We start from the raw sequence: 144,179 nt of genomic DNA, 5'->3' as shown, positions 1-144,179 counted from the left end.
AAAGATTTTTCACAGCTACACAATTTTCTGTAGTCCCATTTCGACAAGACTTACTGTTTTGAAGCAAATCGTGAAAACCTAACAAAAAAATCCTAAAAATGTGACCTGAACTTCTATATCTCAACAAGTAAAAAAGTATCAGTCGGCTTGGCCGACAGAGATATACCCTCAGCCTATGTGAATTGAAAATTTCATCTACTGACAGCTGGAATGTATTTAAGGTGTTTTCTGAATTTTATGGCCCCGTTAAAGGGATATCGTGCATACCATTTTAGTGATATTCTATAAATATTGGTGGGAAGTACCGGAAGTTGTGGACCGGTATTGCCCATCTTCGAACTGAAACTAAGCTTGGACAAAATATGACGAATGCCAAGTTTTTGACCAGATCGGCAGATCAGTTCGAGAGCTATCCTGTTCTCCAGCCACCACATATGGATTGTTTACACATTCCGGGCTTATTTCTCAAAAAGTATGGACTTGCCCCTGAAAAATATTTTACCGTCGTAATTGAGGCAGCGAATGCAAGTTGCTTCAAAAGAAATCAAAGTGATTCGAGAACAGGTCTTAACGTGAACTTATCCGAAATTTTGTGTGGGATGTACCCGAAGGAGCGGACCAATTGAGTCCATATTGGAACCTCATTTAAGTCTGTTAGAAATCTTACGATGTGCAAAGTATGGACTTAATCGGTTACTCCCTTCAAGAATTATCGTGCGCACAATTTTTCCGAACATTTTTTAACTTTTGTGGGGGAGGTACCTGAAGGAGTGGACCGATATGGTCCATCTTCGAACTTAAACTAAGTTTGGACAAAATATTACGAAAGCCAAATTTTGGACCAAATCGGCAGATCCGTTCGATAGTGATCTTGCGCTCCAACCACTACACACGGTGTCATAGGTGTTTTTTTTCACCTTTCAGGCTATTTTCTCAAGAAGTATGGACATGCCCCTGATGAAACTTGTACCGTCGTATGGGGCAAATCTTGAGCAAAGTCCAATCCGAATTTTTCGAGACCTAGAGTAGGTTCGAATATGGATTATATCGATTAACTCCTTCAAATACCTTCAACACAAAATTTCAATTACCCGATTTGACGGAAACATCCTAAAATTACGTACATATCAAATTCTGAAACTTCTTGGCTATACAATTTATAGAAAAAATTGGCTATGTAGCCCGTATTCGATCTGTTTATATATAAATGTCTCAACTCACACAAGCTGAGGGTATATCTCTGTAGGCAAACCCGACTGTAACTTTTTACTTGTTTTCCAGAAAACAAATGTTATGCATTTTCATAAGTTTGTCTCCGCTGTGCCGACAGGAGTGATTGGTCGTTGGAAAGTTTTTAAGGTCATCGAGTCCATAAACATCTAGTCGTACAATTAAGATAGAAATAAGCGGGAACAACCATTGATGTATCAGATGGAGTTTTTCGTCTTAAACTATTTTTTCAGGATTTAAAATGTTGCCGAGCGTTTTTAGAGATATTTTTTCGACCATGTGTTAGCGTGGTCGCAAACAGTACTGCGAGTTGGATTCGGAGTCTATGAGTCGTAGATTGCCCGGCTCCTGATATTTTTTTTCTTTTTTTAATGTAATTTTCTGAATTATTAGTTGGCTTTTCCGGACTCTATCACTTCTGGTAAAATAGTAAAGTTTTGGTGTTTTTATGCACTAAAGAATATTATTTTCTTACAATAATACAAAACTTTTTTAATGGCACTGAACTTAGTGTGTGATAAAGAAGAAACGGCGTTATGTTCAGATCGAACTGTTTATATCCTCCAAACTATGTATGTATCTATTCGAAATATTCGCGAATGCAATCCCTGCGTTCGAACGTGGATCTATTTTCACCACTTTTAGCATGGAAGTTCTCCCAACAAAATGATTTCCAAAATCCATATTACTGACGATATTTTTAAAAACTATGCTAATAGCCTCGAAAATAGAAAAAATGTTTCGAAAGCTATTCGCTGCGGGATTTAGAACCCAAAATGCCAAAATAAAAGCTAATGTGGTTGAAAATTCTGGGATACACCAAAACGTACATCTATATGGGTAATATTAATTTGAAAGATTTTTTAGTTATTGCTTCATTTCTGTTGGAGAATTTGGTTAAAAACATTTGTAAGGAGACTATGCCGAACGTGGTCTGATATGGTTCATCCAAGGACTAATATATTATAATCAGTTCCAAATTTCAATCTTGTATCTAAAATATTGTGATTTCTCTCTCTTTTGAATGTATATACTTTGTGGCAATATTGAATATACATAAAATCAATTAAAACCCCTTTAAAATAGCTTTACGTAACGATACACAACATTTTTAATTTTCATGATTTTTTGTCAAGTTGGGCCCCCCCCGAAATGAAATCCTGCGTACGTCCCTGATTATCATTCTATCATGGCTTGTCAATATTGTCAGTACATACTGGACAGAAGAAATACGTAAAAGAAACTTTTCAAATCCAATGATAGTATAATTAACTAAGCATCGGTTATTGTGGTCGGAGCGCAAGATAACTCACGAACGGATCAAAATTTGGTCTTCGTCATATTTTGTCCAAACTAAGTTTTAGTTCGAAGATGGGCAATATCGGTATTTCCCCCAATATTTAACCAACCAATTTGGTACAAGCTTTTGATCACTAAACGGGTCTTTTTGGTCCCTTTTTCAAAAACGTTTAAAAACTCCATGTGATCGTATCATATCAAAATATTCTACGAAATTATTTGTCTTAAAATTTTACTACGAGCCCTAACCACTATTAATTCGTACACAGAGCATATTTCAACAATGTGTTATTAAAGTATGTATATTAGGGCGACCCAAAAAACCAAAATATTTTTATTTTGGAGCTCCTAGCTCCTAAATTTGTTTCCATTTGATGCAGAAACCTTATATATTAAATTTTACGGGGATTAGTTAACGTTAACCCGTATCTACCGAGCGCTCTTTGTTTTCATAGTAATTTGTATAGGGTCAAAGGTGCATTTTCACGAACATTTTCTAAAGGCCGCAATTATGGTCTAATCGATGAAAAAACTTTAGGAGTTCATTATTTTGGCTAAAAAATGATCTCTACAAAAATTTATGACGATCGGTTAACGATAACCCGTGTCCCCTGGCCGCTCTTTATTTTTCATAGTACTTGGTATGGGGACCAAAAACGAATTTTCCGAAAATCGCCTTACAGGCCATATTTATTTTCCAATCGATGGAAAAACAATTAACCAGTATATTATTGTGCCTAAAAAATGAATCCTACAAAGATTTATGAAAATTTATTCTCTTTAGACAAACATTTGATGTTAATTAAATTTCATGTTAAATAGTGAAAAAATACCTGGTGTACGAATTAATAGTGGTTAGGGCTCGTATAGGTCCCCGAATACACCAAAACTCTCGTACCTAAACGCCAGGAATCTGCCAAAAGTAAAATCACGTTTTAGTGCTAATGTTGTACTTTATCTGAGTTATTAAATTTGTTTTGTTCTTTTTTAGAGTTGATGCTTGAAAGTAACATGAAATTTAGTTTTAGACGAAAGGTGTTAAAAGAAGAAATGTTCTACACACAATTTCACTGTAAATCGCTGATCAAACCAGATATCTAAGTAAAATACTTTGTTAAAAAATTACGTTACAAAATTAGATATTTTAGGCAGAAATTATTTGTTAAACTTTTAGACTCTTAATTAAGATTTATTCCATACTGAGTCAAAATCTCCTAAAATATTTCACTTTTTGGGGATTGTGTCAAAAGAAGAAATGTTCCAAATCAAATTTCATTATGAGTCTCTGAACAAAAGAAATTTTTAGCTACGAGGGCAGTTCGGAAACTTCTTAGGCTAGCACAAAAGCGCGGTATAAACAGAAAAAAGTTAAGTGTTTTGGAAACTTCCATCTCTGTTATGAACACATGTTAAATTTTGTTTCGATCTGGCAACTCCTTCATATAGATACACGTGTTCAAAAAAAACGGATCCGCATTTTTTTTACAATGGAAAAATTAGAAATGCGTGCTGTCATTAAATATTTACATAAAAAAGGTTTATCGGGACAAGAAATGCATAATGATATGGTGAATGTGTTAGGTGAAAGTGTTCCTTCATATTCAACAGTAAAAAAGTGGGTTGCTGAATTTAAACGTGGTCGTACAAGCATTGAAGATGAACCACGTAGTCGACGTCCAAAAACAGCAACAACAACAGAAATTGTAGCCAAAGTGCATGATATGGTACTAAATGATCGACGAATAAAAGTGCATGAAATTGCTAATATCATGGGCATCTCAAATGATCGAGTCCATTTAATTTTGCATGAAGAACTACAGATGAAAAGCTTTCTGCAAGATGGGTGCCGCATTTGTTAACAGTCGATCAAAATCGCATAAGAATGAACATTTCTCAAGCTTGTTTGGATCGTTTTAAGCGAAATAAAATGGATTTTAAGCGTCGTTTCATAACTGTTGATGAGACATGGATCCACCACTATACTCCAGAGACAAAAGAACAATCCAAACAATGGACTGAAGCTGGAGAAAGTGCCCCAAAGAAAGCAAAAACAATTCAATCGGCTGGTAAGGTTATGGCAAGGTTTTTTTGGGACTTCAAAGGTATTTTATTGATTGACTATCTGCAAAAGGGTAAAACACTAAATTCAGAGTACTATTGCAACCATTTGGATCAATTAAATGTACAAATTCGACACAAAAAAATAATTTTTCATCAAGACAACGCACCAGCGCACAAGAGTGTTTTAACAATGGCTAAAATCAACGAATTAAAGTACGAGTTGCTTGACCACCCACCTTATTCTCCTGATTTAGCTCCCAGTGACTTTTACTTGTTCCCATATCTAAAAAAATTTCTTGCTGGCAAGCGTTTTACCTCAAATGAAGATGCAATTACAGTTGTAAACCACTATTTTGAAGATCTTGAGGAAAACTATTTTAATCAAGGGATAGAATTGCTAGAAAAGCGTTGGACTAAGTGTATTGAAGTTTCAGGAGATTATATTGAAAAATAAAAATATTTTTGAAAAACCAACTATTCTCTTTCATTGATAAGCTAAGAAGTTTCCGAACCGCCCTCGTATAATATTTAACATCTCCAGAAGCTTTCGCTTTTTATATATGATTTAGGACCATATTCTACCGTTTTTATTCACATTTTCGTTATCTGCGGTCACAAAATATATTTTATTAATGTTTTTCATAGTAAATTCTTTCAGAAGATTAAGTGTGCTCGATCCACACTGTTTTTGAAATATCTATGGTGAATATATATAGGAAAAATATTGATAATCAGGATCGGACTTTGAAAAATTACGTATTTTAGTACTATAAACAAGGAACAAGGTTCTTAAGTCGCTGACCGGCAGCACTTGGGGTGCTGACAAAGAAACCTTGTTGACCTCATCCAAAGCAATTGAACCGTCAGTGTGGCATGCAAATTATAGTGCTACGCAATGATGAAGATTTTACCGGTACATCATCACAATAAGATATAAGATGTTTTCGATGCAGTATCTGCTTGAGTATTACGACGATCTAGTGGACAGGCTTCCTCCACACTGGCATGTCCGGAGAGATCTTCATAATCTAGAGTGAGAGGTCCAAAGATACAAACGACAACCTCCAGATCAACAAGCCTAGCACGCAGGCCTGACTACATTCATACTGATGCAATTGCGCAGGCAGTGCAATGGTACAGTTTGTTATAATCTCAGGTGATGATATATTATATTAGCGCTCAATTACCTTCGCCTTATGACTACTCACATTTTCTTTTAGGCATTTCCGTGATAAGCCCAGTCTTAACAATTGCATAATTTCTTTTATTAGATGAAAAGCTACATTAACTATCTGATAGCTGAAATACGCGCACACACAATTACACTCACTCCAAATTACAAAACAAACAAATGTGGAGTAGGTTCACAAAGCGTTTTGACCCATTACCATTGGCACATTTCAAGCAAAACACCTAGAAAAACAACATCGACAGTCAACACTTCACTTTAACTTAAACCTCTAATTTGAAACCTCAGCACAATTAGTTGAAACTGGTACTCGAACGTGTAAAGAACTTTCTTAGTGAGCATGTTTAAGCTGTGCGTAATACTATCTCTATTTGCCGCAACATTGCCCTACGGAAGGGCTGTAATTTTAGAAGAAAAATCTCCAATACCGCCACCACAAATTATACGAATTCACACAAGCGGCGGTGCACCTTACGATTCAGATTTGCTGCTACCCTTTTCGCTAATACAAAAAATACAAGAACAGCAAAAATTTCAACAGTTACTTAACCCCAAATCCGGACCAATACGTACAAAAATTCATTCAATTGTGGCACCTAAGAATGAATGGAAATATGCAGTAAGGCAACCTCCTATTACCCGAAAAAGTCGCAACCTTGTATCATCCCTGATGACAGCATCATCGCTCTCTTCGAAATTCGCATTAAATTATGGCCGAGGCAATAAAATGCATTTTGAGCCGGATAGTGGAAATACGAAATCTTATCGTTTGTTTGATGATGATGGTGAATATTTGGTGAATTTAAATGATCTCCCCAAGCAGCCGACAATAACAAATGTTACAACATCCTATAAACGGATGCCAGGTGGTAAGCCATCCGGCAGAAGTCCTAAGAAAATTGTCAAACATATTTGGATTAAATTGTAAATTGTTTAGAGAAATTAAAAAGTACATAAAAAAATTCAGTGAAAAAACGGTGTTTTGAACGGGGGAGCGAAACATTTTTGGTGATAAATTTCTCCATTAGGTATGCGATTTTATTAAAGAAGTACTATCAGTTTGGCGATGAAAGTCCTCAGTGTAATAATGTGGTGCAGGTAAAGTTGTGAGATTAAGATCTAGAGGAAGGAATCGGAAGAAATATGATTATTCACAATAAAATCCTCCTTCTTAACAAAGCAAAATCGGATAGATTTCCTTCCGAAGTCGTATCGAAGTCGGAAGAAAAACATTGGCATATTCGAAGTCAAATTTTTTTCAGATATTTCGCTCCAAATTCGAAATGAAAAGAGTGCTTTCGAAATTATCGGACATCTAATATTTAGTTTGCATGATTTGTACATTCTACTTGATGTAACTAAGCACTCTAGTGAGGACTAAATACAAAACTTACTTACTTACATAGCTGACCCATTACAGAACATTTGTTCTATAAGCCGAACTAAGAAAATATCTCCAATTCTCTCTATTTGTTGCTTCGCTCTTTGGAATAACGCGCCTTTTCATCTCTTCTTCCACTTGTTTGCTCCATTGATTCCTTGGCCTGTCAGTTCTGCGTGTACAGCCAAGTGGCCCGTATTTATACGCCTTTTTAGCGGGTTTATCATTCCTCATTCTTATGACATGGCCTAGATAACCCAATCGTTGTATCTCGATAGGTTTATCGATACTGATGTCGTTGTATAGCAGATACAACTCGTGGTTCATACGACGTCGATATTCACCATCAACGCAGATTAGTCCGTTGATCTTTCGAAAAATGTTTCTCACCTTCGCATCTCGTATAACCTTTTCAAACAGAATGTTGAAAAAGACACACGAGAAGTGGTCCTTGTCCTTGTCTGAAACCTCTTTTGGTACCAAACTCTTCGGAGAGGTTCTTTCCTATTTTAACTGAGGACCGAGTATCAGTAAATGTCATGCTACAAAGCCGAATGAGCTTTCCGGGGATACCAAATTCAGACATGGCTTGGAATACCTTTGAACGTAGGGGGCTGTCGAAGGCTGCCATATAATCGACAAAAAGGTGGTAGGTGCCGATCTGCATCTCTTGGGTCTTCTCCAGGATTTCCGCAGGGTAAATATCTGGTCTATGGCGGACTTGTCAGGTCTAAAGCCGCATTTGTATGGCCCAATTATATCGTTGACCATAGGCTTTAGTCGTTCGCACAATATTGGGAGAAGACTTATGCCCCTATAGTTAGATCATACAGTCTTATATCCTTTCTTGTGGACACAGCATGCTCAGGTTCCAATCGTCGGTTACACGTTCTTCCTGCCAAATGGTGCTAACTAGCTGATGCATACACCTTATTAGCGTGTCGCCTACGGTTTTGAACAGCTCGGCTGGTAGGCTATCGGCTCCGGCTGCCTTATTATTCTTCAGCCGGATTATTGCTGTCTTTACCTCATCTTGGCCGGGTGATATACATTCAATACCATCTTCTGGGATTGGATCTGTGGTATCTTCGTCGTCTTCGGTACCATTGGATATCAATAGTTTGGAAAAGTGTTCTTTCCATAACCTTAAACCACTATCTGTATAAATTACCAAATTACCTTGCTGGTCCCTACAGGAGGATGTGCCTGTACCAAAGCCATCAGTTTGATGTTTCACTCTTTGATAGAATTTGGCTCCTGTACATCTCGATTTTTTCACACTCCCGCTTTTCCATCTCTCTTTTTTCCCTGCGGAAAAGACGTTTCTCCTTTTCTCCCGATACCACTCTCGTGTGCTACGCGTTGCTGCTGATTGTCGAGTATCCCTATATGCCTCATTTTTCACTTCGGTAGCAGCACGCGACTCCTGGTCATACCATGTATACCTCGGTGGAGGTCTCTGGTATCCAAGTATGTATTTTGCGGCTGTTTGCATGGAGTGGACAATAATTTTCCATTGTGCTGATATGTTATCGGGAAGAGGAGGAGTTGAGTGGAATATGCTGTGGCTATCTGTTGTGATTGCAGCTTACCGATGTCCAATTTCCGTGTTGTGTCTGTTCGTACCTTATTTGCTACGTTTAATCTGGTACGCACCTTTGGTGCAACAACGAACGATCGCACATCCAACACGCTCGATGAATTCTTCCATCTATCACAGAGATGCTTAAATCTGGTACTGCTGACTACCATGTTTTTTGCCGCTGCGAAGTCTATCAGCCTCATTCCATTGTTCGACGTTTCACTATGGAGACTGAATTTCCCGACTTTTGGGCCAAAGATATTTTACTTTCCAATTTTGCCATTAAAATCGCCTAGAATAATTTTAACGTCATGGGCAGGACAACGGTCATATGTTTGTTTTAAGAACTCGTAGAATATATCTTTAGTCTGTTCGTCGTTGTCTTCGGTTGGAGCATGAGCGCAGATAAAGCTAATGTCCACTTGAGATGAAAGAGGTCCACTTGAGATGAAAGAGGGACCAAGATAACTCCTGGGCTCTGCCATGTTAAAGCCGGTCCGGACCGTTGCTTGGTATCTTTCATCCCCTACGTCACCCCTAAATACTAAACACTTTGATTATTATTTAGTGTTACGATCGTGACGCGCGCCCTTCTCTAATACGTATATTTATACCCTCAGCATTTAGGCTTCGATACGACCAAAAATGTGCGTCATCGGAATAATGGGTTTGACGAAATCAGTTTTTAAAAATTTGGAGTCGATTTAGCCACGTCTGTCTGTATGGCTGGGGCGCGCGATATGGCACGGCCATATCGGACCACTCGTTCAAAAAAACATAAAATTTGGGAAATGTGCAGTTAGTCTCGGAACGTTTTGAAATGTTTGCCCAAATGTTTGCCGTAAATTTGTTCGGTGGTAAGTCCATACTTCGTCTCCAAAAAGCCTGCTGGCACCAACTAAACTGACTAGTACGTAAGGTAACCCTCGATTTATTCCAAACGTTATACAGCCTAATATTTCATACGATTTATGTCCGAATATTGACTACAAATTTGGATAGAGTGCAGTTTAAAGGCTTGTAAGCGGCCCTCGTCAAGAAGGAACTTTTTTTTTCAAGGCCAAATTCATACTTCCTGAGAAAATGGTCCATCAATTCGGACCCAATATGAATTGAGGCGGTTGCATCGTCCGGATCTTAACTGGGTTAAAACCACTGGTGTTTGCCATGGCAGCTGGCGTTCTTCTGCTGCGATGGATGGCCTGATAGGTCCGTTAATCTATAGGTTCTCGCTTCTTTATTTGGACCCCTCTTTCAAGATCATGATAAGATTCTCCTGCATTAGTTGGTATTTCTGATTTGCGAAGCGGGATGCTGGTGAATCGAGAGGAGGAGAAGTTGACTGAGGTATCCTAAGGCTGTTGGCCCCAGATGATTCAGCATGACCATGGAGATGTCATTCGGACCATGAGCTTTCGAAACATTTTCCTTGAAAATGATTGATTCGACTTCAGCACTTGTTAAGAAGCGCATATTTGGCTCGCGTTGGAGTTTCCGAAGGGATGACCAATTAACTGCTAGTAGAATTTATTTGCGCATTTTTGCATTAATATTTGGGTGTTATCAAAAAGGATATGGCGATGTTACACCGATCTTTGTGTGCACCAGACAAACTTTTAATAGTAGACCATACCTTGTGCGAACCAGCTTTTATTTTTTCAAATGATTTATCCACGTTTCTCGACGGCGCTGGTTAATTACGTTGATTTCAGCCGTTATAGATTCGATCATCGAGTTATCCGTTTGACGCTGGTGGTCGCGTTGGTCAGCCAGAGGCGCATCAGCTGAGGGATAACCTGGTATACAACGCGTTGTCAATATCAATCGCGAAGTCATGCTAGCTGACTTTATTATAACTCACCAGCCGTCCTGTATCCTTGAGCCGTACTGTATTCATCGGTACTGTGTGATGTCACCTTTACTGATTTATATAAAAGAATTACATTTAGGCTCTTTTTAGCAACATTACACTTTTTCATTTTGTCTCTATTTGAGGCATAAAACAAAGTATAGGTGCTTCCGAAGGATATTTTCCTAATTCAAAGTTTAACATACCCCCGTTCCACAGTGGATCCACTTGTATGGAGAAAGTGGCCAAAAATGTTTAGAGTGTAAAAATCAAGCCAATGCGCCGGTTACAGCTTTGTGCTGCTGCGAAGAGTGTTTTAAGAAACCACGAGCGTAACATTCTCCCCCCTTTCCCCTCTGGAGGGGGTATACGACAGGAATTGTTTTATGCTGTTAATACAAAATGACCTGAACAAAGGTCCCGATTATCTTATGATGCAAAAATAGGCTTGGGGAAACAAAATAATCTCCAAAACAACATAAAATTCAACCAATTTAGCGATTTAAAAAAATCAAAATTTTTGTCTGAAAATTGGTAAAATTTTTAATACAGATCTTATAGCGTTCTTCCACGTACCGCCAACGTAAGACGACTTTGGAAGAAGATTTCTTCATCTTTCCACTGATGCCAATTAAGTTAATGTACGCGGTCAGATTACAGAGTTATACGCTATTATATCCATAGAAACCCTATTCTAGGGCAGCTTTAATCAGCGACCCACCATTTGACATTCATTTTTTATTTTTCGCCAATGGGTGGATCCACTGTGCGTTCGTCGACTTACGTATTGCTTCCCAATCGGTGACAAACTTTAAGACAAGTCCGCCGTTCTTCGGAAAGGAATTTATAATTCTCCAACTGCCGCCAAATTACTGATTTCCCAAAGTGATCCAATGCAATTAACTACCTGTATAAGGAAATGAATTGATGCCTTATTCTCGCAGCTAACAACTTTTGGCTGAATGGAGTAGCCGTCGTACGTTACTCTGATCCTAAAGTAGGTTGCCAAATAACGGAGATATCGAAATAGTCGGCAATACATCCCATTTTTTAATTTTTTTTTTTTATAATCAGGTCGCAATCTTGATCGGATCTTCACAAAATTTTGGGGGTTAATGGAGCTCCCGGAGGGAAAGAAGCCTATAGATTTTGATGATGGTCCGGGGTCGGAATGGGGAACAACTTATTTCAAAGCGTATATCTCTACTTCTATAAGAGGTATATCAAAAGCAAAACCTGGTAAGGAAAGTAGAAAATATCACCTTTACAACGATGTAAAGTAGGTTGTCGTAGGTGGTCTGACTATTAAAGTAGAATATCCCATCTTTACAATGATGCAAAGTAGGTTGGCGTAGGTTCTCGCAACTTATTTCAAAGCGTATATCTCTACTTCTATAAGAGGTATATCAAAAGCAAAACCTGGTAAGGAAAGTAGAAAATATCACCTTTACAACGATGTAAAGTAGGTTTTCGTAGGTGGTCTGGCTATTAAAGTAGAATATCCCATCTTTACAATGATGCAAAGTAGGTTGGCGTAGGTTCTCGCAATTTTGATAGGTCACGAAATTTTGGTGGTTAATAGAGCTCCCAGAAAGAAAGAAGCATATTGAATGGGCAAAAAAATTTATGTGGACAAAAATTTAAAGTTTTGTTCTTATGCGAATTGAATAAATTTAAATTTGATGCCGCAGCATCCAATAGACAGCCGCAGCTCGTCTGTAAAAAATTAAGGACACAGACCCGCGAGTCTTAACCCGGTTGTAAGTCACTGATTTATTTCAATAATATTTTGCTTAACTGTATCAATACAAAATATTTATTAGGCTACTCTTTCATTACAATTCTTATCACTAAACTCTATGTTCTAAAAATACAAACATTTTATAATTGAAGAGTTTTCCCACCATACATGTGCCATAAAATCTTAAGTGCATAGCGCACACCCAAACAACTAGCGATACCCGCTACCACTGCATGTGGGATCTTCAACTCTTATCATAAAACACTTCCATTATCGAATCAATGGAAATGTGAAAATCTGTTCAAAGTATTTTGAACAAGAATATATCCGCTTTAGTTGTCGTATTCCAAAAGGAAAGCCCGTCAATAGAAGAGGAAAATATCACCTTTATTATGATGCACATCACACTTTCCCATTTTTTATTTAAATTGTATTGACGAGTATCTCAGCTTTCGTTGGATGCGTTTCTACAATGAAAACATTCTTAGCTTTAAAATGGTCCCAATCGCGTTACCAAAATTTCTGAAATGCTTGGGATGTTGAAAAAGACGCTGGGATATCCCAATTTCCAATTTATGGAATTTTATTTCAAAGCTCTGTTGGACATATTTCAAGAAGATAGCTTGATAATGAATCTAAACTATTTGAGCTTTGAATTAATACAAAATGTGGCATTGATAGTAAAATATCACAGTTATTGCAAAAGGCGCCAAGCTATCACAATTTTAATATTTTGAAGTTTTTACTTTAATTACAAATACCTCTGCTTCTATTTGGTGTATTAAAGACATGTAAAATGCTAATCAAGAAGACCAGCAAAGCTTTCAACCAGTACCAAGCAGATGTTGACAGTAGTCAAATATTAAATTAAATATTAATTATTTTGGTTCTGTTCGCCTTAAGTCATTTGTTATAAAAGACAGATAGGCGACAACTTTAGTATCTCCCTAAAACAAATGTTCACGAGTAAAAAGCTTATGTACAGGGGTATCACATAGTCGGCCCCGTCCCGACTATAACATTTGCTCACTTGTTTAAATTGATGCAAATTATTATGCTGTACGTTTTTTCTTAACACAGTTTTCTAATTTTTTGAATAAATATGTATCTACATATGTAGCCAAAACGTTCCATCTGTCCCTTATGAAATAATGAAAATAATACATGACGTGTCGCAATCATACATACATATGTTACCACAACAACCCCGAAGGAACAAGGGGGACTTCGCAATCATATAAATTCCGCGGAAAACTGATGGCCAGGAGAAGTGCTGTAGGGTATCACAGGGTCGGCCCCGTCCGACTATAGCCCCTTTTATTTGTTTTATCCGATGTTTCTTTTGATTTGGCATGTTTAGAGGTCGAAGGTACTAGCAAACTACCGTTTGATTGATGATTCTCCCTTACCAACTTCCTCTTTAAGTCCAATGGAAGAGATCGGTTCAGTATACTGTCCGACGTTTCAGGGTGAAGTGAAGAATGCACACGGAATACCTTTGTTCGATTCCCAGGCCAGGTAACATCAAATTTTCAACGGTGGCAAAAATACCACTCAGCGTAAAATTGGCGACATTCTCTCAGTATCTTTGCCATGTAAAACTTGTCTACAAGTGGGGTCTTAGGGCCAGTGTTGCCGAATTTGACGATTTATCGTCATTTTGACGATTTTTTGGACCAAAATTGAAAAATGACGATTTGACGATTTTATGGTCCAAAATGACGATTTTTCACTTAAGCCAGAAATGCATGAAATAAAAGACGATAACTACATTTTGACCAAAATTTCACGAAAGATTTTAAGGAAAACAATGTTCCAAACTCGATTTTTGAGCTTTTTAATGTTTTATAGCAATTTCCAGACGAATTGGCTATATTTAGGCACATATCTGAACTACAGGTATTTTTATAGTTTTTGCCTCACATTCAAATTACATCAGCTGAAAATTTTCGTTTAGTTTGGTTAATGGATGAAAATCTTTCTTAAAAAATTTTTGTGATAAAATAATAATTATATCTATTTTGTTGTAAAAAATATCCAGCTTTATTAACTTCCTATTAATTCCCTCTTTAAGATTTCAGCCTGTTTTGAATGATAATTTTTATCGATTTCCGACTGCACAACAATCAAAATGTACGTGTACCGACAAACATGGACGGTCACACTGTCAAGAAAGCGATATTTGAGCTAAGCTGTCATTCACAATGACAATGTGTACCCAGCTTTACCATGCTGTATTAGTCCCGGTCCACACTAGAGTAAATTTCATTTAAAAATTTCATGAAATTAGGTGTTCTTAGGCCGAATTCCCCATTAAACCAATTTCATGATTTAACTCTACCATGGAACTCAATCTAGAGACTCATAATTTCATGTTAAAATTTCAGTGAAATTATTCTAGTGTGGCCCGGGACTTACTGCAAACTCGATAACCATAGGAAACTATCATCTACTGAGTGCTGTTTTTATAGCGATATTTAAGTGATATTGGGTTAGATATATTGCTGTGGGTTGTATATCTTATGTTGCCAGACTCATTCACAAAAATATCAGCGAAAAATCGCATTAAACGGTAACCAAACCGAGTTTTGGACCATGTTGACGATTTTTTTACGATTTTCCATGACGATTTGACGATTTTTTTGACGATTTCCGATTAAAAACTGTCGGCAACGCTGTTTAGGGCACGCCGTTCGGGCTGTTAACAGTGAGTCCAATATCATTGAGCTTGGTTCAATATTTTTTCCAATTCTATATCAGGTTTGAAGTTAGGATATATCGGCCCATTTCTTCTGGGATACAGTTTAAAGCCTGGGCTTGGATTGTTTTGAACCATACAACGGTATATTACAATTCTCTGCTTCCCAACCCTCTCAATAAAAACACTTTATTTTAAAATGTCTTCAAATTTTGTTTATTTATTAAATAATTGCTTCTTTTTTTGTAATTTGTTATGACGCAATATATAAAAGTAAAGGTTATTTGAACTTAATTGTTATTAAATTAAATATAACTTAAAACTAAATTAAAACGCCTTTTTTCTATTTTATATTTGCTTTTGGGGTGATAAAGCTAAAAATCAACTAAAATTATTTAAAAACAAATACCTAAATAAGTATCTAAATATTGTTGTGAAGTTTGAACTTTACAAAATAAGTGAATTTAAAAACTTATTAGTAAAATAATGAATAGTAATAGTAGTTTTTTAAATATAATTTGTTTTTATAATTAGGATTTTTATGGTTTAAGTACTTTAAGATTAATTATTTCGTTATTCAATAGTTTAGCATAAAAGAGCGATAAAAATAAAAATTAAAGGAGATGAATGAGAGTAGAAAGGTGGATAGTTAGTGTGGTTGGTGTTTTTGTTGTTATAATAATAATAGTTTTAAAAATATGTAATTAAAATGCATAAATACATATTTTATATATACTTATTATAAGATGATGATTATAATGAATAAAATGTATGTGAGTGCTTGTGAGTTGGTGTTTTTGTTTATATTTTATGTGAAAATTAGTTCATGACTGAATATTTTTTTTATTAATAAAAAAATATGACTTTATTACAATGCATTTAGTAATGATAATGAGTTATTAACGATTGGGAATATGATAAATAATGTTATAGTCAACATTATTTATCATATTATATTAAGATAACACTGTGCAGCAAAAACATATATTGGTGGCCATTCCTGTGATAGAGAACAGTATGCATTATAACCAGATACAAATCAAAATCCACATGAAAATATATGAAGAAAACTTAAAGTTATATTATGGATATATGTATTATGTATACATATATATATATATATATGGCCACGATGTCTCATTGTCTATGACAGAATATTTAGAAAATAAAAATACCTATTGTTCGAAACAAACAACTCACTATATCCAAGTTCTTTGAATGGTCGTCACTCAAATCAGAATCCTATCTATACCTTTGTGGTTACATTCTAATCAAATGGCTAATTTTCTTGGCTTGCCAATATTCATCATAAATACATACACCTGTATGTTTCCACAACATCCCCGAAGGGCCAACTGAGACTTCTCGCATATCAATGAATGTACGCCAATTCATATTGGCCCAATGATATGGGACCTACTTTTTATTGTCCAGTCCTAACAGTGTGTCTTACGACACCACTTGTATAGAAGTTTATCATGGCAGAAAGATTATTTTTTATTTTTGTTTGTATTTCTGTTTGTAACACTCGAACTAATCACTTGCGACCCTATAAAGTATATATCGCTCATTTACTCAAAGAGTGACATAACTCAAAAAAATGCTATTTCGGAGTTAGTCATTTCTATTTTTTTCCACTTCATCTTGTATCAAATTTTCATGCTGATATATCTAAAACGAGTTACAGCTCATTTACTACGAGTTTCGTATAATTCAACACAAAAATTTAGAATTGATACCTGGCTAGCTGTTTGCAAAATATGGTACAAGTAGTTATTTTAGTTTTTGTGTAATAATCTTTTTTATGTTGGGAAGTAAAATTTCAATCTTCAACTTAAAACGCGTTTTTCTCGAAACTGGATTTTTTTCAGATGTGCCACTCTTTGAGTAAATGAGCGATATATTCTTCATCAGTATAAAATTGTAAGACGATCTAGCCATGTCAGCCGTCTGTTGTAATCACTCTATCATCCGCAATAATTGAAATAGAACGCTAAAATTTTGCACCCAAGTGTCTTTTTTCCATAGGCAGGTCAAGTTCGAAGACGGACTATACAGGCCCAAAAAACTTCTGCACCAAAAATGGTGAAGATAGGTCCACGTTTTGATATAGCCCCCATATAACGATACTTCCCCATTTAAGGGTTTTTGAGTCTTCTAGCTCCATTTTTTGACCGAATTAGCTGAAATATAACATTTAAGGTTCCCAATGACCAAAAAGCTTCTCCACTAAAAATTGCCAATATAGGTCCTCGTTTTGGTATAGCCCCCATAGAATATTTTATGGTGGAGGGTATAAAAAGTTCGGCCCGGCCGAACTTAACACTTTTTTTATATGTTCTGCTTAATCTCGCTCTGGGTCTATCTCCAGTTTCAGAAATGTGGCTGCTTCGATGATTTGTAACCACAGATCTACTGTAGTTAGTTGAGTAGGCTTGGTAGCGCAGTTGAAAAAGTTCTTCACAATCCCAAGCGCAGTTGAGCCAAAATTACTCTGGTTTGTCGTGGCCTAGGGATTCTCTCTTGTAACGTTGGACCTCTCTTTCTACATCATGAAGATTCCTTCTGACATACCTGGGTGTGGGGGTCCTATTTACCATATTATGATTAGGATGGCTCTCACGGTAACACCCGAGCAAGTACTGCAACGAAAGCATGCCATTGTGTTGTTGTACTGAAAGAATCTTTGTCTCCTTATGCAGATGGTTCCCTGAAGACATGAGAAGGTACCCTGTTGCAGTTCTCAGGTCTAACAGGTTTGAATATTTTTCAATCACGTTGCACTTATTACACCAAATCGGCGTCGCATAGCTGTGGCATCCGCGAACGTCATAAACATGCTGTCGAATGTGACCCCTAAAATTTTGGGGTTGTTTGTGATCTGAATTCTTCTACCATCGACCATGACAACTCTTGATCTGTTCCAGAACTGCAAGAATCTACTAATTTTTACTATTTTTCTATAACATAAAGGACAAATTTTTATCGTATTAAAAAGTTGTAGTTTCTTGCAGGTTCTGGAACAAGCATTCTGTTGGCACCTCAGCCGTCCATATGGTGAACAGAGTGGTCGTAGATTTAGCGGCGGATATTTGTACATTTTCCTTTTACTGTCGTCAATTGGTGAATGATGTTGGTTAAGGACTCTATTTAGGCAATATCCGTCGGGTGGATTTATAGCTTGAGTATGCAGCTGTTTCAGACCTGCTGCTATTGACAATCTGTTGAGATCGAATGGTATAACGTCTTGTATGTCTAGGCGTTCGGAGTGTCTGATGTCCTTCCGAAAGTGTTGTGAAGAAGTATCTTGCACCATGTTGTGGTGGTTGGGTGATTTGGCAGATGACAGAGCAAAAGGTACTCTCTGGCAAGCAACACATTATGGCTGACTTCCGAAACGTACCAACAACACATTGCAATTTTTAGATTTCATCTAACGCAACGACCACAGCATGCACCGGCGTTCAATTTTGCTTGAGGCCAAAGGTGGTGTTAGCGGTTTTTCTGAACGTAAATCCCCGCGAGTTGTGTATCCCTGCCGTTTCAAAGAGAGAATAAGAAAACTCACGGGAAATTTACGTTCAGAATAACCCCCGTTGCAAGACGTTGGCTACAGGTGTTATGATTATCTTAAGTGTGCGCGTTTTTTCTTGATTTGGTAGCGGAATTACTCTTGTAATCTTTCAGATTTCATTGCGTATGTTCTGAGACACACTTCACCTCTCACTTCACGCCTCAAGTACTTTGAGTTTGTTAAAAAGGCCAAAGAACAAAATTCCTGTAAGCGTTTTTTCTAAAATATTCTCTCCTCGTATTTTCGCACCCCTCTCCCGACGGATTAATGCATCAGGCCAGTGGTGATTGCGTAAACTAAAGTGAAATCAGGAAATAGTTACAGAGAGGGCCGACAGATCTCTTGCATTAGAGTTTATTTGAAATATTCGAGGGCCCAAAGATCTCGAATTAGTCATAGTTCCAGAGAAAACAAATATGTACCTTACGTTGTAGTTTGTTTAGCGTATCCCAGAGTCAAAATCCTCGATGCAGTTATATTTACAGAGAAGAGTGACAGGTCTCTGCATTAGAGGTAATTTTGCGTATCCGAGGGTGTAAAGATCTCGATAGTTATAGAGAGGGCCAACGGGTATCTTCCATTGGGGTTTATTTAGTGCATCCGAGGCCCGAAAGGTCTCAATTTGGTCAATTTGGTCATAGTTCCAGAGAAGGCTTACAGGGCTCTGGCCACCCTTAATATTTATCCAAGGAGTACTTCCCCCATATGAAAAAAATTCACCCATACACACGGACGAACAATTCTCAACCCAAATGTTCTCGATTCTGTCATAGTTCCAGAGAAGGCCGACATGTCTCTTGCGTTGAAGTTTATTTAGCGTATTCGAGGGCAGAAAGGTCTCTTATAGTAACAGGGTGGGCCAACAGATCTCTTGCATAAAAAGCTATTTCACGTATACGAGGGCCTAAAGGTCTCGATTACAGAAGGCCGACAGGTCTCTTGCATTAGAGGCTATTTCACGTATCCGATACAGTTATACATTGTTACACAGAAGGCCGACATGTCTCTTGCATTATAGTTTTGCTCGTTGAATCCGAGGGCCGAGAGGTATTACTACGGTTATCCGCGGTCCGACTGGTCTCACAACAGCATCACCCGAACATCGCAGCGCAGGTGCCTGAAGACTATCGAAGGTGTCCAAGGTTGAAGTTTACAATAAAGGAAATAAAATTGAACTAGTGAACGAAAAAAAAACGTTTTTCCCTCAGTCACTGCAAAATATAAATTTCTTTGACTTAACCCGCCCCCTGAGTATTCTCCAGCAAGCGGCGAAAACGTGTCGTTGCAATCGTTGTTCTGCCCATGTTGTTGTAACAGTACATATATGTTTGTATGTTCATTTGCGTCTGGGTCTATCTCCAGTCCTACGAATGTGGCTTTTTCGTAGTGATGTAACCAGGGCAGTTGAAAAAGTGCCCTATAGGAATTCAACACGGCTGTGTAGTTGACGCTCCTCAGCTGAAATAGAACTTTCCCCGAGGACCGCATTCACCCGATAGTTGTTTTTGGCATCTGCGACTGCCTCTCCATACGGTATTGAGATCGTTACGAATGCGGATGCTTGCACGATCTTGGCGTCAGGTACCTTTCCAGATGTCATTTGTGAAAGGTAGAACTCCTTCCTCCAACTATCCGCTACTAAATCTACGGTCACTCTTTTCACCACATGGACTGCAGAAGTGAGCACACAGTTGAATGTCATGATCGTATGTTTCATGTTGGCATAGATCAATGAAATCAGTGCCAGGATCAACAGCTTTTTGGCCAGAGTCTATCTCTTTCTGCAGGAATGCAAATTATCGATCTCAACGACAAAATCCACTAACAGCTCCCTTATGGGCCAGTAGCTTTTTTCAATGGGAAATTGTCTCCTACATAATAAAAAAATGATCCACAAATTATGGCCGACTTCCGTATTGTCAGTTGCTTTGTATTCGTGCATGAAACTAGGGGTTCGATTTCCCCACTACTCCAATTCATAAAATTACTCTAGTATGGAACTCGATTTAAGAACCGGTAGTTTCATGCACGAATACAAAGCAACTGACAATACGGAAGTCAGCCTATATATTATAAATAAATTGCAACAAAGTCTAAGAAATTCGGGGAGCTGCACAGTGTCATCATAAATCATTTTCTGTTTTTGGAATAGCTGTATGTGTATGTATGTATGTAGGGGCTTTTTGTTTATGATTACTAATTAATATTGCTTAATGTTGATATTGTTTAACAATTTTGTTTATTTGTTGTTGCTCTACTTATAATTGAAGCCGAATTCAAATTATCACAAATATAAAATTTGAACTTTAGAAACCATTGTTCCTTGTTCATAGAGTTCAATTGTAGTTGTGATAATCCGATTCTCTGATATGTGGCAATTTTGAAAGAACAAACAAATGTATTTAAAAAAAAAAATATTTCTTTTTATTTTTATTACTACTGGAGAGTGCAAAAATATTAGTTTGTATTTCTTTTTTAAGACTTAGTTGTTATAAGTGAAATTTATGTTGCTTATATAAGAATATATAAATTATTATAAATATTATTATTTTTTGTATTTATTAAAAATATATTTACAAACAGTTGAGTATATGTTGACAGGGCATTCGTTTCATTTTTTTTTTCATTCTTCCTTTTGAACTTTACAACCAATATTCCTAATATTTCATTGTCTTCTGTTTCCATGTTTTGTAACAAAATTTTGTTGAATATTTCATTTTTGGATTATTTGTTTTATTAAAATCTTTTTTTCAATTTCTACAGTCTATTGTTTGTCCTTTTCTTCTTTTTCTTTTGTAGCTTTATTTCCTTTTTAGGAATAACTACATACTTTTCTTGCTATGAAAAATGTAAAAAAAAATTAAATAAAGAATAAAAATTATTATTTTTATAAAACAAAAAAAAAAACTAAAAAAACTGCAATTACTTTGTATATTTCTTTGTTAAAGGCACATTTTGCAAAAGTCAATCGTTGAAATGGTTTTTATACCAACAAAAATATTGTTACGTTTTTGGAGGGCATTTCTTGTTGGTTTTTTTTTTTTTTGTATGGGGGTTGGACTGGGAAAATGAATGAAATTTTATTTTGTAAAATCTTAACCTCAAAATAAAAACTTATTACTTTCTGTTTAAGTTTCCCTTACTTTTCTTGTAACATTCTTAATGGAAGATCAGTTTGGCATTTAGTTTTATTATATTTGTAAAATTATTTTTTTATCGTTAAAAATTAAAATTATTTTGGCAGTTGAATACATTTTTTTAATAGGGGAAAATTTAGAAATGTTAATTGTTAAATAATACATAACAAATACTGCAGATACACGACAACAAGACGACACGTATTAAAGTTTAAACTATAAGCACATTTCTAATCTTTTTGTATAGAAAAAGTTTACGAATGAAGCTTATATAGAAAATAAGTGATTTTTTCTATAGAGTGGTAGTAAAATGTCCATAGATGTTCATTGGTAAACTTTTTTCTATAGAAAACATTCTCTTAGTAAACATTTTCTATGAGAAATGTCCATTGTTGAACTTTACCATACAACAATGTCCACTCCTCAACTTTTTGTACAGAAAATGTTGATTCGTGAACTTTTTCTATAGAAAAATTTTTATTGGTGAACTTTTTCTATAGAAAAATTTGTATTGGTGAACTTTTTCTATAGAAAAATTTTTATTGGTGAACTTTTTCTATAGAAAAATGTTCATTGGTGAACTTTTTCTATAGAAAAATGTTCATTGGTGAACTTTTTCTATAGAAAAATGTTCATTGGTGAACTTTTTCTATACAAAAAAGATTCATTATTGAACTTTTTTTCATTATTGAACTTTTCATTCATTGGTGAACTTTTTCTATAGAAAAATGTCCATTGGTAAACTTTTTCCACAGAAAAAATGTTCATTAGTGATCTTTTTCCATAGAAAAATCTTAATTGGTGAACTTTTTCTATAGAAAAATTTTTATTGGTAAATTTGTTCTATAGAAAAATGCACATTGGTGAAATTTTTTCTGTAGAAAAAAGTTCATTAGCGATCTTCTTCAATAAAAATGACCAATGATTAGTTTTTTTTACAAAAAATAAATAGGTTTTTCTACAGAAAAATGTCCACGGCTTAGCCTTTTCTACAGGAAAATGTACACTACTGAGCTTTCTCTATAGAAAAAATGTCCACTGATGAAGTTTTTCTATAGAAAAATATCAACTCATGAACTTTTATACTATAAAGAATGATCACTGATGAACTTCTTCTATAGAAAAAATGTAAACGCGTAACTTTTTCTATATAAAAATTTAAAATGGTGAATTTTTCTATAGAAAATATGTCTGCTGGTAAACTATTCCTGGAGTAAAATGTTTTCTGGTGAACTCTTTTTATAGAAAAAGTAACACTGGTGAATAAGAAAAAGTTCACTAATGAACATTTTTCTATAGAAAACGTTAACCAATGAACATTTTTCTATATAAAAAATTCACCAATGAATATTTTTCTATAGAAAATTTCACCAATGCACATTTTTCAATTGAAAAACTTCACCAATGAATATTTTTCTATAGAAAGGGTTCACCAATGAACATTTTTTGTAGAAAGAGTTCACCAATGGATATTTTTGTATAGAAAAGGTTCTACAATCAACGTTTTTCTATATAAAAAAAGTCACCAATGATAAGTTTTCTATAGAAAATGTTCGCCAATGCACATTTTACAATTGAGTGAATATTTTTCTATAGAAAAAGTTCTCCAATGAACATTTTTCTATAGAAAAAGTTCTACTTGCACATTTTTTATAGAAAAAGTTAACCAATAAAAATGTTTCTTTAGAAAAATTCATAGTCAATGGATAAATTTAACCATTGGACATTTTCTTTAGAAAAGGTTCATTCATCAACGTACATATTTCACAAATAAAAATTTGTATTTAGACATATTTCATTATTATTTATTATTTCCATTTATTTGTGGAAAAAAATCATCAATGAAAACTTTTCTGTAGAAAATAAACTTTGCAAAAAATGTCCAGGAAATATCTGTTTTCTGTAGAGAAGAGTTTTTTGCTAACCACATTTCTTTAAGAAACTTTTACCGTTTTTCTGTAGAACCCCACTTATTTGTCGGTATTTTATCAATACGCAAATAATTGAAATGTATCAAAAGAAAAGGACTTTTAAAATTGTCAATATGTATTATAAAATTACATCTCACACATACAAATTAAATTATACGCAATGCTTAAAAATCAATTAGATTAATTCAATATTCAACTTATTGTTAGTTACATACGTACATAGTGCTATTAATTTGGGACTATATATTTCACTTAAAAGAACAAAAATAAAAGACAAAAACATAAAACTAAAAACTTTGTTAAGATCATAAAATTTGTTAAAACTATAAATTAACTATAATTAAAAACCAAATCTACATAAAATTAGTTTTGGTGTGATATAAAATCAGATCAGTTTAATTACAATATAACTTCTTACAAGTGGACATCAAAGGGGGCACTAAAATTATATATAGACCCAAAGAAGATAAACACTTACAAGAGGATGTTTACATAGGTATAAGGTTTAATTGTTAAGAAATGGATCCACTTATGGTAGGGAATAGTAGCAGAGTGATCTACTACTGTATTCTCTCTCAAGACATTCATAAAAAAACAAAAACTGTGAAAAAAATTAAAGCAGAGCAAAACAGAAAATTTCGGCTGCCTGCAGCTACTCAAAACGAATTATATGAAAGTTAGGTCATATTTTTAAAATTAAATAGTATTAAAATTATTTTAAAATTAAAAAAATGATTTGTTTTTGTTTGTATTATCTTTATAGAATTATGAAAAAATGTTTAATAATAAATTAACAAAAATAATAATAATAGAACTAAAAATATATAAATCATAAATAAATATAAAAGGAGGGAGAAAAAAAAGAGTTTTAAACATATTTTTTAAAGCCAAACAGTTTAGTTTGTGGGGGGAAGGAAGGATGTTAAGGGGGTTACAAAGGTTATAACTATAAAATGTAATCTAATAATTTAAGGAAAAAATATAATTTAAAAATTATGTATAACGTTATGGATACAGAGAAAAAATACATGTGTTTCTTTTTTTCGGGAGGCATTCTCGTTTGGTTTGCTGTTGTGTGCTGTGTGATTGTGAGCCGTCAGAGGCGATGCAACTGATGTTTTTAAATATTAACAATCATATTCTGTAGCTGTGTTAGTGTGCTGCCAAAATGATTACTTTCGGGCAAATTGCGTATTTGCAATAGCCACCGTTGACATTCTAAACATTTACGATGACGTTCCTCTCGACTGACGTCAACGCCCAAACCATTTACCCACGGGTCTAGGTTATCCTGAATTATTGGCAAGAAATTTGATAGTATAACACGCAGCGTATCACAAGCCCGTGTATAGTGACTGGAAGATAGAAAACAAAAGAAAATGTTTATTAATAAAAAATAGCTAATATGTACTTTACACGATATGTTTTTAACATATGGGTTTTCACTTTTTAAATACAAAATGTATATGCAAAGTGACAACCCATATGTAAACAAGTAAGAAAAGCGTTAAGTTCGGCCGGGCCGAACTTTTTATACCCTCCACCATGAACTGTATTGAAGTGAATTCCAAATATACCGAAAATTGGGAGATGTCGTCCTATGGGGGCTAAATGAGGGAGTGGACCTATACCGACAAATTTCAGGTGGAAAGTTGTATACCCTTAACGAAGACTAACAAGCAAATTTCAGTCACTTCGGTGGGATATTGAGGTCACATGCTTCAAAATACCGAAAATCAGGAGGTACCGTTCTATGGGGGCTATACTAAGGCGTGGACCTGTAGCGACAAATTTACGGGAGAAAGTTTTATACACCCAGCGAAGACTAAATACCAAATTTCAGCCATTTCGGTGTAATAATGAGGCTAAAACCGTCAAAATACCGAAAATCGGGAGGTATCGTCCTATGGGTGCTATATCAAAACGTGGACCTATGTAAACATTTTATGGTAGAAATGTTTCTTAGCCTCTGGAAACACAAAATACAAAGTTACAACCGATTTTGAGGTCAAATGAGACTAATACATTCAAAACATCGTAAAGTGACGCGTACTATATATGGGGCGTTATATGGGGGCTATACCAAAACATATAAACAAACCTTGGTAGAAATGTTTTTTAGCCTCTGGAAACACAAAAACACCAAATTACAACCGATTTGGTGTAAAATGGGACAAATATCTTAAAAATTCCTTAAAACAACGACGCGTCACGCGTCACTTTATATGGGGGCTATACGAAAACGACCATTTTCTATAGAAAAAGTTCAACAATGAACATTTTTCTATAGAAAAAGTTCAACAATGAACATTTTTCTATAGAAAAAGTTCAACAATGAACATTTTTCTATAGAAAAAGTTCAACAATGAACATTTTTCTATAGAAAAAGTTCAACAATGAACATTTTTCTATAGAAAAAGTTCAACAATGAACATTTTTCTATAGAAAAAGTTCAACAATGAACATTTTTCTATAGAAAAAGTTCAACAATGAACATTTTTCTATGGAAAAAATTCAACAAAAAAAGTACAGCAATGAACATTTTCTATAGAAAAAGTTCAATAAAGAACTTTTTTCTATAGAAAAAGCTCAACAATGAACATTTTTCTATAATAAAAATTTACCAATGAACAGTTGTCTGAAGAAAAAAGTTCAACTTGTTTCTATAAAATAAGTTCACCAATCAACATTTTTCTATAGAAAAAAGTTTACCAATCACAATTTTCTATAGAAAAAAATTCACCGATCAATATTTTACTATAGGAAAAAGTACACAAATCAACATTTTTCTATAGAAAAAAAATCACACATGAGCATTTTTCTATATAGAAAAAAGTTCACCAATGAACATTTCCCATATAGAAAAAAGTTCACCAATGAAAATTTACTTATTTTCTTGCATAAAAAGCTAGGTCCCATATTATTGAGCGAATATGAATCGGCGTGTACTCATTGTCCTTTCGGGAATTTTGTAGAAAAATACTTTTGTTAGTCCAGTCAAAATAGACATGCGTATATGGGGGAAATAGCAAAAATTTCCACAAAGCTGAATTTTTGGTGGAAAGTCCCAACAGATCCCATGTTGCAAAGAAGTTATTCAGGGTCAAAGGTCATTTTTTGGAGGCCTTATTGAGTTTTTTTCTCAGATTTTTCTCAAAAACGGTGACCCTTATCAAAAATAGAATAAATAAAAAGTTTTAGGTTTAAAAATTGTTGTAGGTTCACAAGAAAAATCTTTATGACTTTTCAATACGAGTCACCATTCTTGAGATATCGTTATACAAGTGTCAAATTACACATGTGAAGAAGTAAGACGATACCCACTTCGCAGTAATCGGTTCAGTAGTACCGGGTCTAACCGGTTCTATATCTGGCCTTTGGGGTCAAATAACCCGCGAACCGGATCCGCCACCCATGAAAATTATACATTTCCGTAATCAACGCAACAAACTCTACTTTTGCCATCGGAGAGTTTTCAGTGGGATCGTTCCCGTGGAATAACTCTACTAAACCCGATCCGATTTTTTGGATTTTTTTAAAGATAGATATAATTTCGATCTTCAAGGAAACATATATTTTTTGGGGGGACAGTCCCGGTTACTCCGTTTTAACTGAATATGTGCGAATTTCCCTTATAAATGCATATAAATGATGTGTTTTTTAGAACCGCTATATCTAGGAAAACAATTATAAATATCAATCTTGTAGAGAATTTTTCTGTCTACAATAATTGCTCTGGTCACTTTTTGATTAGACCCACGGTTTTCAAGAAAAAATCCGAAAACGTAATAACTGTTTTTGCACACATGGGATTGATGGGGTCTTTTGGGCATTGCTCCTATTGGCGAACCCTAGCTCTCCATCAAAATTCAGCTTTGTGGGAATTTTTGCTATTTCAATGTCTATTTTGACTTGACTATGTATGTATGTATGTATTTATAGCATAGAGCACGTAGTCTTTATAATCGAGCATCGTATACATAACCTAAACTATTTTTTTAGTAATTTTTGTCCAAAAAAATGAATTTATTTACTAATTTGCTTTTAACCCTATGCTTCTAATGGCGAACCCTAGCTCTCCATCAAAATTCAGCTTTGTGGGAATTTTTGCTATTTCAATGTCTATTTTGACTTGACTATGTGTGTATGTATTTATAGCATAGAGCACGTAGTCTTTATAATAGAGCATCGTATACATAACCTAAACTATTTTTTTAGTAATTTTTGTCCAAAATAATGAATTTATTTACTAATTTGCGTTTAAGCCTAACTCATAACCTCACATGATATACTCACAATTTATGTTGACTTTGCAGGAGTTCATATATTTCCGGTAATAATAAAATACACAAATCTAAATTCCATGATGATCTGAAAAAAAGAAGAGTGAAAAAGTGAAATAGTTTGAAGTTAAATGCTTTTCGTAAGAAATATTACGTTTTTTCCAATATAGCTCCTAGAAGATCTACAAAAATTGTACGGCCCATTTTAATGGCCTGTCGAAGGGCGGAAAGAACATCGTGAGATCTGGAAATGTAATATTAGATTAATTAATTATTAATATGCACCATATAACACAACGTTTTTCCTTCTTCCTCTGCTTACCTTGTTGAATTCCTAATGATCTGCAGGGTGGCATTACGATTACTTAACTCCTGATAGACTTGTTCATGTGTGGCTGAGAGCATTTCAATTTCTGGTACATCGTCCATGCGATTATTAAAGCTTTTTTGACTACCGAAACCCGAATGGGTCATCAATGATGGATCTGCTCTATAACTAATGGGAATCTGTAAAAATGGAGGCGCACAAAAGAATATATAAAAATGAATTACAATACAAAATGAGGGAGGTGGAGGCCATAAACCAGTAAACACCCAAATTGAATAGCAAACTACACAAAACAACAATAACAACATGCACTACTACATTACATACAACAGGGCTATTCAAGAAGGGAGGCTATGATTGCGGCTTGACTTCTACAGGGATACAAGACAAAACAACAAAAGACATTATACAAATTGTTTTGTTATTAATAAATGGATATACAAAATAGGTACACACATTTGCCGAGCCATTGCTAGTACTACTTTCCATGGTGTAGCTAGAAATGCGCTGTAAAATATATAAAGAAAAAAGAGAAAAGCAAAAAATAATAATAATAGAATAATTAGCAAAAACATATAAAATACCACTTAATCCAAAATCTTTTGAAATCCCAAACAAAGAGTACTAATCTTCATTTATTTATTTTTTTATTTATTTGATATTATTTTATTTATTTTTTTTTTTTTTTTTTTTTTTTTTTTTTTTTTTTTTTTGAATGAAGATTGAGTATTTTATGACAATACACAAATGTTCCAGAACTAAAAGAGTCTGAATCTACTAATTTTTACGATTTGTTCGGTATCATAAAGAAAAAAATAGAAGATTCTTGCAGTTTCTGGAACAGACATGGGTGGAATGTAATAAAGTGGCTGCGAATCTCTGCATATAGTTTATTTACTTAAGGAATGTCATAACTAAAAAATAATTTTTGAAGTTGACGATTCTAGTTCCGTTACATTCCACCCACTCCAATTACCATTCTATAAATACAAAAAAAAAAAATTAAAACAAAAACGTTTAATCCTGTCTTTTTGGAATACTACCCAAAACCCACAACAACAAAAAATACAAATAAAACAAAAATCCAAACGTTGAACTTACTTGTGTATGTCTTTGTCCGGGACCCCCAGCATTCTGATTCTGTTTCTGTGGTGATCTCAATTCCAACGATGTACGTGAACGTGTCGGTGGCTTTGTGATTATTTGCACTGTGATATTTTTATTGCGTGCATTCTCTTTATTCACATGTGCCTTGCTCTTATTTACAACAATGTGTGATGAGGCGGATTTCTTGATAAGCATATTATCATCCATTTTGTGCAGTTCTGTTGTGCTAACCGACGACACTTGTGACAATTTGTTGCGTTGTTGAAATGTCGACGATGCACTTGTTTTAATACCGCCACTCGACACTTGTGCGGTACGTTTTGTTATGTGTGATGTTGTTTTTGCTGTTGGTTTGGCCGTTTTGGGTGGTGGATGGACAAAATGTGTTGAATTTGTTGTGGAACTCACCGAATTACTGCTGGCACCGTTTGTTGGTCCATTAAATGACGCTGCTGCCGCCGACGATGAGGTCGATGATGATGATGAATTATTTGTTGCAGGTGGTATTGTTGAGCCTTGATTTATGGGAAAATCTTCAAGCATTTCCGTATTATCGTAATTATTGATGACAGGCGCGAAACTTTCATTGAAATTAATTTCACTGTCCTGATTGAAGGGATCTGTGAAGTTGTCATATTTACTATAATAATCACCACGTTCTCCGGGCATTTTAAGCGAAGATGGACCACCATCATAATTTAAAACTCCCAAACTACTATAGGCCGTACTTGAGGCTATGGACGGGTAATGATACGGTGGCGATGTAATCTTTTTCATTGGTATGTTTATGTTAACGCTGGTACTACTAGTAGTCATTGCTGAGGCGAAACTGTTTTCGTAATTGTTAAAATTACTATTCACTGGTATATTGCCATGACCATTGTTAAGTGGATGGGTATTTAAATTGGGCGGCATGGGCGGCGGATGTATGGCGCTATCAAGTGGATTTTCATCTACCAACTCTAGACTAAGGTTGGGTGAAGAGTGACCATCTAAACTGGGACTACGATTGTCTTCATTCTCTTCAACCAAACGTGACTGCTTTGATCCACCAATGGATAGGCGCAACTTTTGATTTCCACGTGAGAAACTTTTACGCGTGGTGGAGTTATGACTAAAGGCAGGTGCTGTATTATTGGATGGATTATAGAATGGAAATACACGATTGACGCTCAAGGCATCAATGCTAACATACTCCTGTTCATAGGAACCACAAATCTAAAAAAGAAACACGAGAAATTAGAATAAAAAGGTCCACACTAAAATTCTCAATGCAACTTACCAATCTTCGATTAACAATTTTCATATCACCCAATGCCGTCCAGGCAGATTGTATGTGATCAAATTCACGATCTGGTTCCCAACCAATAATCGATATGGCTGCCGCTGTACCCACAAACAAACATTCGCCATTATCACTAAAAATGAAGTGCAAACAAAATTAAAAATTACTTCCAATGAGTGTCCTGAGCTATTTGTTACTCACCTAAATGTAATACACTTAATGGGATGACCATAAAATAAACTTGTAGCATCTGTCCGTGTAACACACAATTGTGTCTCCAAATCGTAAATATTAACGGTACCATCAACACGACCCACAGCCAATAAAAATTCAAATGGATGAAATTGTATACAAGTGATTGCAGCACCAGCTGGTTTATCACAAATCTCCATAATTTCTTTACTTTTCCTAATGTCCCATATAATGACGGAGCCCTCTGTTCCGGCCGATGCAATCCACAGGCCATCTGGAGAAAATTTCACAGAGTTGACATGTGCAATATGGCCACGATAGATTTTCATGCAACTATTTTGATTTCGTACATCCCATAGTCTGAAAGAAGATGAATGAAAATAAGTTATAAAGAGATTTTGGAAGTATAAGTTGAAGGAGAAAACAATCAAATGAAAATATTAACTTATTTCTAAAAGCTCAGAAGAGAGTGGACAGTTCTAAACTTGCAAAAAATGTGAAAAACTGCTGAAAACTTTGAAATTCATGCTCTGTTCCATTTTTCCTTTATGTGATCGAAAAAAAAATAGTAGAATTAAGCAGATTCTTGCAGTTCTGGAACAGACCATCAATGTCTGTTCTAAAACCTGCAAGAATCTAAAAATGTGTATACCAGTAATCTTTGTAAGTCACACTTTTATAAATCACGAGAAGGTCAACAGGCCAAAATTCAAAGAGTTTACCAATCGTTAACTGACGTTTCAAATGCCACTCAATCATCGAGTCGTAATCATCCAAAACTCAGTATATTGAAACAGGGAATAACCCAAGAAGTAGTGATAACCTATAACTACCCTGTATTTTACCCACAGAATTTCATTTACCCAGATCCATAAACAATATTTGTTTAAATGGCGTCAACTGAGTTCTTCTCCCACCTATCGCATTCTCAGTTCTTATTGGACCAGCTTGCGGTACAGGTCCGCACAATGCACTTCACCTCTTCAACTTCCCAGACAAACATTCAACCAACATAAGATGTTTTGTGGAAGCAGTATATTCTTCCCAGATCCAGATTGTTGGCAGAATTGTTCTAGGACGATTCATTCTAATAAGCAACCAATTATATCTGTCAGTTGCTTTCCAACGGCGACTCCACACAACAGCCTTTTGTGCGACATCTGTTGCATAATCCAAGCACTTTGTTGTCTCAACATAAAGCAGTATCGTTATCGATTTATTTTCTATGTTATCGAAAATGAGTTTAGACAAGCACCCAAATTAAAACATCTTGTTCAACAACCCAAATTCCACCATTAAACGATAACAAATGTAACTATCGATAACAAACGATATGGTATGTATGTGGTAACAAAACAAAATGTCAAATTATCATTTGTTCCATGTTTTTCTATTCAATTCGTTGTACTTTCGACTCAATATCCCCAGCTGCAGACAGGCATTCATGTTTTTCACTTGTTGTCGTTGGTTGTTATCTCTTCTTCGTTGTAGCCGACAGTCGTCGTTTCCAAGTTGTTGGACAAAATTGCAAAATCACCAGCAAACAAATAGCAAAAAACTGAGATTATAATAAAAGAAAGCTAAAATATTATCGCCTAATAATTGTCTAAAGATAGAACAAAATAGATTTGGATTAAAGATTAAACAATAAACTTGGTAAGTTCTGAAACAGCGAAAGTCTACTATAAGCTGACCATAGGTGTATGAAAACTTTTTTTTTGGTTGCGAAAAAGTAAACATTTCTGGGTGTGTTCTGAGAAAGATATTTGTATTTATGTTAGCAATTTTGTTAAATTTTATTGTGTTTTTGGTAGATTAAAGTGACACCATGTCCGGCCTGGCCATTGTGTAAAATTTTTACCTAATATTTTATTTTCCCCTAGTCGCTATTCGTGCAAAGTTCAAGTTTGTAAAGTTTATTGCCGCTTACTAATACATACCCAGAAGTGTTTAACAAATCCAATGTTAAATGGCACTTTTGGTTCAAGCTATTTTGAACTATGGAACGAACTAATTTGCACTGCAACCAAAAATATGCGTTTTCATTCAAACGCATTGGATGTAAATGAGTTATAACAGGTATATATGTAGTTAAAATGTTGGCTGAACAATTCCTTTAGATCCTTTGGACGTTTAATCCTGAAATGCCTCATATTTTATCCAGCCAATTATGACTTTAGATGTCTGTTTTAACACCATAACAGGTATGGTAAGTTTAATGGAATATAATTACGTACAAAGGAATAGGCTGGAAAATCAATAGTAACGGTGGCATTTATAAGCACATAATTTAGAGCGTATTTCATTCAAAGGCTTGGAAATTAATTTACAGTTCGCTTTTTGTTTCTGTTCAAATGAAAATGCCTTTAATCCCTGTCGAACACCAGCACTATCTCCAAACATCTGATTTGTAACGCACTTAATGCTGTACGAATTTCAATATATTTTTTATAGAATTGGGAATGTGGCTTTCTTAAGGTGCACATTTTTTTAAATTTATTTTAGTGATATTATTGTGAGATATACCGATGTGATTATTGTGGGTGACTTCAATAATAACTTATTTGATATGTCAAAGAGTATGCTTGTTAGAAATGTTTGTAATAGGATGAATTTGAGTATTGTCCACAATTCCATTCCGACACATTATGATGTAGCTCATAATTCTACATCTTTGTTGGATTATTTTTTGCTGTCGTGTCCGAATTTGTTACAATGTAGTAATCAGTTTGCTTGTCCAGGTGTGTCATGCGTTCATTTTTGTGTCTCTCCAAGTTTATACCTCTAGTCGGAAAGCATTTTACGAGTATACGGATTACGATGCACTAGATTCTTCTGTTTTTTAGAAACTATGTCGCTGTGTAATTTCAGTGATGTTTTTAATACAAATAATGTTGATTCTCAACTCCGAATTTTAAATGACAACCTTCGGTTAGTACATTCTGTATTTCCCGTTAAAAAACGTCCAGTTAAGCTAAACTGTGATGACTGGTACAAGACGCCGGAAATTCGATATAGTTTGTCCCTAAGAGATCTTGCCTACAAGGTGTTTTTAAATGATAGAAGTGATGTAAATTGGAGAAGTTTTTGCAAATTACGCAATAAGGCAAAACGTGTAGTAAGGAGGTTTAAGGTGTTAGCTCATAAGAGACTTTTTTGTTGTGAATCAAGTAAGCAAATGTGGTCGATTCTGAGGAGTAATGGAGTGATGGATGATGCTGATAAGGCTGTTTTTAATGCAGATGATGCTGAGCATCTGGATAATGAATTTGTGCGTAATCAGTCTCATAGTGATATTCGTCCTCCATGTATCCCTGAAGGCGTTTGTGAAGGTTTTAGTTTCCGTAATGTTAGTGTTGATGAGGTTGTTGAAGCTTTTGGAGCTATTAAATCAACAGCTGTTGGCTCTGATGGATTTAAGTTGAAGTTTTTGAAGCTTATGTTTCCCTATGTCTGTGTATATGTTGTTCACATTGTTAATACTGTTCTTACTACTTCGTTGTTTCCTGCAGATTGGAAGGTGGCAAAGATTGTGCCGATTCCAAAGAGTAGCAGTTCTGCTGACTTGAGGCCAATATCGATCATGCCGATTTTGTCGAAGTTGGTCGAGAATGTAATGAAAAAACAAACGGTTGCGTACTTGGATGATTCCTCTCTTTTGCACGAGAGTCAGTTTGGCTTTCGTTGCAGTCGCAGCACCACTTCATTACTTGTTGGCCTAACTGAAAATGTAAGGAAAAAAGTCAGTGATGGTGGTTGTTGTGTTCTTTTGTCGCTAGACCTTGTAAAAGCCTTCGACAGAATTAACCACGCCATCCTGACTGAAAAGCTTTTTAACAATTTCAAATTCTCGTCTTCTGCTTGTAGACTTTTGTACTCATATCTTTGTGGTAGGAAACAATATGTTAGTAGTAATGATTTTAGGTCTAGTGTTTTATCTGTGAGTAGTGGTGTACCGCAAGGTTCTGTCCTGGGTCCGCTTTTATTCATTATGTACATTAATGACTTGTTTAGTTGTATTGCCAGTCGTAGTTGTTTGTCTTTTGCATTCGCTGATGATGTGCAATTGTTATTTCTTGGAGATTTCGTTTTTTTGGATGTTCTACAAAACACTATTAACTTTACTGTTAGTATGTTGGTTGACTGGTTGTCTGTGAGTGGCCTGAGTGTCAATACAAATAAAACAAAGGCAATGTATTTTGGCAATATTCCTGAAGGATCAATTTCTATTTCCATCTATAATGAGGTTATAGATGTTGTTAATAAGATTAATTGTCTGGGTGTTATTGTTGATAATAATTTAAGTTTTGAGGCGCATGTGAATTCTGTTGTGTCCAAGGTAAACTTTGTGTTACGAAAGTTATACACGTTGGATGTTGTCTTGCCTCGTACTATTAAAGTGCGTGTGGTACATGCGCTGATTATGCCTATTTTTTTGTATGGCCTTGAGGTGTGTAGTGGTACTTGTGGTTATGTTCTCCGTACATTACGTTTGTTGTTGAATAGAGTCATGCGATACGTTTATTCTATTGGTTGGCGACAGCATGTTTCGTCTTATGTCGAAACTTTTCTTGGTTGTAGTTTTAAGAATTTTGTTAACATTAGAAGTTTTCTGTTTTTTTATAAGATAATCAAATTGAAGATTCCGTTGTGCATCGTTGAATTGTTTTCATTTGGAAGATCGTGGAGAAATGTTCAAATTATTTTACCTAGAATTACACCACTTTTAGAGAAATCATTCTTAGTAAGAATAGCCCGTACATTTAATAAATTGCCACCTTCTCTTAAAGGGTTTGACTGTTCTCTGTGTTCCTTCAAACGGAAATTGTATATATATGCTCAGTCTCATGATGTCTGAATGAGATCGTTTTATTTTGTGTTCGTTATATCTACTTTGCATAGCTGGGTTAATGAAATACTGTTTTCTTTTGGTCCATTTTGTATTTTCTTTAATAATTAATTTATTTTTGTTAAAATTTGTAATATGATGTAATTTGTAATATTATGTTATGAAAATTGTAATGTTTGTATTCTTTTTTTATGAGTAGTCAGCATTTTCGTGTGTCTTTTTTTAGGAAAATATTTTTTTTTTTTTTTTTGCATTATTATGTATTTATTAGATTTAAGTTCTAATATAAGATTTGAGTGTAGTTTGTGTTAAGTTTGTTTTTGTAACATATACGGCCTTTTTGGCTTGGTTACCAATCTTGAAATAAATAAATTAAATTAAAATTAAATTAAACACAGTACCTAGCCCATAGGGCCAAAACGGTTCCAAATACAACGATAAACAGTTGCTTTTAAGCCCTCCCCCGTAAATCTGTAAGATTCTGAACATAGTTTGGATGTTTCATAGTCCAGTCTTTAGCAGTGTTGCCGCCCGAAAAAAATTTTCCGGCCCAAATTTTTCCTAAAAATGGCCCAAAACGACCTAAAACGGCCCAACATTAAAAATTAAAACAAAAAAATATATATGTATTTCTCATAACGCTTTTACAAAAAGATGGTTTCGCAGATAGCCATTATTTACCTCAAGAATATGCACTATTTTTCAACAGCAAAAATTCTAAAGTTATTATAAGATGTGTTCTTTGAGATGAAAGAAAGTATAGTTTCACCGAGTCTTAGCAAATTCCAATCTGTTACTACACTGTGCAACAAAATGGAGCTCAAAGTCTGGGGGGTGGAAAATTCCTTTTGGGGATGAAAGCTCTTGGTGAGTATATACAGAACCCAAAAGGACAGATCCGCCGTGAGTCGAACTTTTGAGATATGGCGTGATGAATATTTTGCTGGAGACCCTATAAGCCCACAGATATTGCTGTTATATCTTTGTCCGCTGATGTTTTAGCTTATTTTTAAGATCACATTTCTCCAGCCAAATCAAATGAGGATTATTTTCGTAGAGTATTTTGGCCTTCTATCTCGCTTCCTTCAATGTCCAAATCAAATGAGAGCCGCTATAAAGTACCACAAGATGAGGTTTTTTAGAGCCGCTATAAAGTACCACAAGATGACGTTTTTTAGCTTCGAAATGTTCTGCAAAAATGTCGGAAAATTTTAGGTACGGCTCTCATTGACAACAAATCGATTTTGTCGCGTTTTCGTGGTTCTTTTTGTGCATTTACCCTGTTTTTGTTCAGAAAAAGAATATATTTTGTTTTTTGTATATTAGTTACAGAACATACAAAAACACAAAACACAGTTTTTTCTGAGCAAACAGGGGTAAATGTAAAAAATGACTATGAAAACGCGACAAAGTCGATTTCTTGTCAATGAGAGCCGTACCTAAAATTTTCTGGCCGACATTTTTGCAGAACATTTCGAAGCTGAAAAACGTCATCTTGTGGTACTTTTATAGCGGCTCTTAAAATAAAGGACGAAAAGGACATTGAAGGAAGCGAAATAGAAGGTCAAAATGCTCTACGAAAATAATCCTCATTTGATTTGGTTGAAGAAATGTGATCTCAAAAATAAGCTAAAACATCAGCGGACAAAGATATAACGATAATATCTTAGGGCTTATAGGGTCTCCAGCAAAATATTCAACACGCCATATCTCAAAAGTTCGACTCACGGCGGATCTGTCCTTCTGGGTTCTGTATATACTCACCAAGAGCTTTCATCCCCAAAAAGAATTTTCCACCCCCCAAAATTTCGGTTCACAGTGCTATTAAATCGGGGTCACATTCTACAAGTCTGGGAAAAAGTAATACCTGGTTCATAATAGGCAAAACTTCATTTGAGTTTACCTTATATGGAGTTATTGTATTTAGTAGTTTAAGGGCCATTATTACATCCTTTCTTTTACTATTGGATGGATTTGAAAACGCAAAAGAAACCAATTTGCATGCATTAAAAATTTAATTTTCACACTAAACGTTAATACAAAGTGGGCCCTCCTTCAATTTTAATCATTACTTTCAGTTTTAAGTTAGCCGAAACGCATAAATCTGTACGCAAAATCCAAACTATAACAAAAGAAGAGTTGTAATAAAGGGGGTATTTTATAGTCTATTCTCTTATTATTTTGATCTAGTAAATAAATATAAAACTCCAAAACAGCAAATTTTATTTCAAAATTTTCATTTTCTGTTAACTAAGAGTGCATAAATGTAATTGTCTGTTTTGTGCCTACAAAAGTTTATGAAGTTTCGAGCTGGTACGATTTATTTTTGTAGTCAATGTCAAAATATTGATGCTCTTTTTTATTTATTTTTTTATAAAACCAGAACTATCTGCTTGAAATTCATTCTTAAGGTTGTTAATTATAGGTAAAATATATGTCAAAAAAAGAGAAAAAAACACCTTAGCTTGGCATGATTCCGTTGCCACCAATTTATTATGAACTTTTTTTATTTACTCTAAAGCCACACGGTGAAACTTTCACACGAAACTTTCCCATTATTTTGGCGTTCTTAAGTCGAGTTCCCCAATACCGTAATTTCATAAACGCCAAAATAATGGGAAAGTTTCGTATGAAAGTTTCAGCGTGTGGCTTTAGAGTTATGAACACAATGCATGAATCTTTACCAAATACTTAAGTATCACAAAAAATATATTTCAAAACCCGAGTAACTAAAACTTAAAAGTGACAATTAAACTACTAGGAGGATCTTCTTGGCATTAAGTTTTAATGTGAAAATTATATTTTTAATGCCACCAAATTGCTTTATTTTACGTTTTCCTACCTAACCATAGCCCAAAGACTAATATTTGATATTTTATAAAATATTGTTTAAAATTATTAGCATGAAAACGGCCCAAAATGGATTTGGGCCGCCCATCGGCCCAAAATTAAAAATTATTTTTTATTCGGCCCAAATTTGGGCCGAAATGCCCAAAACGGCAACACTGGTCTTTAGCTCCTCCTTTACATAGTCTTCAAACATAACAGAACATTTGATTTTGGAGACAAATAGACACGACTGAAACCAAATTTTGAAGTGACCTTTACTTGAGGCTCTTCATGGCTGTAAAACATTTGTCAATAGTGTTGTAAATTATTACGTTTAATTATAAAGGGTGATCCATTTCGAGCAGGGATGCGCTTTTTTGCAAAGACAGTATACTCAGCGATCCCACTGAGTTGTCTTTGCTTTTCTTCCTCACGCATACTGTACGTGAACAAAAACAAACGGTAAACATCATTTGGTTGTTCCTTTTTTACTTATACATTCACACACGTTTCCGTTTTGATTGTATTTTGTTGGTCTCCGCTGATTTAGAGGTTCCTACTTTCTTTAAAGAAAAAAAAAAAAAACACAGTAAAATCAAATTGAATGGGGAATTTTTATCATTTGAAAGAACTTTCGATGACATTTATTTTTGCAGATTATGTTTAACAACTATTGGTCGAGGCTACGTCTCAGACAGTCCATCCGTTGAATCCAATTTTTAATAACAAGCTTTTCGACTGGTAACTGGCGAATGGCACGTCTTATGTTTTCCCCCAAGACCGAAATCGAAGCTTCTTTATCCGCATACAATTTTGACTTTACATATTCTCACAGGAAAAAGTCTAACGGAGTGATATGAGACGATCTTGATGACATTCGCATTCGACTGCCGGCTTGGGTAGAGCCTTTTGGGCCGAAAAATGTTACCGTCGTAATAAGGACCGCGAACACAACCTGCTACAAAAGATTCCAAAACAATTGGAAGATGAATTCTTCTTTTGCAAACAGTTTTGAAATTTTGTATGAAAGGTACACGAAGGAGGGGGGACCGATACATTTAATATTCAGACTCAATTTATGTCTGTAAGAAATGTGTCCAGGAGCAGCAGGTAGTGCTTTCAGGACTTTGTTCCCGACTGTCACATTCTGGTTCGTATAGGTGGTGTGTGACGTGAAGTGGATGAGATTATCGATAACTACTCCCAGTATTTTTGTATTATTGGTGAATACATCAAGTTCTAGATTTACTTCTCGCGTCCAGGAAGTGAAGAAAAACAAGGATATCTTTGTAGGAGATGTCACAGGTAGTTCTCTTCTCCCTAATCACAAATATATATAACATTTATTGTGGAAGTCCATACTTCCCTAGGTATGGGCCTCTGATGTTGCGAAAATTCCCTTTTTAAAAGGCTGGATAGAAGAAAATTATAATTTTAAAGATATTTTCTTCCTGTGCCCGAAATTCGCACCTGTCTATAGGAGAAAGTCTTATTTCCCCAGCCGAAGGCCGGCCATTTAGAACAAATTTGCACTTTAATAAAATTTTATCTTACCTTAGCGCATACATTTAACTTGCTCCGAAAGTAATTTCAATTACCATTTTATATGAATATTTCATGTTAACACAGCAACACAAGGAAAAGTCACATTAAGGTCTAAAGGAAATACCCGATATGATAATGAGATGTACACGATTTTCGTTTTCAGGATCTGGAAATGTTTCAAAGCATATGTGCTGCTTATTATCCAACTTAGTCTGCATTTTCGTTATGTAGTCAATACAAACAGGGACGTAACGAGAAATGCATCTCGAGGAGGAGGAACAAATGGACAAAAATTTAACTTTTGCAAGTAAAATATACAACAAAATGTCTAAAAAAATAACCGAATTGGTGAATGCGACTTAGGAACATGTCACGACTGGACCCTTTTGCTAAATTGCCTTACAAACTCCTTTTCATCCTGATCTTCATTCGTTTCTGTTGTAGCAGCATGAAACCTTTGTAGAATCATAAGTTTTATGCTGGCTGCCAACGCTCGACGAAACACTATGCTTTCGGTTCAATCCGGTACGAAAGAACCCGCTGCCGTGTGATTGCTTCATTCTTAGATCTTCCTACTTTACCAGCAGAAACTTGACATTGATCTTAGCCTAATAGAATCCCAGTAACGCGCGCACATTGTATAACATCTCAAGATAGAAGACCAAAAAACAAACAATCCTTCTTCTTCTTAACGAAGCTTATAATTTTACTGCGTTTCTTTTACATTGTTGATATAGAATTTCCTCCACTTTCTAAAAACGAATGTATGGAAATTGCTTGTGAAGCTAAAGCTATACCACAATTTCCCCTTTTCCTTAGTATGTATATATTATTATACAATGCTGATTATCATAATCAGGCCTTTTGCTGGGGGGTTAAATTTTTTTTATGTGATTTGATAATGTTTATTCAAACGTACTCAATCTGTTTTAATCGACTTATGTTTGCAAACAAACAATTCTACTAAAAGTGAAAACTTTATAATGCCTTAAACACAACCAATTTGTCGAAGGTTACAGAGAAATGTATGAAATGCACTTTAACCTAGTGAAATATTGTAGACAAAACTTTATATCGTACCACATTCTTCCCTGCCATGATTCAGTTAACGACAAATATGAAGATGTTGTCCCAAATATTTTTATCAAAATATGTACAAATATAGAATAATATCAGACCCCCAACATTGTTGCTAATCACTGAAACGTCCCCATTTGAGGTCGTTTTAATAATAGCATTTGTTTCTATCAAAATTTGCATTCATACACAGACCACCAAAGTTCATAACCGCCATATAACATTAAGCCAAACTACAATTCAGTTCTGTGTGTATGAACAGTTGTTTTGACTTCTCAAAACAAAATATCTTAACTTTTGCCCCACAAACTCTCGAATCCACAATCTTGGTATTCGCTGCTTATCTAAAGTAGATTATTTTCCTTTCTCTATCGCGTTTATCAATTCAAAACCCCTGTAGAACTACGCTCACCATACTACCACCACCACTCACCACCACTACATTCAAATTCATTATCGGAAAGTGCAACTTCTATTTACCTAGCCCAAGATAGAAGAGAACTTTTGAATTGAACTTTGATAGAGAAGTGTATTAAACTAGAATATATTAACAGAAATTTTTCTTTTAATTTTCGTTCTAGCCACCGATTTTACTCAGTTCAGGTTTGACCGTCGTTGTACACAGAGCGCGAATAATCCAAAAGAATAATACAGAAAAAATGGCTGATCAATTGCGTTTCGATGGACGTGTTGCTATTGTAACTGGTGCCGGTGCCGGTTTGGGTCGTGAATATGCCATGCTTTTGGCTTCTCGTGGTGCCAAAGTTGTTGTCAACGATTTGGGTGGCACCCACAATGGTGAAGGTGCTTCTACCCGTGCCGCCGATGTTGTAGTCAACGAAATCAAGGCCAAGGGCGGCGAAGCAGTGCCCGATTACAACTCTGTTGTCGATGGTGACAAAGTTGTTGATACCGCCATCAAGGCCTATGGTCGCGTTGATATCATCATCAACAATGCTGGTATTTTGCGTGATCGCAGTATTGTCAAGATCTCCGAACAAGATTGGAACTTGGTTAATGATGTCCACTTGAAGGGTAGTTTCAAGGTTACCCAGGCTGCCTGGCCTTACATGAAGAAACAAAACTATGGTCGCATCATCATGACCTCTTCCAACTCTGGCATGTATGGTAACTTCGGCCAGGCCAATTACTCTGCCGCCAAGATGGGTTTGGTTGGTTTGGCCAATACCGTTGCCATTGAAGGTGCCAAGAACAACATTCACTGCAATGTCATTTTGCCCACTGCTGCCAGTCGCATGACTGAGGGCATTTTGCCCGATATGCTTTTCAATGAATTGAAGCCCCAATTGATTGCTCCCGTTGTTGTGTACATGTGCCACGAATCTTGTGATGAAAATGGTAGGTAAACTACTTCCCGAGTCTTGGAAATCTTTTTAACAAATTTCTTTTTAATTACAGGTACCTACATTGAAAGTGCTGCCGGTTGGGCCACCAAGGTTCACTCGGTCCGTGGTAAGGGCACCGTTCTCCGTACTTCCATTGAACAAGACACCATCAGCCTAGAAGCTGTCCAAAAGGCCTGGGGCAAGGTTACCGATATGAGCGAAGCCAAACACTTGAACGCCATCAGTGAAGCTTCCGGTTATTTGTTGGAAGTTTTGGAAAAACTCAAGGAAGGTGGCAACAGTGATTTCGAAGATACCTTCAAATACGGTTCCAAGGACTTGATTGTCTATGCTTTGGGTGTTGGTGCCACCACCAAGAACAGCAATGACTTGAGATTCTTGTACGAAAATGATCCCGACTTCTCGGCCATTCCAACTTACTTTGTTATGCCCGGTCTTATGTTGAGCATGACCAGCAGTTTGGTCTCTACTGCTTTGCCCGAAGGTAAAGCTGACCTTACCAACATTTTGCACGGTGAACAATATTTGGAAATCTGTGATGACATGCCTACCAGTGCCAAATTGACCACCACCGGCAAGGTATTCGATGTTATGGACAAGGGTTCCGGTGCCGTTGTTGTAACCAACTGTGACAGCTATGATGAAAATGGCCGCCTTTTGGTTAAGAACCAAAGCTCCATCTTTGTTGTCGGTGCTGGTAAATTCGGTGGCAAGAAGACCCCCATTGAAGGTGTTGTACCAATTGTTCCTGCCCCCAACCGTGCCCCTGACGCCTCCATCCAATACAAGACCAATGAAGATCAAGCTGCATTGTACCGCATGTCTGGTGATTTGAACCCCTTGCACATTGACCCCAACTTTGCTGCTATTTCTGGTTTCAAGGTCCCAATTTTGCACGGTCTCTGCACTTTGGGCTTCTCCGTACGTGCTGTCTTGGCTCAATATGCCAACAACAATTCCTCTTTGTTCAAGGCTGTTAAGGCCCGTTTCGCCTCCACTGTTTTGCCTGGTCAAACCTTGAAGGTCGATATGTGGAAGGAAGGCAAACGTATTCATTTCCGCACCAGCATTGTTGAAACTGGCAAGGATGCCATTACCGGTGCCTATGTTGATCTTAAGGATACATCCGCTAAATTGTAAATTCGACATTCTTTAATTCCGAACGAAGGAAATAAAAAAATTAAAATTAAGGAATCATTATTTTTTGTATGTATATATGAGTATGGTTAAACGTTTAAACGTGTGTAGACTGTTTTAAGAATTCCATTATTGCTTGTTTTTTTTTACATTTGAAAAATATACATAAGTAATTAGAATATTTAACAAGTTGCGATTTCTTTTAATATTTTGTTTTAGGAACAAGCTAGAAGATTGTTGTTAAGCATTGACGACTTCGATAAGATTACTTAATATAGCGAGGGGGAATAATCAAAACGATTTGTGAGTACAAAGGTATGTTTTCTGATGTGTGTATATTGTAATCGATGGGATTATAAATAAACAACATTTTATAGCGATAGTCAAATGGCCAAAAGAAAAAAATGGATAAGCTTAGGTGAAAATAAAGAAACACAAAAACACTTTGATCCGTTTTGGAGTACTGACCAAGAACGTAGATTAAAGCAATGTATATAAGGAGCAAACATTTCATAGAAATTACTGCGGGGGCATGATGCAGAATACTCCAGATATATTAGGGAAATTATTAAGGAATTTTAGTGTACACTTCACTCGGAAGGATACGAAGACACACAACTCTTTTGTCTTGTATTACTTCTTGTATTAGCTTTTTTTCCTATCCCAATATTTCAAACTCACGCCTATTTCATTTCATTTATTTCACACATAATAACGCATAAACTAAACATAGCCAGCGTAATTTACATTACAATATACTTAACTATTTAAAATAGCAACTACTACAAAAATATTAAATTCGTAATACAAAATTAATTGCTGTAGGAGGTGGTGGACAGCAGCTCGGCAAGGAATTTTGTAACTGTGCACCAGCAGCACACAGCAGCTTTCCTAAGCAATCCCACCGCGGCGGGTTCTTCGATATCGGAATGACCCTCTCAGGGGTTGTTCTAGACTCAATCAGAGACCGACGTGTGATAGAACAGTGATGGAGGCGATTGACTTATCAAAAGCCTTTGATAATGTCAGACACTCCACGCTGTTTGAGGACATTGAGCAAACAACCCTCCGCCCAAATTTGGAACGTTGGATAATGAATTATATGAGTAGACGCCAGTCGCAAGTGGAATTCAGGAACTAGAAGTCCGAGCTCCGAAGAGTGAAACAAGGTGATCCCCAAAGTGGGGTTATATCTCCGGAACTGTTTAAAATCTACCTTTCCTGTATTCCACACCCTTAAGACGGCATTGAGATCGTAACGTATGCGGACGATTATACTATCATGTCGTCAGGCCTAAATCTTCGGCCACTCTATTCACAACATGGACGGTAGAGGTGAACAGAGTTGAATTTCATGGTCGATGGTAGCAGAATTTCGACCACAAAATACCCCAGAATTTTAGGGGTCACATTCAACAGCATGTGGTGAGCTATGCGGCGCCAGTATGGTCCGCGAATATGAGTGCATCGCGATGGAAAAATATTCAAACCTGTCAGAACGCCGACTTGAGAACTACAGCAGCTCATGTCTTCTGTAGAATATCCACATGAGGAGACAGCGATTCTTCCGGTATAGCAATAAAATGGCATGCTTTCGTTGCATCATTTGCTCGGGTGTTACCGTGAGAGCCATCCTAATCACCATGTGGTGGATAGGACTCCCACCACTCAAGCAATTGAGGAGGGATCTTAATGATCTAGAGAGGTTCAACGTTATAAGAGAGAAGCCTTAGATCAGGAAGCCTATTAAGCATGTTTAAACAGAATTCACACGAATGCAGTCGCAGATGCCATAAATAAGCATCGTGTGAATGTGGTTCTCGGCCATCATCCCCCATCTATCGCAGCTGAGGAGCGTTAGCAGCTACGACAAACCAGAATTGTTTTGGCTTAACTATCTACGCTCGGGATAGTGAAGCCGTCTGAATTTCTATTGGGCATGAACGGCACAGGCACCTTTTAAATTACCCTGCCAAACCTACTCAACTAACTCCATGTACACACTGAGGTGTGGCATTCGGCCCTCGGAAACGACCTGAGAGGTACAGCGCTTGCTGAGCAGATTGATAGCTCTACGTTTTGCACGGTCAATGAGGACGCCCCTACCAGAATTAGAGGAGAGTGTCACAGTTCGCCTGACATAACCATCGTGTCACCTGGTCTGACAAATGACGTTACCTGGCAACCCGTCATTTCCCTTGGATCAGACCATCTCCCCATAATTGTCTCCATTAGCAGACCACCCGACTTCATCACCTCTGAACGCCGCACGTTCTTCAATCATAAAAAAGCTGATTGGCCAAGTTTCAGAGAGTTCACCAATCACCGCTTTAGGGAATTGCCCAATCCTTCTGATGTTCGGGTAGCGGAAAGGACGTTCCGGGACATCATCACTGCTGCAGCCGCTCGCCATATCCCTGCTGGTCGAATACCCGAAGTAAGACCAAATTTCCCAGCAGAGGCGACGGGATTAGCAAATGAGCGTGATGAGCTTCGTCGTATCAACCCCAATGACCCCAGAGTCAGGGAGCTGACACTGGAAGTTAACAGGCTGGTCGGCGAGCATAAGTGGTTAAATCATCTGAAGAGCTGCAACATTGGAGCCGGTATAGGTGAATTGTGGGCAACGGTTAAGTCACTCTCGAACCCTTAAAGGGAAGATAGGACCTCAGTCACGTTTGGCGATGTTACGCTGACTGACCCGAAGAGGTGCGCAAGTAATTTCAATCGACAGTTTGTCGAGCATCCCGAGAGTGACAGGGCGAAGAGAAGAGTATTACGTCGCATCAGATCTCTTCCTGCCGAGGATGAACCACCACAGTTTACAATGGATGATGTTGTCAATGCCATCAGGAACGCTAAATCATCCAAAGCGTTGGGCCCTGATGGAATCTCCATGCTAATGTTGAAGCAGCTGGATGAGCCGGGAGTCGAGTATCTCACCAAAGTCTTCAACTTGTCGCTAGCCACCCTCGTTGTTCCCGAAGCCTGAAAAATGGGCAGGGTGGTCCCACCGAAGCCAGGCAAGGATGCCAGCAAAAGTGAATCGTACAGACCGAATTTGCTTTTGTCGCCCGTAGCAAAGACACTTGAGGCCTTGATCCTCCGCAGTATCAGAAATAGCTATCAAGTTGCCGATCATCAACATGGATTCCGTAAGCAGCACAGCACGACAACAGCGCTGCACGCCATTACCACATATATCTGTAAATGACTTAACCAGAGACGGCAGTGCGATAGAACAGTGATGGTGGCGCTTGACTTATCAAAAGCCTTTGATACAGTCAGACACTCCACGCTGTTTGAGGACATTGAGCAGACAACCCTCCGGCCAAGATTGAAACGTTGGATAGTCAACTATATGTGTGGACGCCAGTCGTACGTGGAATTCAGGAATAAGAAGTCCAAACCCCGTAGAGTGAAACAGGGAGTTCCCCAAGGTGGGGTGATATCTCCGGAACTGTTTAACCTCTACCTCTCCTGTATTCCACCCCCTCCAGACGGCATTGAGATCGTGACGTATGCGGATGATTGCACGATCCTGGCGTCGGGTACCTGTCCTGATGACATCTGTGAGAGACTGAACAACTATTTAACCGATCTTACCACCTTTTTCCATTCGAGGAATATGCAGATTTCCCCCACAAAATCTACAGCCACTCTGTTCACCACATGGACAGCGCAGTTTGGAGTGAGTTGAATGTCGTGGTCGACGGTAGCAGAATTCCGACCACAAACTGCCCTAAAATTTTAGGGGTCACATTCGACACTACATTCACGTCATGCGCACACGCCACAGCTATCTGCGACAAGTTGAAAAGTAGGAACAAGGTCCTCAAGTCCCTGGCCGGCAGCACTTGGGGTGCAGATAAATAAACCTTGTTGGCCGCGTATAACGCGATAGGTCGGTCTGTGGTAAGCTATACGGCTCCAGTCTGGTCCCCGAGATTGTGTGATTCGAACTGGAAAAAGATTCAAACTTGCCAGAATGCCGCCCTGAGAACAGCGACAGGGTGCCTCCTCAAATCTTCAGTGGACCATCTACATGAGGAGGCAAAAATTCTTCCTGTAAAGCAACACAATGAGATGCTTTCGTTGCAGTACCTGCTTGGATGTTATCGTGTGAGCCATCCCAATCACCATCTTGTGGGTAGGCCCGGCCCATTCAGAGAAATCAGGAAGGATATCCATGCTCTAGAGGGAGAGGTTAAACGATACAGGAGAGAACCCCTAGATCAACAAGCATATCAAGCAGGATTGAATAGCATTCACACGGACGCAGTTGCCAAGGCCTTAAGCAATTATAGTGTGAATAAAGTACTCGGAGTACATCCTCCATCTATCGCAGCTGAGACGAACCAGAGTAGTTTTGGCTCAACTACGCTCGGGATATTGCAAAGTTTACCAAATGATTTTCAATTGTCTTTTCCTAATCCCTTGTATTTGTAATTAATTTCAGCTTGAGCTTCCTTTGGGGATTCAATTATCGAAAGAAATATTTAGGTCCAAACATTTGTTGATGAAATAACAGCAATTCCAAATGAAATTCGTTTCTTTTGTCTAACACAAGTAAAAAATCTTTTCAGCCTAAAAGTATGCCACAAGCCATGGCACAACAAAACCACACACAATCTCCAGACAAAGCTAAACCTTATTTAAAATACAAAAAATCTCATTAAAATAAGTGTGAATAATTACAATTAAAGCGTTTAAAGAGAAATATGCATAATCGAAACAAATTGGCGAAACAAGGAAAACGAGCGGTTTCCACATTATCATTAAAATAAAAACAACAAGATACCAACCAATATTACACTTTTATAATCTCTTTATAATCTAAGGTACGAGTACATTGGAAAACGTGAAAGGGAAAACTGTAGCAATAAACTGCTGGATTGTTGCATGCAAAACTTGGTGTTGGGCATTTAAAATTTTTAATTTGCTGTTGTATATTTTCGGTTAATGTTGACCAGAAAAAAGAAAAGTGAAGAAAAGCCAACCAAAAAAACTAGCAATCACCCATTATGACCTGTCTCATTCACCTAATAGACAACTTGGAGTCACAGGCTGCCTGGCTAGCTATTGGATACACATGTTTGGACTCACAAAGTAGATAATAACAAAATACATAACTAAGCGTAAAGAGATTTTTTTAACCCTCCGTTGGACACCTGAGTCTAGCCAGGCCTTTTTCATTTTATTTTGCATTTTAAACTGGGTTAAAATAAAGCTATGGACCTGAGATTTCAGGTAGCTTCATGAAATTTTCTTACCTTTCCAACGAAAGAAACATGAAGTCAAAAGGATCACCAGAAAAGGAGCTACAAGGATTTTTTGACATACATATCACATTCGTAACACATGAGTCTGGCCAGACCCCACCTATTTTTTATTGAAAAATTTCCAAAATTTTTCTTAAAATTGGTTTTTTTTCTAATTTATTTGACAGAATGAATACCATTTTATGAAATTTGTCGCATTTCACCCTACCATGTCTTCAAAATTGCACGTAAAAAGGTCGCAAAAGTAGGAGATGGGTTTGAAATCAGTGTACGTACCACAACCTAAAAAAATCCCTTGGAAATAGGGTTACACATTTATTTTTGACAATTTTACACATAACTGGACAAATAAAACCCATTACAAAGCCTTTATGCTCTTTTTGTGGAGTGGAATGGTTCAAATATAGGATTCTCCATATGAATTAGAAGAAAGTCCTTAGGACATATGCCCTCATTTACCTATTGATATTATCGTTATTGCACTGCAATAAGCTGTAAAGTTATAAAATAGACCCTATTCATTCAGAGTAATACCCCAAAATAAAATATAGTGCATTGAAGTTATATACAAATAGGATTTTCGAGCATAGAGACAAGAAAAGTAAGAATTTTTACTCCATAGGCATATGTCCGTTTTTACTACCTTGATAAAATTAATTAAATTTAGTGTTTTTCGGTATGTTTTTTTGACAAATAACGATTATATATGTAAGATTAGGATCCTTAAAACATATTCTACAACTTTTTATACGAAAATATTAATTAAGTTTACTAAAAAATTTATATTTATTACATGGGTCTGGCCAGACTCATGTGTTACGAATGTGACAAACAATATCGGTGTCCAACGAAGGGTTAACAAGCCCATAATACGCTGTAATGAGAAAGCATAATTTTTCTACAAAACCCCCTAAAATGCGATCTACAATAAACCCACAAACAAAAGGGAAAATATGAAACCAAATAAAATGTCAAAATGATGACTTAGTGGATTGGCGTTGGTTCTAAAAGAACTGTCTTACAAACAATTAGTTGCGGTAGAAAAATTAAACTTTTGGAGGTCCAATTTGGTATTAAGGTTTATGTCGGTCTAAAAGTAGAAAACATACCTAGATATGGTTTTTTATAGAATTTTAAAAAAGACAACAAACTGACAAAAAAAATTGTATACGAGTCCAGGTGTGCAAAAATCAATGACGGAAGATCGCTAAGTCATTCTAAAGGTGAAGGCTGTATAAACTTCGTCAAGATCATATTGCAAATAATGTCATGAATCTCGGAAAACTAATACACGCACAACCGGCGGTGTGGTGGAACAAACAATTAGCCAATCTGTGTAAATCACCAAGGAAATCTTGCAACAAAGCCAGTAAGACGAAACTCAGTACGGATTGGGATGCCTATAAGGTAAATTTCATTAAGTACAAAAGTGAAATCAAGAAAGCTAATCGAAATTCTTGGGTTAGTTTTAGTGAGTCTATAGAGGGAGTCGTGATGTTGTTAGGTTTCGTAAGATACTATCTAAGGACCACAAAGCCATAGGTAGAATCAAGCGGAGCGATGGTTCCTGGACTAACTCTGGTTTAGAGACTCTGGATCTGCTGTTTGGGGTTCACTTTTCCGGTTGCGAGGATTTCGATGGTGTCTTGCCCACAGTAAGTCACAGACGAGTCCGAACTGTCGGGATGAGCAACTGATTGACAGAATAACGAACCGCTCAAGACTTCAGTGGACGATAACCCAGGACCAATATATTTGTACTCGGTTTGTCATATCCACATCTTCATCCATACGAGCACAGCCTCCAGAGAGTCGTCGTCAGATTACGAAATTCCCCGCTGTCCCCTCAGGATTAAGGTCGCGGCGGTGCTACAACGTAATAAGGAAGGATGGCACCAGAAGTGGAGGTGGGGGATTAGATTTCCTTTTGCACCAGTCTGTTCAATACAGACCTATCTCGCTTGAGCCTAACTCTAATGACCCGTACATGGAATGTATGGGGGGTAGAAGTCAGGTTTGGTACTGTCGAGATGGAGTTGCTGAACGTATACATCCCGCCGAGAAATAGATGTATCTCAGATTATAGGCCTAACATTAGCAAGCTTTTGGAAGGTCATAATCGTCCGGTCTTGGGGGACTTTAATGCGCTTGATGAGATGTGGCATTCGGCCCTCGGAAACGACCAGAGGAGTACATCACTGGCTGAGCAGATTGATAGCTCTACGTTTTGCTCGGTCAATGAGGACGCCCCTACCAGAATTAGAGGAGAGTGCCACAGTTCGCCAGACATAACAGACGTGTCATTTGGTCTGACAAATGACGTGTCCTGGCAACCCGTCATTTCCCTTGGATCAGACCATCTCCCAATAATTGTATCCATTAGCAGACCACCCGATTTCATCACCTCTGAATGCCTCACATTCGTCAATCATAAGAAAGCTGATTGGCCAGATTTCAGGGAATTCACCAATGCAGATAAAGAAACCTTTTTGATAAAGCGATAGGTCGCTCTATGGTAATCTATGCGGCGACAGTTTGGTCCCCGAATTTATGTGATACGCATTGGAAAAAGATTCAAACTTGACAGAATGCCGCCCTGAGAACAGCAACAGGGTGCCTCCTCAAGTCTTCGGTGGACCATATACATGAGGAGGCAAAGATGAGATGATGTCGTTGCAGTACTTGCTAGAATGTTACCGTGAGAGCCATCCCAATCGCCATCTGGTGGGTATGCCCGACACATTCAGCAAATCAAGCAGAATATCCATTTAGAGGCAGAGGTCCAACGATACAGGAGAGAATCCCTAAATCAACAGGCATATCAAGCAGGCTTAAATAACATTCACATAGACGCAGTTGCTAAGGCCATAAGCAAATATAGAGTGTATAAATTCCTCGGAGTACATTCCCCATCTATCGCAGCTGAGGAGCGTCAGCTGCCACGACAAACCAGAGTAGTTTTGGCCCAACTACGCTCAGGATATTGCAGTCGCTTAAGTTCCTATTGGGCAAGTATCGTTAGCACATCTGCCCAGTATGCGGCATGGGCCCGCACAACACACAACATCTTTTCAATCGCCCTGCCAAACCTACTCATCTAACTCCTCCAGTAGATCTGTGCATACATCCCATCGAAGCAGCCACTTTCCTGGAACTGGAGATAGACCTAGAGCCAGACTGGGCAAAACAACAAACACACAAACATTCAATAATAAACACGTTACAACAACAACATTACAACAGAGAAATCTTAGATCAGCAAGCCTATCAAGCAGGTTTAAGCGGATGAGCGGAGAACATCGCCCATTTATCGTAGCTGAGGAGCGTCAGCTGCCATGACAAAATACAATAGTTTTGGCTCAACACCTCTCGGAATGGCACAGCCGTCTAAATTCCTACAGGGCAAGGATCGTTGACAGCATGCGGAACAATCCCGCACGACACCCTGCACCTTTTTAACTGTCCTGCCAGGCCTACTCAACTAACTTCAGTTTATGTGTGGTTACATCCCATCGAAACAGGCAAAATTTGTTTTTTTGTGAGTAAAATGTCCAACAAATTACCACTTCGGGGCGGGCTCAGGCAAACCGCGCCTCCCCTTGGCTACGTCGGTGATCATCTTCAAATCAATCCATAGGTCTCCGAATGAAGTGGTCACTGTCTTTTGTGACTGCGTTTTCTTAAACCTATCCTAACCATCTTCAAATCTATCCATAGGTCTCCGAATGAAGTGGTCACCGTTTTTTGCGACTGCGTTTTCTTAAACCTATCCTAACCCTAACCTTAACCTAACCTCTTCTCTTTTCTAATTTCCCAACAACTCCTTGTGTGTAAAACCGCATCAAAGAACATTTAACGATAACTCCACTCCACAAAAGAATCACACCTTTCCAAAACACTGTGCAGTTTCTCTCTCGCCCAGCTAAAAAAACATACATTAGAGCCCGGCATAAATCGTGTGGTAGTAATGATAACAATGATAATGATGAGGCATAAAAAATTAACACTAATCAGTCACCTCAATAAACTGGCGTCGTTTTTTGGTTGATTGTTGGTTGGGCAGCGCGGTGTGGTAATTGAATGGCGAATGTTTTCTATTTTTGTTTTGTATTCCTAACTATTGCACGACTTCGAGACATTGATCGTGTCATAGGGTTTAGTTGTCATTCGCACGTTTACAACCGCAACAGAAGTGTACGTACGAGTATGTATATTAGTATGTACATAAATTTATTTCAATAAAAGTTGTACGTTGTATATATGATTGAACCCTTGTCGTATGGTGTGTGACGCGGACGGACGGACGGACATCTCCAATGTGCTTCCTCTTTTAAAGGAGAAAAAAGTAAATAAAATGTAAAACTTCAGCGAAAACAAAAAATCAATTACGTTATAAAAATATACATGCATATACATATGTATATCTGTATGTAATCATGTATATTTGTATATGCGTTTAAGTTGATGAATGCAGTATCGTAAATTTAGTGAGATTGTTTGCTATTGTAAACAACAAATTTTATTTTCGTCGCAAATGGTTTCTTCACTCACAAAAAACGAGGTCCTCTTGAAAATGTTGGGGAAAATTTTTGTAAATTTGAAGTTTCAATTTAATGCCACAAAATTACAACGTTTTATGATAATAAAAAATAGTTAAAACTATTAGTTGCGTATCAAATTTGGAATAAAGGTTTTGGGCCATCTTAAAAAATGAGGGCCTTTATGACAAATTCGAAATTCGATGTATAGGACTTTAACCAAAATAATTTAAAATAAATCCTAACCCAAATAACAGACCGTTTTCACAAAATAATTTGACGAATCTTCAATTTAAAATCAGTATAAATGAATGAAATTAGGATTGAAACCAAATACTCTGACTCTGCAATCGGTCGATGTGACGGAACAAAATCTGTACTTTTACTTCATTATAACGAAAGGTGGAAGACCCAACTTTAAAAGCCCATACATGAGAGAACTTTAATTTTAGAGACACGAGAACACAAGAAGACGAAACTAAAGGAACACAGAAAACACAATAGTTTAAAAAAGCACGAGCACGCACGAAGGAAAATCTAGTTTTGCACTGAGTTGCAATGGTACCTTCTTTATACCCTCCACCATAATATGGAGGGTATAATTAAATTTGTCATTCCGTTTGTAGCACATCGAAAGATTCATCGGAGTCCCTTTAAAGTATATATATTACTGATCAGGGTAAAATTCTAAGTCCATATAACCATGCCCGTCTGTTGAAATCAAGATACAGCTCGCAATTTTAAGATAGACCTTTGTAATTTGATATAGAAGTTTCTATTACTCCTAGGATATTTGGTATTGCAAATGGGCTATATCGGTCTACGTTTTGATATGGCCCAAATAGAACGGTACCATCCGATTTTCGGTATTTTGAATGTTTTAGCTTCCTTATCACATCGAAATGGCTGAAATTTTGTACTTAATCTTCCTTGGGGGTATACAACTGTTCTCCAGAATTTTGTCGGTATATACCCACGCCGTCTTCATATAGCCCCCATAAAACTGTACCTCCCGATTTTCGGTATTTTTAAGGTTATGGCCACAATAATCCATAGAAATTTGGTATTTAGTCTTCGTTGGGGGTATACAACTTTCCCCTCTAAATTTATCGGTATAGTCCACGCCTTCTTATAGCCCCCATAGAACGGTACATCCCAATTTACGGAATTTTGAAGGTTGTGGCTTCAATATTCCACCTAAATGGCTGAAATTTGGTATTTAGTCTTCGTTGGGGATGCAAAATTTTCCTTGAAGTTTGTAAGTATAAGTCCACGCCTTCATATTGCCCCCATAGAAGTGTTCCTCCCGATTTTCGGTATTTTGAAGGTTGTAGGCTCAATATTACACTGAAATGTCTGAAATTTGGTATTTAGACTTCGTTGGGGTGCAAAACTTTCCACCTACAATTTTTATACCCTATACCACAATGTGGAAAAGTAAGTTTGTTTTGGTAAAAATTCATGTAACACCGCGAAATATTCGTCGGAGACCCCCAATGTGGTATGCCAATGTTCATATCTCGACGAGATAAAGCGATTTTGAGATGTGTGTCTGTCCGTCCGTCCGTCCGTCTGTCCATTATAAATTGTAAACACGCTACAGGCCGCAATTATGGACCGATCGTCACGAAATTTTGTATGAAGGTCGGTTTCAGACCAGAATAGATCCCTATTCTTATTGGTGATGATCGTGAAATATTTAGCGGATGAAATGGACCAAAAACATAATATTTATCCATTTAGAGTATATCACAAAGGATAAGCTTGCAATTTGAGATGGCGATCGTATAATTTTTAGAGGGTTAAATGGACCACAACTTTTGTGTGAAAATTGTGAAAATTTGTAATATACAGCTTATATCTTAATTCCTGGAAGTGACATTCCGGACAAGTAAGCCATTCTTGGAAGTGGAACGCTTGACCTTTCAATTGATGCCAATTATGTTGGTGTGCATGACCAGATAACAGAGTTACAGCCTAATATATTCAGTTATTTGTTTGTAGTGTAATCATAAACTCGCTAGAGGTCCCAATTATACCTCAATAGTCACGAAATTTTGCACCGGGTAAGAGCATAGGTCGAAGAATCTGATATTATTTAGCGGGTGAAATGGACCATTACCTTTGTATGAAAAGTATAAAAATTTTATTTTTGGTCGATTTTTTATTCCTTGAGGACATATATCGGCAATGTAGCCTACATATGGAAAAAAATCTACTGACCTTTCCTCTGATGTAAATTGCAATAAAGTGTTTGCTAGATAACGGGTCTACTGCCTAATATATAATGGGTTCTGTGTAGGGAACCACATTTTTATCCCACGCTACAAATTGCCTCTCCAAAAATTCATGTAGCACCGCTAAATGCCAAAATGCATATCTCGACGAGATAAAGCGATTTAGCGATGTGTGTCCGTCCATTAAAAATTATAAACAAGCTTCAGGAAGCAATTATGGACCGATAGTAAAGAAATTTTTATGAAGGTTGGGTTCGGACCAGAATAGAAATGATTAGTTTTTGGTGATGATAGCGAAATGTCCAGGGAATGAAATGGACCAAAAACAAAATTTTACCCAATTTTGTAGCTGCTCTGTAGGTCAAAATAATAACCCGCAAAATTTTAAACAAAGTTTGAGTTTATGATGAAGAAGAAGCGTGCAAACCAATTTGAAAATCAGATAATACTTAGCGGGTTAAATAGACTGAAACTTTTGTTTGAAAATTGGTAAAAATTTCAATAACGTAGCGGTTAAACAACGGAAAATAATGAAACACACTTATGTAGTAAGTAGTAGTACTACATAAGTGAATTTTATTATATTTTAGTTTGTGTGAACTAAAGTTTCCTTCCCTGCTACAAAAATGTCTTTGTCATTCTAGATAACTTTTTGGTTTTGGTTATAAGTATTATACATTACATCTCTGATATTTGATAATTAAATTTTCAAAATCATTGAAAAGAAGTTCCGCGGAAAGCGATTGTCCAGGGATATTGGTATAGGGTATCCCATGGTCGGCTCCGTCCGACTATAGACCTTTCTTACTTGTTAGGTATAGGTTTACGTCTTCATGTTGTCCCCATAGAACTGTACCACCCGATTTTCGGTATTTTAAAGTTGTGGCTTCGATATACCAGTCTTCGTTGGTGATATAAAACTTTCCCACCGAAAATACCCCTCAGTAATGTTGGCGACATTTCCTTAGTATTTCAGCTATGTAAAACTTCTCTACGAGTGGTGTTTTAGACACGTCGTACGGACTCGCCGATAAACAGTAGGTCCCATATCATTGAAGTAATATGAATCGGGGTGCACTCATTGATATGAGAGAAGTCTCCCTTGTCCCTTCTGGGATGTTTATGGAACAATTATATTAGCCACATTGTTTTACCGAAATTCGAATAATTTCAATTGTAATTCGAAACATTTCATTTGTAATTTGAGAATTCCAATTGAATTTCCAATTATTTCATTTGTAATTTGAGAAATTCATTTGGAATTCGAATTATTTCATTTGCAATTTGAGAATTCAATTTGATATTAGACTTATTTCATTATTTCATTATATAAAATTCAAATTACAAAAGAAAAAATTCGAATTTCAAATGAAATAATTCGAATTACAAATGAAAAAATTCAAATTACAAATGAATTAATTCATATACATATCAAATGAAATTCTCAAATTACAAATGAAATAATTCGAAATTCAATTGGAATTTTCAAATTACAAGTAAAATGTTTCGAATATCAAATAAAATAGTCAAATTACAACTGAAATTCTTCGAATTACATGTAAAAATTGTGTAGTCTTCTTCATAAACGGAAGGAAACTAATTGTTCAGCCTTATTTCAAAACAGCTCGTGGTGGAAGGTATAACAAAACAAGTTGGGCTGGGCCGAAAATAAGGCCTTTCTTTTATACTTTCAATTCTTAACAACCAGAAGTGGGGAACCCCGCTTTAAAAGCCCAAGGCAAGCGAACACTACTTTTAGAGACTCACGATCACACGAACCTAAATGCACGCAGAGAACACGATAATTTAAAAACACAATTGAAAAATTTTACCAACACTACCTTGCAACCACCAGTTTTGCATGGAGTTGCATTGGTACTTTCTCCTGGACCAAATACTTGGAATCAGTCGATGTGTAGGAATAAAATCTGTGATTTTAATTCATTACATCCAGAGCTGGGAGGCCTCACTTTAAAAGTGAGGTCTGGAGTCAAAACGGAGAAGACGAAACTCGCACTTATCACCTGCAAGTGCAAAATTCAAAATTTCCAGTCATCAATTTGGCACGGAGTTGCATTGGTACTTTATCCGGAAGCTAAATACCTTGGACCATCGCTAGCCTGAACCGAGTAGCGGACGAAGAAACGCTTCGTTGTTGTGGTAGCAGCATACAAACCTACGAAGAAGCATAGGTTTCGTTGCCCTGTACTCCTGTATAAACTTCATTGGCAAAAGTTGGGGCTCAGACCACAAGTCAGACATTGGCTGTAAGTGAAAAATATCAAATGTTTAAAGGTTTGCGTCAATTCTGATTACCAGAGCAATCAAAAGAACATGATCCCGGATCTCCCAACTCTAGATATCCTGGTCCAGCTTCAGGCTGTGAGGACGGCTCCGAAATTGGGGATCGTGGCGGGGTTTCACATTTCGGGCATGCGAAGGTCTGAAACTTAATTGATGGACAGCATGAATCAAACGGCAGGAATTACGAAAGCTATTATATGCCCACCTCCTTCAGGTTAGACTCACTACCTGGAATTTTTCCATGCAGGAACATTTGGACGGTCTGGCAATCTATACAGATGGGTCCAAACTGGAGGAAGGCATTTAAGCTTAATGATAGCTGATACGTCTTGCAGGCAGAGATTATTTGTATTGGAAAGATAGATGAATTGGTGAAAGGAATCAAAAGTAATCTTACAGGGCCGGTAACTATATAAGTCGCAATTCAGGTGTCCCTTAAAAGTTCTCAAGTCATCAACCATAAATTCTCGATTTATACTTGATAATATTATCATTAATTTTTGCTAGGTTCCAGGTCATATTAATACAATGGGGAAAGGAATCAGCACATGAACTAGCTCCATGTGGCTCAACGTCTATCGATCTACCAATTGATGAGTATCTCAATGTACTACTACGGCAAATTTCGTAAGATCTAACTTGAGAAGGCGCGCCGCAGATGGGTTATGAAACCTGGATGTAGGATATCCAAAACAATCTGTCCGGCGATCTTTCAACATAGAACGATTAGAGATAGAAATCACTGTGGGACTTATTACGGGTCACAGGGTTAGATCTCTAACTTCAAGATGGGATATGAAGATATAGGAGAGCTAGATACATCTACATACATTTTAGGTGCTCCTTGTTGCACACAAGAAGACTCCAACTACTGATTAGATACGAGTTAGTAGGAGTTGGTGGATATCTGCGGTTGCTTTGAAATCTTCCATGTTAGGGACTACGACAGCCGCCAGTGAATCGTCTTCGTAATCCGAATATGAGACTCCTCCTCTGTCCCCCAACAGCTACTGCACACTAGAGCTGGCAAACTATAGATATTTCCCAACATTAGATATTTTCTATATTTCATTTCAAAAAATCGATTGCTATCGATATTATCGTTAATTTGTCATCACCATTAATTTGGAAATGAAAATGGCGGGAATTTCTATGCTTTTTTCGACATTTTGCACAAGTAGTAGTGAAGGAGAAAAATTTCCTTTTTTTAAAAAAATACAAAAAATACATATTACTTTTCCGAAAAATTTGTACATGTGACTACGGACTTACTTTCTCACATCCACAAAACCAAAAAGCCGCAAAATCTCTATTTATTTCAATAAATTTTAGGTTAGGGATTTTCAATCGCTGCGGTGCAGGAAAACTAGCTCAATAACAACTTACAGGGTTACAAGGAAGGATCTCACCAGAAGTGGAGTGGATGTTCGGTTAGCAGAAAAAACGTTCCGAGACACCATCACTACTGCAGCCGCTCGCTTAAATACCTGATCTAACAAATGACGTCACCAGGCAACCCATGATTGTTTCACTTCTTCCTATAATTGTCTCCAATCTCAGCAGATTGCTCGATTCCATCACCTCTGAATGCCGCACTTTCATCTATCATGAAAAAAGTAATAGTGTCAGAGAGGTCCCCATTCACCGCTTCAGAGATCTGCACAACCCTTCTGATGTTCGGTTAGCAGAAAAGACGTCCCGAGACATCATAACTGCTGCAGCCGCTAGCTATATATACCTGCTGGTCGGTTATCCGAAGTGAGATCAAAAATCCTAGCAGTGGTCGCGGACTAACAAATGAGCATGATGAGTGACCTTCGTCGTGCCAACCATAGTGACCCCACAGTCAATGAGCTGGTAATGGAAGTTAGCAGGTTGGACGGTGAGCACAAGCGGAACAAGTGACTAGATCATCTGAAGAGTTGCAACATTGGAGTCGAAGTAAGTGAATAATGGGCAATGGTCACACTCGAACCCTGGAAAGAAGAAATACAGGACCTCTGTCACGTTTGACGACGTTACGTGACTGATTCGAAGAGGTGCGCAAGGTATTTCAATCGACAGTTTGTCGAGCACCCCGGGAGTGACAGGTCGAAGAGAAGAGTACTACGTCGCATTAGATCTTTTCGTGCCGAGGATGAACCACCACAATTTACAATGGATGATGTTGCGATTGTCATTAGGAAAGCTAAATAACCCAAAGCTTTAGGCCCTGGTGAAATCTCCATGGTAATGCTGAAACAGCTGGATACGCCGGGAGTAGAGTATCTGAATAAAAATCTCAACTTGTCGCTAGCCACACACATCGTTCCCGAAGTCTAGAAAATGGGCAGAGTGGTCCAGTTACAGAAGCTAGGCAAGATGGCAGCAAAGATAAATCATACAGACCGATTTCGTTTTTTTCTTGAGGCTTTACTCCTCCCAATCATCAGAAATAGCTATCCAACTGTCGATTATCGGCATGGGTAGCACGGCACAACAACAGCGCTGCATGTCATCTCCACACATATTAGCCGAGGACTCAACCAGAACAAGCCGTGCAATATGACAGTGTTGGTGGCGCTCGACTTGTCAAAGCCGTTGACCCTTTCAGGCACTCCACGCTGTTTGAAGACAACCCTCCGGCCAAGCTTAAAAAGTTGGATATCAATTATATTTGTCGACGCCAGTCGTACATGGAATTCAGTAATAAGAAGTTGAAGCTCCGTAGAGTAAAACAATGAGTTCCCCAAAGTCGGATGATATCTCTGAAACTGTAACCTCCACCTTTCCTGTACTCAACCACCACCCCCCACCACCAATCGGCATTGAGATCGGATACCTTCCCCAACGACATTTGTGAAAGACACAACTCCTATTTAACTGATCTGGCCAGCTTTTCCCCTTGAGGAATATGTAAATATTCGTCACTAAATCTACGGCCACTCTGTTCACCTCATGGACTGCGGAGATGAGCACTGAACTGAATTTCCTTATCGATGGCAACAGAATTCCGCTAACTGCTACAAGATTTCACGGGTTGTTTTCGACAATATGTTCATGTCTTCCGCACATGCGACAGATATCGGCAACAAACTGAGATCTAGGCACACGGTCCCTAAATCCCTAGCCGGTTCCCTAAAGAAACCTTGTTGACCACACGAAAGGCGATAGGTCGGTCTATGGTAGGGTAGCTATGCAGCTTCAGTGTGGCTGAGTGGAATAATATTGAAATTTTTCAGAACTCTGCCCTGAGAAGTGCAACAGGTTGCCTGCTCATGCCATCAATGGACCATGTGCATGAGGAGTCAATGATTCTTCCAGTACAGCAATTCAATGGCATGCTTTCGTTGCAGTACTTGCTCAGGTGTTACCGTGAGAGCCATCCTAATCACCAGACGGTGGATAGCACCCCACACAAAGGAGAGATCTTCATGATTTAGATAGGTCCAACGTTACAAAAGAAACCCCCCTAGATAACAACCCTTTCAGCCGGTATAAACAGTATTCAAACAGATGTATTCGCAGATGTCATAAATAGTTATCGTGTGAATGCGGAGAACATCTATTGCAGCTGAGGAGCTTCAGCTGCCACGACAAATCAGAGTAGTTTTGGCTCAACTACGCACGGTATGATGCAGCCGTCAGAATTCCTATAGCACAAGGATCGATGACACCGTGCAAAACATCTGCCCAGAATGTGGTATAGGGCCGCACGACAAACCGCACCGTTTCACCTGTCCTGCCAAACATACTCAACTAACTGCTGTAGCCTTGTGGCTACAACCCATAAAAGCAGCCATATTCCTAGTCCTTTAATTTTATGTTATGCTGTAGAGTGTAATGGACTCTATCTATCCTACATTCCAAGAAAACATGCCAGACTTCCCTGGTCATAATAGATGAATGTCATCCGAAAAAAACGCACATAAAATTTAAATTTGAAAAAATAAAAAAATGATTAGTCATACCGGTTCGAACGAACTAACGAACGATCGGTCATTCATTTGACAAATGTTGTTTGTTGCCTCCACAGCACAATGCGATCGATGCGTGTGAGTGTGCAATGACCAAGAAACCAATTTGTGCGGTTCAGCACGGTCTCGTCGTCCGTCGTCATCGCCGTTAAAGAAAGTAAAAGCAGCAATCATAATAATTATGTATGAGCATTTTTTTTTTTTTTTTTTGTTTCTATGATTTTTGGGCTTTTATGCGTTAGCACAGCACAGCAACGACAGACAAAACAATAAAAGACAACAATTTCGTTTAATGTAAAGAGAAAATTTGAAAAGAAAAAAAATAATAATGGAAGAAAATACGTTTAAAAATTATTAACAACTAAAAATAAAAGTTCAGCAACAGTAAATCTTATGGCCAAAGGTAAGCAGTAAATTCACATGGGCACCAAATACAAGGATTTTGACGTGACTAATAACCGTAATAAATTTTCGATTTTTATGCTTAACTTGGAGTTTGTTTTAATTTCGTTACACTTTAAATCTTAAGAATTCTTCTAATTCCTCAAAGCTTTCTACAAAACAAACAATAAAAATTTAACATCTATTGGTGAGAAGGTGAAAATAAAATATTTTCCTATTATTTGTTTTGTTTCGTAGACAATAAATGTTAATGTTAAGAAGTTGGCTGTGGAGATTGATACAGAGAAATGGTTTCTCTTTGGAAAGCGGACAAGCACTTTGGAGGTTGAATATTACGCTCGGCTTCAGGTTCAGACGTTCTGTTATAGCCAGCTAATTAAGTAATATTTAAAATCTTTCAGTCATACAAAAAGTGTTTTTCAAAAATAAAAAAAAAATACATTCATTCATTCATTATGTTAGCTTCATATTTAAGCCAAATTATTCAATTAGACTGCAACAGTTTATTCATGTGACCCATTAAATAAAAAAAAAAATTGATCATCAACACAACCAAAAATACAAATTGGACTTGGTCAGTTTCATCATTTCAACGACCAAATAAACAAAAAATTGATGTGTTGTGTTATTGTTGTAGCTTATCAACAAAAAGAAAAACATAAGTAGCCAACACTTGCTTCGAAGAAGAAGAGCAGACAAGTGCTTATCTATCTTTACACGCACCAAATTCAAGACGTGAACACAACAACTGCAAAAACATTTATTAAACATTATGAAGGTCTACGTGCAAAAATTGCGTTGAAATATTTTTAGAATTTTGTGCCAATTTTGAATGTGCCAAGAAAAGTGAAAGAAGAAAAATGATTCTGTGAACTACAAACCAATATATGAATAATTTTTTAAATAATTTTTAAGTGGGGAAAATGTAATATTTTGCAAATTCTACAAAAATATGTGGCAAGAATTGGCAATTGACAGATACAAAGCAACGGATCTGACCGACAGGCAAAGCCCAGTATTCCCCGCGGTATCACGTGGCAAGCTACCTTTGACACCAGTTAAAGGCAGTGAGCTAACATGTGCCGCAGAAACATTGACGGGGGTTGGTAAGTGGCTAAAAAAGCACCTTACTAAAACTGAACAAGTTTCCCCCATTGAAATACCCTGAGCTAATATGGAATTATTAGTTGTCCTTCTGTTGTAAAAGTACCTATGCCCCATTTTAGCTGGAGAAGTTAGTTAACCACTAGAAACCCTAAATGTCAAATTCAAGCTAATTCGGCCAGAAAATGTAGCTAAAACCGTTAAAAGACCTGAAATCGGGCGGTACCGCTATATGGGGGCTGTACCAAAAGGTAGACCTATGACCTTAATTTTTGGTATAGATGTTTCTTGATCACTGAGAACCCTAAATGCCAAAATATAACTAATACTTTTTAGGGACGCAAATGATTATTTCGATGAGTTACAGACGGAATGACAAACTTAATGTACCCTCCATATTATTGTGGAGGGTATAAAAAGGGGGAGAAAAGCAAACTCTTCTAACGTTGAAGACCCCCGCAAACGTTTCAAGGGCCATAATCAGCGAATCTGCACCTCAAATATTCGAACTCTTTACAGAGTTTTTACGCACAGGGAGATGTATTTGCGAAGTACATGGACAATGTTCCTGCAATAGAATATACGATGGATTGGGAAGGACGTAAAAACAACGTGAAATGACAGATAACATACAATACTATAACAAAATGCAAAAAACTTCACAAAAATATTCGAAAAAAACCAGAGTGTTACGTCAATTTTTGCAACCATTTTTTGAGGCGTTTAAACGACCAGTGGCTTTATCTGGGTTAAGCTCTTCCTTGTGCTCACAAGCTAAGAAGAAAAACTGACTAAGTTGTTGTAAATTTTAATCCCCAAGGAGGTCACAGGCATATGCCAAAACCTCCCGCAACTGCGCAAAGCTCAACTAGTCTGAAAAATCAAACTGATGGCTTTGGTGCAGGTACATCCTCTTGTAGACATGATGAAATTTAACTTGTAACGGAAAGATTACTTTTTCAAACCAATCCCAGAAGATGACATTGAATTCGACATACAATAAGTCCGAATAAAGTAAAAACAGCTATAATACTGTTGGAGAATTAGAAGGTCGCAGGAGCGGACAGCTTGCCAGCCGAGCCAGGTCGTAAGCGGCATGCCTACCAACATCTGTTTAGCTTCATCTGGAGATGATTCGTACATGAGCTTTATATGTCCATGCACAAGAAGGAAGATAAGTCAGAGACATAAATCATAAAATAAAGTGGAACAGAACAACTCCGATTAGTTTTGTGCCAAATCCGGATATAGTCTGCTGATAATTCTGCTGGACGACATTAACGTCATGGATCGAACATTAAGGAGTCGAAAGATAATCAAGTGGATCTGACAGTAAATGGCGATAACCCTGCGTTTACATACAGACAGTATTGGCAAGGCAGTAGCAAAGTTAAAAACCATTTTCTCCAATACATTCATACTTTTCTCTATACATATTTAAAAATTTATAAATGTATTTGTGAAAAAGGTTTGTATTTTTGCTATTGTCTTGCCAATACTGGCATTTGTAAACGCCGGGTAAGACCAGAGCTCCGAGCAAGTTGAGATGGGTGACATTGCCACCCCACCACCAAACAAAAACTTATACCACCGCCAAATAAACTTGCCCTACCATCACAAAAAAATGGCACCCAAATTTTCACTCGCGAGTAAATCGGAGCTCATCATCATCTTGTACCCTCCCTATCATCCTCATCTTACTATACCACATCAACATCCTCACATCTTTAAATCTGCAACTATAATCTACACAGGATGAACACAATGGACCAACGGTCTCCGAGTGAAGCAGTCACCTACACTAACCTAAATCGGAGCTCTGGATAATTGAACTCGGACCAGCAATGCAATAACTGCCCGGTCACTTTATGGCTTCGTCTACAGTCGGCTAATCTTAGTTTATGTTTATAAGTTGTTGGTTTCATATCTACCGATTGGATTTTCATTTTTGGATCTTTGGCAAACTTGTAGCCATAGTTCTGGATAACAAAAATGAAGACCATGCCAATCCATAAAAGTGGGTTTTTAGCATGTTTCCAAAAGATTTAGTCTTGTTTCCTTCGATTTATCAGATTTTTTTTTTCATTAAATTCCAAAAATATTATCCGTACTATGGATATTAGTTGCTTTAAGGATACGTATGATGACTTTCAACCATTACGAATAATTTTTGAGAAAATGTTACCGATGTCTTACACTATGTGGTAAGTTTTTGCTTGAAAAAATTATTTTTTTTATTTTTATGACCATCTGGGCTGCAGTGAAGCACTAAAGGCAGTGATGATCCACATTTGTATACATATTGTCAGTATTTCGTCTTATTTTCATTCCAAAATACTTTTCTACTGTAAAAAGTTATAAATGAATAGCTTTTAACATGTTCATTTTACTTGGCTTATTTGCACTGCTATTATTTTTGCACACGAAAAAAACCTTCCTGAGCAGAAATCTTTGATGGTGTTTCTTAATAGTTGCATATTTATGTAAAATATTATAGCCCGCGGGGTACCTTATAAGCACTCGCCTGATGCAGATAATAAGGTTGCTTTAAGATGGGCGTGAAGATAAAATCGATTTTAACTAGCGGAGACAAAAACCACATTAGTGGTGGTATAACAGTTGTAAAAACGATTTTGAAAAACGATTTTCATGGATATATGTATGTTTTAGAAGATTACTCAGAATACAAGAAAATAAACACATGCATAGCACTAAGTATTTTATTGTGGATATTTCGAGAAAATTAGAAATTTTTGGAGAAGATTAAACAAAATGGACCGATGATTAAATGCCTTCATGTATGGGATGGACCTATTGAGGGGCCCTCTAGGAAAAATTTATGAACCCTGCGGATATATGGAGGGCACCGTTAAATAGGGTATTGAGAGCAATACAATACATGATGATTGTAGAAATTTTGAATTATTGACCGTTTATGAAAACACTCTATATTTGGGGGTTCACCTATTGAGGGGCCCTCTAGGAAAAATTTATGAACCCTGCGGATATATGGAGGCCACCGTTTAATAGGGTATTGAGAGCACTTTAAGACTATATTTATTTCAATACATGATGATTGTAGAAATTTTGAAATATTGACCGTTTATGAAAACACTCTATATTTGTGGGTGGACCTATTGAGGGGCCCTCTAGGAAAAATTTATGAACCCTGCGGATATATGGAGGGCACCGTTAAATAGGGTATTGAGAGCACTATAAGACTATATTTATTTCAATACATGATGATTGTAGAAATTTTGAAATATTGACCGTTTATGAAAACACTCTATATTTGGGGGTTCACCTATTGAGTGGCCCTCTAGGAAAAATTTATGAACCCTGCGGATATATGGAGGGCACCGTTAAATAGGGTATTGAGAGCACTATAAGACTATATTTATTTCAATACATGATGATTGTAGAAATTTTGAAATATTGACCGTTTATGAAAACACTCTATATTTGTGGGTGGACGTATTGAGGGGCCCTCTAGGAAAAATTTATGAACCCTGCGGATATATGGAGGGCACCGTTAAATAGGGTATTGAGAGCACCATAAGACTATATTTATTTCAATACATGATGATTGTAGAAATTTTGAAATATTGACCGTTTATGAAAACACTCTATATTTGGGGGTTCACCTATTGAGGGGCCCTCTAGAAAAAATTAATGAACCCTGCGGATATATTGAGGGCACCGTTAAATAGGGTATTGAGAGCACCATAAGACTATATTTATTTCAATACATGATGATTGTAGAAATTTTGAAATATTGACCGTTTATGAAAACACTCTATATTTGGGGGTTCACCTATTGAGGGGCCCTCTAGGAAACATTTATGAACCCTGCGGATATATGGAGGGCACCGTTAAATAGGGTATTGAGAGCACTATAAGACTATATTTATTTCAATACCCCAAATATAGAGTGTTTTCATAAACGGTCAATATTTCAAAATTTCTACAATCGTCATTTATTGAAATAAATATAGTCTTATAGTGCTCTCAATACCCTATTTAACGGTGCCCTCAATATATCCGCAGGGTTCATTAATTTTTTCTAGAGGGCCCCTCAATAGGTGAACCCCCAAATATAGAGTGTTTTCATAAACGGTCAATATTTCAAAATTTCTACAATCATCATGTATTGAAATAAATATAGTCTTATGGTGCTCTCAATACCCTATTTAACGGTGCCCTCCATATATCCGCAGGGTTCATAAATTTTTCCTAGAGGGCCCCTCAATAGGTCCATCCCATACATGAAGGCATTTAATCATCGGTCCATTTTGTTTAATCTTCTCCAAAAATTTCTAATTTTCTCGAAATATCCACAATAAAATACTTAGTGCTATGCATGTGTTTATTTTTTTGTTTTTTTTTTTTTTTTGTATTCTGAGTAATCTTCTAAAACATACATATATCCATGAAAATCGTTTTTCAAAATCGTTTTACAACTGTTATACTGTTATACCACCAATGTGGTTTTTGTCTCCGCTAGTTAAAATCGTTTTTATCTTCACACCCATTGCTTTAAGGATATATACTTACGTATCCGTAGAGATAAAAATATTTTTCATATTTATTCTGATTAGTAGTCGCAAAAATAAGTCCTCTGCGAAACAAAATCTTAAAAATTCCTCGGGGTTCGGGAGTTACCAAATGTTGCCTATGGGCAACATTGGGCCATTGTGATTATCAAAATGAACAAAGTTTGTTACTTAATGTTGCCCACATGCAACTTTCAAATTTCAAAAAATTATAATTACTGATTGGAACTGTAAATTGTATGTTTGTTTTTTATATTATGAGATCAACATCTCAGTAAGATTTTTCAAAAAATTTTAGCTGCAATTATTCAATTCGTTTGACATTAACCGGCATTTTATAAAATCACTAAAATATTTCATGTCCAAATTTTCTTCGCTTCGCCAAGCCAGCAGTTTATTTAAAAGCAATTTCCATTTTTTTTTCTTCTGAAATCATCCTACCGACACCCACTTATTATATATAAATATCTGAAATGGTGTGTTAAATACGCATATACAAACATGCAAAATTGCTCAAAGGCAACATCGAGCCACAAAGGGTTAAGGGTTCCCAGTGACCAAAAAAACTTCTCCACCAGAAATTATGGACATTGATCCACCTTTTCTTATATCCCCCATATAACGGTACCGCCCGATTTCAGGTATTTTGACGGGTTTAGCTAAGTTTTTTGGCCGAATTAGCTATAATTTGGAATTTAGGGTTTCTAGTTTTCAAGTAACTTCTCCACCTAAAATTGTGGGCTTAGGCACTTTCGCAACAGAAAGAAAACTAATAATTCGATATTAGCTTAGAGTATTTCATGGTGGAGGGTAAAAAAGCTTTTTTACTTGTTACTTGTTAATTTTAATATTTAAGATTCGACTGTTTCCGAATGATTCACATAAAATTAAAATAATGTCATTTCACAATTATTCTAAATTAAAAAAATCACTCAATAAAATATATCATTGCTAAAAATAAAAAAACAACGAAAAAGTTTAGCCTGATAAAACTTAAACTTCACATTATTCATTTAACATGCAGATTTATTCATAATTGTGGTCGGAACAAAAATAATACAACGACGACTACTTTTTCATGGAAGATATTTTAAAAGCGCTATATATAGATTCCGGTAGATTCTGATATGTGGCTTAGGAATTCTCTGACAGAAAATTCTTAAAGACAAGGAAGAAGACCTGAGATGTTTCAACAAAGCAAAATCCGTGGATTGGTGGCTGTTTAAAATCAAATGGAAACCAATCGCCCATAAAAACGACGATCTTCACCAAATTCAATTCAAAATTCATAAAAATCGGTACAGTGATTTCTGAGGAATTCAATTAAAGCCAAAGTCAAAATATAGTTTTTAACGTTTTTATTTTATATTATTGTTTTATTTGAGATGAGGTTCTGTATTTTGCTGAGGCTTAATTTATTAGTGGGAAAATTTGACATTGTTTATCAATAGGCAGGGAAGATATTCGTTTTTGATCTTACCATAGATCATCCTCAGATTTTGGTTACCATAGTTTTCTTGGCTTACTATTGAATTCCATATATCACTTACTTTGTAAACCGGATGGCACCGTGTGTTATCAACAAAACAAATATCACGTTTGAGATAATACTATTTGTTACTATTATTATCCGTTCTGATATAACCAACAATACATTCATTATTAACTTTTCGACACCATAGACTTTTCAATATTACATTTTAAGATAAACTCACCACTAAAAGATATAAAGTAGTTACACTCACCTGTAAAAAATAAGAAAACAATGCAACGTTAAATAAAAATTAAATAAAATATATTAAAAGAATAAAGAAGTTATAAAGTTTAAAACCATTTTAGTTATATGTAACTATTTCTATGGTTATATCTTAAAAAATGTAATGTAAGCTATGTACGAGGATGCAGAACTCCCATATCTCCTGATAACGGGATCATAAACCAGTTATTCATTTCCTCAACAATTAACCTCAATTATAAATAAACATCAAGAAAACGAAATCTATGAGACTATACAACATCAGTATAGACGTCATGTTACCAACCCCCGGCGGCGGGTAATTCCGGATACCACACAACGTCCGTGTTCCGGCAAACGGCTGCTTATATTTGTATCGTTTTTCTCTGTTGGGAGCAGCACATCCTGGATTGGCTGCAACGATTTTTTTGGTCCGTGCCGGGACGAAGGTAACCCCAGGACCAATGTGGATGTGCTCGGTTTGTCACATCCGCATACACCCCTCTCAAATTTCTGTGAGATGCTATAGATGCCAGTAATGGGCGCATATGACAGGGACTATGTTGTTGCATGCTGCGAAAACACAGTCCCCAGTGAATAGTCAGCGGAATAGGAGACTCCACCGCAGTCCCCCCAACAGCAGGCACTTAACACCAGCCGTTACCATTCCAATCCCTGAAAATTGCCCCATCTTGCAATTTAGTTGCAATGGATTCCGAGATGAGATTGAGGATATAGTGGATTTCAACAACAACTGCATCTTATAGTGTTGTCATGGTTACAACGTACTGAGGAAGGATCGCACCAGAAGTTTAGATGGGGGATTAGCTTTCCTATTGCAGCAGACTTATCTGGCTTGAGTCTGGCTCTAATGACCGTATACGGAATGTATGGTGGTAGCAGTCAGGCGTGGAACTTCCGAGGTTCCGAAGAGTTGCTTAAAGTATACATCCCACCAATTAACAGATGTACTCCAGACTCAACATTGGCCCGATCTTGGAAGATCATAAAATTCTAACTTTTGAAATCGAGGTAGACCAAGAAACACCTGGCGACGAACAATAAGCCATGACCTAAGACAAAATAACCTTACATGGGAAGAAGCAAAAGCAACGGCGACTAATCGGGTCCAATACCCGAAGTGAGACCAAATCTCCCAGCAGAGGCGGCGGGATTGGCAGAGCGTGATGAGCTTCGTCGAGCCAACCTTAGTGACCCCTGAGCCAGGGAGCTGATACTAGAAGTTAACAGGTTGGTCGACGAGCATAAGCGGAACAAGTAGTTAAATCATCTGAAGAGTTAGATGCAACATTGGAGCCGGAATTAGTGAATTGTAGACAACGATTAAGTCACACTCGAACACAGGAAAGAAGGAAGATAGGACCTCAGACATTACGCTGGCTGATACAAAGAGGTGCGTTACTTTAATCGACGGACAATCGAGCACCCAGTTAGTGATAAATCATCTAACACTGTATGAGCCGGGAGTTAAAGTTCTCAACCTGTCTCTAGCCACCTACATGGTGCCGAAGTCTGGAAAATGGGAAAATAGGGTGATGCCGCTACTACATCATCTAAAAAGGCTGGGCACTGATGGAATCTCCATGGTAATACTGAAACAGCTGGATGAGCCGGGAGTTGAGTATCTCGCCAAAGTTCTCAACCTGTCGTTCATCCTCGTGTCCTATTTCCAAGGCTGGGTGGTCCCGCTGCTAAATCATTCAAAGCCCTGGGCGCTTATAGAATCTCCATGGTAATGCTGAAACAGCTGAATGAACCGGGAGTTCTCAACCAGTTACATCTTGCCCGAAGTCTGAAAAATGGGCAGAGTGGTCCCGCTACTGAAGCCAGGCAAGGATGCCACAAAGGTGAATCGTACAGACCAATTTCGTTTTTGTCTCACATAGCAAAGACTCTTGAGTCTTTACTCCTCTCCAGCGTCAGAAAGAGCTATCCAGTTGTCAATCACCAGTATGGGTTCCGTAAGCAGCACAGCACGACAACAGCGTTGCACGTTATCTCCACACATATTTGTCGAGGATTCAACCAGAACAATTGGTGCGATGGGGCAGTTTTGGTTTCGCTCGACTTATCAGAAGGCTTCGATACTGCCAAACACTCCACACTGAGGACATTGAGCAGAATACACTCCGATCAAGTTTGAAACGTTGGAAAATTAATAATATGTGTAGCCGTCTGTAGTACGTGGTACTCAGGAACAAGAAGTCAAAGTCCTGTAGAATGAAACAGGGAGTTTCCCAAGATCTCCGAAACTGATTAACCGCTACCTCTCCTGTATTCCATCCCCTCCAGACGGCATTGATTTCGTAACGTATGTGGGTGATTATATGTTCTTGGTGTCAGATACCTTCCCTGATGTCTTTTGTGAAAACCTAAGTTCCCTTTTGACTGATCTAGCCACACTTTTCCACGCGAGGACTATTCAAATATACGCCACTAAATCTACAACCACTCTGTTCACCATATTGACTGCGAAGGTGAGCACTGAGTTGAATGTCATAGTCCATGGTAGTCCTACCCCCAACTTCCCCAAGATTTCAGGAGACACTTCGAGAGCAATTTCACGTCGTCCGTGCATGCGACAGCTATCTGTGACCTGTCAGATTACCGCCCTGAAAACTGCTACAGTTGTCCAACTCTTCAGTGGACCGACTATCTACAGATGAAACAAAGATTATTTTTCTTCAGCAGCACAATGGCATATGTGGTTGCTGTACTTGCTCGAGTGTGACCGTGAGAGCCATCCTAATCACCATATGGCCAAGGCCAAGGGAGCATGTCAGGAAGGATCTTCTTGATCTAGAAAGAGAGGTCCATCGTTACAAGAGAGAAACCCTAGATCAGTAAGCCAATCCAGTTGGTTTGAATAGCATTCACACAGATGTAGTCGCAAATGCCATAAACAACTATCGCGTGAATGCGATAGAATATAGACTAAATCGGTATACTCCTTCGTGTACCTCCTACACAAAATTTGAAAAAAGTGCAGTTTAACTGCTCCTCTCACATTGTTTTGAAAAATTTGGCAACAAGTTCTTCTTAGAGACCCTAATACGACAGTGGAATATTGTTCGGGAGCAAGTCCATACTTCCTGATATGACCCAAAAGCTCAAAAAAAAGCCTGCCCCCAACAAATAACCTGGGTAGTACGTACGATAACCCTAGAAGGGAGAAACCGATTTGGTCCAAACGTTGTACATCGTATTATTTCTTATAGGCTCCGATTATGTGCTAATATTGACTACATCGGACCACTCTTTCGGATACCTCCCACACAAAGTTTGGAAAGAGTGCAGTGTAAGGACTCGTCTGGAATAGTTTTTTTTGTACAATTTTTTTCAGGGGCATGTCCATACATCCTGAAAAATTAGCCCAAAAGCGCAAAACCCCTATAGACATCAGAAGTATTCGGGTATGTCCTGAGACACACTTCACCTCTCACTTGACGCCTCAAGCATTTTGTTGACCCCATTTACTCATTTTTTGTGAATTTCTTAGGCTAAGATTCATCAGGGTATTTAAAAAGAAGAGTACATCCTAGTCCGTCCATAAAATACTCGAAAAATAAGCGTAAATGGGATGAACAAAATGCTTGAGGCGTGAAGTAAGAGTTGAAGTGTGTATCAGAACATACCCGATTGTGTTTACTTCTTTTCTTTAGGTCCGAGGCAGTAGGTCTATCTCTGTCGGCACATCTGAATGTTTCCGTTTAAATTACTATAGGACAAGGATTGAAGACACATGCAGAACATCTGTCCACCATGCGGCACAGGCCCGCACATCAAACCTACTCAACTAACTCCTATAGCATTTTTTATTACAACCCACTGAAGCAATTGACAGTCTGGAACTGGAGATAAAGATATCATATGATGTTACAGCAACAACAACGTCATGAATATTTACAATATATTCAGGGTTATCGAATTATATTTACATTAAGCTCTTTCGAGATATAGAGGAATGTCGAAAATGTACTTATAATTCTTCTTCACAATTATTCTAAATTTTCCATCTCTGATGGATGCTGCTGTTAAATGTATTTTATTCGGTCGCTTGTCTTTTTTAGCTCTTAGCTGATTTCCTACGACAATTATTTCGGTCATTAGACTACCACCAAAGCAAAGTGGTTGTACATAGATGATTGTATTCATATGAATGTGCAAAAGATTAGACGACAAGTGGAGGGCGGTTGGAGGCAGCGATGGCGGTCTATGTTCTCTATAATTTCATTTCGAATAAACCAAAAGCCACAATAACAGCAACAAAACATTTGCATAATTTCTTTATTTTCTGCTTTGTGTGTTACAACGAAAACAACAACAAAAATTGGGTTAATTTGTGCCATCTAATCGCCGGACGGGCGGACGGACGAACGGGTTGTTGGGTTGATTTTGCCATACAATAAAGTAAGCTGTGTGCGGTAAAAGGTAAGAAAAAGTTAGAAGGTAAAGTTCGTTCTTTCCTCCACATCCAGTTGCCGTTGTTGTCGTTGTTTTTGTCATCATCAAACAACATTATGAAAACATGCTTTGCTTTATCGTATTTTAATTATTGCGATTTTCTACAACGTTAACAGAAAAATTTCTTTTTTTATGCTTCGCATTGTTCCGTTTTTGGTAACAAAAACATCATTTCATAGAACTCACATTTCCGGTTGTTCGTGTGTGAGTGTTTGCGTATTGCTATTTGCCAAGCAAAGCTTGCTTTTAATTTTGGAAAACGAAGAATAACGCAATTTATCATTTTGCCCAATTTTAGATTCCAAGCTATCGAACAAAAATTGTATTCAGATAGGTTTTTTTTTTAATTTCGATGGAGACATTTTTGAATTTATGCATTTGTTTTTGTTTCTACAAAAACCTTGAAAATTTCGATATGGTCAAAAGTAATTTTGTATTTTTATTAAGGAAAAAATTGGATATTTTTGACATGAACTTGAATTTAACATAAACTTTAAAAGATTAAAAGAAGGAATAAAAACATGGAACAACATCTACGTTTATACTTGGCTATTTTAGAAGCATTCTCTTTCGATTGCAAGTTTGTAATTTTAAAAATAAATAGCATTTTCGTAAAAAAACATAACAATTTTTATAAAAAAAGATATTGACACGTTCCAAAACGAAAACTTTTGCTAAGGAGGTACCAGAAGTTTTAGACCGTCATGGTGTATATTAGAACTGGATCTAATTTTGGGAGTTATTCCTTTCAACGTAGTATTTTTTACAGTATCAGGGTCATTATGTCAGGACTACCTTCGATGACAATTACAAAATAATCCCCAACCAGCTTATAATCTGGGTGAATTGTCTGAGGAAGGAGGGATGAGTTGTCCGACAAAGTTCATCTTGGATCATAATATAATATACTAATAATAATTGTTCCACAAACATTCCTCAAGGGACAAGGGAGACTTCTCTCATATCAATGAGTGCGCCGCGATTCATATTAGCTCAATGATATGGGATCTACTTTTTATCGCCGAGTCCGAACGGCGTGCCTTACGACACCACTTGTAGAGAATTTTTTAATTATTATCGGACTCTGGGTCTAACCCCAGGTTTAGAAAAATGGCTGTTCGATAGGAGGTAACCACAGATCTACTGGAATTATTTGAGTATGCTTGGCAGGGCGGATGAAAAGGTGCAGTGTGTCGTGTAGGCCTGTGCCGCATGCTGGGTAGATATTTTTCACGGCGTCGTCGATCCTTGCCCAATGGTAATTAGGATGGCTGCACCTGCCCGAGCGTAGTTGAGTCAAAACCACTATGAGCTGAAGCTCTTCTGATGCGATAGATGGAGGATGTCCTCTGAAGACCGCATTCACACGATAGTTGTTTATGGCATCCGCGACTGGATCCACCAACGTAACACCGAACAAGTACTGCAACGAAAGCATGCCATTGTGTTGCTGTAATGGAAAAATCTTTGTCTTCTCATGTACATGATACGCTGAAGACATGAGGAGGCACCCTTTTACAGTTCTCAGGGCGGCATTCTGACAGATTTGAATATTTTTCCATCGCGCATAGCTTAGCACAGACCGACCTATTGCGTTAAATGTGGTCAACAAGGTTTCTTTAACTGCACCCCAAGTGCTGCCGAATAGGGACTTGAGGAACTTGTTGCTACATCTCAGCTTGTCGCAGATAGCTGTAGCATGCGCGGACGACGTGAACATGCTGTCGAATGTGACCCCTAGAATCTTAGGGTAGTTGGCGGTCGGAATTTTGATATCATCGACCATGACATTCAACTCAGTGCTCACATCTGCAGTCCATGTGTTGAACAGAGTGACCGTAGATGTAGTGGTGGATATTTGCATATTCCACGCGTTGAAAAATTGGTATGATCAATCAAATAGGAGTTCAGCATTTCACAAATTACATCAAGGAAGTGCCTGACGCCAAGATCGTACAATTATCCGCATACGTTACGATTTCAATACCATCTAGAGGGGCGGAATATAGGAGAGGCAAAAGTTAAACAGTTCCGTAGATATCACCCCTCCTTGGGGAACACCCTGTTTCAATTTATAGGACTTACACTTCTTGTTCCTGAAATTACTGAAACAGCGTGGAGTGCCTGATAAGTTAAGCGCCACCATCACTGCTCTGTTTGAGTCCTCGACCAATATGTGTGGAGATGGCGTTCAGCGCTGTTGTCATGCGGTGATGCTTACGGAATCCATGTTGATGATCGGCAACTGGATAGCTATTTCTGACGCTGGGGAGAACTAAAGCCTCATGGGACTTTGCTACATGCGAGAAAAGCGAAATCATTCTGTACGATTCACCTTTGCTGGTATCTGAGCCTGACTTCAATGGCGAGAACATCCTGCCCATTTTCCAAACTTCGGCCACGTTGTGAGTGGCTAGCAACTTTAGTGAGATACTCAACTCCCGACACATTCAGCTGTTTCAGCATTTCCATGAAGATTCCATTAAGGCCCAACGTTTTGGATGATTTAGCGTCGCAACGTCATCCATTGTAAATTGTGGTGGCTCATCCTTGGCAGGAAGATATCTTATGTGACGTAGTACTCTTCTCTTCGCCCTGTCAATCCCGATGTGACAAACTGTCGATTGAAATAGCTTGCGCACCTCTTCAGATCAGTCAGCCTAAAGTCGACAAACGTAGCTGGGGTCATATCTTCCATCTTTTCATGGTTCCAGGGTGACTTAAACGTTGTCTTAAATTTACCTGCAGTGGAATTCTGTAACTTTTTTGCCGTTACCGACAAAAATCGTTAAAATATTAAAACTCAAAATTATGAAAAGTTTAAATTAAAGGTTGTGTTGCCGTGGTATTGGTAAGGGTTAGCGGGAACTTTATTTTGGTCGGTAACATATCCACAAATTTCGGTAATTATCGAAATAAAAAGCAAATACAAATTTCCAGTTATCTATAATTGTCGGAAGTTCTGCCGCTAATTAGTTACAGAATGTGTATACCGTCTTGGAACTTGGAAGAAATTTTACGACGCACAAAGTTGCGACCAAGATATCGTGCTCCATAGTTGATCACTTGGACTGTTGAAATTAGGCTCCTCCTGAGCATATTGGCACTCGAGTCGCTTGCCAGCAGCACTGACAAAAAAGATAGCAATAAGCCGGTCGGTGGTATACTATGCTGCGCCAGTGTGCTAGTGAATGCCGCACTGAGGACCGCGAAAGGGACGAATATTTTACCGGTTCACTAGCATAATAAGATGTTGTCGATGCGGTACATGCTAAAGTTATTCATGATATAGGCAGATATTCAAATGTACGTAAGTGAGCCACTAGATTAGCGGGTCTTTCAGACAGGCTTTAACAGCTTTACCACAATGCAATCATTCAAGCAATACAAGGATATAGGATATGAAAGCCGTAGACGGAGACCGACCCCATCCCAATCTCACGGCGGCGGGGTTTTCGACACCGGGTTGAACCGGAACCATACATAATCAGTGTTGCGACCAGGGGCTGTGTTGTAATCTAATTCTCTTAAGGAAATAGTATACGTAGATATATGGTTTATTCTGGAACTCATAGTGAAATTTTGTGTAGAATTTTTCTACTTTTAACACTTTTCACCTAGAACCAAGTTTCATACTACTTTCATGCATCAACTCGAAAAAAGAAGGAACAAATTTTCATCAAAAAAATTGAGAAATTTTTTCATGTTGTTTTTATCAAAATTGGTACTGATATTTTCATAATATATAATCTAAATAGAAAATTTAATTTCTTTGCTGACCCATAGTGAAATATGACGAAAAATATTTTTTCTTTGACGTCATCTAAAATTGTGTTTTATGGGGCAGTTTTGAATGAACTCAGATGAAGTCCGACTTTAACCCTAAAACGTGTTTTTCACTTTTAGAGATTCCTGGCTATTAGATAAGATTAAGAGATTTGGTGTATTCTTAGACCTATAGTAAAATTTTATGACGAAAAATTTTGTAGAATATATGGATTTGATATGATCACATCTTAAAGGAGTTTTTGAACGATTTTTGAAAAAAGGCCCAGAAAAACCCCTTTGATCAACCACATGAGGGTTAACATTTTTAACAATATTGTTCCCCACATCCTCCTCATATAAGTTGCCAGAGACGCTATATACCTAAAATGTAAGGATTCCAAGATATCTTAACTCAAATTTTTCGAAAAAAAACTAGAAATGGGCGGAAGTTTCCCCGCCTACTTTGGTTACTTTCCTATGTAAACTTTAAAAACTCCGATACACGTGTCTCATATTTTTAGCTCTACTTTCATAATCTACTCAGTTTTCCGTGCAACTTTTTGGTTGTCGCACAGTGTCATTTCTTTGAGTTTTTTTTTTATGTCATTGCTATATATTTTTTTTGTTTCAAAGGACGAACGAATGAGCACATGAAATGTTCACAAATTTTCATTGCACTATGAGCCATACACGATTATGAAAACAGAAGTGTCTCATTATAAGCATACTTAGCTATGCAATAACAGGAAAAAAGTGTCTCAACAATAGAAATCTTGGTATTCAATTTCAATTCAATTTTACTTCTATCCCAACTGCGGTTTTGTGATGACGCTTCCAAGAACCTTAACCCTCATTAGCGAAAAACAATCAATTCCGATAAAGGCATAGAAGAATATTCTCTCCCAAGTAGGTAGACCTTGCAAAACTTTAAGAACGACATTCAAAACGCCCCAATAAAAAAATAAATAAATGAACAATAAAAATATAGGGATGTAATAAAAATGTTCATATAATAGAATGGGTCAAACGTTGAAACTTCTTGAATACTCAATAAGAAGATATTTTAAAATAAAATATCATCGAAACAACTAAGAATTACAATCAATAATATTGGCAAAAACGAATTTTGTCAATTTGGATTTAGAAAACTGGATAGAAACGAAGAAAAAAATATCAGTCGACTTTGCCGACAGAGATATTACATACCCTCCGCCTGTGTGAATTGATATAAATATGGATTTAGAACAGTGATAGGCGGCGGGCGCTTACTGAGAGCAAGTGAGCGTAAATTACAATATAAAATACATTGCAATTTATGTTCACTTGCTCTCAGTAAGCGCCCGCCGCTTATGGCTGATTTAGATTAAAATTCAAACGTTTTGCGAGGGAGGTATCTAAAGGAATGGACCGGCATAGTCCATTTTGGAAGTGGGTCTTATTTTAGGAGTCATTCCTGTCTATAGATATCACGCCCACCTGTCATTTCAGTTGGTCACGATATAATTTAGAGCTTTTGGACCATTATATCAGGAAACATGGACTTGCCTACGATAAATATAATATCGCTGTAAATAGGGCCACTAGAAGTACTTACGGTAAAAATTTCCAAAGGACCCATGAACAGACCGTTAACCGCACTTGAACAAAAATGTTTAACATTTGTGTGGATGGTACCCCACTTTTGAACATGAACTAAGTTTGGACAAAATATTAAGATATCACTCGTACCGAATATCGAATATTTTCGAACTTTTGTTGGGGAGGTACCGGGAGGTGTGGTCCTATAAGCACAACCTTCGAATTTCATCTAATATTCAAAGAAATATTACGATATGTAAAGCGTGGACCAACACAGTATTCGGTTCGAAAGTTGTCGTGTACGCCTGTCACTTCACATGCTGGACGTAGGGGGTTTTTACAGCTTTCGGATTATTTTGATGAGAAGTATGGACTTACCATAAATATGGTTAAGCAAAAAACTTGTACCTTCGTAATAGGGGCCTTGAGCGCAACCTGTTGCACGCAAAATCAAAACGAAGCGAGAGGAGGTCCTAAACTGCACTTTTTCGAAATTTTTTTGTGGGAGGTATCCGAAGATCTTCACATATATAGTCCATATTCAAACTTTATCTATGCCTCAAGAAATATTACGATTTGCGAAGTATGGACCAAATCGGTTACTGCCTTCGAGAGTTATACACCTTTTTCGAATTATTTTAATTGTAACAATTGTATTTGTAATTCCTAACATTTCATTTGTAATTCGATAATTTCATTTGTAATTCGAATTATTTCACTTGTAATTCGAATTATTCCAATTCTTATTCGAAATTTTCCATTTGTAATTCGAATTATTCTATTTGTAATTCGAATTATTACTGCCTTCGATGGTTATACACCTTTTTCAGATTATTTCAATTGTAATTCGAGAATTCTATTTGTTATTCGTAACATTTCATTTGTAATTCGAATTATTCCATTTGTAATTCGAATTATTCTATTTTTAATTCGAATTATTCTACTTGTAATTCGAATTATTCCATTTGTAATTATATTATTCCATTTGTAGTTCGAATTGTTCTATTTGTAATTCGAATTACAAATATAATAATTCGTATTTGAATAACAAATGGAATAATCCGAATTACAAGTGAAATGTTATAAATTACAACTAAAATGTTTCGAAATATTTCTGAAAAAGGTGTAGTGCACACCATTTCAGAGAAAACTGTTGAATTTTTGTGGCGGAGGTACCCAAAGGTGTGGAGTGGAGGAGTTAGAACTTGATTTAAGTTTGCGCAAATAGGGGGTTTTTACAGCATTCATTTTCTCAGGAAGTATGGAGTTGCCCCTGAAAATACTTGTACCGTTATAATGGGAGCAGCATCGAATAGAAGTTGTTACAACAAAAATCAAATAGTTTTGATGGGATGGGAGATATAGTCCATTTGCGAACTTGATCTATGTATGGTAGAAATATTAGGAGATGCAAAGTATGGAGCAAACCGGTTAGTCTCTTCGAGAGTAATCGTGCGCATAATTTTTGCGAAAAAATTGTGGGGGAGGTAACCGAGAGAGTGGATCGATATGTGTCAAATCGGTTATTCCGTTCGAGATTTTTCGTGCGCTCCAGCCAGCCAGACGGACATTGCTAAATCGATTCCAAATTGTCTGAAACGGATTTCGTCCAAACATACTTGGGGTCTAAAACTCTTATTTATCGATGTGGCACATTTTGCCCGTACGACAGCGTATATACCCTCGTTAGCATAAATGCTGATGGTATAAAAATTAAAATGTTGATCAAATAAGCTCATCAGGTATCTTATACATTTGAAATCTCCACCAACATTAGACACAAATCCATATGTATTTAGGTAACCCACTCTAATGTACACCTTCTGTTTATGAACATATGCAAAGTTCAATGGAAACGAAAAAGTTTTATTTTCAAAGAATTATAAATAAAAAATTGCGAACAAAATCCAAAACAACTCTAGCCACACACATGAAATAATATCATCATCATCATACGATACGATTCGAGGCGATATGATACTTTTGGTGAAAGAGGGAGGAGGAAGAGATAGATAGGTTGTACCTATGACGGTTATATGATTCATACATGCGACGACAATGCGCTGCTATTCAAAATAGAAATTAAATAAAGAAAAGATAAACAAATTAACGCAGTTAAAACAAAACAAATAAACGAAGTAAACGTTAAATTTAATCTAAGAAAAACAAAGGAAAGGGAAAAAGAAAGAAACGAAAGAGACGCCGCGCAAAACCTAAGGTATCTACGTTCGTTGTGGCTGGAACAGCAAACAGCAGCTACAGATATAATAAAACATTTCTTCGACGTAACAACAGCAACGTGAAGGCGGTAAATCAAACGAAGAAGGCAGGCTGGATGGTTGTAAATAAAAAATGAAAAGCAAAAACAACAAATCTGCGATAAACAGCTGTTAGAAGAAAAATTCGTAGAACGCTGAGATATGGAAACGAAACAGAAAAACAATAATTTTGCAAATAAATAAATACGTAATGCAAAATAAAAGTCATACGGCAGATACTGTCGGGCAGTTGGAAGGGTAGGGCAAATACAAGCAAGCTTTGAAACAAAATTAAGTCACATTTTTTGCGATTTGTTTTTATTTTTAATTCAGTCCATTGTGCTGGCGCAGCAAGTTGCGTTGCGTAGGTTGCATCAGACTCTAAAATTATAGAAACGTTAAAAATATTTCAACTTCTACCCCCACCATAAGATGAAATGCAAAACTGGCTTCCAGTCAAAGATACGGTGTACACTGAAAGAAAAATTATGTTTATTGCAAAAGGAGAAAAATTATGTTTATTGCAGAAGAAATTTCTAACAAAGCTAAGTAATCAGGATGTTGGTCATCTGAATAAAATTGTATGATTAAGTTCAGAAAATTCTGTTCGAAATCTCGATAAATTCTTTATTATTTTTCTACCCTTAGACTTTAAGGTAACGAGGTTACTTTCATACAATGAAAAATGTCCTTAATTGAAAACAAGTAAAAACGGCGCACAGTGATTCAGAATCGTTTTTTTTTTCTGGTCAAAGCTGTGTAACTTTTGAAGGGATAGAGATATTTTGTTCGACGGATAACATAATCAGCTTTCCGATGCATTAAAAACATTCGAATCCGGTCAAGTAGTTGCAGAGGAATTCAAGGACAAAGTTTAAAATTTGAGTTTTTTAATATTTTGCAGCAAAATATCAGTGTTTTTACAGTGTTTTCTTTAACTTGCTTTGGTGTCCGTTTAGTTCAAATCTAGTAACTCATTTTTAACACAGTTGCAGTTGACCGATCGAACACTTTGCACACTTTTCAAATTTGGATGACAATACATGAATATGACACCAAAACCAATATGGGCCTATTTTTTCCTATAACCCCCCACATATAGCCGTACCACCCGATTTAGTTCAAATCTAGTAACTCATTTTCCACACATTTTCAGTTGACCAATCGAACTAAAACTTTGCAAACTTCCCAGATTTGGATGACAATACATGAATATGAAACCAAAACCATATGGGTCCATTTTTTCCTATAGCCCCCATATAGCGGTACCACCCGATTTCAGGTATTTTGAGGATTTTGTCTTCATTTTTAGCCCGAATTGGCTGTAATTTGGCATTTGGAGTTCCCAGTTTTGGTATAGCCCCCATATAGCGGTACCACTCGATTTCAGGTATTTTGAGGATTTTATCTTCATTTTTAGGTCGAATTGGCTGAACCTTGGCATTTGGAGTTCCAAATGGTACAGAAACTTCTCCACCAAAAACTGTGGACATTAGGCCGAATTGGCTGTAACTTGGCATTTGGTGTTCTCAATGGTAATGGAAGAATATACATATTGAAGCTAAGCGAAAAATTATTATCTACTTTTCGGTGCATTTATAAATAAAACACTGTAATTTTTTTTTTAAATTATTTTTATTGACTTTTTTATATGTTCTAACTATCTAAAAAGGTCAAACACCATTAAACAAACCATAAAAATACAAAAATTAAAAAAAAAAACAACAATTTTTGGAAACAAATTTTTAAAGGATTTTTTAAAAAATTTTTTCAAAAAATTTAATTTTTTTCGAAATTAAATAAATTCTCCTTTGGTTTTCATAAAACTTATATAACTCTTATAAAAACTAATATATATTAAACAAGTAAAAAAGTATCAGTCGGCTCTGCCGACAGAGATATACCCTCAGCCTGTATATATTAAAACATTTTTTTTCCAATAAACGTATGTATTTAGGGGTTTTTAAAAATTTTGGGAATTTGAAGCGAGAAAAATTTTCATTAGGATTAGAGATCAAAAGATTTGCGGAAGAGATACTAAAAGGAATGGATCTACATTGACCATTATGGAAGTGGATCTCCAGCCACTACATATGGTGCCATAGGGGATTTTTACACCCTTTGGGATGTTTGCTCAAGAAGTATGGACTTGCCACTGAAAAAACGTTTACCAACGTAATTGAGGCAGCGAATGCAATTTGCTTCAACCAAAATGATTCGATAGCAGGTCTTAAAGTGAACTTATCCGAAATTTTGTGTGGGAGGTACCGGATGGAGTGGACAAATATAGTCCATATTTGAACCTGATCTATATCTAGTAGATATATTAGGATGTGTAAAGTATGGTCCAATTCGGCCACTCCCTTCAAGAGTTACCGTACGAAAAAAATTTCCAAACATTTTTGAACTTTTGTGGGGGAGGTACCTGAAGGAGTGGACCGATATGGCTTATCTTCAAACTTAAACTATGTTTGGACAAAATATTACTAAGGCCAAATTTTGGACCGAATCGGCAGATCTAGAGTTATCTTGCTCTCCAACCACCTCATATGGTGCCATAGGGGTTTTTTGCTCCTTTCAGGCTAATGAAACTTGTACCGTCGTAGGGAGGGCAGTGAATACAAGTTGCTAAAAGAAAAATCAAAGCGATTCGAGAGATGGCCCTAAACTGAACTTTTCCGAAATTTTGTGTGGGAGGTACCCGAAGGAGTGGGCCGATTGAGTCTATATTAGTGTTGGGCAATCTCGTTCATTAAGCGGATCGATCTTTTTCATTCCGTTCACCAAAAAGATCCGGGTCATTTACTTCGTTCGTTGGCTCTTTTTCGTTCAACAATACATTTGACTGTATTATTTTCTTTTGAAGTCGTTCGTTCTCTGCTGCATATGACTCCGTCGTTCTTTTCACCGAATCGTTCTTTTGAAAATGTTCGTTCACGAATGACACAACTGTTGTGTTACTTGCTTGTTTGTGTGCTAATGGGGGTGGTTTTGTTTCTGAACGTAGTGGTGGTGGTTTTGATATGAAAGAACCAGATGAACGAATGATGCAAAAGAAAGATATGACCGAGATCTGCTACTGAATGAGGTGAGTTACTGAGCGAGAGTAGCTCTCTGAATCATTGTTTGTTTTGTGTGGAAATTTGTGCTGCTTCCGCTAACGCAGCGTTTGTTTAGAGCAAAACCAATGCTGCTAATTTTGTAAGCAGCAATCGGGGATCTAAATGAACGATATAAAAGAATGAGCTGGATACGCATCCGTTCGTTCTTTTCACGGAATCGTTCCTTTGAGCCGGTTCGTTCATGAACGACACAACTCTAGTCTATATTGAAACATTATCTAAGTCTGGTACACATTTTACGATGGGCAAAGTATGGACCAAATCGGTTACTCCCTTCAAGAGTTATCCTGCGCACAAATTTTCCGAACATTTTCGAACTTTTGTGGGGGAGGTACCGGTAGGAGTGGACCATCTTCGAACTTAAACTAAGTTTGGGCAAAATATTACGAAAGCCAAAATTTGAACCGAATCGGCTAATCCGTTCGAGAGTTATCGTGCGCTCCAGCCAGCCAGACAGACAGACGGACGGACATCGCTCAATCGACTCCAAATTGTCTGAAAAATGACTAAATTTTTCTGTGGTGGAAAAATCAAAACTATATATAGTTTTTTCTTCGACTGTATAGTGCCGTGCCACTCCATCAGATTCAGATTCGCATAGAAATTGAATGTTCGTTCAAACTCTCAGCCAACAGATTTCATTTCATTGATTATTGAGACAAAACTTTGACTTTAACAAAGCAAAACAAAACGGGCGTAGGCGTAGGTGTAGTTAGTTTCACAATTAAATTGGCAGGCTCTCAAGAAATTTAATAAAACAACAACACCGACACCAACACCACAGAGTCGTGAAGTCGTTACAAGCAAAAAATGCCAAGACGAAGAAATACCAGATTTCATTCATGTCGTTACAATGAAATTATAACGCCACCGCCATAAACAAAATTCGGCTAAAGAATGGCTTCTGGCTGCTTGGTTGGCTGGTTGTTGGCCTTTTCAATGCTATTCAAATATTGGCTGCTGCATAACAGAACAACAAACGTCGGCTATAATGACCGACGAACAGCTTAGTGTTATGGAATTTATTTGATAAGAAGAATAGTATTTGTTCGCTGCTTTGTCTGTTTTGGTTTATTGCAAATCGGACATAACTTGTAGGATAGGCGATGATGACTTAACGTTTGTTGGCTGGCTAACCAACACCGGAATAGGCAAAATCTGTTTGTTGTTTTCTAGCTGGTTAGCGAAACAAGTTAAGACTTTTAAGATCAATGGGCAGCAGCAAAAGCAACAAACAAAGGCGTTTTGCGTTCCAATGTTAAATGTTGTTTTTTATTTCTTTTGAATAAGAAACAATAACCAACCAAGAGGTAATGTTCTGCCCCAGTGCAATAACCGTAATTATCAACATCATCGTCATCACTACTGTTTTTTTTTTTTTCTTTTGTGCTTATAACGAAAATCTATCACACAAACTTCAAGTGTTTCAAGGATAGGTTTGTATTTTAACAAGAAATACATTATACGTACATACTTAACAGGTCAATTGCTTGTATTACTAATCTTTGTCGTAATTACTCACTTATTTACAGTGGATCCCATCAAGTAACGCTAATTAAAGGGTTTAATATGAATATTTAGCTTTCCGCAAATTCATTATAAACTTATTTGCCTGCGTTTATGTTTTCTTTGTGGATAATTATCAATAGCGTAAAATAAGTTTATAACCACATAGACCTTAAGATAATGTAAGGAAATATTTATACATTTGCGGTTATGAATAGCTTCGGTAAACTCACTTTGTTGTAAATGTGGATGTGCGTGAAGATAAAATCGATTTTGACTAGCAGAGACAAAAACCACATTGGTGGTGGTATAACAGTATAACAGTTGTATAGCAGATTCGTACGAAGGTAAAAACGATTTTGAAAAACGATTTTCAAGAATATATGTATGTTTTAGAATATTGCTCGGTATATAAAAAAAGATGAATGCTTGCATAGCACTAAGTATTTCATTGTGGAAATTTTGAGAAAATCGGAAATTTTTGAAAAAAAAATATTATTACACAAGAAAGTTAAACAAAATCGACCGATTACGAAATGCCTTCATATATGGGATGGACCCATTGAGGGGCCCCCTAGGCGAAATCTGTGGGGGGTAGGAATATTTGGCGTATGCAGCTATTTAGAGGATTGTGTCGGCTACTAGAAAGTGCTGATAGCTAATCATTTGATTGTAGAAAGTTAAACAAAATCGACCGATTATGAAAGTCCTTCATATATGGGATGGACCCATTGAGGGGCCTCCTAGGCGAAATCTGTGGGGGGTAGGAATATTTGGCGTATGCAGCTATTTAGAGGATTGGGTCGGCTACTAGAAAGTGCTGATAGCTAATCATTTGATTGTAGAAAGTTAAACAAAATCGACCGATTATGAAAGTCCTTCATATATGGGATGGACCCATTGAGGGGCCTCCTAGGCGAAATCTGTGGGGGGTAGGAATATTTGGCGTATGCAGCTATTTAGAGGATTGGGTCGGCTACTAGAAAGTGCTGATAGCTAATCATTTGATTGTAGAAAGTTAAACAAAATCGACCGATTATGAAAGTCCTTCATATATGGGATGGACCCATTGAGGGGCCTCCTAGGCGAAATCTGTGGGGGGTAGGAATATTTGGCGTATGCAGCTATTTAGAGGATTGGGTCGGCTACTAGAAAGTGCTGATAGCTAATCATTTGATTGTAGAAAGTTAAACAAAATCGACCGATTACGAAATGCCTTCATATATGGGATGGGCCCATTGAGGGGCCCCCTAGGCGAAATCTGTGGGGGGTAGGAATATTTGGCGTATGCAGCTATTTAGAGGATTGGGTCGGCTACTAGAAAGTGCTGATAGCTAATCATTTGATTGTAGAAAGTTAAACAAAATCGACCGATTACGAAATGCCTTCATATATGGGATGGACCCATTGAGGGGCCTCCTAGGCGAAATCTGTGGGGGGTAGGAATATTTGGCGTATGCAGCTATTTAGAGGATTGGGTCGGCTACTAGAAAGTGCTGATAGCTAATCATTTGATTGTAGAAAGTTAAACAAAATCGACCGATTACGAAATGCCTTCATATATGGGATGGGCCCATTGAGGGGCCCCCTAGGCGAAATCTGTGGGGGGTAGGAATATTTGGCGTATGCAGCTATTTAGAGGATTGGGTCGGCTACTAGAAAGTGCTGATAGCTAATCATTTGATTGTAGAAAGTTAAACAAAATCGACCGATTACGAAATGCCTTCATATATGGGATGGACCCATTGAGGGGCCTCCTAGGCGAAATCTGTGGGGGGTAGGAATATTTGGCGTATGCAGCTATTTAGAGGATTGGGTCGGCTACTAGAAAGTGCTGATAGCTAATCATTTGATTGTAGAAAGTTAAACAAAATCGACCGATTATGAAAGTCCTTCATATATGGGATGGACCCATTGAGGGGCCTCCTAGGCGAAATCTGTGGGGGGTAGGAATATTTGGCGTATGCAGCTATTTAGAGGATTGTGTCGGCTACTAGAAAGTGCTGATAGCTAATCATTTGATTGTAGAAAGTTAAACAAAATCGACCGATTATGAAAGTCCTTCATATATGGGATGGACCCATTGAGGGGCCTCCTAGGCGAAATCTGTGGGGGGTAGGAATATTTGGCGTATGCAGCTATTTAGAGGATTGGGTCGGCTACTAGAAAGTGCTGATAGCTAATCATTTGATTGTAGAAAGTTAAACAAAATCGACCGATTACGAAATGCCTTCATATATGGGATGGACCCATTGAGGGGCCCCCTAGGCGAAATCTGTGGGGGGTAGGAATATTTGGCGTATGCAGCTATTTAGAGGATTGGGTCGGCTACTAGAAAGTGCCGATAGCTAATCATTTGATTGTAGAAAGTTAAACAAAATCGACCGATTACGAAATGCCTTCATATATGGGATGGACCCATTGAGGGGCCCCCTAGGCGAAATCTGTGGGGGGTAGGAATATTTGGCGTATGCAGCTATTTAGAGGATTGTGTCGGCTACTAGAAAGTGCCGATAGCTAATCATTTGATTGTAGAAAGTTAAACAAAATCGACCGATTACGAAATGCCTTCATATATGGGATGGACCCATTGAGGGGCCCCCTAGGCGAAATCTGTGGGGGGGTAGGAATATTTGGCGTATGCAGCTATTTAGAGGATTGGGTCGGCTACTAGAAAGTGCTGATAGCTAATCATTTGATTGTAGAAAGTTAAACAAAATCGACCGATTACGAAATGCCTTCATATATGGGATGGACCCATTGAGGGGCCTCCTAGGCGAAACCTGTGGGGGGTAGGAATATTTGGCGTATGCAGCTATTTAGAGGATTGGGTCGGCTACTAGAAAGTGCCGATAGCTAATCATTTGATTGTAGAAAGTTAAACAAAATCGACCGATTATGAAAGTCCTTCATATATGGGATGGACCCATTGAGGGGCCTCCTAGGCGAAATCTGTGGGGGGTAGGAATATTTGGCGTATGCAGCTATTTAGAGGATTGGGTCGGCTACTAGAAAGTGCTGATAGCTAATCATTTGATTGTAGAAAGTTAAACAAAATCGACCGATTATGAAAGTCCTTCATATATGGGATGGACCCATTGAGGGGCCTCCTAGGCGAAATCTGTGGGGGGTAGGAATATTTGGCGTATGCAGCTATTTAGAGGATTGGGTCGGCTACTAGAAAGTGCTGATAGCTAATCATTTGATTGTAGAAAGTTAAACAAAATCGACCGATTATGAAAGTCCTTCATATATGGGATGGACCCATTGAGGGGCCTCCTAGGCGAAATCTGTGGGGGGTAGGAATATTTGGCGTATGCAGCTATTTAGAGGATTGGGTCGGCTACTAGAAAGTGCTGATAGCTAATCATTTGATTGTAGAAAGTTAAACAAAATCGACCGATTATGAAAGTCCTTCATATATGGGATGGACCCATTGAGGGGCCTCCTAGGCGAAATCTGTGGGGGGTAGGAATATTTGGCGTATGCAGCTATTTAGAGGATTGGGTCGGCTACTAGAAAGTGCTGATAGCTAATCATTTGATTGTAGAAAGTTAAACAAAATCGACCGATTATGAAAGTCCTTCATATATGGGATGGACCCATTGAGGGGCCTCCTAGGCGAAATCTGTGGGGGGTAGGAATATTTGGCGTATGCAGCTATTTAGAGGATTGGGTCGGCTACTAGAAAGTGCTGATAGCTAATCATTTGATTGTAGAATGTTAAACAAAATCGACCGATTATGAAAGTCCTTCATATATGGGATGGACCCATTGAGGGGCCTCCTAGACGAAATCTGTGGGGGGTAGGAATATTTGGCGTATGCAGCTATTTAGAGGATTGGGTCGGCTACTAGAAAGTGCTGATAGCTAATCATTTGATTGTAGAAAGTTAAACAAAATCGACCGATTACGAAATGCCTTCATATATGGGATGGGCCCATTGAGGGGCCCCCTAGGCGAAATCTGTGGGGGGTAGGAATATTTGGCGTATGCAGCTATTTAGAGGATTGGGTCGGCTACTAGAAAGTGCTGATAGCTAATCATTTGATTGTAGAAAGTTAAACAAAATCGACCGATTACGAAATGCCTTCATATATGGGATGGACCCATTGAGGGGCCTCCTAGGCGAAATCTGTGGGGGGTAGGAATATTTGGCGTATGCAGCTATTTAGAGGATTGGGTCGGCTACTAGAAAGTGCCGATAGCTAATCATTTGATTGTAGAAAGTTAAACAAAATCGACCGATTATGAAAGTCCTTCATATATGGGATGGACCCATTGAGGGGCCTCCTAGGCGAAATCTGTGGGGGGTAGGAATATTTGGCGTATGCAGCTATTTAGAGGATTGTGTCGGCTACTAGAAAGTGCTGATAGCTAACCATTTGATTGTAGAAAGTTAAACAAAATCGACCGATTATGAAAGTCCTTCATATATGGGATGGACCCATTGAGGGGTCTCCTAGGCGAAATCTGTGGGGGGTAGGAATATTTGGCGTATGCAGCTATTTAGAGGATTGGGTCGGCTACTAGAAAGTGCTGATAGCTAATCATTTGATTGTAGAAAGTTAAAATCGACCGATTACGAAAATATATGTTGCAGACTATTTACTTAAATTCTTGAAACATTTATAAAAACCTTGAAAAATATTTAAAAAAATTTACAAAAATTTAATAAAATTTTAATAAAATCATACCCCCCACAGATTTCGCCTAGGAGGCCCCTCAATGGGTCCATCCCATATATGAAGGCATTTCGTAATCGGTCGATTTTGTTTAACTTTCTACAATCAAATGATTAGCTATCAGCACTTTCTAGTAGCCGACCCAATCCTCTAAATAGCTGCATACGCCAAATATTCCTACCCCCCACAGATTTCGCCTAGGGGGCCCCTCAATGGGCCCATCCCATATATGAAGGCATTTCGTAATCGGTCGATTTTGTTTAACTTTCTACAATCAAATGATTAGCTATCAGCACTTTCTAGTAGCCGACCCAATCCTCTAAATAGCTGCATACGCCAAATATTCCTACCCCCCACAGATTTCGCCTAGGAGGCCCCTCAATGGGTCCATCCCATATATGAAGGACTTTCATAATCGGTCGATTTTGTTTAACTTTCTACAATCAAATGATTAGCTATCAGCACTTTCTAGTAGCCGACCCAATCCTCTAAATAGCTGCATACGCCAAATATTCCTACCCCCCACAGATTTCGCCTAGGAGGCCCCTCAATGGGTCCATCCCATATATGAAGGACTTTCATAATCGGTCGATTTTGTTTAACTTTCTACAATCAAATGATTAGCTATCAGCACTTTCTAGTAGCCGACCCAATCCTCTAAATAGCTGCATACGCCAAATATTCCTACCCCCCACAGATTTCGCCTAGGAGGCCCCTCAATGGGTCCATCCCATATATGAAGGACTTTCATAATCGGTCGATTTTGTTTAACTTTCTACAATCAAATGATTAGCTATCAGCACTTTCTAGTAGCCGACCCAATCCTCTAAATAGCTGCATACGCCAAATATTCCTACCCCCCACAGATTTCGCCTAGGGGGCCCCTCAATGGGTCCATCCCATATATGAAGGCATTTCGTAATCGGTCGATTTTGTTTAACTTTCTACAATCAAATGATTAGCTATCGGCACTTTCTAGTAGCCGACCCAATCCTCTAAATAGCTGCATACGCCAAATATTCCTACCCCCCACAGATTTCGCCTAGGGGGCCCCTCAATGGGCCCATCCCATATATGAAGGCATTTCGTAATCGGTCGATTTTGTTTAACTTTCTACAATCAAATGATTAGCTATCAGCACTTTCTAGTAGCCGACCCAATCCTCTAAATAGCTGCATACGCCAAATATTCCTACCCCCCACAGATTTCGCCTAGGGGGCCCCTCAATGGGCCCATCCCATATATGAAGGCATTTCGTAATCGGTCGATTTTGTTTAACTTTCTACAATCAAATGATTAGCTATCAGCACTTTCTAGTAGCCGACCCAATCCTCTAAATAGCTGCATACGCCAAATATTCCTACCCCCCACAGATTTCGCCTAGGAGGCCCCTCAATGGGTCCATCCCATATATGAAGGACTTTCATAATCGGTCGATTTTGTTTAACTTTCTACAATCAAATGATTAGCTATCAGCACTTTCTAGTAGCCGACCCAATCCTCTAAATAGCTGCATACGCCAAATATTCCTACCCCCCACAGATTTCGCCTAGGGGGCCCCTCAATGGGCCCATCCCATATATGAAGGCATTTCGTAATCGGTCGATTTTGTTTAACTTTCTACAATCAAATGATTAGCTATCAGCACTTTCTAGTAGCCGACCCAATCCTCTAAATAGCTGCATACGCCAAATATTCCTACCCCCCACAGATTTCGCCTAGGAGGCCCCTCAATGGGTCCATCCCATATATGAAGGACTTTCATAATCGGTCGATTTTGTTTAACTTTCTACAATCAAATGATTAGCTATCAGCACTTTCTAGTAGCCGACCCAATCCTCTAAATAGCTGCATACGCCAAATATTCCTACCCCCCACAGATTTCGCCTAGGAGGCCCCTCAATGGGTCCATCCCATATATGAAGGACTTTCATAATCGGTCGATTTTGTTTAACTTTCTACAATCAAATGATTAGCTATCAGCACTTTCTAGTAGCCGACCCAATCCTCTAAATAGCTGCATACGCCAAATATTCCTACCCCCCACAGATTTCGCCTAGGAGGCCCCTCAATGGGTCCATGCCATATATGAAGGACTTTCATAATCGGTCGATTTTGTTTAACTTTCTACAATCAAATGATTAGCTATCAGCACTTTCTAGTAGCCGACCCAATCCTCTAAATAGCTGCATACGCCAAATATTCCTACCCCCCACAGATTTCGCCTAGGAGGCCCCTCAATGGGTCCATCCCATATATGAAGGACTTTCATAATCGGTCGATTTTGTTTAACTTTCTACAATCAAATGATTAGCTATCAGCACTTTCTAGTAGCCGACACAATCCTCTAAATAGCTGCATACGCCAAATATTCCTACCCCCCACAGATTTCGCCTAGGGGGCCCCTCAATGGGTCCATCCCATATATGAAGGCATTTCGTAATCGGTCGATTTTGTTTAACTTTCTACAATCAAATGATTAGCTATCGGCACTTTCTAGTAGCCGACCCAATCCTCTAAATAGCTGCATACGCCAAATATTCCTACCCCCCACAGATTTCGCCTAGGGGGCCCCTCAATGGGTCCATCCCATATATGAAGGCATTTCGTAATCGGTCGATTTTGTTTAACTTTCTACAATCAAATGATTAGCTATCAGCACTTTCTAGTAGCCGACCCAATCCTCTAAATAGCTGCATACGCCAAATATTCCTACCCCCCACAGATTTCGCCTAGGAGGCCCCTCAATGGGTCCATCCCATATATGAAGGACTTTCATAATCGGTCGATTTTGTTTAACTTTCTACAATCAAATGATTAGCTATCAGCACTTTCTAGTAGCCGACACAATCCTCTAAATAGCTGCATACGCCAAATATTCCTACCCCCCACAGATTTCGCCTAGGAGGCTCCTCAATGGGTCCATCCCATATATGAAGGACTTTCATAATCGGTCGATTTTGTTTAACTTTCTACAATCAAATGATTAGCTATCGGCACTTTCTAGTAGCCGACCCAATCCTCTAAATAGCTGCATACGCCAAATATTCCTACCCCCCACAGATTTCGCCTAGGAGGCCCCTCAATGGGTCCATCCCATATATGAAGGCATTTCGTAATCGGTCGATTTTGTTTAACTTTCTACAATCAAATGATTAGCTATCAGCACTTTCTAGTAGCCGACCCAATCCTCTAAATAGCTGCATACGCCAAATATTCCTACCCCCCACAGATTTCGCCTAGGGGGCCCCTCAATGGGCCCATCCCATATATGAAGGCATTTCGTAATCGGTCGATTTTGTTTAACTTTCTACAATCAAATGATTAGCTATCAGCACTTTCTAGTAGCCGACCCAATCCTCTAAATAGCTGCATACGCCAAATATTCCTACCCCCCACAGATTTCGCCTAGGAGGCCCCTCAATGGGTCCATCCCATATATGAAGGACTTTCATAATCGGTCGATTTTGTTTAACTTTCTACAATCAAATGATTAGCTATCAGCACTTTCTAGTAGCCGACCCAATCCTCTAAATAGCTGCATACGCCAAATATTCCTACCCCCCACAGATTTCGCCTAGGAGGCCCCTCAATGGGTCCATCCCATATATGAAGGACTTTCATAATCGGTCGATTTTGTTTAACTTTCTACAATCAAATGATTAGCTATCAGCACTTTCTAGTAGCCGACCCAATCCTCTAAATAGCTGCATACGCCAAATATTCCTACCCCCCACAGATTTCGCCTAGGAGGCCCCTCAATGGGTCCATCCCATATATGAAGGACTTTCATAATCGGTCGATTTTGTTTAACTTTCTACAATCAAATGATTAGCTATCAGCACTTTCTAGTAGCCGACACAATCCTCTAAATAGCTGCATACGCCAAATATTCCTACCCCCCACAGATTTCGCCTAGGGGGCCCCTCAATGGGTCCATCCCATATATGAAGGCATTTCGTAATCGGTCGATTTTGTTTAACTTTCTTGTGTAATAATATTTTTTTTTCAAAAATTTCCGATTTTCTCAAAATTTCCACAATGAAATACTTAGTGCTATGCAAGCATTCATCTTTTTTTATATACCGAGCAATATTCTAAAACATACATATATTCTTGAAAATCGTTTTTCAAAATCGTTTTTACCTTCGTACGAATCTGCTATACAACTGTTATACTGTTATACCACCACCAATGTGGTTTTTGTCTCTGCTAGTCAAAATCGATTTTATCTTCACGCACATGTCGTCCACGCATGTCATAGCCATCGGTGTTAAGATGGGTACCAGAAGCAAGCTCCTAAAGTCCCTATTCGCAACACTTGGGGAGCAGATAAAGGAACCTTGCTAACCAGCGACAACTCAAGAGGTGCCGATAAAATATCTCGTTGGATGCTATAGACAAAACCGCCCAAGCATGCCATGAGTGATATACATGATCAACAGAGAGAGAAAGTTCCCAAGGTAAAAAAGAGATTCAAAGAATTCTGCATCCTGGACTGGCTGCGTTCATAAAGAATCAGGACAGATGTGAGTGGGTTTAGCTGGGCAGCTAAACAAATGCAGCGTGTCATGTGGTCCCAATCCACATGCAGAGCCTGTGTTGGGTATCGTGGCATCAATTCGGGTCCAATATGGATTGAAGCTGCTGCATCGTCCGGATCCTAACTGGGCTTAAACCACTCGTGTTTGCCTTGGCCGCTGGCGTTCTTCTGATGCGAGATTAGGGGATGGTCTCCGAGTACGGCATTCACACTGTACCTTTGTACTGCTCCGCAACCGCATCGGTATGAATTCAAACCTACCTGGTAGGTTCGTTGATCTAGAGGTTCTCGTTTATACCTTTGAACCTCTCTCACCAGATCATGAAGATCTCTTCTGGCGAGCCTGGGTGGGGGAAGCCTGTACACTAGATCGTGGCAGGGATGCTCACGGCGGTAACACCAAGCAGGTACTACATCGGAAAGATATTGTTGTGTTGATGTACCGGTAAAATCTTTGTCTCCTCATGAAGAGGGTCCACTCTCATGAGATGAGGAGGCATCCTGTTGCAATGCTCAGGGCCGCTTTCGGGCAGGTTTGAATATTCTTCCACTGCATAGCGCGCTAAGTGCTGCCTACCACCGACTTGAGAAACTTATTGTACTGCTGATCTTGTCGCAAATATCTGTGGTATGCACGAACGACTTAAATATGCTGTCGAAAGTCACACCCAATATCTTTGGGTAGTTAGTGTTCGAAATTAGTGCACCATCGATCAATATGTTCAGTGGGAGCCTCATTTCATCTGTCCAGGTAGTGAACAATGTAGCAGTAGATTTAACAGCTGATATTTTCATATTTCTCAGATGGAAGAACAGCGCTATGTCAGATATGTAGACATTTAACCGAACACATATGTATGTATGTTATCGACGATAGGACCCGACGCCAAGATCGTACATTTATCCGCATACATTATGGTCTCAATGCCGTCTGGAGGGTGTAAAATTTTAGAAAGGTAGAGGTTAAACATTTCCGGAGATATCACAGCGCCTTGGGAACTTCTTGTTTCACTCTCCGGGCTTGGACTTCTTTTTTTTTTTCTTGATTCTACGATGTGGATGGCTAGCGACAGGTTGAGAATTTTAGTGAGATACTCGACTCCCAGCTCATCCAACTGTTTCAGCATCACCATGGAGATTCCATTAGAGGCCAGCGAATTGGATGATTTAGCGTTCCTGATGACATTCGCAACATCATCCATTCTTGGCAGGACGAGGTTTAATGCGAGTGACTTAACCCTTGCTCTCAATTCCCTTATTCCAGTTCCAATGTTGCAAATCTTCAGATGATTTAACTACTTTTTCTGTTTATGCACACCGACCAATCTTTTAACTTCCAGTGTCAGCTCCCTGACTCTGCTTTCACTGGGATTGGCACGATGAAGCTCATCACTGTCATTTGCTTATCGCGTCGCCTCTGCTGAAATGTTTGGTCTCATTTCGGGTATTCGACCAGCAGGAACATATTTGGCGTGCGACTGCAGCAGTGGTGATGTTCCGGAACGTCCTTTCTGCTACCAGAACGTCTACCAAAACTATCAGAAACTAGAACAATTACCTTTTCCATGATTGATGAAAGTGCGGCGTTCAGAGGGGATGAAATCGGTCGGTTTTGTGGAGATGGTCTGACCCAAGAGAAACGACGGGTTGCTAGTCCCTGTCGTACTCCCTCGCATGGACGACTACAGAACAAGCCCTGAGATGCACCCACACCTACCATGAGATGCAATAGATCTCACCGAAGGTTGAGTGTGGTGGATGCGGATGTGACAAACTGTTAACATCCATATTTGTCCTGGATTTTTATCCGTCCCGGCACGGTCCAAAAGAATCCGGAGCAGGCATTCCGGGATATGCTGCTCCCAACCCAGAAAATGATGCGAATAAAAACATGTGTATACTGAGGTGACAGCCGCTGGCCGGAACACGGGTGTTGTCTTGTAGATATATTATGATGTGCAAAGCATGGAAAAAGTCTGCTGCTCCCTTCCAAAGTTGTCGTGCGTACGATATTAGCAAGAAATTTCAAACTTTTGTGGTGGAGGTACTAGAAGAAGGTACTCGATATAACAAAATATTTCGAGGGACAATAAATATCACAGCGTAGACCAGCAAATGAAACGATGACTGTGTTGATTACTGCAGGAAATGACTGAGAAGATATAACATCTATTATGTCGTTGCCCAAAGCTAGCCCGCAAGCGACATAGCATCTTAGGTGCTCGGTGAACAAGAATAAAATCTAAAAAATCTCCCTTTCCCTCTAAATTTTTTGAACATTATTACTGCATTTTTACAATCAATACGTTGGCATACAAACCTCACTTCAAAGCTCTACATAAAATGCGTGGGTTTCCTATTGTGTAGATATTGCTTCAACTCATTTCCCATATTCATGTGCGAAATATGGTCAATTCGGATTTATTTCCTCAAAATGATATGCCGCACTTCAACATCAACATCGACTCGTATAAGTGGAGAGTACTCCATTCTACATAACACTTAACCTAATTTGGCAAACATAAACCCGAGCCGATTGGGAACATTCGACAGTCATATTGACGTACATCAACGTAAATACTGCCATCACATACAGTTAGGCAAGAAAAGTATTGCAAAAACCAAAATTGTAGAAAATTTCATATTAATTGTTCGTTTATGGCGACAAATTATGTAAAAACTATACGGGTTTTTGTGCAAATATCTTGCTATAGGTCCTTACAATAATATTCCGTCAAAATATGCAAAAGTTATTTGCGATTTATAACAAATACGGTCAAAAATAAGAATTAACTGCTATTTGGGGGTGACAATAAAAGTATTGCAAAACTTATCAAATCGATGGTTTCTTCGAGAATTGCCAAAGGTATGTTCCTTAATGAGTTGTCTATCCACTTTGGACATTCATTAGAGCATAAATGACCTTAGTTAAACCAAAAATTATGGCTGGGTATGTTCCACTCTAAGGATACTGGTTCCCCAATTTTTAGTAAATCTTGATCCTTCGTTGTAGGACGTTTTTGGAGTTTTTTGTTAAATTGGACCCAAACATTTTATGAGGGTTGATATCAGGATGTTGGCCCGATGTATTTAAGAGTTTTGTGTTGTTATATTACATCGGCAATTTACACAAATAAGATTAACATGTCATTATCTGGTCTTTGGAATGGTAGTAGTTGACTTTGTTTGAGCTTTTGGGATCGATTTTTCTGACTTTCATACTAATGACAATTAAATATTTCTTAATTATGTCAGTGGGGATGTCTTCCCAATCATTATTATATTCGTGAACCCAATTTCGCATACTATTTTGCATGGTAAAGAATATAGTACCCAAATATTCGGTATTCCAGCTTCTCCAGTAGCGGTTTAATCTCCCTATTTGATGGGTTTTATTCGATTTGGCGCAATTTTTTGGATGTATTATGATAGCAGAGGATAATATCTATCCACTTAGTAAAAATTAAATCATATCAATACCATTGAGAGACGAAATAGTGCTCTATCGTAGGTCGTTCCAAAATACTACACTGGTGTCAATTTTTTCCATATACTTTCCAGAGGTATTTCGATGTTCTCAAAGCCAAAATCGGACTGTTTTGCATTGTTCCATTATCCTACAATACATATTGAGTCAAATATTCATTCTTGGCATACTTGCCTGTGGCCGATTCGTCATTTTTTATTGTTAATATGGTCCCATGCGTTTTTTACCTGCCTGATGACCCTCCATGACCGCATTTTTTATCACTGAACTTTATTACATTCAATACTGTTAGTCTATTATTAGCCGCAAAAGTCATAAAAATGCATAATGACCGCAAAAATTTTGTAGTTTTATGGTACTGATTTTCCCGTTGCAATACTTTTATTGTCACCCCCAAGTAGTAGTTAATTCTTATTTTTGACCGTATTTGTTATAAATCGCAAATAACCTTTGCATATTTTGATGGAATATTGTTGTAAGGACCTATACCAAGAGATTTGCACAAAAAACCGTATAGTTTTCACATAATTTGTTGGCATAAACGAACAATTAATATGAAATTTTCTACAATTTTGGTTTTTGCAATACTTTTCTTGCCTAACTGTATGTATGTCGCATTACATGAATGAAATGCAAAATACACATTTACGCAATTCACATACACCCCCCCGTCAAAGCTCGATAACAAAACTTAAGAAAGTCTTATACTTTTTTTCGAATACCTGTTTTTGTTATTTCACTATCGGAGTTATTTATTTCAATACCTTATTGGGGGTATTCTAGAATAGGAAATGGAATGTGTGTATGGGCGTATGATCGATCGAATTGATTGACCGGTTAGTTAAAATAAGTGCTGATAAAAGTGAATATTTTTTGTTTTGTTTAGAAGTGATGCTATTTGATTTGTATAAAATGCGGAAATTCCTCGAGGAAGATAAGGAGACATTCAGAACAAAAAATAGTATGCCCCTTTCTCGCATTCCTAAGCCTATCAACCTAACGCCGCTTCAGAACATCGGTTCTAATATTTCCGAATAATATACATGTGTCCAAAAAATATCACCCTGATTTCATATCCCCCAAACACCAAAATCACCTCAACTTGTATCAAATTAGACCACCACAACATATTGACGTTGAGACGAGAGCCGTCGTTGTTGCAACTCCATACACCTAATAATATTAAATGTTTTAAGACTATCCATGCAGCGAACCAAGCAACCAACCAGCCATCCATCCGACCATAGAAACAAAGGTATGTCTGTAAGAAAAACAAAAAAACTACAACCAAGTAGCAACAAAAAAAAAAAAAGAAACAAAATAACGCAGAACGAAACAAATCCAAAAAAGTATAACAAAAAAATACCAACTGCAACCCAATATGCAGATCTCAGGCTATATGAATTTTTAATGTTGAATACTTTAGCCAAAGGGGCGTTTCGCTTACATACCTACACTACACAACATATGTTTGTACAAGAGCGAAGCAATATGAAACGAGTACAAGTAGGGGGGCACCTACTTACTCGTTTGTGTGGGGGTATGTATGGTAATTAGGAGGATATCTCCTCTGTGTGTTCGCCTAATAGGAGCAGTTACGAGGGTAATCTAAAGGGAGGGTGATTACTTTCGAATAGTAGATTTAGTAACATAAGTAAAACAAGTGAGAAAGGTGCTGGGCCGAACTTTTATACCCTCCAATACGAACTGTATTGAAGTAAATAAATATGAACAATTATTAAATACTAAGCTCTTCATCTACGTTATGTCTAATTCATTAGAGGAGCATCATATTTTAACTGATGATCACTTTACACTGAAAATTTCCTGAAGATCTAGACCTTTATCGACAAATTTGAGGTTGATAGTTTTATACCGCCAACGAAGACTAAATACCAAATTTCAGCCATGTCGGTGGAATATTTAGGCCACAACCATCAAAATACCGAAAACCGGGAGGTATGGTTCTATGGGAGCTATATTAAAACGTGGACGTATACCAACAAATTTCTGGTAGAAAGCTTTATACCTCCAACGAGCACTAAATACCAAAATTTCAACCATTTTAGTGGACCAAACCTGCTCTGCTAACTCCAGTAGATTTGTGATTACATCCCATCGATCCCACATTCTTAGATGATAGATCCAGAGCCAGGTTAAGCAGAAAAAGGAACATACAACATATCAAATACTGTTACAACAAAAACAAACAGCCTCTGGATATCCTGATAGATTTCAAGCTGCGGGACGGCTTTTAAATTTCGAGAGTCAGAAAGGTGACAAGCTTCACAGTTTAGACATTCGATGGTCTTAAACTTAATTGATAGTCACTTGAATCAATCGACGCGTAAGCGTTTATATACCCACCTCCTTCAGGTTATCGTTATTTTTCCAAGTAGGGACATTTGGACAAAAACCTGGAGAAAACCGAAGCAAACTAAACTGTTATCTCCCAACATAGAACCATTTTCCTTCTCTGACTCGATAAGCTAGGAATGAATATCAATGTGTAACTAACTTCTGATGGGTCTCTCTCTGTTGGAGGTTGGCTGTGTAAATTCAACATGTGATGACAGTGGCGTCGACTACTGTAGATTATATGGAGATGCAGAAGAGATAGAGATTGTCGAGTACCTACTTTTTTCAAAGTTGTTTGTGTGTGTCCTTTTTTAATACTTAAATAGAATAAACATTAGTCATTATTGGCCCAAAATTCATTCATTCTTGCTACAGAAAATCATTTTTTGAAAAAAATGGTAAAAAGGTAATAACCGTAGTGTACATACCTTCTTTCGACTAAAGGCTAAGGGTATAAACAACTGTTACATTACATTTGCCAGAACTAGCGACACATACTTCTTCAATTTACTGACTTCTCCTAAAGACCCTCGTAAATAAAGTTTAATTTATGTAATATAATGAGGAAAAAGATTACTTGCCCTGATGGTATGTCATGCGGTGTCGTTGTTTATTGTTTGGTTTTTGTTTTATTCGCGGTTATGAAGAATCTACGTCACACATATACACAAACAATAATTAAAGTAACATCCAAAATAGGAAACTTTCCAAATCTGGCATTTAAAAGGAAGTTTATTGTATTGCGACGATCTCAAATGAAAACACACGCGCGCAAGACAAAGGAGTAGGGAAGAGTTATTATACGCAATAAATAAATTTTATTTAATCGTTTTGCATTTATTACAACAATTTTTAACAACGCACAATCGAATACAACAAGGGAAGGAAGCTATCCATCCATCCACCCAGTGGGTGAAGTGGCACACTCATAATTAATTATCGATGATTATAATGGCTATAAAGATGCTTTTGAATCTGTCTTCGCTGAAAGATGTGTGGTTAATTGTTGCCAACTGATCATAAGATAAGCTTGGGAAGAGATAATTCCACTTTGGCGAAATTACGTGATTATTTCTACTTGCTATTCCTTTCTTTATCTAAATAATTGATACTTAACCCAGGTAATGCCAGTTCTGTGTATCTTCATATAATCCACATCTATTTTTAACTAGATTTACATATTCCATACAATAACAATACAATGGGAAAGCAATACAAGTCATTTGAAAATGTATGTATGTTCTTCTCCCCACCACACACCAAAATCTATTGTGTGATAATTGTTGTATTGCATGACCAGAGGAGAACGAACATGTCTAAGAATAATTTTAGCTTTCAATTGGAAGATCATAGATTTGACCTCATGTCAAATAAATTGAAATGTTTTCACATAGAAAAAACAAGTAAGAACAGACTATAGTCGGACGGGGCCGACCATGTGATACCCTATACCACTATCCCTGTGCACTAGCTTTCCGGGCTAGCTGTTATAAGATGTGCATTAGAAATTTTACCAATTTTCACACAAAAGTTTTGATCAATTTAACCCGCTAAATATTATCCGATCATACCGTTGACTTGCACGCTACTTCTTCATCTCAAACCAAAACTACGTTTAAAATTTCGCGCCGATCGGACTATTATTGCGACCTACAGAGCGGCTACAAAATCGAGCAAAAATTTTGTTTTTGGTCCATTTCATCCCTTTAACATTTCACGATCATCGCCAAAAACTAATCAGTTCTATTCTGGTCCAAACCCGACCTCCATACTAAATTTCGTGACAATCGGTCCATAATTGCGGCCTCTAGCTTGATTACAATTTTTAATGGACGGACAGACGGACGGACGGACACACATCGCTAAATCGCTTTATCTCGTCGAGATATGAAGTTTGGTATACCACATGAGGGGTCTACGACGAATATTTCGCGGCGTTACATGAATTTTTGGGAAAACAAACTTATTATACCCTTTTCCACATTGTGGTATAGGGTATAATGATTCAATAAAAACCGATTTTGAAATCGATGATTTATAACGAGAATGGGTAGGGGAAGGGGGAGTGAAATTCAATGATCTTGCATCGACATTAAATCCCTCAGGGAAAGATGCTGCTGCTGATAATGACAATGATACAGAGAGATAATAATATTCAATGGAAATAGTTTTGTGGGCCAAACAAATATTTTGTCCATGCGTGTCTCTGTGCCATAATTTTGAAATGTGGAGATATGGAATTTTTGAGTAGCGTAAATGAAAACAAACTATTGAAAGATTCAAAACACACTTTATGATGATGGTGGCAAACCAACGAATCATCTTTTGAATAAATAAACAAAAAAAAGTTTGTTTGAAATTAAATTTTGATTGAAACTGTGGTGGCAACAACCTAGTGATTGGTGGCTAGCTGGTTGGCTGCTCATTCACCTAAAGTTGATAAAGAAGAAATAAACAAAAAGTGTCTAGGAATTAAATATTTTGTGAATGTGTTATTGTATGTCAATGTTTGTGTGCTTCTTTTCTTGACTTATTTTTACATAATTCCAATATAGATGAGATTGCTTCTTTTTCTTTTTTGCATTATTCCAAATTCTATTCATATGTTAATCTAGAAATTGAAAGTCATTCGAGAGTAGGTGAAAATTAAACATAATTTATATAATACAAACGTATCATGTTTCTCTCTATACGTATGTGTGATTTTTTATTATTTATTTATTTGAATTATTTATTTAACCATTCACAACAAATGCACAACCTACACACCAACGGACAAGGTTAACGTTGTTGTTATTCTACCAAAAACCGCAACAAGTGTTTGGTTTTAATACGCTTCAATAAAAACGTTTAGAATCGAATAACTCGAATAACAAAATAAATAATTTTCAATTTCCTCGATAATTGTAAAACGTTCTAACAGCTGTAATTACAAATTCATTTCAATTCAAATCAAAAAAATGTGGGGAAATTATCGACAATAACAAACACAACAATAACAATGACAATTTTCGAGGAAACCATAATCAACGATTTGGATTTATACAATTCCCAGAAGTGTAATTAAGTAACAAAACAAAGGACTTTTGGAGGAAAGAAATACCATTAATTATTATTCCGGTCATTGACACCGCCATAATGACCAAATTTTTAAAACTCTAATGCCGGGCATACACTATGGGCATGCAGGACAGCATTTGTAATAGTATTAGTAAATTTTGAAGTTTTTGTCAATGTATTTGGGAGTAGTTTTGGCAGGATTGAAATCAAAATAGTTTTGATTTTGTAAATGAACCCCTTTCAATCCGATGAATTTTGTTTATTTTCCAAGTAACCAACAAATAATTTTTGAAAACAACAAATATTATTTGTGATGAAATTAAAAATTTGGAAAACTTCAACACAAAATCGAGTTATGGAGGAAATTTAATCATTTTTGCAATATGGATTGAAGGAATGGCACACACTATTCAATCACACACTTACACAAGGGTTCATCGGTTGCTGTCCTGCATGCCCATAGTGTATGCCCGGCATAAGAAACATGAATGTTAGTTCTAAAATGTAATTGTAATTAAATTTCTACATAACACTCGCTTCACTATAGAGAATTTCCGAAAAATAAGTAAATGAAATCTGGCTGTTGTACACTCTGGCTGATTCAAAGCAACAAACAAAAGCAAAGTATATTTGACAAGATCATTGAATAATGGATGCCCTGGAGAGAGCCTAAAAAAGCAAATTGAGAATTCGTCGACCTTCTGGGAAAAGGCGGCTCCATGTCAGAGGCCTCTTGTCTTGACTGAGCAGCATGGATCCGGACGGCCTTCAGCCGGCGATTAAAGACTTTCTCCTACGGACAGGTACAAATCAAACAGTGCCCAGTAATGACTCCTGTCATTAACCAGATTTCAGCTTTGCCCAGGTTTTGTACCGAATTTGTTCTATTGGTTGATAGAGCTGACCAAATGGGTCTTGACACGTTGCAACTAGGTTGTTGTAGCAGCATAGAAACCTACGTAGAAGCATAGGTTTGATGCTGGGTTGGCAGCCACTGGCCGAAAAACTATGGTTTGTGATCAATCCGGTGCAAAAGAACCCGCTGCCGTGAGAATGAGATTCAGTGGTTATAAGACTTGTTGATTGTGGTAAACGCCTAGCTAGTTATCTTACCTTCTCGTTAACCCCCTAATTTTTACTAATTCTGCAGCTCTCCTTATTGCGAATATTTAAGATTGGAATGCACTATAGTCGTTGTCCAACTTGTATGAGTATTCAAGACCTAGCCTTTCACAGTAGACGGCGGCACCGGTAACTTCTTCCATCCAACCGTCTGTGTAGAAAGCCAAACCATCCAGAGGAAAGAAAGCCAAACCATTAAATCTCAAGACTGGTTATATATAATGGCTTAAGTTTCTCCACGATGGTCCACTTTCAGGTCTGCTTCTAATTATTTCAGGATACATTCATACCCATAGGTCTGTTGCGCCAAAGATTCTGTTTGGGCGGCCTTAGAGCACTGACTGCCGCCTGACATTTAATATAGATTTCCAAAGATCCGTAGGATAGGATAGATCCGTAGAATAGGATGGATCTTACCACAGTTATACATCCAGTAGATAATCGTAGGATTCAGTCCCTACCCTTTTCCCGATCGAATTCTCGCACGAATAGGGTGCGATTAATCATCTCTTCGCCTTCTCCTCAACGTTCTTTTTCCATCTCAGCTGGCAGTCCAGAATTGCACCTAGGTATTCAGCTTCGGGCTAGAGCTGCATTTGCACTCTATCGCCGGTTGTACCTTTTCTAGTGAACAGTACCATTTCTGTCTTGCTTGGATGAATTCCAAGGCCGTTTGCTTTGGCACAACGAGACAGTGTTCATAAGGCTCCTTACATAAGCTCCGTAATTGCGGAGAGATATTTGACAGAAATCTAAAGCACTACGTCATCTGCGTAGCACTATGGTTTGAGCACTACCTGAATTTGAATTTTCCATGTTCCTCGTGCAGTGCTGATTCAACATATTTGCCTTAAAAGAGACGGTGTCTACATTACTCCTAATCTCCAGGTCGATCAATCTTTCTAGGGTCTTGATATTTCAAGTTTCTTGAGGAGAAAAAAAGATAGGCCTTCGATGTGGAGTTACTAGATTTCCCTGCTTTAGGAATGTAAGTGACTTTCACCTCTTTTCACTGGCCAGATATGCACGAAAAATCTCCTCCAGGATTTGGTATATTCGCGTTGATGCACATTGGAGCATCAACGGTGTTATACCATCTGGACCAGGAGATTTATAGGGTTTGAATGTGTTGACTGTCCATTTTATATTGTTCATGAGACCATCTACCCATTGAGATCCATATCCACACCTGAGTGGATTTGGAAGTCGTCACACTAGTGTTCACGTCCTTGCTGCCTGGAAAATGTGTCCCTGTTAGGAGACTTAGAGTCTCAATACCAGAGTGTGTCTGGATACTCCAATACCCCGTGGATAGTATTCTTCGAAACCTAGCTGCGTCGTTGACTCCTTCTATCGACTCACAGAAATCAATCCTAGACTTTTTTGGTGTGTTTGATCTCACTCTTATATATATTGAAACTCGCCTTGTAGGAGTCCCGATCTATGCAGAGTTTAATCTCATGCGTCCTCTTATATAATCTTCTGGTGATTTTTCACAATTTCCTAAGATCCTTGTTCCACCACATCGGTTGGAATTTCTTTCCAGGGTAAGTTAGTGGAAAGGCATCCTTATGACCGCGAATAAGAACGTCAGTAAAATCGTTCACAGTTCTGCAAGTGTTTCAAGGGAGGATTAATTGGCAAAAAATCTTGATGTCAACCAGCCACCAGTTTTTGACGTAGTTTCATTGGAACTTTCTCCGTAAGCTAAATACCTCCGTATAATACCGGACCATCGATTGACATGGAAAAGGAATGTCGGAGAAAGGACGAAAGAAAAATCAAAAGCACTCAACAGGCCCTTAAGACTCTCAAGTCATGGAACAAAAATTCTCTAGCTATCCTTGATTACACAAAGGCTCTCTATGATATACGAAATATCGTTAAACTTTGCTGATTTCCAGGCCATAGTAATTTAATGAAAAACGAATAAGCATATGAACTAGATTGTGGTGGTTGTAGGTCTATCGATCTACCAATTGATGAATATTTTAGCCCCAATGTAGTATTAGATGGCTGTACATGCTTAAACTTAGCATAACCTATGCATAATATCGATAATCTAGTTGTATTTTTTATCATATCCGCTTCGCGTTAATACCGAAATGATCAATTTTTGTTGGTTCAATTAATTATAGTATATCCAAACACAACCTAGTCTATAAACACTTCCTATCCCACAACAACACATATATGTAGGTCGATAACATTTGTAGAATCTACTGTATTGGAATTACTGATGCATTGATTTATTTTGTATATTACCAACAATAGGCATATAACTCTTTCTTCATTTTGGCTGGGGCATGATACAATAAGAAGGTAGCATTATCAGCCCAGCTGAAGCCCAGCTGATGGTAACATAATGTGTCAATTGCATTGAATTTATGTCAAATTTTGACATCTTATGTTACCAAAAACGGCAGTTGCTGCTACCTTCTTATTGTATCATGGGCTGGGGAGCCTTATTTTTGCTCTGTAGTTGTTTTGCGCACACACATATGTACTTTTAATTAAATGCTTATTATTATAAGATTTGAATTGTAATATTTTAAGATACATTTCCTGATTCGAAGAACACATTTGTAGTTTTTTTGCATGTTGTGACATGAATAGGCCAAATGGCTTCTTCGCAACATATAAACAAAAATAAATAAATAAATAAACATTTGATTACAGTATGTAGGCACAATTACTTCTTTATTACTCAATAATTGTGTGGTCTTTGAATACTCCCCGATAATTTAACCTTGAAACACACAACCTCATAAAAGAAAAAAAAAATACAAAAAAATAAAATCACTTACCTTACTGTTGTGTCATTACTGCCGGATACAACATATTCACCTGATGGATTGAAATCCAATGTTCGCACACTTTTCATATGACCATTTAATGTGGAGCATATTGTTTGTGCATTCAGATCCCATCGTCGTATAATGCCAATATCATCAGCTGAATATACAAAATCATCATTGTAGGCAAAACGGACACAATCCAATGGACGATTGTGACCCGTTAATGACTGCAAAGAAAGGTGGATGAAGAGAAGAAACATAAATATGTGATTAGTTTTCCAAATAAAATTGTAAAATTTGTTGTAGGCTTCGAAACTCACCATAAAACATTCTGTCTGTCCAATTGCCCACAAATTGACATTACGATCTTGGCCACCAGTAACTAAAACACGACCAGTTTCACCAACATCCAAACAAGTAACGTTGCCATTGTGTGCTTTTATCTCATCTGTAATTGTTTGGAAATTACAATTGTCTATTATTTACAAGAAAATGGTAATGAAATGTAATTTTATTGGAAATAAAATAATAAAAAAATTAATAGGAATAAAAAATTGAAAAGGCAATATTTTCAAAAAATTTATTATTTTTTTACCTTGAAATGTACATAATTTTCAACTTTAATTACATGCAAACAATCGACACCAATGGACAGGGTAACAAATCAATGTCAATATTGTCTGTACCAACTAAAGAAGACAGCCAAACAATTCTAGGAAAGTTTTAAAAAACAAAATTCCGGGACAACTACCGATTGCAGAGACGGCCTTCACGAAATAAAATCATCATATGCTGTGGCATTTATCTCTCTCTTTATCTCTTTCTAAGAGAGAGTAAAAACACTAATAAGACAAAAGCATCGCTATCAGAAGTCAAAAGGGATGACAAAAAGTATGGATGCTGTGATCTTTGACTCAGTGAATATCTTTTTTCCTTCAATATCAAATATATTCCAGATTTATTTTGGAGTGCCTACTTTCTGACTATTTCATTTGATTATTTCATTCGAAAATCGAAACATTTCACTTGTAATTTGAGAATTCCAATTGAATTTCGAATTATTTCATTTGTAATTTGAGAATTCCATTTGAAATTCGAATTATTTTATTTGTAATTTGAATTTTTCATTTGTAATTCGAATTATTTCATTTGTAATTCGATTTTTTTTTTCGAACGTTCCCAACGCCACACCTTCCGAACCGTGGGGGCGACCTCCCCATTACGTAGGGATCGCGTACACGTCATGATCCGGAGCATGACGGGATAAAAAGTTGGCATTGAATACCAGCTACAGAAAATTCTTTAACAGCTAGTATATTTTATAATGTTAGGTATATTCTAAGTATTAAGATATGAAATTATTCTAGACTTGATAATATTGATATCTACACCAAAATCTACAATAAAATATAAAGAATTAAATTCATCACACATTCTGCAGACAGGTTCGCTTAGTGCATAGTTAGTGCGATGAGAATCAGTGTTACAGAAACGATAATATCTACTGAATCTGATAGGAACATTTATTTTGATTGAAGAAATAAGGAAATCTGAAAGTATATTGCCATTCAAAATTTTTTGTACCATAATTGTATTGAACATTACACGTCTACTTTTTAATGTTGGTAATCTGATTAACTTAAGCCTGCTCGTATATGAGGGCAAGATGAAATCACTATTCCAATGAAAGCCTCTTAAAGCAAAAAGTAAGAATTGTTGTTGCACAGATTCAATTTTATCAGAATATTTCGAATAATAGGGATCCCATACAACAGAACCATATTCAAGTATAGGTCTGACAAGTGAGACAAATAATTGCTTGGTGACATAGGGATCAGAAAATTCCTTTGCCCAACGCTTAATGAATCCTAAAACTCCATTTGCTTTATTAACCATTGTTATAATATGATTATTGAAATTTAGTTTGGGGTCCAATAGGACACCTAGATCAACAAAGGAATCCACAGATATTAGAGTAGATTCATTTATCCGTAAATCATATGTTAGAGGTGAGGTTCTAGAGAAACACATATGTTTACATTTCTTTAAATTTAAATCCATGTTATTAATAGCGCACCACCGGGAGAATCTATTTAAATCCTCCTGCAATAATTGTAAATATTCTACAGACTTCTGTGTTATAAAAATTTTAACATCATCTGCATACATAAGTAGTTCAGAATTTTTTATTGACAACGGTAAATCATTAACAAATAATAAAAACAAGACAGGGCCCAGATGACTCCCTTGAGGAACACCTGATGGTACATTTATTGATTTGGAATGACAATCCTCAAATAAAACAACTTGTGACCTGCCTTGCAAGTAAGACGAGATCCAAGATAATAGGATTTTACTGAAACCGATTCGGTTTAATTTGTATATTAATAATTTATGATTGACTCTATCGAACGCTTTACTGAAATCAGTATAGATTGTGTCAGTTTGCTTCTGCTGAGTAAATCCTTTAATGACCTTTGAGGTATATTGAACTAGGATCGTAACGGTGGATAAGCCACTGCGGAAACCATGCTGATAAGGGCTTAAAATATGATGTACTTTGTAAGAGATTACATCCGTGATGAGTTTTTCAAATAACTTCGGAATTGCACTCAGTTTTGCAATTCCTCTATAATTGGATACGTCGGATAAGCTGCCAGATTTATGAAGAGGTACCAAGTAAGATTTTTTCCAAAATGTTGGGAAATAACCAAATTTCAGGGAATAATTAAAAAGAAAAGTTAATGGTGTAGATAAGGAATTATGGCATTTGTAATTTGAATTTTTCTATTTGTAGATCGAAGTTTTTCATTTGAACTTTAATTACATGCAAACAATCGACACCAATGGACAGGGTAACAAATCAATGTCAATATTGTCTGTACCAACTAAAGAAGACAGCCAAACAATTCTAGGAAAGTTTTAAAAAACAAAATTCCGGGACAACTACCGATTGCAGAGACGGCCTTCACGAAATAAAATCATCATATGCTGTGGCATTTATCCCTCTCTTTATCTCTTTCTAAGAGACAGTAAAAACACTAATAAGAAAAAAGCATCGCTATCAGAAGTCAAAAGGGATGACAAAAAGTATGGATGCTGTGATCTTTGACTCAGTGAATATCTTTTTGGATTATCAATCGGTTCTTAAAGTCATGAAGTCCTTCAATATCAAATATATTCCAGAATTATTTTGGAGTGCCTACTTTCTGACTATTTCATTTGATTATTTCATTCGAAAATCGAAACATTTCACTTGTAATTTGAGAATTCCAATTCAATTTCGAATTATTTCATTTGTAATTTGATAATTCCATTTGAAATTCGAATTATTTCATTTGTAATTTGAATTTTTCATTTGTGATTTGAATTATTTCATTTGTAATTCGAATTTTTCTATTTGTAATTTGAATTTTTCTATTTGTAGATCGAAGTTTTTCATTTGGAATTTCAAATGAAAAAAATGAAATTAAAAAGGGAAGAATTCGAATTACAAATGAAATAATTTAAATTACAAATGAAATAATTCGAATTTCAAATAGAATTCTCAAATTACAAATGAAATACTCAAATTACAAATGAAATAATTCGAAATTCAATTGGAATTCTCAAGTTACAAGTGAAATGTTTCGAATTACAACTGAAATTACTCGAATTACATGTGAAAATGGTGTAGAATGCTCGATACAAAAAGTAGTTTCATAAGATGAACTAAGAAATGATTTCCAAACGCGCCGATCATATCCTTTTCTCCAACCTAAATTTTCTATCCAAGACTTGACCTTTTGACCTTTGACCTACTGAGCATGTCTTTCCGGTGGCGAATGGAAAGGAGATTTTTGGGACATCTTGAATCAGAACTATCTGAGGGAAGCCTTTGACAGACCTGATTCAACATATCTCATCAACCTTGGGAATCTCTTGGACTCTCAGTTTGTTGGGGTTGCAGACGTTGTTGTAGCAGCATAGAGATCTACGTAGAAGGATAGGTTAGATGCCGGTTTGACAGCCGCTGGCCGAAACACTATGGTTTCGGGTCAATCCGGTACGAAAGAATCCTCTGCCGGTGGATTGGGTTAAAGACGTGGCATATAACAGTGTAATATCTAAAAGAAGCCTGTTCATCTGCGGATCCTTTGGTAGTTCCCCTAAAATAAACAACTACAATAGGGAGAAAAAATAAATGCAATAAAGTTACGGACCAGGGCCTAAATAACCCAGTACCGGAGGCAGGCGTTGGTGAGAGAACAAGGCATGTGTCGTCGAGATCAAGTGATTGTGATCCGTCCTACAGCTGTACCTGATACAAATACACTAAATATTAATGATAGAAAATATGAAGAACCTGCGATATCAAATGACAATGATACAGCCAAGATTGATGTATGTCGGTCCGATATTATGGGCCGGGCGACTTACACGAGAGTCTTAAAACTATTGAAGTTAGCTTAGAGCAACAAAGAAGAGAACTCCTCTACCAGATGGAGAGACTTGTTTGTGATGAGCAGAACCAAGACATACCCCTGGAGGATATGCTGCTCAATTTGACCTTAACTGACGACGGGCTGCACACCACGGTGTTTCCGGCCAAGTCTACTAAGGAAGGTGAGAGCAACATGGAGGAAGGGAGTATATAACCAGATGCTCAGCTGGTAGCAATCCCACTGGATCATTGACCGATGATGTAGAATCCAAGGAGACGCCAATACTTGTCAATGGCGAAGGGGTCTGCATCTAAGTCCCACTCAAACCCGAAATGTAAGGGTAAAGGTAAACCTGAGCCGCATTTGAGTGCAGAACCTCCTTGGAGAACCTAACAAATGGTTTTCGCTAAGTACCAGGATGCTGTGACACTATTGGAAACCAGAAGATAGCTACCCAGCAAAATGTTTGTAGCCAAAAAAGTAGTTGAATCATGATTGCAAGTGCTTCTGGAGTACATATGTAGATATCTTTTTACGTGAAAAAGTCATGATTTTTACAAAGCCATGGTGCAGCGAGGATGCTGTCTTATTTGCATCTTCATCACATATTTTGCATGACTCTATGGAAGTCAGTAAAGAAGCATTTCTTAAGGAGTTTTCGTGTATATTTGAGCAATAAAAGCGAATTCTCTAGGATAAAAACTAAAAATAACCATAACGGATCATACTTTTTTGCTGCTTTAAAGTTGTTTTGCAAAAAAACTCATAAATTTTTCATATACAATAAATTCGATGATATGGATACATATCGGATGTTGTCAAAGGATAAAGAAAAGACTGTGAAAGTACTACTTCATCATGAAGTAGTTCAATTTTATTTTGCTGGGTAGGCATGGATCACAATCAAGAAATCTAAGTCCACTTCCACCCTGTTAACCACCTGGACGGCTGAAATGAGGCTCTACCCGAACATATTAGGTCGATGCTGCCCGGATTCCGACCACTATCTACCTACTTAAGCCACAGCTATTTGCGACAAGATCACAAATAGGTACAGGTGCATTACGATAACTTTTAAATTTAAGTCCCAAGACACAAACCACGCAGTTGGCAGAGCGTTAGCAGCGCATAACATTAAGGCTATTGCAAAATTGATTTTGCTACAAAATCGAATTTATTTACTCAATTCAGCCTAAAAAGGACACTTTTTACTAATTTCTATTGTTTACCAAGTAATCCCAGCTCTATGGTTATTTACAACCTGTATGTAATAACAGAAGTATAGTGATAGGTCATTTGCGTACTACGTCCACAAGGACATTCCTGCAAGGACAAAATAGTTAAATAACTCGGAAACTAGCTGAACTTTTCGACTGTTTTATTATTTCAGTAGATGCTACTCATCAATAGCTTTCTATTGGTACCCTTTTTGACCATGCAGAATTGTCCTTGCGGACGCAGTAGTTAGAATAATCGTCCTGACTAAGGGTTACCGCCAAAATGGTCAAATAACTCGGAAATTAGCTGACCTTTTCGACTGTTTTATTATTTCAGTAGATGCTACTCATCAATAGCTTTCTATTGGTACCCTTTTTGACCATGCAGAATTGTCCTTGCGGACGCAGGAGTTAGAATAATCGTACTGACTAAGGGTAACCTCCAAAATGGTCAAATAACTCGGAAACTAGCTGAACTTTTCGACTGTTTTATTATTTCAGTTGATGCTACTCATCAATATCACTCCATTGGTACCCTTTTTGACCATGCAGAATTGTCTTTGCGGACGCAGGAGTTAGAATATAATCGTCCTGACTAAGGGTAACCTCCAAAATGGTCAAATAACTCGGAAATTAGCTGACCTTTTCGACTGTTTTATTATTTCAGTAGATGCTACTCATCAATAGCTTTCTATTGGTACCCTTGTTGACCATGCAGAATTGTCCTTGCGGACGCAGGAGTTACAATAATCGTCCTGACTAAGGGTAACCTCCAACATTGTCAAATAACTCGGACACTAGCTGAACTTTTCGACTGTTCTATTACTTCAGTAGATGCTACTCATCAATAGCATTCCATAGGTACCCTTTTTGACCAGGCAGAATTGTCCTTGCGGACGCAGGAGTTAGAATAATCGTCCTGACAAAGGGTTACCACCAAAATGGTCAAATAACTCGGAATATAGCTGATGTTTTCGACTGTTTTATTATTTCAGTATATGCTACTCATCAATAGCATTCCATTGGTGCCCTTGTTGACCATGCAGAATTGTCCTTGCGGACGCTGGAGTTAGAATAATCGTCCTGACTAAGGGTAACCTCCAAAATGGTCAAATATCTTGAAAACTAGCAGATATTTTGCACAGTTTTATTATTTCAGTAGATGCTACTCTTCAATAGCTTTCCATTGGTATCTATTTGGTCCTTGCAGAATTGTCCTTGTGGACGCAGGAATTAGAATAATCTTCCTGACTAAGGGTTACCGCCAAAATGGTCAAATAAATCGGAAACTAGCTGAACTTTTCGACTGTTTGATTGTTTCAGTAGATGCTACTCATCAATAGCATTCCATACTCCTTGCGGACGCAGGAGTTGCAATAATCGTCCTGACTAAGGGTAACCTCCAAAATGGTCAAATAACTCGGAAACTAGCTGATGTTTTCGACTGTTTTATTATTTCAGTAGATGCTACTCATCAATAGCATTCCATTGGTACCCTTTTTGACCATGCAGAATTGTCTTTGCGGACGCAGGAGTTAAAATAATCGTCCTGACTAAGGGTAACCTCCCAAAATGGTCAAATATCTTGAAAACTAGCTGAACTTTTGTTTGTTTTATTATTTCAGTAGATGCTACTCTTCAAGAGCTTTCCATTGGTATCTATTTTGTCCTTGCAGGGTTGTCCTTGTGGACGTTGTACGCAAAGGACCTATAGCTATACTTCTGTTATTACATACAGTTTGTAAATAACCATAGAGCCGGGATTACTTAGTAAACAATTGAAATTAGTAGGTTAGGTTAGGTTGAAAAGAGGGGTGATCCTAGATCACCACATGCCCATGTGGACATACACTTAAGCCATAAGTAGGCCTGTTGTTCGCTCTTATTTTTTTTTTTTTTTTTGCGTTATTGTCCTAATTTGGTCGAGTCCTGGTATAATGTCATTCCCTAGTAACTGGGTTCTCAGATTTGTGAAGGCTTGACAATGGCAGAGGTAATGTTCCAACGTTTCGTCGTCCTCTCCGCATGCTCTGCATTCACTGTTTTCTGCACAACCTATTTTGTGCAGATGCGCTTTTAGACCTAGGTGACCTGTAAGGATTACTGTCAGTCTACTAATATCTTTTTTACTTAGTAAAAGTAATTCTTTTGTTTTGTCCTCGTCTGGGTTTCCCCATAGGATTTTTGTGTTTTTTCCCTTCTCTTCACTACTCCAGAGGGATACATGTGCATTTTTTGCCCATGTCTTTAGTTCTAGTCGCGTAGCTTTAAACGGCTTAGCGTTTTCTAGACTTACCGTGGGTTGCTCCTTGGCTTGTTTTGCCAAGGAGTTTGCTATTTCATTACCCCTAATCCCGGTATGCCCTGGTTCCCATATAATGTTTACCTTACCGTGTTGGGAGTAATTATTTATAGATTTAATACATTCCAAGACAGTTCTAGATTTCACTGTCTTGGTTGATATAGCTCTAATGGCTGCTTTGCTATCCGTAAGGATATTTACAGTGGTAGGCCTTGTGTGAGTATCAAACCAAAGCAGACACTCTGTTATCGCCTGGAGTTCCGCCTGCAGGATCGTGTTATGATCCGGCAGACGGAGGGAGATTTCCGTTTCCGGTTCCATTATATAAAGACCCAGTCCGGTTCTCCCCCCTAGCACAGCCCCATCCGTTAACACACAGCTTCCAGCGGGAATCTGTGCTAGAGCTCCCCGATCCACATGTCTCTGTTAGGTATTGACACTTCACACAAGGCTACTTCACTAGTTTCAGGTATACGGTCCGATACTACCTGATTTATAGATTCACCCGTTGTGACCTTTAATATGTTTTGGTGGTATGTTTGGTGGCTCTTTTCGATCCACTCGCTCATCGACTTTAGCCTTACAGCTGCGATATCCTGCCTCATACCTTACCTGAATATCTATTGGGTGTACAAACAAAATTGTTTCTAGAGCCCTAGTCGGTGTGGTCCTCATTGCTCCGCTAATGCTTAGGCAGCATGTTCTTTGGACCTTTTGCAATATTTCCACATTGCATTTTTTGTCCATGGCTGTCCACCATACCACAGACGCGAACGTTAGAATTGGTCTAATTACGCTTCTGTATAGCCAGTGTATCATCCTAGGATTGAACCCCCATTTTGAGCCTATCGCCCTTCTGCAGGTTGACCAACATATTTGGGCCTTGTTAGCCCTTTCTTGTATATGGTCTTTCCATTTAAGTTTCCTATCCAGAATTACTCCTAGATATTTAACTGTACAGGAGATATTTATTGTCTTATCTAGAAAAACTGGTTCCTCGTAGTGTCCCATTTTCGTTTTTCTAGTGAATAGACATAATTCTGTTTTTTCCGGGTTGACGTTCAGACCTCTCGGCCTGGCCCAGTTAAAAGCAATTTTTAGAGCCGTTTCTGCTCTTCGACAGAGTTGATTCGGATTCTTTCCCCTCAGAAGTACTACAACGTCGTCTGCGTAGCAGACTGAGTCAAATCCTTCTTCGGTTAGGGTCCTCAAGAGACTGTTTATGGTGGTAACCCACAACAGAGGTGAAAGTATCCCTCCCTGTGGCGTTCCTTGTCCAACTTTGTCTCTTATTTTCACGTCGTATAGCCCGCAGCTTATCCATCTATTCCTTAGCATGTGGTTTATCCAGTTCCTTAAGGCCCTGTCTACCTGAAACTCGTCTAAGGAGTGGATAAGTGTCTCGGTGCTTACGTTATTGAAAGCGCCTTCGATGTCGATGCATACAGCAAGTGTATACATTTTCATTTCGAAGGTTCTTTCTATGTGGTGTACTACCTCATGCAATGCGGTTTCCACTGATCTGCCTTAAACGTATGCATGTTGTTTGAATTTAAGCATATCGTTGGGGATCTTACTCTTTATCATGGTGTCGACTGTCCGTTCCATTGTTTGGAGTAAGAATGAAGTTAAACTTATCGGTCGATAAGATTTTGGTGTTATAGAAATTAGTAAAAAGAGTCCTTTTTGATCCTTTTTAGGCTGAATTGAGTAAATAAATTCGATTTTGTAGCAAAATCAATTTTGCAATAGCTTTAATGTTATGCGCTGCTAACGCTCTGCCAACTGAGTGGTTTGTGTCTTGGGACTTAAATTTAAAAGTTATCGTAATGCACCTGTTAAATGATGTGCAAAAAGGATAGTTAAAATGCAGTGCCAAAGGGCCAGTTAAAATGCAGTGCCGCTTTCCGGCGTCACGCTCTTGTAAAAAGAAAGAGTGAAAATCAGGGGCCTAATTATGTGATTCGATTCGATCGAGAATTTACTCGTGAATAAGTTTTCGACACGAGAAAAAAACGGCATGATAAGACTCGATCGAAATCACTGATCGAATGTTTCGAGAGTAACCGGTAATCGAACTATGTGTTCTTTGGGGAAAGTTATGAAGGTAGATGTCAAAAAATGTGTTTATTTCAAATCAAAAACTAAAAAACAAAATTATGAATGAAAAAATGTAAATATTTGTGGAATTTTTTGAACAATACATTGAATAATAATTTCGGAATGAAGTTGTGCTAAGAAAATATGAAAATTATTAATGTTTGCAAAATTGTTTTGTCATTCTTGTTACAGATTGCTAATACATCTACCTTAATAATTCTCTCTCAAAATAAATGAGAGAATTTGGTGGGTGTTTTGCATTAGCCTCTCTGAGAGAGTATTTCCTTTGGTAAACAACGGGGGATGAACTATTTAAAATGCACCTTATTAAAAGTTGTTCACCTATAAAATAAAGCCTATTAATATTAAATAATTTTTTGTTTTGCAGAAATGCTTATTTTTTCAACTTATATTTTAACGACTGCAAACACTAATTTTTGGTTAATGATAGCATGCATATGTATTTATTTTAATTATAATTTTTTCACAATTTCTTAAAACGACTGAAAAGGACTTTTCCCAATTTCTCTTATTTTGTGTAAAAAATGTTCACAATTATTTACTAATATCATTTTTCCTCTATAAACCGTCAATAAACAACAATTTTTTACATTTTAAACACAAATACAATAAGAAATCTTTCATTTTGTTTGTTTACGATAGGCCATTTGGCTACGAGAAATTACTCGCAAATTTATGCTCAATTTCTCGATAATTTTACTCGATAACGAATGTTGTCATCCCAACTTTGAGTACTCGGGTCGAAACAACTCGATGTCGAATCACGTAATTAGGCCCCAGGGTTTAAAAGCCAGCATCTAAAAACATTAGTATTAGCTGAACACTTCAACTGCTACACAATATTCACACACACGGCTAAATAAGCAACCGAACGCATATTTATTTTTGTACATTTTTGCTTATTTCGTTTTTTACGCCTAATCTTTTTTTTCGTTAGGCATAATCGACAACCACGATATATATTTAGCAGTCGTCTGACCATTCGTCACTGCGAAATAGCCACCGAGGGTTGTTTTTAGTGATTAGGGTTGCCAACGCACTGAACGACTGAACTGGGTTGTAACGTTAGTGTCAAATTTCATATGACATTTTATACGTTTATTTCTATTTCGATGTACATTAGGGACATATATTTTTTGAGAAAAAAAATATATCATTCGGAAAAAACCATTTCCCAGAAAGACTTTTTCATATCAATGATATGTAACCTCCTCCAAATTCGAACGATAAGCCACGCAGTAAATCCCCGCTTGTAGAGGCGATACAACGTTTGTTAATATGTGAGGTATTTTGCTAAAATTTAAAAAAAAATGAAGCCCTAATAAACATGTGCTTCTTTGATTTCTAAAACAAAACATTGAAACAGCTTCCCCTTTTTCTATGAATTTCCACCGACCCCAAACTTTTCTGCAAGAATTCTACTTTCTGCGAGAATTTATGCATTTAGTGGAATGATGTGGAAACATAAAAATTGAAAATGTAACGAATTTTCATTCATGTTTTCCAAAATATTCAACCAAATGTGAAAAATTATTAGTTTTTTAAAATCCAATAATTTATAGACATTTCCTTGTTTTGTTTACAAATACAACTGGCAGTAACGTTACAAACAAAAACAAATTCCTTTGTGGTTGTTATTCGAGTTGTATTTGTTGTAGTATTAACTTTACCTTGTATTTGTTCTACCATGCATCATATGGTAGAACCTAAAGAATACTAATTATTATTGTTTAAAAATAAAAAAATATATTTTGAACGTCTTCACAAAAATATACCTATAGGTATGTACATGTCCTTTGACGAAAAAGTGGAATTAATTATATCGTGATTTTTAATGCATTACACTGGTAACACCCCAGCAAAATGTTTGTAGCCAAAGAAGTAGTTAAATCATGAGTGCAAGTGATTTCGGACTACATCTTTTTATGTGAAAGAAGTCATGATTTTTACAAGGGCATGGTGCAGTGAGGATACTGTCTAATTTACTTCTTAAGCACACATTTTGCATTAGTTCTTTGTAGTGAATAAATCACAACAACATATGATTCAACTACTTCTTTGGCTACAAACAAAGATGTAGTTCGAAATCACTTTTATTATTTTTTGTATACAAATTACTTTTTATGGATGCAAACATATTGCTGTTATTAGAATTAACAAGAAACAAATTATGTTCTTTGTCTTTTTAAGTTTTTTTTTTTTGCAAAATTTTGAAATTTTTAAAATGTGAAAATTTTATGAAATGGATTCAAATCGGACATTGTCAAAATGTGAAGAACGGACTGCATTTTTCATGACTCTGCGTGGACTGCTTCAAAAAAGCTATTCAATCACTACTTCACAAGGAACAACTTCAAATAAATTTTGCTGGGACTGATCTCAAAAACAATTGTTGGCTGAAAACATGGCTAAGCCGTTGAAACTTTGTTGCTTATTCTCTTTTCTGATATGTGTTGATCGTGTGTGCTGCAAAATATGAGTATGCGTGCTCGATGCTTTTTTATTCTAGCAACAATATCAAATAGCATCAGCATCGCTAGCAATATTTTTGTGAAATTTGTTGCTACATGTTGCCGTTGTTCATTGTTGCTAAACATATTTCGAAGAAATTTTAGCAGGCAAAGCTGCAAATATTCGGTGCTTTTGCTAATATGGCGTTAGCATTTTAAACCCTGGTGAAAATGCATAATTTGATGCTCTTCCAAATCACTTGTACATATGATTTAACTGCCTCTTTGAAGGCAAACTTTTGTGGGGATGAACACAATGGACCTCCAGGTCCTCGTCATTTAACATAATATATAAGTGTCAGTACCCACACAACCTTGCCCATTCCGCAGCTTCGGGAATTATATTTGTGGTGGCATATGGACCAGTTACACCTACACATTTTCCTTTCCTTAGTCTAACTTTGGCCAAAATATAATGTAATCGCTTCTATTGATCAGATGTTTACTAAAAAATAAAAAGATGAATATGTTAACTGGAATTTTTCAGTTTCATTCGTAAATTATTGCCATTGTAATATTGCTAGCAAGCTGTGTAAAAATTTACTTTTAAATAATTGACTTAAATCTGCTGTTTTCTTGGAAGTACCATTTGAAAGAATAAAATCTGTCTTTCTCTCCTAAAACAAGTCATTGAGAGGTTAGTGAGTACTTATAATTCTTCCTCTACGCCAATTTTCTTTGCGACATAACTAAAAAACTTTGAACAAAATATAGTTATCAATTCTAAATACGAGTTTATAAACAAAGTTTACTTTAATTCTATCATTCGCATGACAAATACCCTTCTTTTTTAATATGTTTATGCTCTGCTCTGCGCTCAAATTTATAGTTATTAGATGGCCAAAAAAGGAAAGGAAGAAAATGCAGAGCAAAAAAAAAAAACATACACATAAACAAAAAAGAGAAGCGGCCGGTGAATTTCCACAATTTCCGAATTAGCTTTACCGTTGAAAACAGCAAAAGCTTGCGGCACTGACGAAGAAACAAAAACAAATTGCGTGCCTGTGGGGAGAGGTGCGGCAGGCTGCCGGGACCCGATAAAATGACACCATTAAAACACGGTACATGGGGAATTAAATACAGGAAAAGTAATCAAGTAGAAAGAAAAAAAAACAAAGATAGAGACGCATAAACTATAGACAAAAGCAAGATGAAATAACTAAGCAAAGAAAAACAAAGCGAAAAAATCAAACATATTTTGCATAACCTTGCCGCTTTGTGTTTTTCTCATATTTTTCAAATGCTCTTTTTCATGAGTGGCCGATGATGTTTTTGACATCTATTAAAAATATGTTTGGAGAGAAGACAAGTAAACACACATCATGTTGTTGTTCTCCAGAGAATTATTAGAACATATGCATATGTCAATCATCACCTCCCGCCACTCCATCGACATAACAAATAATAAACAAAGAGATAAACGGACCATAATGACATAGACTACTTACATATTCTTTCGGTTAATTTACGCGCTAATGCCATCACTTATTAGCCACTTTTTTGTAATAGAGGGTGTTTACAAATGAGAATCAAGATTTGTTTTTGTTACAGCTGTAATTTATTGTGTATTTTGCTTTGTTTTGATTGACTAACTTTTAATTGACTTGGTGGCTATTAAAATGGGGTATGGATGGATCACTTCTTTTTGGTTTGTTATTATGGGGCTAAGTCGCGGTGTATTGATGATGTCGTTGATTCTTGTGCTTCTCTTCTTTGCCTTGTCTTTGCATACGAAAACAACAATGACGACAAACCAAAAGTAAGTAAAGTAAACGTTAATTTTGTGTTTGCTTTTGACGTTTCTTTTTTTACAACAACTAACTGACTACGGACGGTCGGTGTTCGCTCACTCTTTCCACGGCGCACTTAGTCATTAACACACTCAATCACTCACTATTCTTCACACTAACTTTTTTCCACTTTTTGTTTTTGGTTGGTTGTATTGATTGGAAATGAGCATTTTTTGTTAAATTCTTCTTTACACAACAACTCTTTTTTGCTACTTGTGCTCGCTCACTTCTTTAGAGACTTTCCACTTTTAGATATTGAATGCTTCTACCGTTGTTGTCGTGTAATGCCACATTTCGAACCAAATTAGCTTAAGAATTCTCACATTTGTCGATTCCAATTGTGTCTTGCACTTGCTGTTAGTTGAGCTGCTAGTTGCAATTGGTTTTTTTTTTTCTCTATTTTTTATTCACTACTCAATTCAATTGTATTATTTTTACACCTAAATAATACAGATGTAGCATACTAAGTACATTGATGTGTGATATGGACGTATTTATTATGTATATTAGCTTGTTGGTTGGTTGTACTTTTTTTCTTAGCGCACTCCTTTCTTTTTCGAGGGTATTTTTGAAATCATAGGATAGATGCGTTTTTCTTTTCACCACAAACAAAATGTGACAAACAAGACACTAAACACTTTACACGATTCACTTTTTTTCTAATGTTTGTCACTCACTTTGACACCGCATTTCAAATGCACAACTTGCTTTCTGATGTGTAATCACCAAAAGAAAAAAAAAAAATCACACTAGACACAAACTGTTGCGTATGCTTTCTTTTTACAACTCGACAGAAAAATGAACAAACTTATTTCAATATTTTTACGCTATTACGCTTATAAACGGACGATACAAGAGAAATTATAAACAAAACAAAATTAATGTATTCTTCTTATTAGCTCCGTCCGTTCGTTTTTATTTTCTTTGTCAAAATTATTTTCGACAATATCAAAAGAGAGACATCAAGCCAAACGAACGCAAGAAAAACAACTGTCTTCCATTTCTCATTCGTTAATTAAATGTCAAATTTCATATTGGTAATTGTATTAAAGTAATCGATAGTCGCACAGTGAAAAGAAAATTATTTACGTAATTTAATGGTAGTGACATATAGATGGTACTGCTGTACGTTTAGAGTGTGTTTACACTGAGGCTTGTTATGATAATGGCTCTATCCGATAGAGCTGGCAAAAAATTGATGGCACCATCGATAATATCGATTATTTTTTAAAAATTCAAAATCGATAGATAGATAGTTTAGGGGCACCACTCGGATCTCACCCTAGGTAGTCCCTGGGACCCTGATCACAACTATATATATCTTTCCCCGGGGAAGTCCATACTTCCCGAGATATGGGTCTTGACATTTCGGGAAAGTCCTATTTTAACACCATTACTTTATTTATGGGCACCTCTCGGATCGGGCTGAAATTTTCACCATAGGTAGTCCTTGGGACCCTGATCAGCCCGATCGGAGAGGTGCCCCTAAACGAGACTTGTTCCGATAGTTTTGCCTACCGATACTTTCGGAATAAACCACCTTATAGTGCGTTTATATATAACCGGATTTAACAAACCCACTGGGTTTTAAATGTCAATTCCGTTTTACGAAATCCTAGAATCAAATGAAGTGTATTTACATCTGTTTTTGCGTCATTTGCTTACGCACACAATCCAACATACACACTTATACAATAACACAAACACACGCACACAATATATTTATTCAGAAAAATAGGAATTTCACAACAGAAATGTGTATCAAATAACTTAAATTAATTCCAAAAACAAAAAAACATAATTTTTGCAAGTTGTTTAACCATTTATTTTCACTTTTGTTATCGTTTGAGTATTTTTTGTTTTTCTACAACACACTAGGGATACGTAAAATCGATTTCGGTTAATCGATTAATCGATTATTAGCCGTAAAATTGCTAAAAATCGTAGTCGACTATTGACTGTGCGAAAACCGTATCGCATGTAGTATTAATTTCATTAATTCACTGTAGTATAGAACAAGACAACAATAGTTCCAAGATTTTAGCTTGTCAACCATTCGCTATGTATATACTTATTACCGAAAAGAAGAAGACTCAAATAAAAAAAAAAAAAAAAAAAAACCGTATAATCGATTATTCTTAATCGATTTTTAGAATACGGAGTGAACTATTATTCGTAGTCAACCTTTATGGGTACTTTACACGGTATATGCAAAGTGACAACTCATATGTAAAAAACATATCGTGTAAAGTACCCATTAGTCGTAGTCTAGCATAATTCGTAGTCGACTATTAATCGTGATCGACTATTAGTCGTAGTTGACTATTGGGTGTGCTAAAACCGCGTAATCAACGGTACTTTTTTGTATACATATAACCATCACGGATCACATCAACGAAAATGGTCGATTATATACGATTATAATCGGTTTTCGGCGCTTAACGATTAATCGAAAGTCGACTTTTAGGACACTCTCAAATAATCGACTAACCGAAAATCGAGTTTTAAGTTTTTCACGAAAACCGAATAATCGAAAACCCGATTATTGCATTTCACTGCGTATCCCTACAACACACACAAACAAACAAAGACATCATAAAACAGTTGCATTTTTTGGTAGTTTATGACGAAAAAGCAGGGATGCGTATAATAGTATGGTGTTTTCGTGCGTTGTTTAGAATAAATGACGCTGCTATCGTCATTTATTTTTGTATGGCAAATGACGCAAAATGTTGCCTGTTTTAGCAAATAAATGACGAATCAGCTCTAAATGACGAAAAATTGGACATTACATATACGTCAAGCAAAGCCTGATAATGAAGGTTAATCCACTAAAAAGCTCTAATATAAACAGCATATTACATAAAATCTATTGAAATTAATAGAAAAATAAGGGGCCAAATACATACGGTCCGTTGTTTGGATTACATCCAACAAGCACTTTTATGTATAAACGATAAAAAATTCAATTTTCATTCAACAAATGAAATTAAAGTAATACGGCGTTTATATTATAGTTTTTTGCAGGGTTAACCTTCTTTATGAGGATTTGTTTGAAGTATATACAATGGAAATGACATTTGAAACCCAGACCCACTGGGTTAACCTTGTTATATATAAACGGCCTATAAGAATAAAACTAAAATGTCTTATTAATGGCCTGTTCCCGTACTTTACAAAGTGGTAAAAGTCGTAAACGATTTTCATACAAATTTTGTGTACGGGAACGCAAAACTCGTAAAAGTGGTAAAAATTGTAAAAATGGAGTGCTTCCTAGCTGCGTGCTGCGGAAGCAAAATGGAGTGCTTCCTAACTGCGTGCTGCGGAAGCAAAATGGAGTGCTTCCTTTCTGCGCGCTCCCTTGTAAAATTCACTGAGGAATTCATAGAAAAAGAAGCACTTCGTGACACTTGCACCAGTGATTTAACTGCTTCCGTGGATGCAAACTTTTTGCTGGGAAAACTTCAAGAACAAACTTGGCATCACTTACACATTTTTCATGTGGTTGTTGTTTTCCACGCCCAATGCGTGGCACAACGGGCCGTATGTATTTGGCCCATAAGTCCCAAGTCACACATAAAAATTTATTAAATAAAATCAATTGTTCTTCTTTATATTTCTGCGAAGTACTTGTGAAAAATGTCAACAAAAGCATACATATTTCCGCCATTTTTATTTCCAAATTAATGTGGTTGCAAATTAACGATAATATCAATAGCTACCGATTTTTTTAAATGAAACATCGAAAATATCTAATATTGGGAACATCGATTATTTGCCAGCTCTACTCTTTCGTGCTTTGGTTGACAGATAAAACTTATTTATTGTATACTTGTGTAAATGATGTTAGAGCATTTATTTCTAGAATTTCGTAAAACAAAGTCATATAATACCCCGTTTAGAGTATGCTTGGTTTATCAAATCCAGTCGATTTGAGTTGTCATTTTCATACAATATAGCTGTGTTCCTTTACTTATATGCTGTTTATACTGTTACGGAATTAGATTTAACTAATCTCCGTGTAGACGTTGTTTTATTCCCCGATACGATTTGTACCAAATAAAACAGGGTTCGTTTTAGATTACGTTTCTACAATGTTTTATTTACTTTATTACACTTATTCAAAACCGACTTTAATTACAAAGCACACAGCAAGTCTCTAGTTAGCACGCAGATCTTATTTAACCGATCTGTTCAGTTCAACGCTTAAAACACAACACTCCGTCATTGCCATTTCCCCGGTATTTATACCCCAAAGTCTCCCTGTTCTAGAGTCCTCCAGAACACATATGGCAACATCTCGAATCTGTGCAGCGAACACACAGACGCACATTCGCACTAAGCGAACAACCATACTCACATACATACAAGTAGACAAGCGCAGTAATGACGCAATTACAACAACAAACAAATGCAAGAAATAAGAAATGACAACTAAACGATAGTTACATGATTATGGCAAAACAAACAAAAACACGTTAATAAAAGGTAAAGTAACAACTAGAATAATGAAGAGAGTTCTACATGGTAGTTGTTGTTGCTTAAATAAAGTAACTGCGTAATAAAACTTTACGTTACAATTCAAATTTTAAAATTAACGGAAATTAAACTAAATTAACTTAAACCTATCAGTTACATTCGTAACAATACTATAGCTTTTTGCGGGGTTAACCTTCATTTTCAGGATTTAATCGCTTAATCTGACCAAATTTATCAAGATTTACCATACAAAATCAAATGGCTTAAGACGGGTTTACACGCGCACGCCCGATTTTTTTGAAATTTTGACCACAGGTAAGTCTCGTTGCCCTGATCACAAAAATATATATATATCGTCTAGATGTAGTCCATACTTCCCGAGATATAGGCCTTTAAAGTTCTCTGTTTCTCATAGCACCAAAAGTTGCAACTGTTGTAACGAATTATTTGTTTACATTTTATTGTCAAAGACAAGCAGCAGAGAATGAAAAAATTAATTAAAAAATTAATGAATGAGAGAATGAATTGAAAAGAAAGCGTATTAAGGTAAGCATACCTTTAAATAAATAGCAAAACATATCATACTTCTTTTAATTTATAGGAAATGTCTTAAACCAGACATTACTTCCAGTGGCAAAGAGGTGGTGGCAGTTCTCGATCTTCTTCGTCATTGGAAGCCATCTGATGATGTTTATGTCCAGAAAATAGTTCAAGAAAGCTCTTGAAGAGATGAAATGTGATCGTTTATTTATAATCGACCTGCACCAAAACGTAAATCATCTGGTACTTTGAGCTACTAGCAAAGCTATCTTCGCCAGCTCAACTAACTCGGTGAGCCAACTTTAGTGCAATAGCCTCTTGCTATTGACGCAATTAGTATAATTCTTCTTCCTCCACTTCTAGAGCAGCTGATCGCCCGCAATAATGCGTATATAGGGACAAACATACACCACATCGCGTTCCCGTACTTAAACAACCCATAGCGTTATCAGCATCCACTTGGTAAGCTGTGCGGTGTTAGTGTGGTATCCGAATGTTATCGCTACGCGATGGAAGAATATTCAAACCTGCAAGAATGCCGCCCAAAGGACTGCGATAGGGTGCCTCCTCATGTCAACAAGCAGGTGCTTAATAATCACCAGTTACCAATGGAAGCCGGAAGCAATAGAATTAACTTTTTGGAATAGGAGGAACATTTTATTAGAAATTATTTAGAATTTCGATTAAAGTTTTTTTTTTATAATCGCTCATAACGCAATTTATCGCGCGATATAAATATGTCCAGTACATATTCTATGTATAAGTAACAATTTCTATCCCAGCAAACTCATCTTAAGGGTTTCTTAACGAACTAAAATAAAAGTAATTAAAATTTAAATGGAATTTGGGAGTATTTTATTATTTAGACATAAAAAATATACATACATATGTACATAGAGGTGAAATGTAAATAATATAGCCAGAAGTCAATATTATACCTCAGCCTTTATGCTAACGAGTGTATATGTATGTTCTGGGACACACTTCACGTCTCAAGCATTTTGTTCAACCCATTTATCCCTGTTTTTTCGAATTTTTTGGGGTTAATATTCATTAGGATATTTAAAAAGAAGAGTACTACCTAGTCAGTCCATAGAATACCCGAAAAAAAAAACCCCGATTGATAAGATGAAAAATGTGCCTCATCGAAAAAACGGGTTTAGACCCCAAGTATGTTTGGACGATGGGCCATATCGGTCCACTCCTATGTGTAACTCCCCCACAAAAGATCAAAAATTTTCTGTAAAATTGTGTGAACGATAACTCTCGAAGGCAGCAATTGATTTGGTCCAAACTTTGCACACCGAATTATTCCTTCGAGTTATAGGATCGTATTCGAAAATGGACTACATATATCGGTCCACTCCTTCGGGTACCTCTCACAGAAAATTCGGATAAAGTGAAGAGTGGTGACTTGGTCTAAATACAGCCAATGCTTCCCAGGGTTCTAATATCTTATCGGGACGTTTTCATCAACCATTTGTTCAGTAAGGCGGATTGTTGTCTATTGTGGTGGCAAGTTTCCAATGATCCAATTAGTTTTATTAACGTCTTAAAATGGGGTTTCAAATTTATGTTGCAATTAATTAGTTCTCCGATTGGAAGTTTGCTCCTTCTGAATCGTTCATCCAAAGCACTCGATAATGTTGTGACTTGAAACCAACCTCACGTTTATTTTAATGGAAGACATAATACAGCATCTCATCTTTAAATGTTTTGGTAGGCAGTTCTGTAACAATCTGTAGTGTATCCAAAAATTAATTTTTTTCTTTAAAAAATATTTTCAGATTTGTTTGCAGTTTATGTGTCTATACCAAAAACAAACTTCAGCTGTTACTTGAATCCCCTAAAAAGGTATATGTAAACGGAAAAGATTATCTCATTTGTCTAAAGCTTTTGATAAAGTTGACCATGTATTATTGATTGAAAAGCTAAAGAATAACTTTTCCTTTGATAGCTCGTCATGCAGATTGATTTATTCATATCTTTCAAACCGTTCGCAGTTTGTTAGCCTTAGTGGTTCTTTCTCAAACCAACGCATTATCAAAGTGGTGTTCCGCAGGGATCCGTCTTGGGCCCGCTTCCCTTTATACTATATATCAATGATATCGTTAACTGTATAAGTAGTCGAGATTGTTTCCCATTTTTGTATGCAGACGACATGCATTTATTCTTTAGAAATTGTTTGATTACAGATTTAGAAACTGATGTTAATTGTTCCTTAGAAATTATAAATCGTTGGCTTAACTCTAACAACTTTTCGGTTAATGTTCAGAAATCTAAGGCAATATTATTTAAGCCCAGGAGAAACTTGCTATTAATAGAGTAGTTCGTTTTGTGTATGGTGTGAATCGCAGAGAACATATTTCTCCTTATGTAATAAGATTTCTAGGTACAAGTTTTCAGAATTACATTGACTTGCGCCTCCTTGTATTCTTTTATAAATTAATTAGAAATCAATGCCCGCAATTGTTAGTGTCATTGTTTAGTTTTTCAAGCTCAATGAGGCGATTACAGTTAAATATTTCTAGTGCCATTCATTTAATGGATAGATCTTTTGAGGTTAGAGTTGCAAGACTATTTAATTCATTGCCAAATGACTTAAAGAATTTTAGCGTTTCCCCAACTTCTTTTAGTAATAAACTTCTTCGCCACCTAAGCTAATTGCGCCTGTTCTTTTTAAATATATATATATTTTTTGAATTTATTGCCTTCTGATGAGCGTAAGATTATTTTATCTCAAATTTTATTTTATATTTTTTTTTTATGTTATTATACTAAAGTCTTTTTGATATATATAACTGTTGGGAGTAGTGTCAACATGCATAAATGTAATATAATTTAATTCTTTTCTATTGGCCCGATGGCTTGAAATAATGTAAAGTTGTTTATGAAATAAATAAAATAAATATTAGTTCTTCCATTCGTATTTATTTGAATGGCTTAAATATAGTATTTGTAGAAAAGATGAAATGTTTGGGATGCATAATTGATGATAGGCTGACATTTAGTAGTCACAGAGTTGCACGTATTTGGAACCAGCTTCCTCCATTATTGCGCACATTTTCGTACACGGTACATGTATTTAAACAAAAATATACAGATTTTGTTTTAAATCAGGTCTGATAAGTTATCCACAATAGTGGCAACAAGTATAGTAGTTCTCTTAGTTGATTTACATATATATTGTTACGGAATTAGGTTTAACTAATCTCCGTGTAGACGTTGTTTTATTCCCCAGTACGATTTGTACCAAATAAAACAGGGTTCGTTTTAGATTACGTTTCTACAATGCTTTATTTACTTTATTACACTTATTCGTAACCGACTTTAATTACTAAGCACACAGCAAGTCGCTAGTTAGCACGCTGCTCTTATTCAACCGATCTGTTCAGTTCAACGCTTAAAACACAACTACTCCGTCATTGCCATTTCCCCGGTAATTTATATCCCAAAGTCTCCCTGTTCGAGAAATATCTAGAGCATATGGCAACACCTCGAATCTGTACAACGAACACACAGACGCACATTCGCACTAAGGGGTAGTTTACACTATATGTAAATGTCATATGACATGAAATTTTCCATCATTATATAGTCGCAAATATGTGCTATATTGGGGATTTTCCTTACGCTATTTACTTTGTGCGTCCACACCAGCAAAAATGTAATAAAATTACGTCTCCAAATTGCCTGCGTGTGTAGAAATGGAATGTTTTTATTTCTTGTCATATGACATTTACATATAGTGTAAACCACCCCTAAGCGAACAACCATACTCACATACATACATGGGGGATGATCAATGACGTAATTACAACAACAAATGAATGTAAGAAAAGAAGTGACAAACTAAACAATAATTACATGACTATGGCAAACAAAATAAAAGCACATTAATGAAAGGTAAAGAACATCTAGAATAATGAAGATAATTCTACATGATAATTGTTGTTGCTTAAATAGAGTAACTGCGTAATAAAAACTTTACGTTACAATTCAAATTTTTAAATTAACGGAAATTAAACTAATTTAACATAAATCTATCAGTTACATTCGTAACATTGCCTCCCGCTTAAGCCTGTTCGTCCCGAATAGGCACAGTTCCCTCTCGGTGGTATGGGCATTGGTAACACTGCCTCCCGCTTAAGCCTGTTCCTCTTGACTAGACGCAGTTCTCGTTCTATAGTGGTGGCAACTAATTTAGATGTAACCTCTACTGCGTCAGCTTTGGACTTTTGCTCTACTGGACGACGTTGCTTTCTCTCCAGGAATCGTGACGCTATACCTTCTTTCTTTGTGGTCACCCTCCTAAGTGCCACCTGGTCTTCCTCGGACTTGCCCTTCCTTGCTGTACGGCCGCTTTTCGATAGACCTTTCCTCGACGTACATCTTCTCTTTTTCCTCCTCGTCGCGAGATTTTTCCACTTTCCTACGGGCCAATTGTCAGCGGCTTCCACCTTCAGCGTACGGACATCTACAGCGATCTCGTCGGATTCTGCACTTTGGCGATGCTTGCTTTTCTCGTTGTAGCCCACATTTATCGGTATTTCCACATTGGACCAAGTCATCACACGGTGCTTTATGTCCAGGTTGATGTCGAAGGCAATCATAAAGTCCACGCCAAGTATAACTTCGTCCACAATATCGGCCACTATAAAATCGAAATTTACCGATTTCCTACCCATACTTAGCCTTTGGTAGGCCTTTCCATGCACCGGGGTCTTCTCGCCTGTGGCCGTCCGCAATTTGACTCCATTTAACGGCAATACCTTCCCTTTTACCAAATCTGGTCTAATAATGGACTTTGTTGCACCGGTGTCCAATGTCAAGGTACGCAATACACCATTGACGAAGCCTTTAACCGTTAAATTGTGATTCTTCTGCTGGACTATGGCTATAGAGATTGTGGGACCATCATTTTCATCCTCTGCCAGCAGCGTCTCGTGATTGACGGAATTCCCTTTATTTGATTCACCTGATGTCACTAGAGTTGTACTTTTTAGCTCTTTTAGCTGATCGCTCTTTTTAGTTCAGCTCTTCTCAACGAACTAGGTCGCTCTTTTAGTTCAGTAGTTCAATCGTTCGTCGAAAATCTCTGTCAGTCAGCTGCATTTTCGTTCTATCGTTCACCGGCTCTGACTCGTTCGCTTGCAAGTTCGTTCATTTGTATACAAAAACATGTATATATACATACATATGCTCGAAAAGGAACAATCATCAGAAGAATATTTTTAAGAACTCAGGGTTTGGTCTGATTAAACAGCAAATGTGGAATTTTTTAAAACTTTTAATTTGTAATTATTTAAGTTTAAAAATAAATGAAAATATTAAAATTACGATGAGTAAAGTTGTGTGTTCATATGTGTGTAAAATACAAAATGTAAACAGTTAACTCTGACGATGGCGTCACTTCTGATTTGTGAACGTCGTGCTGAATCGTTCGTTCTTTAATCGTTCCCTATTTGGTCGTCGGTGCTCAGTGTACTATAATGAACTATATCGAGTGATCTAGTTCGTACGCTCTTTTCAATAAATCGTTCAATTTAACTAGTTCGTTCGTGAACTATACAACTCTAGATGTCACCCTTTCCAGATTCTTGGCCACCGGTTGGTCGTCGCTTTTTGAAGGCGGTGAGGTGGATCTGGTTTGCTTGTCTCAATCTGCATTCTCGGGCCAAGTGTCCAGTTTTCCGACAATTATAACAAGCCTTTTTCGTTCTAGCAGCCCCTCGTTTCACCCGCATTTGTGCATCCTTTAGCGAATCGACAACGGTCTGGGAATTGTTGTCCTCAACTTGCAGCCTCCGCACGTTGTAAGCTTTAGGTTTCACCAGCATCTTCGCGGTTTCTTGCGCCAGGGCAAATGACACGGTTTCTGCAAATGTTCCTATCGGTGCCGCATACGTCGCAAATTTTATCTCTGGATCGCGAATACCACTTGCAAATGTCTCAATCTTTATGCGGTCCACCAATGGATGTGTCTCTCCTGGATATGCCAACTGCGCCAACCGCTCTATATCAGCCGCAAAGTCTTGTAAGGGCTCATTTGGCTTCTGAACCCTTCCCCTAAGTTCCATTCGGTAGATCTCTTGCTTGTGTTCACTACCGTATTTACGTTCAAGAGCAGCCATTATATCTCCATAGTTGTTCCTAGAAGCGGCGGGAATACTCTGTAATACGTCAGCAGCATCACCCTTCAATGCCATAAGGAGTGATACCGCCTTGTCGTTGTCGTTCCAAGAATCTCTAGCAGCCAGTGTCTCGAACTGTAATTTGAACACATTTAAAAAGGTTGAGCCGTCGAACACTGGAGGCTTGATTTTTATCGTGTTATGAATAGCTCTCACTGGGCCACCTTTGATTTCCAGTTCCGACATTTTCCTCTCTATGCCCAGAATCTTCTCATCTTGAGCCAGAAATTTCTCGTCAACAGACAAAATCTTTTTATCCAACTCTTTAATTTGTACCTCCACGTTTTCTACTCTCTTTTCAATCACCATCGTGATGTTCTCGAGTTTCTCGTTAATAGTTCTAGAATTTGCCTCTAATTTCTCTTCCATGCCCTAAGCGATTTTTCTAGAGTTCTCTTCTAACTTTTCCTCTAAGTTGTCGTCGAATTTGGCAAATCTTTCCTCCAATTTTCTGGAGTATTCTTCACTCTTTCTGGAATTTTCTTCCATTTTAGCGTCTAATTTCTCCATCATTCTACTGGAATTTTCTTCAACCATTCTGCAATTTTCCGCTTTCATTTCCATCACAAGTCTGGAAGTTTCTTCATTCTTTCTAGACATCTCTTCTAACATCTTACTGTTGTCAGATTTCATTTCCAGCATCATCATAGCCAGCATTGATTTCAAATCGTCACCCCTGGCAGCTACCGACGAAACTTCCTCAACGCTGGATTCGCCCTTTGCCGATAACTCGACTTCCTCCTTACCATCGAACTCATATTCATCGATGTTCATTCCACGGCGCTCGAACTCTTCCAACAAGCGTTTTTGTAGTTCGGCCTTGTTGCCAGTAGAACACAACTCCAACTTACTTAGCTCCTTCTTCAAGTCTTCCACTCGTAGATCCTTAAACTTCATTGTAGGATGATCGTAATCTCACTGCTGACACCAATTGTTACGGAATTAGTGCCCGTAATTTCTAGCCCTAGGTAACAGGGTAGGTAGTTACCTATTAGTTATCTTTACCTACGCGTTTGGTAATTTCTACGTGACATTTACCGAGGCGTGTACATTTTGAAAACATGTGGTAACATTGGTGATTTTCATTCATGATTTCGTAAAAACAATGCCACATATAAGTGTTTTATAATTTTTAACACATTGGCAACGATCAACCAGGCAAAATCCTTGGTGTAAGTAACACGGCCGTTTTCGACCCGGTAACGTTACCTATGGATTGAAATTATGAAATTTTGCTTACACGTGGGATATCTATGAATTCATACTCCGTGTAGACGTTGTTTTATTCCCCAGTACGATTTGTACCAAATAAAACAGGGTTCGTTTTAGATTACGTTTCTACAATGCTTTATTTACTTTATTACACTTATTCGTAACCGACTTTAATTACTAAGCACACAGCAAGTCGCTAGTTAGCACGCAGCTCTTATTCAACCGATCTGTTCAGTTCAACGCTTAAAACACAACTACTCCGTCATTGCCATTTCCCCGGTAATTTATATCCCAAAGTCTCCCTGTTCGAGAAATATCTAGAGCATATGGCAACACCTCGAATCTGTACAACGAACACACAGACGCACATTCGCACTAAGCGAACAACCATACTCACATACATACATGGGGGATGATCAATGACGTAATTACAACAACAAATGAATGTAAGAAAAGAAGTGACAAACTAAACAATAATTACATGACTATGGCAAACAAAATAAAAGCACATTAATGAAAGGTAAAGAACATCTAGAATAATGAAGATAATTCTACATGATAATTGTTGTTGCTTAAATAGAGTAACTGCGTAATAAAAACTTTACGTTACAATTCAAATTTTTAAATTAACGGAAATTAAACTAATTTAACATAAATCTATCAGTTACATTCGTAACAATATTTTGTATGCTTATTACTGTTAACATATACATATATACATTTTTTTCCTCAGTTTGGATTTTTTATACATTGGGGAACCAAATTCTTGGTCTTAAATTGTTAAGTTTACATTTAATATTAATTGCTTGAAATCATGTTGTATGATCCATTGAATTAAAGTAGAACTTACTGTAATGTAATTATTTGGCTGCCTTCAGCTTTTGCATTATTAAGTAAATAAAAATGAAAAAATGAAAAATGAAATGTATCAAATCCAGTGAGCATGGTACAAATACCAGGTAGCCGCATCTGCAATTGTTGGTAACATAAGATGTCAAAATTTGACATCAATTCAATGCAATTGACACATTATGTTACCATCAGCTGGCTTGATAATGCTACCTGTATTATTGTACCATGCCAGTGAGTTAACCTTCAATAGTATAAACGCCATATTACCTGAGGTTACCATTTTTGCCATTTATTACCATTTTTAACCTGCATAGCGTTCCTTAACCCCGAAAAGTGGCAAAACTGGAAGCAATTTTTAAGAGAGTGAGAGTGACGAGAGAGCGAAAATGGCTTTCTCTTCTACCTCAGGCTACCAGCAAATTTTCTGCAGGTAAAAAATGGCAGAACTGATTTTTCGACTTTTGTTTGACGATTATTTCACAATGAAAAAGAAAAACAGAAGAAAAAGTCGAACGCTGACAAAAATAAATTAAAAACTGTGAAATAAAAGACGAAAATTGATTTTTTTATGTTTCGTTTTGACATTGCTGCCTGATCTATAATTTTCCGTTCCATTACTTTAGTGGTAAAAATGTTCATGAGAGAGCAATTCTGAGCAATTTTGACACTTTTCTCTTTTACCACCCTTACCATTAAAAAAGTAAAGGAACAAAGCTTATATCGTCGGTGTCACGCTTAAGTGTTCCATACGTCATTTTTGACTTTTTGAGATACGGGTGGTTTCTAGGGTTTTCCGGTATGCTCTCTCAGAATTTTTTGTCGGCTTTCTTCTATCTGCTATTGTTTCCGAGATATCCATGCATCGACGTGAAAGCTTAAACTTTTTTCAGTTACGAAATTAATATTTTAAAAACTTACTAGTTTAAAAACACATTTCAAAAATCAGAACATGAATATTCGCTTTAGAAGTATTTAATTTATTGAGGTAAAGATGGAAAAAATTTTTTGTCACTTTGTTCCATGTGATTTACAATATTTCACGTTTGTGTCATACGTCCCGGTCCACACTAGAGTGATTTCATTGCAAAAATTGCATGAAATTATGCGCCTCTAGATTGACTTCCATAGTAGAGTAAAATCATAAAATTGCTGTAGTGGGGAATTCGATTTAAGAACGCCTAATTTCATGAATTTTTTTAATGAAATTTACGCTAGTGTGTACCGGGACTAACAGGCTCTTTCTGTATGTCGAAACGAAAATGTGTGCGAATGAAATACCATCAAACTCGAGTGTGTGTTTTCAAATTTGTTTTTGTTTTGAAGCAAAAGCAAAGGTAATAATATTTCAAAAACTTAAGTTTGGGTGTGTTTCATTCGCACACAGTTTCGTTTCGACATACAGAAACAGGCTGTAAGTGTGGATATGGAACAAATCGACAAAAATTCATTTTTTTAAAAAATCTCTATAACTTTAATATTCCAATATATATTCCTCTATATTTTTGTAGATATGTTCTATATACTATTATTAATATTTTAAGTCAAAAATATAAATATTTTCTTTAGTCAGCTCCACGCAGTTGAGACGCAAAACATAAAAATGCGATTATCTCAAAACGGGCAAATGGCGTATGGAACACTTAAGCATGACACCGACGATATATCAAGTACAATATATGGTAACATGGGCGCCTTCGCCACATTTTTGTTCAAAATGTTCTCATACCGACACCGTTATACTATGTTTACATTTACGAAATCCACTCGATTTCAACTGTCAATTCCATTGCTCAAACGTCAAATGAAATCGAATCGGTTTCAGATGAGTTTGTTGAAGAGCAAACTATTCTACAACAACTGAATTCAAAGCAAACGGAGAAAATAATTTCAAGTTGAAGAAAAACTTTTATAGAAATTTTTTCTTCAGTCTATCTAGTATATTCGAACATATCATTTGTGTTTTCCTTTCAAACATAAATTTATTCATTTAATTGTCCTATTTTTGTCATAAATAAATCTGAGATTCAATAGGTTATGTGCGACTCACAAGAATCTCATGGAATACCGCAGTTCAACGGCTCGGGATTTGATGACTGGCAATTTCGAGTAAAGTTGCACATGGACAATTTGGGTATATTGGACGTTCTAACCGACGATCCCCCCGAGAAAGCTTCCAAACTAGCCATTTTTAAGAAGAATGATAAGAAGGCAAAAGATAGACTCGTCGGATTCATACATTCTGATTGTTATGTTCGAGATAAGAAGACCGCAAAAGAAATGTGGGAAAGTTTGAATTCCGTCTTTGCTAAGAAGTCTATGATGACACAACTTTTAATTCGGAAAAGGCTCTCAAGAATGAAAATGAATGAAGGTGACAGCGTCTTATCTCATATAAATGCCTTTGAAAATTTGGTTCGGCAGTTGCGATTGGCTGGGGCAAATGTTGAAGAGCCAGATGTTATTGTACAATTCTTTTTAACATTACCGGATTAGTACGACCCGCTAGTTACGGCCTTGCAGAACGTGGAAGATGGTAAACTTACTTTTAATATGATAAAGGAAAGGCTGATGACGGAGGATGTGAAATTGTCCGATCGATACGAAAAGGTAGCCGAAGAGAAGACGGCGTTCATGGGGAAAAGCCGTAAGAATCCGAAGAAATTCAATGGAAAATGCTTTAAATGTCACAAGTTTGCAGGCAAAAAGAAGGGTATGTAGCTAGCAAACATGCAGTATGTTTTATGGTGGGAGCCAAAAGAACAAATAAAGACGACGGAAATACCATAACTTTTAAATTGGACTTGGGAGCCAGTGACCACCTTGTCAACGAAAAGTGGTGCTTTAAAAATCTCAAACTCTTGCAAGAACCTGTAGAAATTAATGTTGCCAAGAATAATGAATCGCTACTTGCACGGCATTATGGAGAAATCAATGGTATCAGTTGTAACCGTGTTCCCCTGGTAATGAAGGACTTGCTATATGTTCCAGATTCGCGGGACAATCTTTTATCTGTAATAAATTTACTTCTGCAGGCGTCCAAGTCAAATTCACTGGAAACAAAGCAAATATGGTTAAGAACGGTAAGATAATAGCATCAGCACAACTATCTGGAAATCTGTATGAATTAAAGATAAATGCAACAATGGCAACCGCTCTGGCTTCCGACAAAAATGATGTAGCTTTATGACATCGAAGACAAGGTCACATCGGCGCTACTGGTTTAAAGAAATTATCAAAAATGAATGCAATCGAAAATGTGAATATACAGAACGAACAGTTAGTATTTTGCGAAGCATGTGTAGAGGGCAAACAATGCCGAAAAGAGTACTGGAAAGGATTCACTCTGATGTGTGTGGACCATTCGAAAAAATTGCATGGAATGGTGCAAGATACTTCGTTAGGTTTATAAATGATTATACTCACTTTGCAGTGGTGTATACGATTAAGAAGAAGTCAGAAGTATTCGAAGTATTCAAAGAATACGAAGCTATGGTCACTAGTCAATTCAGCGGAATGTCAATATCAAAAATTACTACTGACCAAGGCGGAGAATATTTTTCCAAGAAACAATACGACTGGTATAAAAGAAAAGGAATACAGATAGAGTCTACCGTTGCTTACTCTCCGCAACAAAATGGGGTCGCATAACGGTTTAACAGAACCTTGTGTGACAAAATGAGAACAATGCTGATGGAATCCAAGTTACCCAAGGAGATGTGGTGTGAAGCCGCTCTAGCTGCCGTTAACATTATTAATCGTTGTCCAACTAGAAGTCTAAATGAATTTAAATCTCCAGCAGAAATGTGGTTTGGACCGAAATTTGATAAAATTAACGTTTTTGGGTGCAATAGCTGGGTACCAAAATCCCATAGAAAAAAGCTTGACCCCAGAAGTATCAAAACTATGATGGTAGGTTATGCACCAAACGGCTATAGACTATGGGATACTATGAAAAAGAAGATCATAATTTCCAGAGATGTGAAATTTGTCGAAAACAGTTTCCCTTATTCTCTAACACCTGACGATAAAAGTGGTGAAACAATATTTGTAAGAAGAAGTCACGAGCAAGAGGGGGAGAATGATGTTGTCGTGTCTACTGAACCAAATCAATCTGCTGCGTTTGATGAGACTGCTGGACTTCCCATTAATCAAAGTGCCTCAGAGATACCAAATGATGAAGTTGAAACTGAAAATAATAATACAACTTCGACTGAAGAAGCATTGCCTGAAGATTCTGCTCGCCACAGCACAAGAGAACGAAGATTACCTAGCAAACTTTTGAATTACATCACTGGATTCGAAGCAACAGGTTTATCAAAAAGAATACCGGAAAGTTATAAAGAAATTTCTGGATTGGAAGATGCTGCCAAATGGTATGATGCAATTGCTGAGGAAGTAACGTCATTGAAAAAGAACCAGGTATGGGAAGAAGTTGAAGCTCCGAGAAATGTAAAGTTGTTAAAATCCAAATGGATTTTTCGAATAAAAGAAGACGAAGATGGCAATCCAACTAAATATAAAGCTCGTTTAGTAGCTAAGTCCCAATTTACATTAGGCGAGTTTACTTGCGGCAATTGTCAGTTTGTAGGTGAGAGAGGGGGCTGAGAGACAAAGGGTTACCATATGCCTCACCTCTCTCTCCATCAAACTGACAATTGCCGCAAGTAAACTCGCCTAATGTAAATTGGGACTAAGGGATACCTTCAACAAGAGGGAGTAGATGTTTTCGAAACATATGCACCCGTCGCAAACTTCACTACCATACGTTTGTTACTTGCTGTTGGCATGAAACGGAATTACATATTTCATCAGCTAGACGTAAAAACAGCATTTCTACATGGAGATCTTAAAAAGAGGATGTGTTTATGGAAATTCCTGATGGCATAACCACAAAAGGTATGGCCGTAAAGTTAAGAAAATCATTATATGGACTCAAACAGGCACCACGTTGTTGGAATATAAAGTTCAATGACCATATTATTTCGCTGGGGTTCATCAGATCTAAACATGACTACTGTCTTTACACAAAACTAAGCAATTCTCATGATGATGATTTGGTAATTATTTTATACGTCGATGACTTAATTATTGCTGGGAGCAAACTGTCCTCAATTGAAAAGGTTAAAAGGGATCTGTCTATCAAATTTGAAATGACCGATTGTGGAGTTCTGAAATTTTTCTTAGTTATGAAAATTGAGATTAACAAAACCCAAATATCAATTTCACAAGCAGCAAGCGTCAATAAGATTTTACACAAATTTGGAATGACAGATTGCAATTCCGTGAAAAGTCCTATGGTGAAGGGATTGCAGTTGCAACGTGAAAGCGGAAATAAGTGTAAACATCCATATCGTGAATTACTCGGAAGTTTAATGTACCTGATGCTTTGTTCAAGGCCAGATATATGTTTTGCTGTTGGATATTTGGCACGTTATCAAGAAAATCAGACTGAATTGCACTGGCAGCACTTGAAGCGAATTGTAAGGTACCTCAAGGGAACAATATCATATAAACTGCATTTTAAGCCTAATGATGAAACAATATTGGGATTCGTGGATGCTGACTGGGCTTCAGATGCAACTGATAGGAAATCTGTAAGTGGTTACGTCTTTAAAGTTTTTGGCTGCACAGTGTCATGGTGCAGTAAGAAGCAGCAGACTGTTGCAATATCGTCTAGCGAAGCGGAGTACATTGCACTAAGCTTGGCAACCACAGAAGCTATATGGTTGAAAGGTTTGTTGGAAGATCTTGATGCAATTCGACAGGATCAACCAGTTACAATATTTGAAGACAACCGTGGTTGTATTGGTATGGCATCGAATAAAGAAAGTAAACGAGCTAAACATATCGATATAAAGCACCATTTCGTAAGAGATAATGTTGCTGTTGGTAAAATAGAGCTGAAATCAATAAATAGTAAGGATCAACTGGCTGATATATTTACTAAGGCAACAGATCAAAAACGATTTAATGAACTAACAGAACTTATTGGCATATCCGATTGAGAGGGGGTGTTGAAGAGCAAGCTATTCTACAACAATTGAATTAAAAGCAATCGGAGAAAATAATTTCAAGTTGAAGAAAAACTTTTATAGAAAATTTTTATTCAGTCTATCTAGTATATTCGAACATATCATTTGTGTTTTCCTTTCAAATATAAATTTATTCATTTTATTGTCCTATTTTTGTCATAAATAAATCTGAGATTCAATAGAGTTTTCATTTGACGTATACGCAAAGGAATTGACAGTTGAAATCGAGTAGATTTCGTAAATGTAAACATAGTATTAAGGCCAGAACAGAATCAATCGTCACTTGCTTTGCTTGCTTCCCAAATATCAAATTATATGTGTTTTCGTTTACTCAAAATTTGTACGAATTGTTACTGGATGTTGTTCGTTTACTCTACAGTATAATGCAAAAGACCTATGTCGTTTACAAGAAGTTACTGGACTTTTACAAATTTGTACAAATTATTCAGTAAACGAACAGACCTTATAAAGGAATGCCAGAGCCTCTAAAGGGGAACGCAGGCGAATTTGGAAAGAGTCTCTGACATTCCTTTATAATTTGACATTTGGGGAAGCAAGCGACGATTGATTCTGTTCTGGCCTTTATAGTTCATTTAGACTAGCCATAAATCCTCGACTGGATTTAGTAAATCCAGTACAAATCTCATTGCATTTAGATATACATTTTGGAGGATTTAAATGGCAGTCAGCTGATTTTTGTTCATAGCACAATTACCAAGGTAGATGCATCAGCCCATCTGATCGAATTCGAAACGTCAAAAGAATTTTTTGTAAATTAAATTGGTCTCAAAAAACATACGTCAACTTACAAATTTAGGGCCTGTTTACGTATGCCGATAAGAAAACGAATGCGGAAGAAAATCTACCAAATTTGAGTGTGTATTTCAAATTTGTTTTTTGTTTTGAAGCAAAAGCAAATGAAATAATATTTCAAAAACTAAAGTTTGGCTGTCTTTCATGCGCACACATTTTCGTTTCGAAATACATAAACTGGTGGTTATTGTTTAATACTGAAATGTTAGCACATTATGCTACTAATGCCAACTAAAGAGCAAATAAAGAATCATTTTATCGCAGTTTGCCCATCTAAAATAAATAAACGAATTATTTTATCGTTTAGACATCATAAATATTAGTATTGGTTGATTCAAATCAACTTTGTAAATCAAAACAAATTTAATTTTCCGCCGTGTTTACAAATGTTTTACATTTTAAATTTTTTTTAGTAGCAATTCACCGATGCATCTACATTGTTTCTTGTGCCAGCTTGCAATTTTTGTATTTTCTAGCAACATGTTGCAAAAAAAAACAGAGTTGTATGTCGATGGTCAGACTAGCACGATTTCAACATGGCGACGTCAAGTTTATAGGCGATGGGTATGAAGTAGTGAAACCCATGTACATGGTTTTCTGTGTTTGTTGTGTTGCCTCTTCTTGTTCTTCGTTGCAATATTTTTTCTTCAATTTTCTTTCATTTTTATTTTCTCAAGCAAACGTTAACAACAAAACAAACATAAATATATTTAATAAAAACATTTAATTAATGAAATAGTGAAAATGTAACTATTAATATTAATTTAATTATTAATGTTAATTATTTTGTGTTGTTTTTTTGGTTTATTTATGTCTTTTTTTGTTTTTATTGGTATGACCTTGCTAGTCTGACCATCGACTATACGAGGATTTATGCCAGATTTGAAACAAATCCACTCAAATTTTGTGGCAGACGAAGGCAAAGCTTGGTAACTGGTATATATATCGAACTTCATTAGATAAATGTATATGCGAAATTATGTCAGTTAATTGAAACTCCAAACTTTTCCTATAGTCCTGCTTTGGTAATCCCATTTTTTCAATGTTCACAAATACTATGGTAAGTTTTATTCCTACATCATTAGTAATTGCTCTTCTATATCAGAAGATTTTATTTTTTTTGATCATCAATTATTGTCTA

The 144,179-nt window shown here is 37.1% G+C and overlaps 2 protein-coding genes across 5 annotated transcripts; one reads left to right on the top strand and one right to left on the bottom strand.

Moving 5' to 3' along the window:
- Positions 1-24,705: 24,705 nt before the first annotated feature.
- Positions 24,706-123,933, bottom strand: kat80 (katanin p80). Of its 4 annotated transcripts, XM_073971751.1 has the most exons (12): positions 123,594-123,638; positions 122,575-123,356; positions 108,873-109,000; positions 108,562-108,779; positions 30,877-31,227; positions 30,673-30,808; positions 29,385-30,608; positions 28,740-28,790; positions 28,278-28,462; positions 28,110-28,199; positions 27,969-28,043; positions 24,706-25,027 (listed from the first exon to the last, which is right to left on the bottom strand). In XM_073971751.1, exons 2-12 carry the CDS (start codon positions 122,606-122,608, stop codon positions 24,793-24,795), a joined length of 2,727 nt encoding a protein of 908 aa, XP_073827852.1. In that variant the 5' UTR covers positions 122,609-123,356; positions 123,594-123,638; the 3' UTR covers positions 24,706-24,792. The 4 variants fall into 4 exon arrangements, with proteins under 4 accessions (XP_073827852.1, XP_073827854.1, XP_073827853.1 ...); XM_073971753.1 differs by lacking the exon at positions 28,740-28,790 and having other exon boundaries at positions 123,594-123,655; XM_073971752.1 differs by lacking the exon at positions 28,740-28,790 and having other exon boundaries at positions 122,575-123,933.
- Mfe2 (peroxisomal Multifunctional enzyme type 2) lies at positions 32,241-43,857 on the top strand. The gene is made up of 3 exons (XM_073971728.1): positions 32,241-32,523; positions 41,749-42,526; positions 42,587-43,857. Exons 2-3 carry the CDS (start codon positions 41,827-41,829, stop codon positions 43,672-43,674), a joined length of 1,788 nt encoding a protein of 595 aa, XP_073827829.1. The 5' UTR covers positions 32,241-32,523; positions 41,749-41,826; the 3' UTR covers positions 43,675-43,857.
- Positions 123,934-144,179: the final 20,246 nt, after the last annotated feature.

Source organism: Musca autumnalis, unplaced genomic scaffold (genome assembly GCF_047663935.1).
Source record: "Musca autumnalis isolate F117 unplaced genomic scaffold, ASM4766393v1 scaffold_3, whole genome shotgun sequence".
In the NCBI taxonomy this organism is placed as follows: Eukaryota; Metazoa; Arthropoda; class Insecta; order Diptera; family Muscidae; genus Musca; species Musca autumnalis.
Note: the sequence above shows the minus strand (reverse complement) of the source record. Positions and strands in the feature narration are given on the sequence as shown.

Bases quoted from the DNA above. Each gene is read 5' to 3' on its own strand.
- Mfe2 (XM_073971728.1), top strand. From the start codon at position 41,827: ATGGCTGATCAATTGCGTTTCGATGGACGTGTTGCTATTGTAACTGGT. The intron at 42,527-42,586 runs GTAGGTAAACTA...TTTTAATTACAG, and splicing joins CGAATCTTGTGATGAAAATG to GTACCTACATTGAAAGTGCT.
- kat80 (XM_073971751.1), bottom strand. From the start codon at position 122,608: ATGGCATTAGCGCGTAAATTAACCGAAAGAATAT. The intron at 28,791-29,384 runs GTAAGTTCAACG...TATATTTTACAG, and splicing joins CCGGACAAAGACATACACAA to CGCATTTCTAGCTACACCAT. The intron at 28,200-28,277 runs GTAAGCAGAGGA...TTACATTTCCAG, and splicing joins ATCATTAGGAATTCAACAAG to ATCTCACGATGTTCTTTCCG.